General features: G+C 34.2%; 3 protein-coding genes and 1 long non-coding RNA gene across 4 annotated transcripts; 3 read left to right on the plus strand and 1 right to left on the minus strand.

Moving 5' to 3' along the window:
* The first annotated feature begins 7068 nt into the window (after nt 1-7068).
* Nucleotides 7069-65813, plus strand: LOC127834196 (low-density lipoprotein receptor-related protein 4-like). The gene is made up of 33 exons (XM_052359844.1): nt 7069-7301; nt 8216-8332; nt 8753-8868; nt 9313-9582; nt 9790-9912; nt 10584-10693; nt 10944-11186; nt 11983-12059; nt 17447-17586; nt 18988-19107; nt 19610-19732; nt 20654-21162; nt 21415-21562; nt 21858-21993; nt 22338-22438; nt 22633-22868; nt 23233-23333; nt 47253-47357; nt 48496-48589; nt 50280-50503; nt 51396-51648; nt 53105-53249; nt 54014-54127; nt 54552-54673; nt 55278-55428; nt 57808-57958; nt 59023-59160; nt 59686-59809; nt 61275-61431; nt 62116-62235; nt 63557-63793; nt 64126-64296; nt 65773-65813. The coding sequence occupies exons 3-33, from the start codon at nt 8811-8813 to the stop codon at nt 65811-65813; spliced, it is 4842 nt and encodes a 1613-aa protein (XP_052215804.1). The 5' UTR covers nt 7069-7301; nt 8216-8332; nt 8753-8810.
* On the plus strand, nt 11888-12854 carry LOC127834422 (uncharacterized). Its single transcript, XR_008027932.1, has 2 exons — nt 11888-12059; nt 12359-12854. It is a non-coding gene; the product is annotated as an uncharacterized LOC127834422 (long non-coding RNA).
* Nucleotides 65814-66053: 240 nt separating the features above from the next.
* LOC127834197 (uncharacterized) lies at nt 66054-69667 on the plus strand. Its single transcript, XM_052359845.1, has 4 exons — nt 66054-66205; nt 66734-66846; nt 67593-67715; nt 69513-69667. The coding sequence occupies exons 1-4, from the start codon at nt 66069-66071 to the stop codon at nt 69665-69667; spliced, it is 528 nt and encodes a 175-aa protein (XP_052215805.1). The 5' UTR covers nt 66054-66068.
* Nucleotides 69668-106161: 36494 nt separating this feature from the next.
* Nucleotides 106162-128710, minus strand: LOC127834198 (uncharacterized). Its single transcript, XM_052359846.1, has 10 exons — nt 128581-128710; nt 128296-128416; nt 125293-125990; nt 123679-123938; nt 123443-123586; nt 122558-122645; nt 112176-112295; nt 111780-111969; nt 108609-108726; nt 106162-106257 (listed from the first exon to the last, which is right to left on the minus strand). Exons 1-10 carry the CDS (start codon nt 128645-128647, stop codon nt 106162-106164), a joined length of 1902 nt encoding a protein of 633 aa, XP_052215806.1. The 5' UTR covers nt 128648-128710.
* Nucleotides 128711-144179: the final 15469 nt, after the last annotated feature.

Genomic DNA, 144179 nt, shown 5'->3' on the forward strand with positions numbered 1-144179 from the left:
TAGCGCAGCGATTTTCATGAACCCGGTCTTATTCAACGCAGAAATGCATTTTCTTTCTGGAAATGTGCATATGTTGTAATACTTCTACAAATACTAGGTCAAATTAAAAAAAATAACACGATACTCAACGATATTTTCAGCAATTAATAGCATAGCCACACGCTAACCACCTCTAGCATGTATTGAAGTTTGTCATAAAATTCTGTATATTGATAAATGTAATAATTGGATATAAAAAGCTCTTGTAAAAAACAAGAATACAATTAAAGAAAGAAAAAGTAACCCTAAAATGGGCTCGTACCACTGACTCCTGGAGTAAAAGTATATCGCTTAGACCACTCGGCTATCCGTTCTACTAATTGCTGTATTTTATACGTTATATAAGCAATCCTCGTAGTGTCACGAAATATAACGACAACAACAGAAATTTCCAAACTATTAAATCGTTTCGCGTTGCAACGCTTTATAAGTTTAGGGTTTATAAATCGTCAAAAGATGAATATAATGGATATTTTTGAGCATGTTAAATGTTCAGTATTTCTAATTCCTCACAAATAACATAACTACAACGCAAATGTACACAACGTTTTTTTATATTTTGTCAATTTGCCAAAACGTAAAAAGGTCCTTTTAAAAAGAAAGTCGCATTGACACTTTTCTTTATCGACATGAATTAAAGTCTGCATTATTATTTTATATCACATATGTATGATTTTATTTATTGATTGTCATCTAATGGCACAAAATAACGAGCTGTGTACTTTGATGAACCACATGCAGACACGTATGTGTTAATTACATTTTATCTACTACCAAAGTAGCTTTGACTATGAATTGTATATGGACGAATATAGACATATTTTGTTTTATATGGTTTAATAAATTCTTATATATTCAGCCTTCCCCATAATTTGAGCTTATGAAATATGTATTTTTAAACTTAAATAAGTTATATAACTTTAGAAAATACTGTCACGTAATTGTTCTAGTGATTTAAATTTTTTTAACTTAGATTGTTATTAAAAAACATTTATCTAAGTGTAACTTAAGACAACGCTGCTCTTGGTACAATACATAATACCGCCACCGCTCTAAATCCGCTATCCCATCCAACTTAGCATTTTACAAACGTCGATTATGGTTTTGTTTGTTTTTAACAATACGGACGAATTTGATTAAAACACGAGTAATGTTTCGTGTTTATCAAGCCGTTTGTTCACCATTTGTCTTAACGACTCCCTAAATGAAAATACATGACACGGGGTACTGCGCATACTTATTGCGCAGGTCCTAATTAAATGTAAGCCATCCAGTCGAATCGTCGTTATGTGTGCAAATACTTTTATGCTTAAAGACATTGCAACACCGTATATGTACTTGGAGGCTGAGTAAGAGCAAATGCAACACTAGGTTGTATGCGCGTATCACGTTTCCCGATTAACGGTAATACTAAGCCATCCCCATTAAAACTAGAAAATGAACATAATATCAAGAATTGCTGTTTCATGTTTTCGTTTTGAACTTAATAGATGTTGCTTTGTAAAACAGATCGCCTGAAGATTATTATTTCAAAGCATTTTGAACTTGTCTTAAAGGTGTTCCGGATTAAGGCAGTCATTCTTTTATATAGTTAAGGCTCTATGATTGCTTTTTATTTTCCTATACATGCAAAATAATAGAAGTGAACCCAAATGTGCAAGAGAATGACTCGAACATTTACTCAGAGCCTGACGATTGCTGCTATATCGGACCAAATGATGATATTGAGTAAATGTCGCTGACCAGCTACATATATTAAATAATTGACTTGGTAAGGTTATTAAGTGTGGTGACAGTTAGCATATTGATCGATTATCATACTTGTAATGCATGAAGCATACTTATCCAAAAATCTTATTAATACCATTCTGATTCATATTTTGTTCTCAGACAAACTCATTTTTGCTACTTGTTACAACTAATTTCAAGTTGCATCGGAGTTTATGATTTGTAAATTCATATTAAAAAATAAACATCAGTCTTACAGAAGATAATATGTTTACTGCTAACTACCCGAACATGAATTGACTTGTCATTAGGTATAAGCATTAATTTAATGAGAATGTAAGACGAGTTAGTTGATCTTAGAACAGTTTGCGTAAACGTCCTTAGATTTTTTGTAAATAACAAATAAAAGTACTTGTTCGTTGGATTGGAAAGTATAGTTCTTTTTGTCTCCCGTTAATGACAAATATAACTTATAACTTATAAACTATACAACACATAATTGATTCCATACACATATGATAAACGAAAGAAGGAGACATGCCACATTTCCACAATTAATTCAGTCAATTCAAAAACATGTGATGTTTAAGGACTGTAAACAATTGCTAACTGTCTGTAGAGAGTGTATTTTTTCAACACGTATCGCATTTCGGATATTGGGATTAAGGTTCAGGAAAAATACATTATTGGATGCGATTTTCTCAGTACCGTTTTCCTTACATACTAAAGGCTGTCCATATGTATTCGTGAATCGTAAACGAACATTGACTACCTCTTAATTCCTAGTTCAAAATGGAATTTTAACGTTGTTTATAAAAGAAAAAAGGTATTAGAAATATGGTAATTAAAATATAAAACTAAACGCACAATTGCTTAGATATTATATAAACCAGTTCGGGAATCAAATGTTACTATTAAAATAGTGTAATCATCCTGTCGACTTGAACATTATTGCCCTGTTCATTGTCGATATTTATCCATACTTGCTTATTTTGAGTGCTTGAAGAGACATTTTCCTGACATAAAGACACGAGTAGAACGTTTCATCGAAATGATAATATATTCGTAAAAAAGATTGTAGTTTTAAACTGGAGTGGTTTATCCCTACTCATCAAAGGTCAAAACGAAAAAATGACGCTTATTGGTATATTTTCAACGGATTAACAAATGATAACAGGATTTCACAAATACCCATTTATTTGTAAGCAATTATTTTGAAACGATATAGGGACAACTGGATATTTTATATTTTTGTCTAAAAAGTAAACGATGTCAAAAAGTTATCGATCCTGCGATAACTCCAAAGCCGTTAAATTCGATTGGAAAAACTTCAAATGTACACATGTTGTGTTAAACAATAAATTAAACTTACTTGTCGTGGGCCATTCCTAGTTTCATATGTCAATGCCTTCAATTTGCAACCAATACGTTTAATTGGCTTGGATGATTATTGAATAAGAAAACGTTATTGGAATAACAGTTCTACGCAAATCAAATGATTGTAGAATTCTTATTAAATAATCTTTAATTTAAATGTATTGTACCAGTGTTAAATGTAAGCTCCCGTGTAATGAATAATGTTAGTGAGTCATATGCATCTTATTTTTTGGCAGGGATGTAAGGCATGCTGTCTTTGAGTCGGGTCACGAACTCAAGCAGATATATGTCGAGAAGTTAGACAAATATTGGGAATGAATTATTATGGTTGAATGGGGAGCGTACAGACCATTTAGCTTAAATAAGTTTTTCTTTATAAACGCAAGATGACATGTTAAAATAATCTATTACAAAGACGTATGCACTGTGTTACGAGTAAGTAACATAATATACCGATTTTAATGATTGAGTAAGTGCAATTGTTATTTAATTGATCAGCGTTGTTTATAAGTATTACACATACCGACTTAAAGGAAATGCATGCAGTTAAATTATTTTGTTTGTTGGCTTACATTTATTTAAAATGAATTTCATATACATTTCTTTTAAGGTCAGTTAAATCTTTTTCTATACCTGCCTTATGACACCAGTTTTAGTTGTGTTCGTGCACTTGGGAATCATGGGGATAAGAGAGATGTTTTACTGATGCTAAACAATGGGGACAGGTTTAGATGTCAGTCATGTTCATTTTCCTTCAACGTTTAATTACGGCAAATGTTAAGATATTGCAAGTATTTTAATCACGCATGCATGTACTTTTGTACTAGTCACACAGAACATTAACAATAATTGAAATGCATGATCAGTAATTATTTTAATCAATCTTTTTGAAAATGGCGTGGAAAAAGCTTCTGGTATTTGAATCATTTCTCCGTGCTTGATCATCCCTTTATTCCGGTTATTACAGAAAGATAACCCACAGTATAAGTAAATAACGCTAACGAAACTTGAAACATACCTCATGCATGTACATATATTCACCTGTTTGCAGGCTTTTTCAAAATGGCTGATAAAACAAATACCACCTTGTTTTAAAATGATTCTCGAATGAGCTTATCTTACCGTGAAGATGATTGCAAGTTTTGGACTGGCTTGTTATTAAGGGTAACAGGTATACAGGCATGTGTACTTATTTTTTACCTAGAACGTTTATGTTTATGCCTTTATACGAATGCTTAAAATCCGTGTACAACTCAATGTTATTTAATACCTCAGTGGCAAAACCACTAAAAGCTTTTTTGCGCTGAATAATGCAAACCTGTTTCAGCTCATTTTATCAATAATATCTAGATTATTGACAAACTGACTTCTTCTTCACATAAAACAGAGAGAAATACCATTATCTTTAACTTGCACTTTATACCTCTTCGTGGTTCTACTAAGGAAATATAATATTATCAAATATAGCTCATAAACCAAATTGAAATACGTTTTTATTTACTCATGTACATTACCAAACATTATTATTACACTAGTTAAAGAAAGTAGCTTTTAATTTAGCAATCATGTTAAATTATGTAAATATATCAATTAACTATGTAAAAAATAAATTTTTAACTATAGTTCACTTTCATTCAATACTCTGCAGAAATGTGTCCCAACTATAGTCGCAATAATAAATGTCATATTGATTATACTATTGACAAACTAACCTTACCGTTTCTATTTACATACCGAAATACGCATGCGACAAACACAAGGCATACATATAAGTCATATAAAGAAGCGCCGTTTAGGTTTTTTTTATAAAGAAACAGAACGCTATCGCGTATTCACGTTTGTAATTCGGGGAAGCAAACCTATTTGCACCAAAGGAAAAATGGATTTTGTCAATCTTTACAAGTAATATCAAACGATCGAAAGCTTTCAAAATTTTGTTTTATATGAGTACATTACATTCACTAAATCAAACGCTGATAAATATGACTGAAGTAGACGCCTTCCAACAGGAAGCTACGATCATGGAACATTGGTATAATACTCTGAATTGAAAGCAAGAACATATGGTGATTTTATCTGTATCGTTCTGCAACGTTATCGGATGTGAAAGTCAAACTAGGTTAAACAGTAAAAGCTATCGATACTATTAACTTTTATATTTCAAGATTTGAAAGTGCATTTCAAGTTTTACAATTCCAATATTTCCTAATAAGCAGTCATAACCGTAAATACGCTAAATTTATTATGCAAGTTGACGTCAAATTAATGATGTTAGTTCACATTCCACAGTGATGCGGATATTTTCTCCACTATTGTTCGACAAGAATAAGTTGCTAGAACGATGGATTTAATCAAATCTAAAGTCAATTTTTTATGTATTAGTATATATCACAAAATTCATCACCGACGACAGATCATAAAACAAAAAAATCAATATATACATTAACAATAATGCTCGTTAGTATACTTATCACTTTAAAGTCACTAAACCTAATTAATATCAATATTTCTAGAACGTAGGTACTTGATTTGTGACAAGATACCCGATTTTGAGTTTGCAGTGACAGAAACGGAGTACGTAATACCCGGAATGTTCAGAAACCTGATAAGAAGTGGCCCATTAGTGCAAATAGCAGCGTTTGTTGCGTCATACGTTTTGCCCAAAAGTATCAAGGCTGTGAGACCAGTTTATGTTGTATATGCATTCTACACACTAATATTTACCACTACAGCTAGTGGTTAGTTATATGTGTTGTTTCATTGTAACATGGATAGAGCTCTTTGAGAGGACGTGCATAAAAACACACTTAATGCATGTAAATACAAATAACAATAAACCAATATGTGAAAGGTACAATTTTGTGCAAAAAATGCAATGTTGGCTTAGTGGCTAGTGGGCACTTTAGCTCGTGGGTACAATTGGTAGTATCAATTTGCGCTTGGAAATAGTGAAACGCGATTTAATTTTAATTGTATTTCAACTTCATCATGTTCAATGATACGATTAAAAGTTAAAATTAATTAATTAAAGAACAAATTGGCCCATATGAATACTCAGATGAGCAACCACAAAACTGATATTTCTGGTCATTCAGTTAGTAAGACGTTTCACCAGTCAAATAATCACATGTGAAATGTTTTAGTAAAATATTATATTTATATTTGAAATATTTAAATATGAAACGTGTTTCGTTAGAAAAGTATCCAAGACTGCAATTAATTCCGAATACAAAATCAAATTGTATTCCCTCAGTCATGTCTTACAGTTTCAAATTTAAATAGATGTAAACATTCTGACACAAAATGAATTTAAACAATATTAATTCGATTATTCTATACTACTTTGTCAAATAGATAAACGTTTGTGTCTTAAATATTTCTTTAAAAAAAGTCAAAGCTAGCTTCACTGTTTTGATTTATCTTTAAAGCGGCATTTCAATGCTAAGACTGTGCTATTGTTTAAGAGGTTATTGTTTAAACTAATGAGATCTACATCCCATCGTTACACGTTTGCGTTTCGATCATTACTACCCGTTAGCTTTAATTTTAAAATTCCAAATTGTCGTTTAAATTCGTTATGCTTTATGTTGTATAATACTCATCAGTAAGTGTGGGTAATAAATCCCTTTTTTTAATAAGATAAAACTGCTCATCTTTTGTATTATTATTCTGCAGGAATTAGAAAAACGCTTTTACTTCGATGTCGGTGTCCTCCTCCTTGACAAAGTAAAGCCCGTGTAGCCATACACAATGTGAATACAAATTGTTCAGTTTATTTTTCACAAAATACGTCTTTGCCACCGCAGTGATATTGGGTTAAAAGTGCTTCTTCCGGTTTCTGTAGATTCATTACGTTTCATCGATATCAAAGATCAAGGATACTGCATAAACAATCGAACAAACGTGGGAAACCATTTTCCAAGAAGTAATTACATTTATTTCATTTGACTAACGGATGATTCACAAATCTGTTTTGAACTGAACATTTATTTCAATTTGCAAACTCACGTATTGGGGGATTGTAACTTAAGTGTCTGTAAAACTGTTTGTGGATATAAACTTCAATTTTTATTTGGTGGAACATAAGATAGGAGCCAAGTGGAAAACAATGTTCTTTGTGTTTGTAATCTGCATACAGATGCCTACTATTCCAAGTGGTAAGTGAACTATGTAAATTAATTTCATACATATTTTTATAAATGTTCAATCAGCTTGCATTCAAATAATGTTTTACGAGTTTATAAATTTTATTGCTGGCATGCTAGTTTTTTATGATGTCGAAGTGGTTCGGTGCATATATTGCTAGCATCGTATGCCGTGCGTCTGTCTTTGAGTCTAGCCGTTTGACCCAATGCTAGAATAGAGTATAACTTGAAAAATGTCGGAGTGGCTTAATATTAAAGTTTCGTTAGAGGAAATATTAATTCGAGGACTCAAAATCTTTCTTCAATATGTAAATCGTTATCTTTGGTTATTGCTTTGGTTCGTTTATCGTTCATTTATATTTAATGCGTTATTTATCTTCGGTGATTTGTTTACATTACTTGAAAAAAGTAAATATTTTCAGTATATTCGGTGATAAAATTTCGCGATGTGAAATCGAAAGTGCATCGCGAAAATAGATGACATAACGATATACACACTATAAATAACGCAAGTAGATTGATCATTATATATATAAATTATACACAATTCACTACGCATGCACAATTTGCATTCATGCGTTTACCACGTGACGATGATGATCAATAAACTTGCGTCATTCATAGTTAACTGGTAGTTACCTGGTACCTGTACCCAGTAAAATTTATTACCGAATATACTGAAAATATGAAAACTTCTTTTCAAGTAATATAATATACCAGTCTTGATATTGTAATCAATATAAACTAATAATTGTAAAAAATAAGATATTTTATAACTTTTCAAATACAGTAATGACTATTTGAAAGGTCAATAACACATTGTTAGGAAGTTTGTTTTCACACTTCATGTTTTAATTGTTTTTAAATATAAATTTAAGTGTGTCTATTTTTAAAATGGTGTAAAAATAATTTGTTGTTTATTACAGTTAGCATTGCAACTCAGTTCTATTGTGCAGCAGATAACGTGTGCATTGTTAATGACTGGAAATGCGATGAGGTGCACGACTGCTCAGATGGCAGTGACGAAAACAACTGCATTGTCAGTAAGTATTCCTCCCTTTGTTTAAGGTTGCAAACATCAACAGGACATCTGAATTAACAAATGTTTAAACATTATTACAATCTAATAGGGGAAATTCTCACTTATGGGGAAATACCGGGGCCCTTTTAGGTTTTAAATGCTTACGCTTATTTCCTTGGTAGGTGGAATTATAAATGTTTGCATTCACTTAAAATGAGGACATACATTTTCTTAGAATGTTTGTTTTTTGGAGGAGGGAGGATTTTAGCCCAATATTTTCTGAATTTGATGAGGCAGCATACCAAACAATACTGTTGGGGCATCACACAATTTGTTTAACACGTGAACACACTCTCCAGGTGATACATATTTATCTCTCACAATTTTTAGGAATTATAAAATCTTGCTAAAAAGTGTCTTATGAAAGTATTGGTAACAACAGACCAACCATGTGATGGAGACATGTTCACCTGCGCAAATGGGCAGTGTATCTCCAAGGAATGGAGTCTGACGGCGATGCTGATTGTATAGACGGTTCTGATGAACACGATTGTGCCGGTAATTTGCCCTTTATATTATTTTATATTTAAAACTCGCAACATTTTAAACCATTCAATTAATATCATTGTTCATCCTGTATTATCAATAGTCTTAACAGGATACTTGCATTTCCTTGTGAAGACACAGAAAACAATGAGCATTGTTAGTCTATTGATGAGAATGTAGGAAAATGTCAAGAACTTGCTCACAACATAAAACAATATCAACATGATTTACATGACATAAATATTTATTAAATCACAACATGATTAAACTAATTTTCACGTAAATGTTATTCATAGGTCAACTCAACTATAGCTATCGTTTATACATTTGTGGTTTAAATCCTACATATAATAGTTCCAAATAATTGTTTATTTACTGGTATTCAACAATAAAAAAGCATTTCTTAACAAAATTATCGGTGTTCATGGTGTATTTAGAAAATAGAATATGTTTCAGCCAAAGCATGTGGTGCTGAGCAATTTAAATGTAATGACGACAGTGGCTGTATTGACCAATCCTGGCGCTGTGACGGTGACTTTGACTGCTCGGACAGTAGTGACGAGAATAACTGCACGGTCTCTGGGCATACTGGCACGGGTGTTGAGGTCTGTAACGTCAACACTGACTTTAAGTGTGTCAACTCTGGCGAATGTATCCATAAGTCCTGGCAATGTGACGGTGATTCAGACTGTACTGACAGCTCGGACGAAGGGAACGAATCAAATTGTAAGAATCTATTATTGTACCAAGGCAACTCAAGTTCAAAGTATGTTTATTTGTATCTAGTAAAATAATGTTTTTAAAATTTTGTTAAAATTAACCCATACGTAAGTGGAATACAGTTTTTTTAAATATAGATATTTAATGTTTATGTAAGTTGTATGGTGATTGTTTAAATCGCTTGTTAAATGTGTGATAACTGTATTGCTGCAGGTGTTTACAATTGCACTGAGAACCATTTCAAGTGTTCCAACAATGTGTGCATTTCCGAAACCTTGCATTGCGACCACACTAACGACTGTTCGGACGGGTCGGACGAACAGAACTGCAAAGTCGGTATGTGTAACACATCTACTCTTTTAAGAATCTTTCAAGTGCAACCTTTTAAAATGAAACCATTCCAATGATTTGTTTACTGTGTTGTTCCGTGATAAGAAAATATGGTTTGAAGTTCAGTTTATAATTATGATAAAACTAAAACCGATTTGCAATAACAGTTGGTCTTACATGCTGCTAATGTGTAATTTAAGTCATAAACTCGTCTCTTGGTTGTTTATGTATAAAAATGAAACTTTTTACGGTTGCAAAATGTGATTTTCGCGTATCTTTGATATTCTTCGCAGAGTTATATGCTCTTGAAGTTTGGCTCTTTTTGGAACACTTTCGGCTAACCCTCAAAGCGGTCAAAACCTCAATAGTTTTGCATTGATCATTCCAAGGCCATGATCCCGGCTTAAATCATTTTGTTTTTAAATTTGGTGTTCTGTTATAAAAAAAGTGGATACAAACAAATTTCTATCTTACTGCGCATATACACTAAAGTATGTATTCGCGCCGCATGTGTTCGAGCCCGAACATTAACTATTATTCTAATAAACTAAAAAGTATTTATTGAAAGAAAATGTTGTGCAGAACAATAATGAAATTTTATGAAAATGAATTGTATCATTTTTTGGTAACATGGACTTAAATGACCAAGTATGCGATGCCTTGTTTTTGTTCCAAAGGCTGTGCTGGTAATTTTTATGGGCCTAATTGCAATATGACGTGCCCAAAAACTTGCAACACCATTACGACCGGGCCTTCGTGTCACGCTGAAAACGGAACGTGCCTTGCGGTGAGAATCTATTTTTGTCTGGATTATACTCAACATAAGACGTTTCTTCAAATGTCACCCGACACGTGGAATAAACAAAGTGATAAACTTAAAGTGTTTTAAGCTTGGAAATCATAAGACACAGCTCCTTAGAATACAATATATCGATTGAATGTGAAGTACAATGAGCATACTTTTCCACCGTTTATTAAGTTTATTTAATCCATGTTTATAAAAGAAAAATTGAAGAATTTAGTTTTGTATTTTGCAGGGGTGTCTGAACGGATTCCACGACCAAACATGTTCTGATGTGTGCCAACACTGTGTGAACAATACATGCCAAAAGGATGACGGGGTCTGCGTTCACGGATGCATACTGGGATATAGACTCGACGTGTCTGTCCAAAAATGCGTATATGGTAATGTAAATATACGTATCCGTCATATAGGTGTTATTGCACGCTATTTTGATTGGTTATTTTCTATTTCTTTTAATTGTTTGACTTTAGACCATGAATGACTAACCATGAACATATATTTAAAATCAACCAATAACATACAAAACCGATTAGCAAAACGATTAACCTTTGTATCTCGAAGTATTTAACTTGAGAAGGCAGTTCTTATGCGGACTTTTCGAGAAGTTTCAACTTTACCTATTTCACTACTGAGATTATTCGTAACAATAAAGAGAACATTTAGATCCATTAAATCCTGAAAAGCTCTACGTACTTAACATTAAAAATGATGTCGTCGACCTTTGAATTTTACCTGTTTCACTACTGAGATTATTCGTATCATTATAATTTGATTAATTTAATCCTTAAAATCTAGACTTACTTTACATTTACAAATGTATGAAGTCGACCTTTGAATTAAAACTTGCCTATGTAACAATATGTTTTGAAGACAACGACGACGGTATAATGGCACGAACAGCGGGAAACATTACCAAACCATTACCTGTTTATGCCGTTGTTGCAATTGCAATAAAGGTATACACGTTTATTAAAGGTTTTTTTTGACAATAAATATTGTTTAAGTTTATTCAAATGCAGTATATATAACACAGTATATCAGTATGTTATATAAAAGATCCTATAAGAAAATATAAAATTTATTATATGTTAGTTTTTATTAATTATTTGTAATATATGAGTTTTAGCATAACAGGTCACATGTATGTAGTACATTTGTAAAAGATATTTGAAAATATATAAGTAACTTACCCATAATAGTGCAAAACAAAACTGAAACACATAATTATGAACACAGCAATACCAAATTGAAAATTAAACGTATGATTTCAGACGAAATGCGGCGATAAGTTTTGGGACTCCTATAAAAGCAGTTCCCGATGCTACCTACGAGACGTGTCGGGAACCTTGTAAGTCTAGCGTCAAATGATTAGTATTGATGGTTTTGGCAAACCAAGGATATGTACATAGCATACATACAACATAATTTTTTTAGGTACTGTTTGAACTAAAAATTGTATATTTTGGTCTAAAAATGTGTATAATGTTGGTCATCAAGGTTTGGAGACAACGAATATTGTCTTTTACTTATTGCTGTTCTCTTTAATAACTGATCCGATTGAAGGACACAAAACTTCACCTGTTTATAACCTACAAAACCACACACGTATAATGCATACACCTTCCTATATGTTGCATCGTGTCACAGCTGACCGAATTTACACCGCCATTGATGGTTAAGAGGGAGTGGGTATTGGACGAGTCAACGATTACGAAGTACCTTTCCCATCGACCTCTTGCAGAAATGCCTTAGATAAAAACGACGCGAACATTTACTCAGAGTCGGTCGATTGATGCAATGTCCCTCTAACGGATGATATTAAGTGAATGTCGCTGACCAGCTACATGTTTGATGTATGCATCAGACAATTTTGCATTCTAAGTGATAAACTATGTAAGCTAATTTAATGAGTGTGGTTCATTTGTAAACAGATCGTTAAGTTTATGTACGGCTTTGTGTCCCTCAAGTGCCTTGCCTACGGACAATGCTCTTCTGTTGTCTTTATATATGTATAGTACATTTGTGTATTGTATTTTTAAGAGTTTTGTTTATTGATTAATATTTGTAATTTCTAGCATTTAATGTGCAAGATGAAACAATAAAATAATCATTATGTTATCCAAAATAAATATCAATAATGCGAGTATTTAGATGTCATTTCTTTGATGGTTCATGTGTTATATTTTTACAAGGGTAATGCTACTGAGAAAGCGACATACATACAACATAAAAGTAATGTGTTTTCCGCATTCATTACTCAATTTCCGATTATTTTAATATATAACGTGTTTATATAGCGAAATTATATTTTCATTCATTATGTTTTATCACAAAGATCGCCATGTATCTTTATATTTATATTGTTGTTTGTATCATCGTCTTATGCGAAGTGTTCGAAATTATGTTCGTATTTGATTTTTTTTCATTTGGGTAAACTTTTGTTAATATGTTAGTAAATATATGGTATATAATTTGGTAAAGGTCTTTAACATGTGCATACAAATTACTGATATTGAGATCGTACATGTCAAGTTATGATTGCAGTCATATAATAAACTGTGCACACGGAACAGTGAAATTAAATTTCAATTAAACAAGTATGTTTTTGAGCCTTCAATACGCATTGCAAAAGTCTCATAGTTTATCAGGTTGTGTGATTTGTTGTGCCGATCGCTTCACGACCTTCTAAACTATTATTAAAATGTCCAAATACGACGGTGCAAAAGCCAATACGTCTTTTTGTTATTCACTTTGTAGGTGTTTATTAGGTAGATATGTGACACAAACGCTTAATTATTATTTATCAGATTTCAATTAATGAACGGCGCACATTCACTGATATATTAGCGTCTTTCTATGGAAGGTATATTACTTGGCTTCAATATAATAAATACATGTTTAAATGTATATTTGGCATTTGTTTCAAACTTGTCACTTTGCCAAGCTGCGAACAATCCACGTTGTTCAGATGTTTAGGACAATTTCTCGATCAGGAAAAATGACCACTTTAACTAGATATATGAACTAATTGAACGCACTTCATGTTGTCATGGAAAGATCAATTCACTCCATATTAGTAAGACATACCGGATATGATAAGAGAGAGCTGCTGTAGATCAAATGGATTTTTTGAGGACCATTGAAATCTAAAGATGATGTTAAACTTGTTAACCCTGTTCATTTAGACGAATCTGCATGTGGGTTATAGCCGTGAAGCCATCCCAAAACGTAGTTTTCAGTGTAATACAGTGTTGAGAACTTAGGAAAACATACATTCTAATGTTTATGTAATGCCAAACAAAGCGTTCATAAGATACATAAACTGTACAGAAATTCAAATCAAAGTTGATACCATATTTGGTAAAATCTAAAAAAAGTTATTGTTTCCGTCAAAGATTGCTCGCCCATGAACATTTTTCCAAATACTGTAATGAAATTGGTATCAGACACAAACTTCATCATTTAAGGGTTTATCAAACGGAAGCCAAAATATTGTCGTAGCACAATGTCAAATTATAATTAGTAGGTTCAATAAATGAAAAATACCCCCTCAACCCCCGACAAATTGCTGCAAACGGTAGAAAGTCTTTTATAACAAATAAAAAGTTTAACGAAATCGAGTTTATAACTCTACTCACTCACAGAATTATTTAATCACTGCCATGGTCCGACCTTAACACCACATATTGTAGAAGAAATATGCATACAATTACCATTATTCATCGTAAGAATAAATAATGTTATACGCTTTATACATTCGTTTATTCTAACTAATAACACGTGCTTTGAAACAGTATTACATTTCCGTATGTTACAATAGCATACATATGTCATTCGATAAAAAACATGTTAGTAATTTACTTTAGATTATACTTGAAATTGCCTCCATCTTTAAAGGTGTACCAGCCAATTGTCCATGGCGCTTAATCACATAGTTTACCGTAGAGAAGTGAAGCACCAGGACCCAGTTCGATAATATTATTTGTTAAAATAAAATTTGTCTCGTATTCATTTTCTGAAATTATTTTAACCAATGAATAATATTTTGAGCAGGAATATATAAGAATGTTTTTGTATTTTTGAAACCCGGTCGTTATTTATATTTGTATAATGAACATATATTTTTTTTCAATAGGTACTATACAATTATAATATCAATAAACAACTATTGCTTTCTCCGAATTTAAAACGCGGGCCAATATAAGTAAAATTCAACGCGCTACAACTAAACCGCACATTCTTTGGAAACTAAGGTGTATGTTAAACAATATAGAAGTATAAGGTTTATGTTGTCTATGTTGTTCAAAATCAACGAAAAACGTTAACACGCTTTATTTTTATCGTTCACTTAGAATTATGATTATCCGAACATGGACCTGAACAAAATTGTGCTGCGTAAGTTCTTTTTTTAAATTTATAATTTATAATATATTCTTTTACGTATTTCGTTTTGCCAATCTGGTCCATTAAATTCAGAATTCAAAGCCCATTAAATGATATATCGGATACTATATCTACGAGGGAAGACGTATACATTGAGTACAACACTGATTGCTACTGTAGCGCGAGCCGCCGACTACCTCAGGCCGCCACCGAGCGCTATGTGCGCGGCCTCACAACGACGATGTGCCTTCCGAAACCCTCGGAAGGCCGATTACAAATAACAATTAATAAAAACTAATTTTTCTCAGGCTACCTGCCTTATGATTGGAAAATGAAGAGTAATTGAGTCGCCTTAAATATATACAATGCGACCAAAAGAGGGGAATCGATGCCTTCGACAGATTTCCTGAGGCCGCCACCGAGCGCTATGTGCGCGGCCTCACAATGCCGATGTTCCTTCCACGAATCCTCCGGCTTCCGTGAAGCTACATGTCACCGCCTCCGTGAGGCTACTGGCTTCCGCGAAGACACTGGCTCACGTCACCCCAAGGCCTTAGGTGAAGCTTCCGTCACTGCCTTGTACGACGTCCGTAGATTCCAACCCTCTGAAGACCCTCTCCAAGAAACAGGAACTCTGCAGCCCGGGCAGCACCGTTTAAAGCTTGAAGCCAACGTAAATACCCAACTGCTCCAGAATACTGTTCTTTTAGAGTAACGTCCCTTGTCTTCAGATGTTGATCCGCTCGCATACACTGCCCAACTTGCCTATTTTCAAGCCTTTTATAAACTAGCGAACAGAGCGCCACCTAGCCAACGGAAAGACACGATCCGGAAACTACCGACGCTTCCGAATTCCATCCGCACTCTACGGAGATTACCGATCAGCATTTCTCCTTCACTAACACAGAAACTAGCCGAATATATACGCCGGATTTTACTAGAAACATTCCTTAAATATCAAATACTCTTTAAATGCTTAATACCTTATTTTTAGCCATACAATTAACTTACTTTATGAAGAACAAGTTACAATTTCATATTCTTTACCTTGCAAATTTAAAACTAAGGGAGGTAATTATACTGTAGCAGTGAAAATACGCAAAGCATCTATTTCGACTACGAATCCTTTCGTTATACTACGATGAGCTCTCCGCCGTCATAAACCCCCATAGACAGGCGATACGGACTTTTCACTTCACATCACTTCATATTCGTAAGACGTAAGGAAAGTCCTATTTTCTCAAACATGTTACTTCTGACTATGTAGCGTATTTGAAGATCTATTTTTTTTTCCCATAAGATCAGACATTTGAAAAGTAAAGATGTTCTTATCGTGTAACAATTGATCACTTAGACCAATCTGCATGTGAGTAACCGTCATATAGCCCCAATACATATAGGAATGAGAGTGCTGGTATAAATATTGTATCGTGTGTTAAAGTTCCAATCAGTTACAAGTATTTAATACAACATTACCGACAAGTGTACTTCAAAGGGTTGACTATCAACAAGGTTTTCAGTACGCGATCTTCGTCAAGTACTTAATAACCCACTCAAGGCCATATTAATGATATAAATTAACCTTTAGCCGTTCTTACTAATGTTTCCGAACATGCAAAATACAATGTTCAAGTTATCATATAAATAATTGATTGTCGAATTTAATAGTAAAATAAGGTTGCATATACACATTGTACATGTAATGTAATACTAAAGATAAAAATGAGCCTCGCTCTGGAAAAACATGACTTAATGCATGTGCGTAATGTGTCTTCCTACATTAGCATGTGTAGTCTGCACAGGCTTATGAGGGACGAGATTTTATGGCTACACTGGATTTTCTCTAAGAAGACAATTCCTTCCTTTTAACACGTTTTAACACGTAATACTTCATTGAAAATAATAAGTAGTATCGTTATAATAAAGTGTGATTTATGAATGGCACTTCCTGATAAATTTTAAAGAAGATGCACTTTAGCTCTTTAGGAATTACGAAAACATTTTTTTGTGTCGGTGTACTATTTTCTCAACAAATGATGTACGCACGATTCTTTATAGTAATACACAGTGTGTATATAGAGTTTATATATTTCACGATTCGCATGATACATCGTAGTGATAGCTGTCATATTGGGTTAAAAGTTCTGTCTTCCGGTTTATGTAGATGTATGAAGTGTCCCCAATAACATAGAATAAGGAAACCACATTCATCATCGAACGTACGTGGAAAACAATTTTTCATCAAGCAATTGTATTCACTTCTTTTGACTAACGGACGTTTCGCTACTCATTAGTGACCGGAAAATGTAACGATAGGTTTTGCTCAGTTTGAAAATTAACATACTGTGGTTGAGCATTAAATGTCTGTTGTCACAAAGTGTTTGTGAATAACATCTGCGATTGCCATAAGGTGGAAATAAAGGCACACGCTATGTGGAGTACAGTTGTGTTTGTGTATGTCATCTGCATTCAGATACCTACTACATTTAGTGGTAAGTCAACTATATACATTTATTTCACGTTTACCGGGCGTCTAGTTACATTACAAATTAATAAGATGGCAATAATTTAATGTTTTAAACAATTTGAATTTTCATTGCTGAAATGCGAGTTTTTTTATAACATCGAAGTGGTTATGGGCATGTATCACCCATATCGTCTGGCGTGTGTCTGTCTTTGCGAACGTTTTTCGTCAATCTGGCTGTCCCAAAGTTAGCAAGAAATATGTAACTTGAAAAGCGATTAAATGTTTTTGGGGGACATATAGAATACAAGGACTTAAACAAATCAATAATTATTCAGAGCATTATGTATCATTGGCTATTTTTTTTTAATAGAATAACACGTTTTTAAGAAATATCATATGAAAAAGTTATTAATGAAATACTACCACAGTGAGTGAAGAGAAAGAACCATATTACATTCGTCATCACGTTGGTGTTATTATCCATGACTTTGTTTCCGTTTACTGCATGACTATATTTTCAAATATTATGTTAAGACCAACTTCCATTTGTTTTATATGGGATTCAAATGATACTTTATGTTCTAATATATGGCGACTTGAAAGGAATGGCCACAGCATTACACAGTTGTTTACCTCTACTAACGTATCATGACGCATGAAGCAGATATTTTTCCACATACTTCCGCTCTTTGTTTGACCGTTCCAAGTGTCACTATCCCTGAAATCATGATTTATGTGTAATGTTTTGTATTATATTTCTTAATGTTTTGAGCAATCAATGCATCGATATAACAATAAGTTTACTGCTAATTTTAAATGATTATCATTATTGCTACGAATCAAGGACAATAAAATGTGTAGTATTCGTTTGGCGCGTTATGATTGGCATTCATATTTTCATTTTATGTAGTGAATTTCTTTAACAATTATACACTCCGTCAAAATCAATACTATGCCTGGGGAATTGGGGCCGGGGCACTTTGAATATTTGAAAGTTAAAGTAAACTACCTTGGCAGGAAAAGTTACATGATATATTTTCATTTACTTAAAAACATGAAATATATTTGTGTAAAGAAGTTTCCCCGATAATGGGAATTTCCGTATTTTGCTGTTTACTGAGAATTATCCCCGATAATGGAAAACCCGTAATTTACTATTTCCCCGATAGTAGTAACAATATAAACCATATACCCGCTTTTGGTATGAGCTTGTATTAACGATCCAAAATAAATATACAATCCTTGTGTCAAATTCAGTACATCACTAAGTAACGTTAACTCTTTAACGTTACGTCACAAATCGACGTCACGTCATGGAACCAATCCGCTGGTACCAATTAAACGTTCAAATCTAATGTCCAGTTTGTACATTTTAAACGTTATGTGAAATCGCGTAAATTTGTTTTATGAACGTATTTCTTTACAGCTGACCCAAATTGTGATGGAGACATGTTTAACTGCGGCGATGGGCAGTGTATCTCCAAAGAATGGCAGTGTGATGGAGCTGGAGATTGTCTGGACGATTCTGATGAACACAATTGTGACGGTTATTGGCCCTTACTATTGTTTAATATTTACAATTGCATCAATATCAATATTGAACATATATTATCAATAGTCTTACAGTATACCAGTTATCGCATTTCCTTTTATAGATGAAGAACTAATTTAGTATAATAAATCAGTTGATTTATGTGTGGAAAGTCACGAAATAAATCAAAACACAGTTTAAAAATATAGATCCTATGTAAAATTGACACAGTAGAATTAAATTAATATTATAATAAATGGTATTAATATGCCATCAAATGCTCAGACTAAATAATTTATGGTTTAAATCTAGACCTACATATGAGTAGTCCAAAACATTGTTTATTGACTAATAAACAACAATACATCGAACATGTATTACTATATTATCGCTGTTGTATAAAATACCGAAGTTGTGTAAAGTTTAAGTTTTAATTTTCGATATTTATTGTGGACTTAGATTGTCTGCGTATTTTTTAAATTGTTTGTTAAGTTTGTGACAACTGTTTTTGCGACAGGCTTTAACGATTGCACTGAGAACGAGTTCAGATGTTCCAACAATTTGTGCATTGCCAAGATCTTGCATTGTGACCACAATAACGACTGTACGGATGGGTCGGACGAACAGAATTGCCAAGTCGGTATGTAAACACAATGACTCTCTTACCTTCTTCTTGTACTTATTTTAAACAATGACAATATTATTATCATATTAATGTTTTGTGCTGTTCAATAAAGTTACACAATTTCAGGGTTTGAAATTCAATTTTGACTGATATTCCAAATAAAACTTATTTGTTATTCTATCAAACAAACTTAATTTGTGCGGTGAGATTCTGGAATCGCCCTGTTGGAAGGTCTATATGTCATACAGGCTTCAAATGGGTATTCTTAGTCGTAGACTGGTCGCTCAATTATATGTATCAAACTCAACTTTATAGAGTAGCAAAACGCTATTTTCGTGTTTGTATTGATGTTCTTTGCAGAGGTATGTTCTTTTAAACGTAGACACGTTTTGGGTGCACACATCGTTATACATGGGCACTTGATTTGTAATTAATTATGGCTTTAGTGAGATGTTTGACTAGCCGTAAAAGCGGTTGAAACCTCAAGTGCTTTGCATTGACTGTTCTATGGCCATGACACAGGTTGAACGCATTTAATGTTTATAGTTGGTTCTGTTATGAGAGTAAAGGATAAGATCAAGAACGTATCGCACTGCGGAAATTAACTATACATTTGCACCACATGCGTTAAAGCAAAAGCATTAACCATATTTATTAAATGCTAAATAGTTTTATTATTGGTAAAAATTGCTGATATTGATTTCAAAAGTATACAATTATTTTAGGAAACAGGGACTTGAATAAATTATTTTAAATAAATTGGTAGTAATGGTTCACTGTCTTAATGCATAATATAGGATAACATTTACCATGTGTTTCTTGACAAATTGTCATGCAACATTTAAAAAAAGAGTACAAGTGTCATTACTCTATTATTTTGTTTTCACATTAGTACAACACTTATTTTTTATATTTTGTTTGCTGTTTCCGAAAAAGATGTTGACGACTATAATGAATACGGCCATTGCAATGAACATTGTGACACATGCGATATGGGGGGAAATTGTAAAATGTGCAAAGAAGGGTGGTTTGGCGAGGCAGACGAAGTGAGCGGTGAGTTTGCATTGATATGTGACCAAACCTGCCCAGCAACTTGTAAATTTGGCCACTGTGATGGGCATACAGGATACTGCAAAGACGGCTGTAAGCATGGATACTATGGTAAGAGATGTGAAGACAACTGCAAACAGATATGTGTTTATGAGGATTGTGATTTATTTGGTAATTGCACGATTGGGTGTAAAGCTGGTACATTTGGGCCAAAATGTGCTGAATATTGCCCACAAAGATGTAAGGACAAATTATGCGATGTCGTAAATGGTTCGTGTTCCAAAGGATGTGCTGATAACTTTTATGGATCTCATTGCAATATAACGTGCCCGAAAACTTGCAACACCGTTGCGGTCGGGCCTTCGTGTCATGCTGAAAGCGGATCGTGCCTTGCGGTGAGAATCTATTTGTCTGAATTTATGCTTACAATTAGACGTTTCTTCAAATATCATCCATCAAATGGGATACTAAAGAACCCGATATTTGTTTAAACGAAAATTGCTATATGTAGCTCCTTAAAACAAAATATATGACTGGATTGTAAAGTAAATTGTGCATATTTTTTTCAATTCGAATGCTAATTATATTCATGTATATGTATCTGTATATGGCTATAAAATGCAAGTATTTCATTTTGCATTTCGTAGGGGTGTTTGAATGGATTCTATGGCGAAAGATGTAGCGATGTGTGCCAACACTGTGTGAACAACACATGTCAAAAAGATGACGGGGTCTGTGTTCATGGATGCATAATGGGATATAGACTCGACGTTTACGCCCGAACATGCCTATATGGTAATGTAAATATTCGTTTCTTGTATATTATTGTTATTGTACATTACTTTAAATCGTTATTTTCTATTTATTTGAATTTTCCGACTTAAGAAAATGAATGACATGACATGACATTTTGAAGATTTACACTGATTTAGAATCAAACAATAACATAACAAACCGATTTGCATTTGTATCTGGAAGGATTTTACTTGGGAATGCAGTACCTGACATACTCCACTAATCATACTTACTTTATTTACATGTTTTAAATGCTTGTAGCCGATCTTCGCATTATTCATTGCTTATGTAACAGGTTTACAAGACAACAATGTCGACAAAATGGCGCAAACAGCCAAACCATTACCTGTATATGCCGTAGTAGCAATTGCTGTCGGTTGTGTTGTTTTAGTGGTGATTGTCGTAATAATGATCATCCGTCGCTATAGAAGGTATAAACGGATATACATGATGATTTTTATATTCCTTTAAAAACATTGTCTAAGTTTATTTATATGCAGTATATAGATAACAGTATACCAGTATGTTTTATAAAACGATTGCATAAAGCGTATCAGAAAATTATGTGTTTAATATATGTATCTATTTTAATTTTTGTTGTAAACGTTTATATTTAACATCACATGTATATAGCACATTTGTTCAACATACAAGGAAATATAAACGATACTAACCTAAATACAATTCTAGGCCATCGCTTAATAGTGCAAAACAAAACCGATTCACATAATCATGAATACAATAATACCATAATGAAATCGAAAAATGATTTCAGAAGAAATACGTCAAGAAGTTCTGAAATGCTCGGAGGAATTCCCATGGAAGCAGTGGCAAATGCTACCTACGAGACCTGTCAGGAACCATGTAAGAACAAAAGTAATGATGATATTGACAAACCAAGTATATTTACATGACATAAAAACAACAGAATCATTAAGCGTACTGTTTAAAATAAACAGTGTTACATTTTTCTTTCATACTGTGTTTAATACACGTATTTCAGGTTCGGAGACATAACGATTAGTATACGTATAATTCATACACTTATTTATATTTTGTATCTGACCCAGCTGACAGAATTTACACCACTACTGATGGTTCAGAGGAAGTAGGTGTTGGACGAGGCGACGATCTCGCGTATAAGTTTAACGGGAAGGCTTATTTGAAAAACTCTCTCCCGAAGGAGAAAAAGACGATGAAATATAAAAGAAGCAATGATTTGATAGGCAATGACAAACATCAATCAAATTATGAAACACCTGCACCTGCATTTGATGAGACAGGCTACATCTCACCAATTGCAGAAGTACGTATAATATCAAATGAATTCCGAAAGCAAAACTTATACATATTGTCCATTTATAACACATGATAAAAATAAGCTAAAATAAAAAAAAAACAGAGGCGTTTTTCTTCGGAACTGCATGAGTTTTGTTTTTGTTATCAAATTAGGTAGTATTAGGTAATATATTATGAACAACGTTGTGCTTTTCATGGCAACATAAATATGTTGACAGTTAAGAAAGGGACTTCGTATATGTTTGGTCATAGTAATTAAATATATCCATATTTGTTTCAATTGACGATACAGTGTTGGTTTGCTATTCAGTTTAAAATTGATCACAGTAATTGTTTTGTTTGTCCATCAATGCTTTCTAACCAATGTTTAGTTATTCCATGGCGATGACGGTTACGAAGTACCCTCGCCATCGACCTCAGGAAGAAATGCCGTGGATGAGAACGACACGAACATTTACTCAGAGCCGGACGAGTGCTGCTTTATCGGACCAAACGATCCCATTGATTGAATGTCGCTGATCTGTTACATATATGATTCATTTATCTTTTTTTTGCAATCTAAATGATTAACTGTGTAATGTATAATAATGAGTGTGGTAACATTTTGCAAAAAGATGCGTAAGTTTATGTTCGGCTGTGTGGCCTTGCAGTACCTTGTCTTCCTCTTCTACCTCTTGGCTTTTTATATTTATAGTATAAAGTATTTGTTATAAATAAAGTTTATAGTATATTTGATATGTATGGTACGTTGTATTTTTAAGCGTTTTGTTTAATGGATTTATTTGTTCCTTTTCTAGTATTGAATATGCATGGTCAATTACCTCTTCATTCTTCCAGTAACGACATAAAGCTCCAAACAACTTATTAATATGTTTTTTATTGTCAAAGCTTTTTCCGACAAAGTTGAAACATTTTGGAAAAACTAAGCAAATTTTAAATAACACTAACTTGCGTTTTCGCCAATCGATTCCTTGTAAAATTATACATATATGTAAAATATTGAACAAGAAGAAAAACAGTAAAATCGTTATGTTATCAAACATAAATATCAGTAATGCGAGTGCCCTTTCTTTGTTTGTTTAAGCTGTAATACTATCGACTGACTGTGTTGATGCTTTATAGTGAGAAACATATATACAATATAATAATATTGGTTTTACTACATTAATAAGTCAATTCTCATTTTATTTTGATGTGTTTACTTTTTATATAGCGTAATTATTTTTCCATGTATTATGTTACATCAAAACGATCACAATTTGTCTTTATATACTAAGTGTTGTTTTGTCCATCGAATTATGCGAAGTGTTCGAAATTAAGTGCTTCCACTTGTATCTATTATAAAATGTATACTTTTTATCCTTCCTGTGTGCATGGTTTTATTTATATTAATCAGTGGGTATTAAATCGTTGTTTCTTGATTGGGTCAAATATTATGAATATGCACGTAAATACATGGTGGTTAAAGGATTTAACATGTGTTAATAACTAGTGTAAATTGAAATGATACACATTGTGTTTGATACATGTAAAGTTATGAATGCAGACATATTATAAAATGTAAAATTTGAAAGTTGCGGTGATAGCAACCAGTATGTTGTTCAGCCGTTATGCAAATCTCATATTTTAGCAACTTATAACGCATTCATTTTGTTTGCAAGGAATTAATTTCTACAAACTTCTACAGTTTCTTGAGCAAGATTTGAACCGAATTATTAAATAAATTATTTGTTAAAGCGTTAACACTCAGCTCGAACAAATATCGAACGCTTGACCACACGCGTGACATTAATGGGGTGACATTAAGTCCGACTGCCTGATATGCAACGCGAAACAAATTTCATCTTCGTTTGATAATACTATACTTGTTTTAGGCAAACTTCCAATTAATAAAATACAATGTTCCAGAAATAGCAATACCCGATTGTCCAACATAATCAAATAATCACAAAGGTTTGAAGGTCGCACTTCCGTAGTGGACATGGTGTCCGCCAAGCGACAGGAAGTCACTGTCTCGATCATCACTGTGGGTGAGTTCTTTAGATCAGCCCCAAAGACAGTAAAGTCTTGTTCAACACAGGAACAGGAAACGGAATCGAAGGTGTTTTAATAAGGCTTAGGCTTTCGATAAATACGTGCTTCAATGAACAAAACATTTCCTATAAAATGCAAAAGATCAACACCATAATAAGAAGAAAGAAAAAAAAAACAAGTGAGTGGGTGTCTTTAAATAGAAAATCAGAGAGAAACTTTTGTTACCGACCAGATATAGTATGCATTATATTGAGTTACGTTTTTATCAATAGTTTTGGATGTTAAAATGGTTTGACATATTCCTTTAAATATAAAATAAAGTGGCATAACATTACGAGGGGTGATATTTTAATGCATTTTACATAAAAAATTGAGCAGCACTTTTCATATTGGAAACAAAAACGTTTTTTTCTTTCTTGGTTATTTTACAATCTGTGATCATGTCACGTTTAGATATTATTGCTAAAATTCATCTAAGTTTTTGTAATCGGACCAATAATGTTCAGCGAATTATTAATTATTTGTCATGTCAGCTCTTGAAAACCATTCCGTTCCTATTTGTCCAAAAATGATCAATATCCTGACACATCAACTCCTTCCGCTGGCTAGAACTGATCACATATATAACCAATAACCAATCAAATCGCCACCTATAAAACAAAAGTCCTTGGTGACCATATTTATTCAGTACGGATAACAGCCAAACGCCATGACAAAACGAGGTATTTAAAAGGTTAAAAAACGGACGCCTGTGATTAAATAGAAAGGTCAACAGAACATGACCTCTTGTCGTCAGATCTTTACAACGACACATAATTAAGCGAACGCTAGGATTTGATTTTAATGAGATTGAATATTGCGTATCCCCAATAAGCCCAACATAAATAATTTCAAATAGATTTAATAAAAGGATTCAACACATCATACCTATAACATCATTTGGTCTGTGTCAATCTCCACTGTAAGGCACCTATTTTCGACAACATGTGCACGTAAACACCAGCCTTAGAATTATGCTCTTCAGCAAATATGTTTTGTATTTTTTTACAGTCAATTAAGTCAAATAGTTAAGAGCAGAAAGTGTTTGTAAACTATTAATTTTCCTTTTTTTTCTCAAAGCATTTACACGCTCTTTGCTAAGTTATATATGTGCAAAGCATGTACTATATTATTGGTTCAAACACTGGATATATGATGTGAATGTCGTTACTCTATTACTCAGTAATCGAACTAATATTATTCAGTTCTACAATAGGACCGTGCAATCAATCAGCAGTTAAAGAATGTGTATTTCTTTTAGATTCAGCCAGCTTATATAAAAAGGAATTAACAATCCTAAATATATTTAATTTTTGTTAAACGGATAAAATGCATTTTTACCCTTGGTTAACATTTTACAAAAACATAACATTTATCTTTAAAAAAAAATCTAGGTTAAATTTAACCAAAGTTATTGCATCAACTCCTACGCACCGTTTAACCTCTGGTTAAATTTACCCAACGTTTAACCAAGTCCAAGGATAAAAAGTTACCCAGGCTTTAAAGAAACGTGTGCCATAGGTTAATAATGTTCTCTTATTACCGTAAAGCGTGGTTTAGTTTAAATCACTCACTACCGTAAGTGAACTTTATAATAAATATATTTCGTCAAAGTGATTGTTAAATAAAATATCGCACTAAAGTTAAAGCATGCTAAATCTTTTACTTGTATCATTGCTATCTACTTAGGAATGTTTAATAGATATTTCGGTCTATATTATCGTTCCATACTATTCATTAGCAACGTGTCGCTATATATTAGAATTCCAGACTGATATATGATCCTTTGCGTTATGGGAATTCTTTGTTTAAATCATCAACAATGTACGCGTTTACAATCTGGTTTCCGATCATTTATTCCACAGACATTTTCTTTTAGAAGTCTGTGAAAGCTGCACACCGTTGCCAAAAACATATTATTATATTACTAATAATTGACATTATCTTGTTCTGCAATATGCACTATGAAAATTTATTTCTATACACAATTATTAATTTTATTTGAAGAAGCGAATACGTGTCTTCGTTTTAAGATTAATTTTAAAGTCTCGTGTCGATAATAAGATACAAGCAGACGACAACAATTCAAGCATGAAATCGATTTCAGTTTTGACTTGGTGACGTCACCAGTACGGTATATTAGTTTCGGTTTTTGGCCTGGGGCGTAGCCCCAAGGCCAAAGTAATGATACACATTTTTGAGCCAATCCGAATTGGCTGGCTGCCAAAAACCAAATTCCCAAAACTCCGATTTACCCCTTAATTCATGCGCAATATAAGTATTTCTTCGCAGATCTCAATAATCCGCCTTTTAAATACAGAACATCACTATATAACATGACCGTGATATAAAAATTGTAAAATAAATATTATTGAAGCAAAAATTATGTTTGCATATTTATGCGAGAATAAGTTCCTCACATGACGGTTTAGGCCGAACAGATACGAGTGTCTACGAAGACAGTTAGAATAATTTTTTTCTGAGACATTTTTTGAAGACATTACATTTGGTATTTATAAACATATTTTAAAATATTGTAATTTTATTTTGCGTTAACGAGACATTCAATAAAAAAAAAAGAAAATGAAAAAACAACAACAAATATTCATGATCATTCTCGGAAATATACGAAGTTACCGGATATGGCATTTCACTGCGCAGATCGAACGCGAAAATCGAGCGCGAAAAGTTCTACGTGAGACAACGTGCACAAACTGTACACCGTTCTTTATCAGGGTAAAGGCCCAGTCTCACTATGATGCCGGCGGAGCCTCGGTGCGTGATCCGGGATCTACCGGGATGAACCGGGGCTCTACCGGGATGAACCGGGGCTCCACCGGAGACGACCGGGATGAACTGGGTGAAACCGGGGCTCCACCGGGAGAGTATCAAAATGTTTAATACCTCCGGGATGAACCGTTAGTCAGCGGGAAGGACCGGCAACGACCGGCGCCGCACCTGGAACAACTGGGACGGCACCGTAGCTCCACCGGGGCCCATACAGACCCCGGCCGAGCTACGGCAACGCCCCGGTGGATTCCGGTAGAGTTCCGGTATAGCTACGGTAAATTAGTAAACCGGCGCTCGACCGGAACGCCACCTACATTTACCGGGATTCCGCCGGGGCAATACCGGCGACGACCGGGGTGAAAACTGGGCGTTGCCGTAGCTCTGCCGGGGTCTGATGCCGGTATAGCCCCGGTGAGTGCCGGCGGTGTTACGGTATACCGGGGCTCTGCCGGGACGCTGTCGGCTTTCACCGAAGCTCAACCGTTGCACTACCGGCGACAACTGGGGCTATGCCGGAACAATGCCGGCTTTCACCGGGGCTCAACCGGGGCACAACCGGTGACAACCGGGGCTCTGCCGGGGCTTCATCGGGATAAACCGTATCCAGGTCAGGTTGACTGAGACTCTACCGGGCTGTTGACCGGCTTTAACCTGGGCGGCACCGGGGAATGGTGTTAACGCATTATAAAAAAAAATAACGAATCATCCCGATTCTCGCCGGTCGACCGGCGTTAGCAAACCGAGATGGACCGGGGCTCTTCCGGCAATAGTGAGACTTGGGCTTAAGTGGATTTTCATTTGTATGCATATTGCAAAGGAAGTATGAGTGTTTTCCTGATCTGTTAATTATTTAATAGAAAGCTATTTTAGGCTATTGAAAGTGATTAATTTGACGCCAACAATAACAGTTTTTTCGGCCATGTTGTTGTTGTATATCTTCACCGCCTATGTAGACGAACCTGTACAATATCTGTAGAGTTGAACAAAAGGTTATCGTTCCCACAACCAGTTTCGAGTAGTCCTCCAGCGTCTATTTACACTGTAGTAAATACACAACTATTGTCTTGTCTTACTGTCTCTGAGCTTCTGCACTCAACCGCTAGGGTCAATCCTTATAAATTCGGACAAAGGGAGAAATTCGGACAAAGCATCCTAAATGCATTTTACGACACACTAAATCTAGCCCCAGGCCTTCAGCGCCTACAGCGCTTTGATTTATATATCTCGAACCTTTGCTGAATAGCTTTGACTGAAAAAATGTGCTAACTCATAACCAAATAACTTAGATTACAATGCCGGGTAGAGGTCGCGGCGTGTGAAGACGAGCGAGGGAAGCCGTAGCGGAACGTGAACAGAGAAGGACCGTGGATGCGGGCGGCGATCGGTCCTGCACAGGCGAATAAAGCCCAGCCAATGGCTATACGGCGTTGAAGAGCTGCGGCGGATAAAAAGTGTTTGCGAATTGCGAATATTTGACTATAAGTTGCAACAGAACATCTACGGTACGCCGTACCGAGAATTTGTTTTGCCGGTTGCGGTGGCCTTAGCGAGTCATGTGTATAATGATATCTCTTTCCGAATCAGCCGGTATTTGTTGAAGTAGGAATTGTATACATAAATGTGCGCATGTTGCGGGACTCATGCAAAAGCATGTCATGCGGTCCATGCTCTGCTGGCGGTAATTGCATTAACGAGGAGCTAAATAAATAGTGCAACTGGGGCAGAGCTATCCTTAGGCAGTACCTATCCTTAGGGCAGTACTTACGGTCGCCTCCACGACATGCCTCAGTTATAGTGCTAGTCATTAGTTGAAGTTTTATAACACTCTAGTGCCACTCTGGTGCAAATTATATTCCACCATTTGGCCATTAAATTCTATTTATATTTTGGTATTGTTTCTTTTATATATTTTGTATTTTTCAAAGATAGAATATCAAAATGTGTTCACTTAATGGAACACATTAAATATTATAATTAAAATGTAACTGACAAGTCGACTGTTGAAATAATTGACATGACGCCTTATCAATGATCGCTCCGCCCACTTAATCACGTGGCTCAGTGGGTAGCAAACCTAGACAAGCTAACACCAAAATGGCTTCATTGCCTATCTACTGCATGTAGATTAACGCGATATTCTGGATTAATTTTTTTTGACTTTTTTTACACTACGTATAAAAGTGATATTAATAATATTAAACATTGCTTATGGGACATTTATCAATCACTATAATTGAAAGTGCAAGACAGCACAATAAGTTTGGTCATTGTCATATATAAAGTAGCACTGTATGAAAGGGAATTCAGAAAAGCTACCTGTATCAGACGCTGGCGCAGGTACCGACTTCTCCCAAGTTCGGCATTTATTGGTTATATCAGTAATAATAAATCTTATTATGTGGCATTTATCGATTTGATTCTATTAAAATAGAAACATATAATCGTTTTCACTTGTTTCTGACACACACAAAACTCGATTTATAACGGGGATTTCGTTAAGATACGCAAAGTTGGTACCAATCTTCTCTATTATTCTACAAGCACAGGTGATATAATTCATACTTAATGATGCGTAGTTATTTCTAACATAAATTAATAAATTAAATAAATAAATGCTCCATAAGGGTGATCTCGGTAATTCTACACATTGAAGCTTCCACTTGCTCTTGTCAAGACCGCATTTCCGCGTTTAAAATGGTATATATTTAATTAATCTAACTTATGGATACCGAATGTCAGAGTTACATAAAACCTATTCACACCGTTTTTGCCTTATTTCATTTCGGTTTTTTTTTCAACTCGTTGAAAAAATTGAGAACTAGGCATTCGATTTCAAAGGTGGATTAAAAGCGTTCATTGGTGACATCATATGTCTGCACATGACTGTGTAGATACTGTTATTAATATAATATATCACGTGTCACCTTCTAATAACATGTATAATGGCAATAACGTGCATTACTATCAGAGTAATAAAACACAGCACAGATTAGGCTTCATGCTGGGTTTTATTTCTCTTTAAGTGCTGCAGATGAACCTCGCTTATGTATATTAATGACCTAGTAACTGATAAAACTATTTGGAAAAAACGTGAACTATTTGTGATAATCAGATCGATAACATAAACTATTTAAATCTGCTAGTATATCCGATAAAAATATATTTTAATTGTCTTGACAGTGTTGACGTTCAGTTGTTCGTGGTGACGACCGCATGCATTTATACATCTCTTACACTTCTCAAGATCTCTTTTCGGCTTTGGAAACGATATAAATTAAATGTCACCAACTAATCTTCCAGGATATCGATTGTCCGAGTTACATAGTCCCCATCGACACCGTTTAACCATTTTTAATCTACTTTTTTAAATAGGAAAACAAAAGAAACTCGCTAAAGTAAAAGTGAACCTTTACATGGCTTGTCTAGAAAATGGCGGACAGTTCGTTGCTAACTAACGCGCCCGATTAATCGATCGCTGATTGGTAGATCAGTTCTTAGATAAGAACGTGATTGACAGCCGGCGTCATGTCAATTATTCAGCAGTTGTTACTTTTTGTTAATGTATATGCGTACAAAAAGTGGATGTCGACAAAGGATCAGATATTGTTTGTTGAGTAGGCTACTGTAACTGAACGTTTATGAGCTAGACAAACGTTAAAGATTAAATCAAAATAACTCGAGCCGGATGCATTAATCTAATGTTGGTTAGCAAATGGGCTACTGAGCAGCTTCCTGAAATACTACGTATGTATTTATTACATTGTACCTAATAAATATCAATATTTTTATACCTACTTTATTTTCCATTTTTCCTTTAAAAAACTTGTATACCCGTTTATGCATAATGTCACTGGTCAATTGCGTTGATAAGAGATATACCGTAGCGGATATTAAACTATACCCCTCTTTCGGATACTTTTGAAGACATCCTTATAAGAGTTTGCTTATTTTATTCTATTACTTGTGATTTCTGTATTAGTTAGTAAAGATTGAATGATGATACAAAATCTTTTTCCGAGACAAAATCTTAATTTACTTTGTACAAAAAGTATATAATTCATAATTAATTATCGAAAAGTACATGTTAGGTTGTATTTTTTTTAGAGACAACTCAATCCATTCACTATTTAACTTCAGTCGAGTCTAGCAAAATCCGACTAATTGAAAGCACTAGCAGAAAACAATCAAAGCAGATCAGATAACGATAGAGAGATCATGCAAAATAAGTGAAGATGTTACAAACGTACTGTAAATTAAATTAAAACGTCAGATATGTACATCAAAACATGAAACAAAATAAAAATAATATGTTTGGAAGCTTTGAAGCAAAAATAAATACGACATTGGTGATGCGTTGTCAGTTGATGACTTTAATTATTATTTTTCCTCTCTTCAGAGCAATTTTAAAGTATAAATCATATGCAAGCAGAGCAATATTGATGTATGTATGATTCTGTCACTGATAACTGCAGATTTGAAAACTGGATAGTCCAATCACGATAGACGAAATAGAAAAGGCAGTTCATGTGCTGAAATGCAATAAATCGTGCGTCTGTGACTATTTGTTACACGAGTATTTCATCGAAAGTTTGATATTGTATTACCACATCGGTTAAGATGTTAAATGCGACACAACATTAGAGCATTGCCCTACAGAATGGAAAAAGGTTTACTTGATGAAGATGTGCGTAATTATAGGAGGATGACTCTGGGAAGCTGCATGTCCAAAACTTTTACAAGCGTTGTATATTGTTCATTGAATAATTGAAATGAAAATAATGACAATTTTATTGACGCACTATTCGGTATTCGAAATGGCTGTCCAATCGTTTACACAATATTTGTATGTGCTATATTTGTAATGCTATTGTTCATAACATCGTGCATGCTAACGTTTGTTTGTGCTGTTGTTTTGTCGAATAAATTTGAGTCGGTCTATTTTAATGGTCTATAGAATAAGCGTTATAAGATAAGTTTAAACGATAAATTATTAAAAAATAAGAAAGATATGTATTCACAAATTAAATGTACAAGTGTGTAATACATACTGTTATTACTTCAAATGTGCGATTGGGCTCTCAACAAGTCGTGGTAATACGTCGGTGCTGTTTTTTCTGTACTTCGATGACCATACAACGTTGTAGAAAAATACATCAATTCTGGGCTGTCATTTGATGACTTGATATTTGTACTTTTGCTTTTGTTGATGATATTATTTGGAAAGACTTATACAACTAAAAATTCACAACCTCAGTGAATATTGCGATCTTTGGGTCTTGCAGTTAATATCATTAAAACTAAGATATGGTATTTAGAAGAAGAGGGTCATCTTTTAACAATGAAGTGTGGTTATTTAAAGGTGAAAAGTCATAATTGATGTCTTCAATTATTTAGGAACAGTATTCAATTACACGGGTTCCTTTTCAATCAATGCTGAATCCCTTGCTGCAAAATGTCTCAAAGCTCTAAAATTGTTTAATCAATAATCTAGGACACTCAAGATATTAAACCTAGAATTGCATTCCAATTGTTTAATAACTTCGTGTGTGCGACCTTAAATTCCGGATGCGAAATAGGGGGGTTCGACCATTGTATTGATTTAGAACGTATCCATTTAAAATTGTGTGAAGTACTTGTAGGCATCAAATCATCAAGCAGTAGCATGGGAGTATATTGGGAACTAGGAAGGTTCCGATGTAAGATCACTAAATCAAATAACATAATAATGTTTAAAGTGTTTAAACGTTTTAAAATATGAAACCATATTAAAGCAATTTGGCATTAAATGTGAAGAAACGGTAGGATAATTCAGGGTACTCATACGTACGGTACAATCACTCCTCTGTCAATCTCGATACCTTCCACACTGTTTACGTAAACGGCAGTAGATGTTTTTAAACAATATTGATTCAATTCAAGTAATAATAGCAACTTGTTAATGACCTACTAACTATTTAAACGCACGTTTGAATTGGAATCTCATTTTAATTTCGTCTGATAAATTTGTTTTTCAAAACTAACGATTATTGTCTCACATTTTAGCCATTTAAACAGGTGGACACAACCATACAGAACGAGCTACATAAAATGCCATGCTATAGATATTGAAGACAAGTAACATTTTATTATGCTATGCACAGCCTTCAATTCGCTGCGAAAAGGATTTATAAAAGCGTACTAATATAAAAGACCAACTATGTTTCAATTTAAACAAAAACCAAGTAAAAATCCTGAGCAGGTTTATAAGTAGAGCTTTAACATGCATTCAAGTTTAAACGTTCCTTCTCTCAACAACATAAATATATATATATATATATATATATATATATATATATATATATGTTGATTAATCGTGTATATAATTGTTCAAATATTTTCTTATTTATTCAAGTGTATCTAGTATTTTTCTTATCAACTGACCTATTAAAACGTTGAAATAACTGTTATATGGTTATGATTATCGTCCTCCAAATATTTGTACAAGTTGATAATTAAGCTCATTTAATGCATCATCTGCATATGTTAGTCGAGCAAAACTCTAGTATATAGTTGAATAGTTTGCCGTTTGTGAAAATCACAAAAAAGATACCTTTAATATGTTTTTTTTCATATTTACGTGACTAATATGATTCTGAGCTTGTATTCTCGTTAACAACAGAATATATAGATGTATGTTAAACCATTTGTAAATAAAAAAAACTGTTATGTTTACGTCAATAAAGCATTATATCTGTCTTTCTGTATGCCTGTCTGGTAGAGCTTCCTGAGTCTTGCCCCTTTGGGAAATAGCTTAGCAATACCATACGGATGTTATCAGCTTCGAAAGTGCAACATTTCAGAGTTTGTCTTAAGCGTCTCCTTTTTTGGATGTAGTTAAATTTGAAGAAGACAATACAGCATACAAAACGTGAACAGGTGTTTGTGCCTTTACTAAATTATTCCAGATGCTGCCATCCTAAGCCTTGTTGATATTTTCCACGCGGATATATCGTAAATACTCAATGTCGATTTGCAGATGGATAGACACAACAAAATCGACTTGACTGACTTCGAAGTATGACAATAAGCTCTGTAAAGAGAAATTGTGTATTTGCCACGCTTTTCAGAAGCTTGAATATCAATAGAGATCTAAATAAATGTTATATACCGAAATATTATCAAATCTTATTCATGAATTTAATTTGACAGACATTCTTCTAAGTCGTTAAAACATTTCCAAAATCAATACAAGCACAGTTATAAGTTTATTTATCCTCATTTTACTCAAAAGCATTTTCGATCAAGTTAATAGAAATGTACACGTATATATAAAAAATTATATTGAAATCAGCTTTATGATCTACAGTTTGATTCGTATGTTTGTAACAAATAAATCAAACATGTTTGCGCAAATAGAAATTAAGCAAGTAATCTATATTAAAATCGTTACTTATTGACCGATTCTTAAAGTTTTCTTTTAATAATTTGGACGGTAATATCTTTAGATTAGATAGAGAATACTATGTGACTGTGTACTGGAATTTATCTGACGAGTTGGCGAAAGGTTTACATGGTGAGGCTTGTCGAGCCGTATAAGCCTTGTTGAGACGAGTCGGATACATTCAAGTTCACAAGCACACTAACATAGAATTCTATATTCTGCAATATTTTTTTATATTTGTTCCCGATGCAATTAAAAAGTCTTTAATTGCTGAAAAATAGCAAAAACAAATTAAATTAACTGAATCTAACCTTGCGTAGTAATATTAAAATTGTGATCTTTCCCGTTACGCCACTCAAAGTAGTCCTTTAGATTTCCACGCAAAAGCAGAGTAACAAGACACAATATCGCTATATACTTCGATTCAAATGTAATCAGCATTCCAAATGTAAAACGCTCAAGAAGGACACATACGATTTTGTTGAATCTAAAATTCTAGTTATACTACTGCAAAATACAAAACAATGCTGCCATTTTGAGTTTACTCGTCAAGCATGATTCAGCAGTTATCCCCGCTAATATTGTTAATTTTAGGTTATAAACAACTCTTCTTTTTACACAGTTTTACTAACTGGCATAAAAAAGCAAACATCTACTGGTTCTTGTTCTACTCACCAAAGTTGTGAAACTACCATGTTTGTTTTCGTCAAGCATTGTGTAAGCAGGAAATTCTTTGTGGATAGAATTCTTCGATCGACTGACAAAGGGACGACTGTTTCATCAATGAAAGAAATTACCATGTTAGGTCAACATAGATTTCCTTCGAAGAATTAAAGAACATATCATATACACTTTTCTTATTCGGAAATCCGTCAATTGTTCAACAAAACAACGCGTTATTCGACTGCATTCGACATTTAAAGAAATCGAAAATTCAGGATCACCGGTTTCATTCGAGTTATATATTCCAGCATTTGTATTTACATTGTTTTTAGTAATCCATCGTAAACACACACAATCGTTTCATATGCAGACATTAGCGTCCTTGACCGAAATGACGCAATCAAGTGATTTCGTCAGCTTTTTAGTTAAATAAAGTCTAGCTGTGTAGTAAAATAAGCTCTTTTGTAACCTAGGTGGAATTGTGCAAGCTTCTAAGAGTCGCGGTAAGAGTGTCTGGTAAACTAGCGGGACACATTAGTTTAATCCCCCGTTTGATTCAGGATTTTCTTTTTTAGCTTAACGAGTTAAGAAGACACGCTTCATACGATTGATACATTAAGGCTTTGATTTATGTACGGATTATTGATCTTAAAATTAAACATTCAATTCATGAAAAAGTCCAAATTTAAGAACATATGAACGCGCGGTGAACGGCCAAAAATTGTAGTCTCTATGTACATGTACTAGCCGTTGGAAAAAGGCAAAGTGGGGGATAAATCTTAGTTTATCTTATGGGTCTTAAGTTGTTATATAAAATCATTAAGTTGTAAGATAAAAATGATTACTGTATTATGCGTGTTTATTCGTGGAACGGGACTTCAAATACACTTAGGTAGAAATGTTAGTAAAATCATATACAAATTACATTGGTCGGAATAAGTATAGTAGACGAAAGAAAGAACATTGTGACTATGAAAATCATAACGTGTTTTATATTAAGATTTTCTCATTTGTTTAAATTTGAACACACAATTCCGTGAACATTTTGAATTCTCGCGTCTTTAATTCAAATAATTTACACATACTTGTATCCGCAAGTTACACAATATCTGACAAGAGTTGTCATTTTATATCAGTTTATTAAAACGAGTAAACGATTTCTGTTAAAAAGCTTAATAAAAACTGCTAAATCCGGGTAGTCTTATTTAATTAAGGCACACGATAAACATAATGGTGTTTCATTTAATCACATTTCAAATATGGTAATGTATAAAATATAAAAATGAATTTGAATGTCAAAAGTTTAATTAATATGAAACAAAATTGTTTTTCTTTACATCAGTGTCTACTATAAGATAATGTTGCCAGAATCCTCTCATAACCTGCCATAGTCTATCATGCCATACGCGGACGAACGCTTTTTTTAAGTCGGTGAATTAGTGAACGAGATTACGTTGAAGTGGTGGGTTTTTCTCAATGATTGTTCTGTATATGAAGTTAATTTGTGCAAAGTTTGCGGTTTCCCTTTTTCGGTAGAGGAATAGTCAAGGACTGGGGTCACTCCTTGGGCTTCTTCTTCTCATACCTAATCTTCTGGCATAGTTCCGTCATTGCCGCAGTCGTTGTCACTCCTCCGTAATGCCAGGCGCAAAATACATAGAAAGGATGTAAATGCAAATATTTAAACCAACTGCGTTTAGGTCATTCTCGTTAACTGCTTGTTATTGTTCATAATTGTGCGCTTGTGTTCCATTACCCAGACCTACAAAATCACATCGACGCAATAGCAACAGCTCTCATTAAGGCTTCGACCCCCGATGCGCCGAATAAGGCGTGAATAAGAGCTTGATTTGAAGCTTTTTAGGTCCTATTCTGGTGCGAAATGCACATGTATCTCCATAAATATACACATGCTTACAGTAAAACAACACACGTTTCATTAAGTGCATCTAGTATTATAAAACCAATCCTGGATCCTAAGCCTTATAGATTTTACGGGAACGATGTATACTAGTATGTATACTGGAAAGGCAGATTAAAGCATTACTTTTTAAATAAATTAAATTTAAATTTGAGTTAAAGCATGTGAATTTATCCGAATGACATACATAAGTTATGTAAGATTCGTCTAACCGCAAGTGTAATTAAACAAGAACTTTGGTAATCCGATAATACAAATATAGTACTCAGCGATGTTGCATTTTACGCAAACTTACGGTGATGAAATAAGACAATTTACATACCATTACAATGTTTATTCAAAATTCTGAAACAATATTTAACACAATTTAAAATTTGTATATATCAAAAAATATTTTATTATAAAACCGGCTAACAATTCCAACTTTAACTGAAATAGTTTGCCTAACAAAGTACATATCATTATACCAACGAACAAACTCCAAATTTGGCATTGCATGGCGCGACTCTAGAAAATTCGTTTGAAATAAATTCGTTAACAAATGTGCCGTTCTTGATGTAACAGAAACCTTGCCGTCCACAGGTCGGGGGACATTCTATGCCCTTATCTGTCTCATCAAACTTGTTGCAGTTTGAGACACAATTCACTTGTGATCGTCAAGTCCGTCCTATCATCAATTGAGCCATTAGTCGGTGATTTCATCACAATGCTTAATATTGCAATCCGGAAGACAGGCCTTATAGCAACTTAACGTTCTCTAATTTTTGTCTTTAGTGACAGCACTGAAGAGGCTCGTAAAAACATTTCATGCATGTGGCTCAACCACTTGTTGGTTGATGTTAAAAACACTGAATATGATGGCACTCACTTAATGTGAACATCATTTATCCCGACTGTAGTTGCTAGAAAAATTCTGACGAAAGATGATTTACAGTTAAAATACTCTATTACTTTAACCTATGAACATGCTTTATGTGTATTCAATAACTTGTACTTATGCTTCGCTATATTGAATATAATTGGATTATAATTGATAAATAACCAGCTTAAATATTTTGTACTTGTATGCATGCATCGATAATTGGAAATGCTTTACATTTCCTCACCGTACATCCCACTTGTAATATACAATATGTGACACTAAATACACGTTCCCTAGACTTCGTTATATTTCTCAAACTGTAATGGTAACGGAATATATGCTTTAGGTTCAGACCATTGTGTGGTGATATGAACGATTATTTTTTTACGAGTATAATATGAAGACAAAAACGCACAATATCATGCAAAATGTAGAAGGTTTCTAACACTCTATACTAAATATTAAAACCTGTGCGTTTATCAAATTTACCGACTTTATAGAGAATAACAGGTTACTGTCCCCTCGTTTTGAAATATATCAGGCGAGGCTTAGAATAATATAACGGCGAGGCTTGCCGAGCCGTTATTTTATTCGTGCCGAGCCTGATATATATCGAAACGACGGGACAGTAACCTGTTTTTCTGTTTATCATACTACATTTTCCTTAAAATGTGCAAAACAATCCATTTCTTTATGTTGAATATGTACGGATTCCCGCTGATTTTGCTGATCCGGCTTTTACACGTTGACATACATGTAGAAACGGCGTTCGAAAAGACAACACGAATAAAAGCTTATTTTAAACATCGTATAGAGAAAAAAAGTTGTTTGCACTACGAATGGGAAGAGTACAACCGCTTTAATTATAAACGTCTTGAATTGGAGATCAGGAATGGACTGCAGCGACAAATTTAATCTAAGAACACACTTCACCGAATAGTTTGGAGACGCCATTTTGGAGATGTGTATTGAAATTGACATTTTGATGATGGTGTCAATATCGACATAAGCGTGTGAAATCGTTTGTTTAAATAGTTGAGGATTAGAAGACAGTTATCATTTGTCTTGACTTTCTCTGCAACATTTGCGAGTGCAATGACTATATCGATATATAAGATTTATTGCCCCATTGATGACGTCATTTAACTTATGCAGTGCGGGCTGTTGCGATTTTTTTTTAAATAAACGTTATTGTGATTTATGACTTTAAACTAGAATAAAATATGTACGTTCTTGGTATCAAATTGTTTGTTTTGTTAAACCTGATTCATGTTGATATAAATTGTTGACTTTATTGAAAATCCCACGAAACTCCAAACATTGACTGATATAAGAACTTCCTGTTGATCATGATATAAAAAAATATATCAGGCAACGTTATATCAGGCAGATATCAAAGCGGTGGTATGATAAATATGATTATTCGGCCATAAAAGTATATATCTTCCTTAAAGTATTTATCGTTCTGTTAAGTGCTGATACACATTTGTGTTCGCATACTTTCAGTGCTTGAAGGGTCATTTTCCTGGCATATTAATACAAAAAGTATGCACAAGTACAACTTACTTCCTTAATCTTTATGTAGGAGTAAATATGTTTTACGCTACTTCCCGGTCGGAGGTGAAACACCCAATCTTGAACTTTAGTTTCATTTCTGTTAAATATCCTGCATCCTTGAATGACCTGTTCTTCCATTTACATGAAATATTTAACAATTATTTTTTGTTATTGGTTGGATCAAATGTAAGAATTCTTATTAACGAACGTTCTAGGAATAACAGTTCTGCAGAAATCAAATAATTACATGCACAAAAATAGGACATTTTTTTACAGTGCGAATACAAATGAATTACATCTATTATTTAGATTATTGTATTTAATTATGTTAAGCTATTAATATAATTATAATGCAAGCAATTATAACAGTGCGACTGTTAAATCCATTTTTGCGGTGTTCTTATAATTTCAATTATTTTCTTAACTGTAAATAGTGTAATGTTTTCAGAACTCCTTGCACACATTCATACTTGGGCAAGGTAAATATTGATTTTTTTAATGTTAAAAATAAGATTATAAAACACAATACGACGCAAACATACATTTTACAATGCCCATGTGTGTACGCCTGTGTTTGTTCCATGTAGTTGAGATCATGTGATTCGTATAATTATTATCGCGTGGGGGTTAGCACACACATGCTATTTAAACATGCTGTTTGCGCAACCAATCCTCTGCGAGACGATTGTGAATCAATATGTTCCTGGTTTGTGAACAGTGTAACTAATCCAAGTACTTTCGGTACAAGACGCACTTATGGACGGAAGTATGACCGATGATAAGGTCTAAATTTTTACTTACATATGTCATAAGTTAAATAAATATTGAAAAAAAATAAAGGGACTTTTTTTTACATATTTTCGTATTTTAGATACATTTCATTAAATGTATTGGACAAACAAAATTGATATAATTGGAATAGACTGAATACTATGAATAATATCAAAACAAGGAAAACTATTTTTTAAGCGTGTCTGCTGAATAAACACAATTGGAATAGTATGAATAAAAATCAAGAAAAGGAAAACTATTTTTGAAGCCCTAAGGTTCGATCCCGTGATTTTCAAGGCAAACACTAACGCGCTACTATTACACCATGCTTGGCTGTGATTTAGTAGGCAACCCCATCAGTTCGAAAGCCACGAGTATCCTGGCTAGTGAGTCGGGCATTCGTTTATGAAACCTACCATTGTTCGAGTCATTCAACTATTTTGAAATGACCGGTTCCTTACACAGCAACGAGTGAGATTCAATGGTACATATTGCCTTTCTGCAAGGCAACCGACATTAAGGATAGGGACATTACGTTCACCAGTTAAGGCGTCTCATAAGTCAAAACTGATCATTGGTTTTAACGTGCTAATAAAGCGTGTTTATATTTGTTGTACATGATTACCCTGATTATTTGCTATATTAACTTTATGGTAGCAAATGTAAGCATTTTCATTATAAATTGCATTTTATATCGATCATGTCACTGAAACATAAGACCTCATTTCTTACTAGCATCCGTTGTTCGCCCACAATACGTTTGGAAATGTCGGTTATTATAGTTTAGGGACCAACATAATGTGTCTGAGAAATATCAAACAACTGCTGCCTTGTGCTACCATCTCAAACTGTTGCTTCTGCGAACTGTCTTTAATCCTAAAAAGGCAGTTCAGTTATTGGCACGCAAGCCGAATGGGCTAATGCACTCTCTATGCTTGTCTACTATTTCTTATAATATGCACACGTTTTTAATGAGATCATTTTCGACTTTAAATACAGAAATACACGTTAAACAATTTAAAAAGGAATTGATCAAATCGAACTTATTCGACGTCTTAAAGAAGAAAACGAATTGTATTTCAGTAATTTAGTTTGTAAGACAGTTGATTGATTATTTGTATGTTGCAAAGTGCTTGTTACGAATGAAATACTTACTCGATATACTATAGACAGAGGTATCAAACGCTATCGCGTGTATAGGAACTATTCCATAAAAACTCGCCAAGTCTATATTGTATTTCGGTCTTTAAATGTTCATCACAATAGGTTTCTGCCAAGTTGTTTTCCGATATGTATGTTGACTAGAACTTTCGAAGAATTCGAAAGGCAAATACAAATGCTTACTTACTCATGTTCGTTGGTTTAAGAGGCAAAATGTAATGCGTTTTTCATAGCGTTTCATATCCGTTATAATTTACCGGTAAAAAATAAATTCAAGACATACATAATATAATTAAACACAGTTGAATATTGTACAATATCTGATTTGGTAAGCATAGGAACATAATGTTTCAAGTATGAGATATTGATATTTGTGGTTTAATATGTGTATTAAGTAACTATTGTTATTTCACTTGTTTGGATATAATGACTATCTATGACATTTCTTTTGCATTGTTACTTTACAAACATTTGAACCTGTCAAAAGACCGTTTTTGTTTCTTGTTGTTTACTAACAAGCCACCGATGTTTTAACCGTATCATATAGTTCCTTTAAAGATTATATAGTTATAGAAAAATACGTTTAATATATGTTTAAGTAACGAGTGTTATTTCGTTTTCAATTGTCACTACACAAACATGTGAAAATTTCAAATACCTTTTCTTCTTGCTGTTTTCTTAAAAGACAACGATATTTAACCGTATCAAAATGGCACACAGTGATACTTATTACATGTAAATCTTGATACCATATAATTCAATCCTGTACATTTTGTAAAATGTTTCGTAGAACTTGATAACAGTTTGGACGCACAGTGTCTCACTACAACTTCCAAATAACATGCAACCTGTTTAAGACTACCTTTTATGTTATTATTCAGACAATATATTTGTCTGCTGATAATTCTTATAGAAGCAAAGGTGTTCTGTGTTTTAGTCAATAAAGTGTTCCAAAATTAAGAATGATATTAAGTCGTACCTGCATAATACCTGCAAATAGAAGCAGAGAGATTGTATAAGCCTAACATTATAAAGTATCCAAATAAGAAATGCAAACATGTAACTTTCTCATAAAACGAATTTCATTTTTTAATAGAATGTCAGATTTTGAACACCTTAAGAAATCGCGATGTAATCAAATACAGTTCCAGGCTTACAAACATCATAACAATTTACAAAAAATTTACAGACTTGCAATTAAAATACAATTGAACACTATTGCCAAATATATATTTTTGCAAGCTCTTACATCGACAAATAGTTCATATTGACAATAGCTTCTTTTAATATATTATTGTCTTGTATTTTTGCTTTTTTAATTATTTAAGTATTAACAAGTATTATCATAAAATGTAAAATTTCTAAATTTACGGAATGTTTTGTACTATTATTTTCTACCGATACATTCTATATTGCTTCTAGAACATGTCGGCAAACTATACTAGCTGTCAGAGATAGTTGTAAGCCAGTAATTATGTTTAAAATACTTCAATGTAAAAACACGAATATTACAAATTATACAACATCTTCTAATACAGGATTGTTTTCCCAAACTCAAAATTGAACTGAGCAACCTGTAATGCTTAACTGATCATAATAATAATTCTTAAGAATGTAACATAAATGGGACTTCAACATAAAGTAAAATGCACAATAATGACTAAAAAAACTGTTTTGGTTATTAGTTCCATTGCTAATACCTATTTTCTTAAATTCTAACATAAGTGAATGCATGCACACATAATTCACAAATTAACGTTTTTGACGTATTATGAGCACAATTGTTTTATAATTGTTAATTTCCGTTTGATGATATAAAAGTGTTGACGATTACATAAAATTTGGAGTAATAAAAATACTTGAAGCACTTGCGCTTACGGGAAAACCCAATTTCAATAGATATATTTTGTGTGATCCATTTGACTCTGTCATCTTTGATTTCATAACAAAGCAAAAGTTTGTTTAAGATTATTAACTTAATTATTGCGAGGTAATGAATTGAGTGTTTGGAATACGTTTTGTGTTTGCAAACAGTGATTGTCGTTAAAAGCTTCCGTTAAAAGAAGCCATGTGGACAACATTTTTCATTACCTATTTCATATGGATTCTTGTGGTTTCGAATACATCAAGTAGTAAGTTAAATTTATTATTTAAACTAATTTCATACTTGAACAGAGTGCAATCATGTCAAATTAACTTGACAAACGTTGATGCAGAGATACTCGTTTCTTTGTTTTCCACGCCTTGGATACAATATACAATCATCAAACGTGGTACACGTACTACATATCATTACACGAATGCATTGTTTAGTTGTGTTTTGTTTGTATGCATATCATGCAAAAATCGTTTTATTACTGTTTATATCAGCCAATCACATGTTGTATTTCGTACCACATGTCCATCCAATATTATACCGTATTTGACGCGAGTGCGTGCAATATATTCCATATTGGACGGTCCGAGTTTAACCTATGATTTCTGAGTTTACTTCGAATGACTCGTAGCTTTCATACAAAATCCATTAAATTAACATTATTTTGAAATTGGGATACGATATTGTAGATCTGCTTAAACGCGGTTAAATGATAGGCCAACATCTAAAACAAACTTAAGTAAACAACTGCAAATTAGTTCCATATCTTGGGTACAAACACACATTTATTTTAAGAAAACGTGCGCAGTGTTGGGAAATCTCCTCTTTTCTGCGCATGCATATTTTTACACCACGTGAACAAATGTTTTGGTTCTTCAACAAATATGAGTAAACTTGTCGGTATCGACGTAATTCTTCGAATAAGTTGGTATGTAATTCATGTCATTGAAGTGAATAACATTTGATTTACGGCATCATTAACCGTTTAGTAATGTACCGTATTAAAATTAGCTCGTTTATAGGGTGAGATGCAGCTAACAAATGCATAAAAACATCTGTAGGCAAAGTAAGCAAATGATGTCTGATTTTATTTATATGAGTTATGTATGATCAGCAACAAAACACCACATCAACACCGAAGATATATCTGTTACAGTGTAATATAATAGAGTTTTGATTTTAAGGAATCTTAAAAAATTTAAACGTTCCATGAAAATACTTTTGTTCATGAACTGTTTTATTTCCTTTCCAATACTTAAAGACCAATGCGAACATGGCTAAACTTCCTTCATACTAAATGGTTGCCGTCCTAAGCAAGTTACCATGACCGAATTTTCCGGTACATGTAGGAGAGCTTTCTTCAAGAGTCATAAGATATGATATAACACAATAACAAAACACGCACTGTTAAAGATACACATCTTCGGCCAATTAAAAGACCCTTTTAACTGGTTCTAGGCTGTACGCTCAGCCAAAGTCCTTATAAGCAAAGCGCTGCTCAATTGACGGCTTCCGTTATATGCGGCCTAATAAATTGGAACAACTTATGGAAAAGGCGCTTTGGCTCGGAGTAAAATCCAAATATGTAAAATACTTTAAGTATTGGAACAAAGTATTTCATATAAGTCATTGTTTACTTAAGCATTTTCCGTTAAGCACTACCAGTTGTAATTAGAAAATGTACCTATTTGAAATTTAACAAACAAAAGGCTCGCGAGAAATTTTGAACTTCGTTGTTCGAAAACCGCTGGATAAACATCATTCAATTTGGCGAATATGCGTTTCTGTTCCGTTTGTAAATAAATTTAAGATAGTAATATGCGGCCGAGTCCCACTAGTTTACTTTACTGTTCAAGTACAATGCATTTGCATTTGTATTAAGATTTAATTTTGCAGATTCGCTGGTACAACTTTTTGGAATATTTTTGTTTATAATTGCTATAAACCGAATGCGTATTGAGAAACTAATTAGGCCATCACTTGGGTAGAACCAGTTCTTGTTTCAAGCAAATATCTTGGTGATCGAGCCGTGGACCTCCTTATCGTTATTTGTACACCATATCCAATACGCAACCGCGGCATTCTGTCGGAATGTTGTTTATGATATTAAATGAATAAAAGATTGTAAAAACACGTCGCATGATGTCATCACGGTATGCGGTTATGGTGTTCCTAAGCAACCGTGCTAATACTAAGGGGCTGAAAGTAACGCAGAAGTAAGTTTAAAAGTCACCATAACGGGATAAAAAGTGATCCAATTGATATTAAGAGAAATTCTGAAACGTTTCTGATGGTTATTAATCATATTATACATAACGTTATGTAAACTAACAAAGCAAGTGAGGTGAAAGGTGGTTTATTGTATAAACATAATTTTGTATCACTGCTGGCTAGTTACTAGCGTTATGCGGTATGATACTTAGTATTATACGATACGTAAAACCCAGACCCTCATTGATTTTCGAACGTCATTCGAGATAGTCTATAAAACAACGACATAGCAGTGACCACATACTGTGTTGGTGCAGTCTATAAGGACACAGCGACACAGCAGTGACCCCATACTGTGTTGGTGCAGTTTATAAATGCAGGGCTCGTGAACCGAATTCGAGTTCGAGCTGTTGTTTTTTTTCAGTGTATTTCTTTTTGACTATTTCATTAAAATATTTCATGCATATTATGAAATTAATTTAACCTTTAAATATACATTTAATACTGTTATACAATTACAGTAAAAGTAGCAAAATAACCAATTCACATCTCAATCTCCGTGTTTTACCTGGTTTTAAAATACAAACGGTAACCTTTATGCTGCAAAATTTTGAATGTGGATTATTGTATATAATTTTAGGCAAAATCAAGCACTTAATCTATCTATATTTTAAATATCTTAATGTGCACGTACATTTTGAATATAAACACACACACAAACATAGAAGAAATCGCGTCGCGAAGACAGTAGTGGAATCAGGAAAAATAGAAACAAAGCAAAGCAAAGCCAGCTTTGCATACGTGCACACACAGCGTATGAATATAGGATATATTTTGAGTCTTAAATAGTTTAATACAGTTCACAGTTAAATTTTGGTAGCGGGGGTGGGGGTCGAAACAAAAGATAATTTATATGCTACCTGATTACGTGGTACTCACCGTCAAATACTTGCAAACAATAAGAAAAAAGAAATGCAAAAACATGCGTCAAACGGGCAATTTAAAAAACAAAAAAATGCATTCTTGACAAACATTTGACTACCAATGAAAGTTGTACATGTTTGTTTGCGTGTATTCATGTTTCAGTCCGCCATACTCGCAACCTGATCTGGGCTACAACCTGGAATCTGAAGATGAACGTGTCTCGGATAGTGGGTATCGAGGGCGACCCGACCGTATGGGTACCCAGCGGTAATATGCAGGTCAGAGATATCCGGTAAGAAAAGGGATTTTTTCCCATAGTTTTAAATGCTGTGTCTGTACACTATTGGCTTTGTTTTGCAATTAAAAGCAGTCTTTTCGACGAAAAAAGACAACTATTAGTAACTGTAATTAAGTCTGAATATTTGTTTGTTAATTGCCTTTTTAGATTCGTGTTTCTTTTCCTAAAATGTGGAACTGTCGGGTAAATAAATGATCTACGTGTACGCAAATGCGGTAGTTAACAAATAGACGTTAACAAGTGATTGACATGTATAAGATAAACAGAGATGGCACTTACAGAGTTTAATATATTAATACAACTCACATAGTATTAACCCATTTATGCCTATTGTCTAGAAAAAACGCCTTGGCAAACAGCGTAGACCCGAATGAGACGCCGCATAATGCGGCGTCTCATCAGGGTCTGCGCTGTTTGCTTAAAGGAATTTCTGAAAGAAATATTCTAAATATATAAATAAATATACTAGACATCCCTAATTTTGGAAATAAACTGATCCAGTTTAGAAGGATGGGAGAGACCACTAGGCATAAATGGGTTAAACAATTCACTTAGTAGCACAATCTTATTGAAAGAGCAGGGATATCTATTGTGTGCTTGCTTAGATAAATATCCGTCATCACAAAAGAATGTCTTCCTATACTTGGCACGTCATTTTGTGTAATTAGCTATATGAGTTTGAATTATGCTATCGTATGCCAAAAAGATGCCCATTATGCTATATTGTATTATATAAGTAGATTAAGTAGCATTTTATCTTTTAATCTTATAGTAGATTAAACTATTAAATATAAATGAACCGCACTCTGTGTATAAGGGGTTTAATTCTTGTGCGTAGACTTTCGCCCCAGATAAGCCTGTGCAGTATGCACAGGCTTATTTGGGACGATACTTTCCGCGTTTATGATATTTTCGTTTAAAGAAAATATCTACGTAGCAAAAATCTAGTTTATGCGGAAAGTGTCGTCCCAGATTAGTCTCTACGGACTGCACAGGCTAATCAAGGACGACACTTTTCGCACATGCATTAAAACCCCTTTTCTCAGAGCGCAACCCAAATATATAAATAAATCAGTGCGTGACTGAGCGTCTGTTATTTTATTACAGCGCACCTCATCATGGCTGGCAATTCAAAGCCTTGGCTTACAACTGGGCCGACCAAACCTTGTACTGGAGTGAAGCAACGAACAGAAAAATTCAGGTTATCTTTTTGCAGTCTATCCTCAATGCTCAAGATAAACGCCATTTATCCGCGTTCGAAGTGCTTTATCCCGTGTTTCGTGTATTTTATCTGTTTTCTTATTGCAATGCTTGTTTATGAAAACAATGAAAAAGAGCTGTAAAATCACACCAAAAAAAGCAACAAATGGCGTCATTAATATTAAAAGAAACACGCTAATCTGCTCGTTTAAAAAATTACTGTTTTGAAAAATATTGACAAAGTGAATTTCCAACTGAATAAGCAATACTGAAACAGCTCATATAGCAAACGATCGTTTAAACTTCAGCTGAAATATCTTGTATTTTTAGACACGTTGCTTAATTTATCGCCTTTTGTAGAACCCTATGGTTTGTAATATGTCGACCTAGTTAATGCAGCATAGAAACAGCGCTGCACTTGGGAACCGACTTTTTTTTCGCATTTTTGAAAATGTTTGTGGCTGATTCATTTTCTTAATAATATAATAATTGGAAAATATCCCCGCGCTCGCCTGCTTCTACGCTTTGCGGATAAATTTCGTAGTTCTCAAATACTAATATTCACTGCGCCTTGCTCGATAAAGCACAACTTTCGCAAAAGCTAAAATCTACGCCTCGCATGATACAATTCTTATTTCGCCAAAACTTATGTTCTTCGCGCCTGGCTTGATAAAGTTCATCTTTCGCCAATACTAATATTCTCTGCGCCTAGCTTGATAAAGTTCCTCTTTCGCCAATACTTATATTTTCTAAGCCTCGTCTGATAAAGTTCATCATTCGCCAATACGTATATTATCTCCGCCTCGCATGATAAAGTTCATTTTTCGCCAAAACTAATTTTCTCTGCGCCTGGCTTGATAAAATTCATCATTCGCCAATACTAATAACTCTCTACGTGTCAAATAATAAACTGAACAGAACATACATTTATTAAAACTTGTTCAAAGTGCATCGTCAGTCTTAACCTTGTTATAATATACATAGCAAAATGCCATGTAAAAAGGAAGTGATCATTCACTAATAAGTATTGTACATAACTATAATATTTATTTTAATACAAGATAATGGTTTGAAACAATCGCATTTTTACAAAATATTATCGTGATAAAGTTAATATTTCGCGAATACTAAGGTTAAAGTTAACTTTTCGCCAATACTACTGTTCTCTACGCCTCGCTTGATAAAGTGTATATATTGCCAATAACAATAGTTTCTATACATCGCATGACAAAAAATTTACTTCGCCATTACTACTATCCCTTCGCCTCGCTGTATAAAGTTCATCTTTCGCCAATACCAATATTCTCTACGCCTCGCATGACAAATTCATCTTTCATCAATACCAATATTCTCTACGCCTCGCATGACCTAATTTATCTTTCGTCAATACCAATAGTCTCTACGCCTCGTAAGACTGAATTCATCCTTAGCCAATACCAATATTCTCCACGCCTCGCCAACACAAATATTCTCTACGCCTCGTATGACAGAATTCATCTTTCGCCAATACCAATATTCTCTACGCCTCGCAATTACCAATATTCTCTACGCCTCGCCAATACCAATATTCTCTACGTCTCGACAATACCAATATTTTATACGTCTCGCCAATACCAATATTCTCTACGTCTCGACAATACCAATATTTTATACGTCTCGCCAATACCAATATTCGCAAATCATCACAACAGGGTCTTAAACTGAACGGCAGCACCGAGACGAAGACCCTATTCATGGGAACGTCCAGCATGGTGGAGGGGCTGGCGGTCGACTGGATCTCCAACAACATTTACTGGGCGGACTCCCTCTACGACTGGATCATGATGGTATCCATGTATGCAAAGCCCGGCTACAAGATCGTCGTCAGGGACGGGCTTACCGGCCCCAGCGGCGTTGTCGTCCATCCAGAGAAAGGGTGGGGTTGGATTAGAAACTGTTTAATTTTTCCATGCGTCGTTCAATTTATATTGCTTCAATGAATTCTTGTAAATTCTTTAATAAACAGGTTGATGTTTACATGCTCTCGCATACATGTTGACTCAGAAAATTGACTTATATCTTACGAAATTGTTTTCAGGTTTGATACTATTTCTTAGTTAAATCATAGTTTAACTAATTAAAATCGCTAATGTTGTTGTTATTTTCTGAATGACGGCAGTCAGCGCTGTGCTAAAATTCACGATTTTGAGAGTGTCGTTAGGTTAATAAGCAAGGCACCGATCACGTTAATAGCGACATTAGTACGTGCAGTATGCGAGTTGTCTTTCAGTTCGTCTAAGGGAATAGGGACCAAAAAAGATAAATACTACTACCGATTTTTGTTTTCATTTTGAATAAGTTGGAATAAGTCCTTTTTTGTATTAAGAACAATATTTCGCTGTGATGTGATAAAGGTCGGGTTTCGATAAACTTGCTTTATAATATTTGGTTACATGCGATAACTTAATCATCCATTTTCTCTGGAAATTAACGAGTACCATTATATTTATTTTAACATTTAGAGTTATTAAAAATACGAACGACCAAAAAAGAACGGGATTTGACAATTGAGGTTCATTCGTGTTGGCACAGGAAAAAAGGAATGCACAAAAAACGCAAAACAGAAAACCGATATACCTTAATTGTCTATTTGCACGCGTTGTTTTGTCGTTCTGTGATGCCCTGCACGTTGGTGTCCTTAGACTTGAAGGACGAACACCCCATTCAACAAAGGCAATACATAGCCTTTAACGTAATGACGCGTATATTTTGTATGAAGGAGAACGGTTCACTGGTTATTAGCCACTTTTTTATTCGTACCATTATAGCTATCTTTTTTGGACCGACACCGGAGCTTACTCGAAAATCGAAGTTTCGGATTTGTTCGGACAAAACCGCCAAGTGATCGTCGATACGGACATTTGGCATCCGCGGGGAATAACCATTGACTTCACAGACGACACCCTATACTGGGTGGACAGTAAGAAGAACACGGTCGAGTGCGCAGGCTTCAACGGAAAAAAACGAAGAGTTGTCGCCCATCAGGCGGGAACCATCTTCTTTGGAATAGCCGTATACGACGTAAGAACGGATTGTTGCTGTTTTTATCTTTTTAACAACTCGTGGTCCCAATAAGTATACGGCAACAACAAAAAAATGAAAATATGCCCTAGGCTCAGAATTTATTCTTTATTTAATTTATACTAGACAAATATATATTTGAAAAACATTTTAAGTGTTGATAGTTCAAACTTAAAACAGATAATTTATCAATCCAAAAGCTGTTTTGCAACAGTCTTAAAGGGATCTTTTCACGCTTTGGTAAATTGACAAAATTGAAAAAAGTTGTTTCAGATTCGTAAGTTTTCGTTTTAGTTATGATATTTGTGAGGAAACAGTAATACTGAACATTAACCATGCTCTAATATAGCCATTATATGCATCTTTTGACGATTTTAAAACCTAAAAATTATAAAGCGTTGCAACGCGAAACGATTGAATAATTTGGAGAGCTCTGTTTTTGTCGTTAAATTTTGTGAAACTACGAAGATTGCTTATATAAGGTATAAAATACGTCACGAATGTATACTCGGCGGAATAGCTCAGTAGGCTAAAGCGTTTTTACTTCAGGACTCTGGCAGGACTCCAGGGGTCACTGGTTCGAAACCAGCTCCGGGCAATGTTCTTTTCCTTTTTATATTTTTTTCTTGATGTTTTACTGGAGCTTTTATGATCCAATGTTTACATTTATCAATATAAAGCATTTAATGAATAAGTTAAAAAAAATGCCAAAATCTGTGAAAAGGCCCCTTTAAGGTGTTAATCTATTTACAAATTAGAGTATACAGAATATTGCTAAAACACGCGAGTAATTAGTTTGTAGAATTTCTGAGTTCAGAATTCATATCACCCTCGACATTATTCTTAAATGTGAGCCATCATGTGTGTTTACAATGTTTTGCCCACACCCTCCGCTTACTTTCTAAAATATGCTTAAATCGAGAACGGTGAGGTCACACATTAAAATAAAAAGCAAATATTTCCGACGCAACTTGTTTAAATGTGTCACTCACGGTCAACAAACGGCTGCAAATGAAAATGATTATAAAGTGTGTTTTTTCGCAGTCAGCTTTCTCGTTAGTAGTGACATAAACGTTGACGTAAATCACCAACACATAAGCTTCTGCCAACAGGTTGTCGTGTATGTTGAACATCGACTTTAATTGATATTAGCTGCTGACAAAAATGCCAGCAAACTCAACTACATGAACTTCTTAAACATTTCGATTTCTTAAACTTAGCCACTTATCAATTTTAGCCGCGCTCTAAGAAAACTTGGCTTAATTCATGTCCGTAAATTGTCGTAAAGCGTCGTCCGCACAGGCTAATCATTGACAACTTTAATCTTCCAAATTGTACGTTCCAACGCACTGTCTTCTAATGAAAATCCAGTCTAGGCGGAAGTAGTCGTCCCTCATTTAATGTGGGACGACCCTTTACGCATATGCGTTCAACATAGTTTACGCTTACGTTCCAGAAATACGTATTCGTGACTGAGCAGATGCAGGGTCATCTCCGCGTGTACGACAAGCTGTCCGGAAACAACGAGATCAACTACCAGCTCGGATACGTTCCCGACGGAATTGTTATGTATGACGAGACAAGACAGTCGGGAAACAACTGTAAGTGTTATTTACAACAAGACACGACAGCCGGGAAACATATATAAGTAATATGTACGACGAGACACGACAGCAGTACAACACATATAAGTTTTATTTACGACGAGACACGATATCCGGGGAAAACATGTAAATGTAATGTACGCACGACACGACAGCAGGGAAACACGTGTACATGTTATGTACGACGGGACACGACAGCCGGGAAACACATGTAAATGTTATGGACAAGACACGACAGCCGCGAAACATATGTTAGTGTTATGTACGACGAGAAACGAAAGCCGGGAAACACATGTAAGTTTTAGTGTTAAGACCCGACAGCTGGGAGGGGAAATGTGCCTTACTTTAAGCATTTTTATTTAAGCTCTTCTGCATTGAAAGGCATATGCTGACAATTTTTTAATCCTCATTCAAAGAACATTATTTATCAAACCTAACTCTGCAGCGGCTTGTGATGCCAACGGAAATGATCAGCTCGGTAGCAGGCAACCCTGCTAGGCAGGTCACGCTTGCGAGTGCGGTAAGACATTCACCACGTACACTCAATAATTTAGGGAGTCATTTATTTACAAAACAACAGTACCGGTGTACATGTAGTTATTTTCCCAAAGCGTCATGCGAAGTCACAGTTGGTGTGCAAAGCTGCATATTAACGACACTCTGTCTGGATCGGTGTGCCGATGTGTTTGCAACAAAACTCGAACACTGAATCTTCCCATAGAAAGTCAAGTATGTAATGCTATTATATTAATCTGCTGCAGCGGCGTGTGACGCCAAAGAGTTTGCCCAGATCTGCATTAACGACCCCTTAGCCGGCCAAATGTGCAGGTGCGGTGAGAAACACCGGCTAGCGAAGGACGAAGTGTCATGTTTAGGTATGGTCATAAAGTTCTTAAGTAGAAACCCTAGCCGTCATCTTCCTACTTGATTTTTTATTTGAGTGCTGTTACATTGAAAGAGTCTATTATCTCTTTTTATATAACTCTTTATATATAAAAATTGTGTATTCAATGTTCGTTGACTTATATGATGTTTCTATAAAAGTCCTTTCTTCTATATTGGGAAAAAACTGGGAATTTTAAAAGGGAATTCAAATCTTAATACATGTTTTTGCATGAAACATGGCTTTTATGTGAACATTTTCCCTAAGAATCGCTGTTAATAGAGATCGAAACAAAAAATCGAACATAAATGTGTATTTCACCGATTGGAAAATCAAGTAAAACACGCCATATTAATAAAAAAAGAAATGTAACTGATCATAGCCCTTGATTTTGAGTGTGTTTTCGTTCTTTCCAGTGAAGTCTGGTTTCACTATTCCCAGTTACATGTACGGGATAGGGGACGCCATATGTCAGTATCCGGTCAATCTGCCGGACATGTCGCTGACCAACGTTTCTCTGGAGTCGCAGTGCTTTCAGGTTATATGGCTACAATGATTGAAATAAGCTTCGCGCTGGGAAAAAAACAGGGCTTAATGCATGTGCGTAAAGTGCCCTCCAGTTTAGACAGTAAGACACTTCCTTTCAATAATCAATTACATATAGGCGGAAAGTGCAGGCTAATTTGGGACGACACTTTACGCTAATGCATTAAGCCCCGTTTTCTCAGAGAGCGGCTAATATAGTCTGTTTCAAAGTTCTAAACTTAATAATGTAATTTAAAGGTAATAAGGCGAGTTGCATCTTATGTAAATATGAATGCGTCTTCCGATACATGCAAGTTCAAGTCATAAATAGTTTACATAACTTTCTTTCAAAAGTTCTTATTTTCGTGTGAAGAGTTTAATTAAAGTTGTAATATAAAAAATTTAATAAAAACGTTTGGTTATTTCGGATTAATTAGAGTATTATCGCATAAGGAGTTAACAGCACTTAAGTCATTCAGCGGCAATCTGTTTTCATACACGCACATTTTCTTGGCATAGTAACTGACTAGAACTAAATGAACATTCATGCAACAACATTCACTGAAAATTTCCCCACTGGTAGAAAGTTTATATGCAGTGAACCGCATCTTTTGTAGCCTAAGAGGAGTGGAGGATATTACGGCCTTGCGTTCAACGCACGAACGCACGAGCTGTTCTACACAGAGAACATCACAGGAAGTATTGGAATAATTAACACCGACAACGATTTGGGTGATACAATAATTAAAGGAGTTTATGATGTTCAGGGTATGTATCATTAGCAGTTGTTTTAGTGTTAAAACCTTCCATCCTCTAGGTCCCCGGATAGTTTATACACAATTGATATGTTTTGGTGTATCTTTTCAACGATGTTGGGCAAATCTGCGTCTGATTTTAACGCGTCTGCAACCTTCTGTAACCTAAAGGATTCCAAAAGACTTATGTTTTATTCGGGACGGTTTCGGTATGTCTAGCAATATTTCGGCAATCGTTCGGAATGTTGTGGAACTCATTGCATTACACTCGTCATCTCCGAAAAGCCGTCAGCAGAATTTCTTTATTGTTATCCACCCGAGCAAATCTTGCAGAAAACGATTAATGGAGATATTAGAGTTGACAAATATATGTTTTTGTATCTTTTTGTCATGTACAAACTTATATCATGCATAAATATACATATTGTTTTGCTGTGTATAATAGATTAAAGTGTTTAATCTTGGAATGCAATACAGAAAACTATATAAGTTATGAGAATAGACAAATAAATTGACAGGTCACGGTGAATCATATCTGTATTAAGGCATTTGCTAGAAGATCGTAATTAGGAAAAAAAACAAGTATTAAACTATACATAATTCAATTCAATACGCACTTTATTAGTTTCCTCCATCCACCATCTAATCATGGTAAATTCTTATATAAATATAATATCATATAATATAATATAAAATATTAGGAATCAACATATATTATATTAAATTATTACTTTAACGCCACAAGAAATATTTAGTTGCTGAAGCTTTTACTTAAGAATAAACGAGTAGCATTAATTGTAAACAATCGTACGCCCTGCATGCATTAAGATGTTTGAATTTGTAATGAATTCAGATATTAATAATATAGCTGACAATTCCCATGACCATGTACGATCTTATACTTGGTTAAGTCTACGATAAATGATAACGTATCTGTAGTTTCAACTAAAGTTATTTTTATGAACTACCCTAAGATCAGTGACACCAACATAGAACACAACCTTACAAGGCAGGTAATTGGGCAAAAACCGAATTGATTTCCCGAAAATAAACCTCTAGCTTAACAACTGCAGTTGGGAAACCGTAACAAAATACAAACAAAAATCAAATACATTTATTTGTCTTCCATTTAAATGTTCGGATTTTACTGCCCATATACTCTGAAAATCATTTTTAACATGCATGTAAATCAAACGTGAATAAAGTGAACATTAAGCATATTAAAACTCTCAATAGCTATGATTAACACGTTAGAAAAATAATAATCTTGAATAACGAGCATAAACCTTTTTGCAAAGGTGAGATAATTACAAAGTGTCGAATCATTTGCAATCGGGAATGACCAACCATTCAACAATTATAATAGGCAATGGTGAAGACGACATGCTTAGGGTACAATGTACTTTGCAATGACCAGTTTACCTTATTAATGTTTGGGCGGAAGCTATTTTAGTTCCGCTCAACGATTATCCACATTCCAATACCCTGCTGCGAAGACTGCGTGCTGTACACGGCAGTATTTACTGACCTTTTTAAAGCAACTCTGATCATGATGGGAGTGCACTAGTTTTAAACATTGCGTCATGAACATGGAAGTGACAGCGTTAAAATGGGTAACATGTGAATGCAGCCAACGTTTGTTGGTCATTCATCAACATGTGTATCATGAAAATTAGATGTTACCGTGATATGATACTCGCCGATCTGGAGAAAAGGAATACAGTTATCGCTGTAAATCTTCTCATCAAAAAGCTCTCACGTACCCGAGCTGTAAAGGGTTTACTGTTTGAATTATCCCCAAAACTATTCGACATAGTTTAGAATGAACTATTTGTTAAACATTCTCTTAATAAATCGCACGATACATATATACAATTATGCTTGTGTAGTGTTCTGAGACCCTGTATCAATCGAGTTGCTTGCAAACACGTGTATCGCATGAGCATGACCCGAGGCTAGGCTTCGATTGCGATCCTACTTTGCCGTTTACACTATTTGTGTACTTCTGTACACACACAAAAAACGAAAATGATACCACTATATTATCTTTCGACAAATTATTCATAAAAATAAAAAAAAGGAACTAATAAATGTTAAGTAAACAATGTATTAGGCGGAATGACGATAAGTGGCAAAGCCTACCGAGTGTTTGTTTTGATATTAAAAAGAAGTTCGTCTACTAGCACGATACAAACACACTTACCACTAGTGGCGAATACGGATTCTCGTATTTGAATATATATATACACATAATACAACTCAAACAACTCTGGTCTGGTTGTAGTTTTTGCATTCAATTCCTACGCATCAGAACTTCGAGCGGGTGTTTCCTTACCGACAATTAAAGGATGACAATTATTTCTTAAATACTGCTTTAATCTCCATATTGTAGCAATGGTACTAGATTGGGAAACTGGAAACCTGTTCTGGACGGATCGAACGTACAACCACATCTCGATGGCCAGAAGCGATGGCATGTACCCCACTGTCGTCATTTCCGGTCTGGATCAGACGATGGAAATCGCCGTACACCCCGAACGAGGGTACTTTCTGTTCACATCATATAACATTAACTGGTATTGTAAAAGCACTCGCAGTCCAAACTCCAGTTCCATTAATTCGACAGAGAGTCATTAAGATATGCAAAAGACAATGCAGCTGATTCAGAATGGCTTTCAGTTGAATACATGTGCTATTTGCATAAGATTTTCAAATAAATAGTGTTTGTCTTATTGTATAATTATATATATTTTTCTATAATATCGAAATGTTAACCCTTGTTTTTCAACGTGGGCGTCATTTTTCTGTTTAAACAAAACGCTTCCAAATCAACAACAAGTTGAACACATAAAGTGAAAGGGGCCTTTTCACGCTTTGGTTAATTGACAAAATTAACAAAAATTGTTTCAGATTCGCTAATTTTTGTTGCAGTTGTGATATTTGTAAGGAAATAGTAATACTGAACATGCTCTAAAGTATCCATTATATGCATATTTTTGACGATTTAAAAACCTGAAAATTATAAAGCGTTGCAACGCGAAACGACTGAATAATTTGGAGAGTTCTGTTGTTGGCGTTTTATTATGTGATTCTACGAGGATTGCTTATATAAATCACCTGTAAACGTATCCATGAAATTTCAAAACATCCGGGCCTGAGCGACACCTCGGAAGTTGCATTTGCTCATTAATTAATGCATCTCAAAAAGAGGTGGCGCGCTTGATTAACGGCCGTGTTAATTGCATGAGCACGGAACGATCGAGTGGTCTAGGCGATAGTCTTTTACTCCAGGTCTCCTGGGGTCAGTGGTTCGAGCCCAGGTGAAGGTTACTTGTTTTTTCTTTGTTTTATTTTATCGTTTGTTTTACTGGGGCTTTTTAGATCCCATGTTATATTAAGCATTGTAATGCATTTAATGGCACACTTCAATACATGCCAAAATGTGTGAAAAAGGCCCCTTTTAATCATTTGTTTAGATTCATTCTAATAAATTTATACGCGGTTATGCAAAAGCAATCTTTTTTCTTGCAAATACATCTTTGTTTTATAATTTGCGGATACTTCTTTTTTGGATTTGGTATTAAATGTTTTTTATATTTGGTTTCAGATTGTTGTTTTGGACGGAACAAAATTCTACGAAGGGCATATTTGTCGCCAGTATGGACGGGTCCAATAAGCGTGTATTGGTAAACCAGGACGAAGTGGGCACGCCCAATCACCTTTATTTGGACTATTTCGCTGATAGGTAGGGCAGAAAACAAAAAACCAAGCCGCATAATCGCATTCAGTTGCATATTTGGAGTATAAATATACTGTTGAATGGATTGACAGAAAACACATAACGCATTAAAGAATTTTATTGCGACTTTATAGAATATACCGCTGACCAAAAGGACAGAAAAAAACAGAACTACGTCACATAATCGCATTCAATTATGGATGAATAGTATACATTAATACTGCTGACCGGAAGCACAGAAAACCCAGAACACAGTCTCATGCAATGGGTTTCATTCGAGTCGGTAGAAGCCACATAGAAAACTCCAAATTTAATAAAAACAACATATTTTATAACCAGCATATGCGTATTTTGACAAGATCAGTTCTAAAATAATGTGTGATTTTGTTTTAAAGTTACGTCCCAGTAGAAGATTAGAAAAATCTTATTAAGACGGTAGAAAACAACACTCTTGATAAATAAGAAAATAATATTTTCATTTAGGAGCAACGCGTTGCGCTTCTGTCGATAATGTGTTTGCTTTCTTATTAGATTATATTGGGCGGACTCCGGTTTGTATTCCGTGAAGTACGTGGAGCTCAATAACTCGCAGGTCTTCACCATATATGACAGCGTCGAGACGATGGCAACCTTCAACGGAATAAGCTTTTATAAGGTGAGGACAAATGCAACGGAATAAGCTTTTATAAGGTGAGGATAAATGCAACGGAATACGCTTTTATAAGGTGAGTATAAATGCAGCGGAATAAGCTTTTATAAAGTGAGGATAAATGTATGACAACAGTGCGAAATAAGGCTCATTTGAGTAAAGAGCTTGTGTTAATTTTTTCTGTTAAAAACGAGGCAACCGTCGGCTTGCAATAAGAACTCTATGATAAGGCTTTTTTATGAAATAATTTGATCCTGGGAAGATGCTAGCCTGTTCGTCGTTATTTAAACATTCAGACCCAGATTATTCAGGTAGCATACAGTGTAATATTCGGTTTAAATAAATGTATTTATCATACCACCGCATTGATATCTGCCTGATTTAACGTTGCCTGATATATATATTTTTTATATCATGGTCAACAGGAAGTTCGTATGTCAGTCAATGCTTGGAGTTACGTGGGATTTGCAATTAAGTTAACAATTTCTATCAACATGAATCAGGTTCAACAAAACAAACAATTTGATACCAAGAACGTACATATTTTATTCTAGTTTAAAGTCATAAATCACAAAAACGTTTATTAAAAAAAAATCACCATAGCCCGCACTAAAGGAGTTAAATAACGTCATAAATGGGATATTAAGTCTTAAATATCGATATAGTCATTGAACTCGCAAGTGTTGCACAGAAAGTCAAGAAAAATGATAACTGTATGCTAATCCTCAACTATTTAAACATACGATTTAACACGCATATGTCAATATTGACACCATCATCAAAATGTCAATTTCAATACACATCTCCAAAAGGGCGTCTCCAAACTACTTCGGTGAAGTGTGTTCTTCGATTAAATTTGTCGCTGCAGTCCATTCCTGATCTCCAATACAAGACGTTAATAATTAAAGCGGGATATATTAGGCTCGGCGCGAATAAAATAACGGCTCGGAAGCTTCGCCGTTATATTATTCTAAGCCTTGCCTGATATTTAACAAAACGATGGGACAGTAACCTGTTATTCTCTATATATCTATCGTGATGCCAACAGTAAATCAGTGAATATCCGACACACTTGTGTCATCAATCAAATCTGAATGACAAAAGTAGGCTCCATTTAAACCTGGCTATAAGACCATGGCTGTCTAAAAATAGTATGGACAATTGTTACAGAATAAGATGTGTATATTAACATATTTACCGTTTAATATTTCTGCTGCAAAATCAAAATGTTTTATGGTATTTTATTTTAAATTCTGCAATACTCATTGGCTCAAAAACATGGCTTTGTTATATGTTCATTACTCGATCATATCATTGAAATGGATCACTATTCAGCATCCCCCGTGACTCTTAATTTTAAACACCGACAACCAAAATGTATACCTTTCCTGAAGCCTTAAATTTTTGAACACGGAAATAAGACAACCGCAAAATGTAAAGGTTTTACAGCAATTGTATATTTATTTTTAAGGACTATTTGATATGGACAGACAAAGACGACGTGAAGAACGGAATTTACGCCGCCCGGCCAGACAAGCAGGAGAAGGTGCGCGGAATCCTGCATCCGGTTTCCGGGCTCGCTTCACAACTGAACACGTTCAACATCAACTTCCAACCAGAAATGACAAGTGCGTAAAATGGGAAAGGCTAACGATGCATCTAATAAAATAACATCATCAAAAGAGCATTTTTACTTAGAACAACAAAGTTTCAAGCTGGAATAAGTAGTTGGGACATTGATGAACGCCCATAATCGACTTTGGAGTAAACATTCTCAATTACCAGAAAATATATTTTGACAAAAAAAAATCCAAAACTTATTTCGGAAAATATATTCCGAATGACGTTTTTTATTCAAAGAATGATATCCATCATAAACCTTTTGAATGTCAAAACCTATCGCCAGTTATGTTTTCTAGCTTACAATGGACTGTTATATTGGTTACACTGCCTCTTACGGAAATTGTATGGTGTGATACAGGGTCAGTAAATAAATAGTTGGCGATAGCGCAGCTCGAGCAAAATATAGAATGACTTCACTGTACCACACAATTTGAGGTCAGTATGAAGCCGTGTAACGTATTAACCTTATCGAGCATTCTCCTTCATCAACGTAATGACTGGAGAAAAAAATCGCTAGTATATGTTTTTAAAGCGTCGACTTGTCATTTAACGTTACTAACCTTATATCACAAAGCTTCCCACCTAATATGCAAAAAAAACCATTTAAAACGAGTACTCTGTCTAAAGATAAAGCGATTTTCATGGCCATTTGATACACGTTATATACGTAAACTTGCTTTAACATTTAGGCGCATGCGCTGACAACGGCTTCTGTGAGCATATATGCATTCCAACCTCGAACGAGACGTACATATGCGCATGTGGAGTGGGTTATACATTGGATGACAACTTACGAACATGCTCATCGTGTAAGTTAAAAAATAGTTTTTTGTCCGTTTGAACAGCATCAATCTTTCTTTTCCAGTATACCAGCTACCTCCCGTTTTTTTGTACTATTTATCTCCCAATCATTTCAATTATGAACTTTTCTTCCTTGTACGGCATAAACTACCTTTTCTTTTGTTTGATGAACCCCTTCATTTTTGCATTATCAACATCCATTGCTTGTGTATCAGTTACTGTCATGACGTTTGTTACGCATTTGCTCTCATCGGGTTAATCATGAGTTCCAAAACTTGCTTTACATACTTGTCTGTCTAATCAATTAATTTAAAAAATTATCTCCCCTGGTTTATATTGACATCCCATTTTGAGTGCATCCGTTAAAAGTTACTTCCCTTTACTTGGTTTACAAGTTATAAGTTTCTTCTTATACTTGTTATACCAGTAATAAGTCACGAACACCCTTACAGATTTCAGTAATCACCTTAAAGTTGGAATAGGCATTTATTATCCCCACTCTTTTTGAAAAGCGTGGGGATATTGTGGTTATCTCCGTCGTCTGTCCTTCCGTCCGTCTGTCTGTCCGTCCGGCCGTCCTGGCCACTATCATCTCCTATACTATTAGCACTAGAACCTTGAAACTTATACACATGGTAGCTATGAGCATATGTGCGACCCTGCACTATTTGGAATTTTGATCTGACCCCTGGGTCAAAAGTTATGGGGGTTTGGGTGGGGCCGTGTCAGAGATTTTCACTCATTTTTTTAGGTTATTTTACATTAACTTCTTCATTTCTACACCGATTTACTTCAAATTGATACTGAACCTCTCTTATGACAATACGATCAATCTCAACTATGCATGGTCCCATTACCAACCCTGAGGCGCCCAGCCCACATAGACCACACCCACCCAAAATTGCTTTTTACTATAATTTCTTCATTTCTACACTGTTTCACTTCAAATAGATACTGAACTTCTCTTATGACAATACGGTCAATCGCATGGCCCCATTACCAACCCTGGGGCGCCCCGCCCCCATAGACCACACCCACCCAAAATTTCTTTTTACTGTAATTTCTTCATTTCTACACCGATTCACTTCAAATTGATACTGAACTTCTCTTATGGCAATATGGTCAATCTCAACTATGCATGGCACTATTACCAACCCTGGAGCTCCCCTGGGTCAAACATGCGGCGTGGGGATACGCGTCGGCCTCTGCCGCGCCATTTCTAGTTAACATTGATTAAGCGTGTAACATGTAGGCATTTACTTACTTAGCTTATACGTGTAACATCTATTTAGAAGATTCGATGACTTACCGCGTTTATTTACATTACAGATGTCAAGTTCGACAACTACGTTGTAGCAGTGGATTCTTTCCAAAAACAGATCTATCAAATCGACCTGACGTACGGTGACGTCAGCGCTATCCCGCTGTCGCAGTCGTACAAGGGAGTGGCCCTTGATATCCACAAGGTGACCGGGCGTCTGTATTGGACTGACAACTCGATGGGCGTCATTGTTACGTCAAATATTGACGGCAGCGACGAAACAATATTTCGCAAACTTCCAAACGGTATTCAAACGATATTTAACATCGTTTTATTCATTATGTTTGCAAAGTTTTATATAAATTTGTATTTTGGTCTGATCTAATGTAGTGTTTTCTTCACAAAAACACAACACAAAACAAAAAATGTTCATCCGTTCAAAGCACTTTTCAGCATTTAAAAAAAATGACTACAGGTATTGGTTTTTCATGAAATAATTACTTTCTAATAGCTAGTATTTATTGAAATAACTTTCTTTGTAAAAAAAACACGTTAATATAGCTGGTATTTCGCGGACTTCTTCAACATACATCTCGTGCATATTTGTTTAACTCTTTCAAAATTACGCCGGCTTCAGATTCCATTTCGGATGGGTTAGCCGTTGATCACGTTATCCAGCTGTTATTTTACACATGCACACATTATGACGTCATCATGGTGACGTCACTCTCAAATCCCGCCATCTATCGGACAATTGTGAACGAGAGTTTAGACGAGCCGCGAGACATCATTGTGAATCCGAGACTGGGTACGTTTACACATATAACTGCATTGTCGTAAACGCATTATTCGTGTATAAAAATTGATACATCCAATGCTAAAGGAACCCACGTGTCGGCAAAGTAAATATACATAATGCCTACATTAATCGTTATTTTTTTATTGCTTATTTACTCGAACAGGGGATTTAATGAGCGGGGAGATTTTTTTGCCCAACAATTATTTATTCAAATATATAAATTGTTCACGTCATTCAAATTACAGTCGGATCTACTGGACGGACTTGGGTCAAGAGCCTAAGATCGAGACCGCGACCATGGACGGCGGCAACAGGAGCGTCGTACACCGCCCTGACAACGGTTCTTGGCCAAACGCTCTCGCTTTAGACACAAACAGTACGGGTGTCCACTATTGTACTACTCGGGTACTACTTAAAAGTACCCCGGGTACTCTTAAGTAAACTACTATGTACCCCGGGTACGGAAAATATACTTAAACGTACCTGGCTAATCGAAGACGGTAACCGATTTTTATTCCTTCACAAATCCGATGTCGTAAAACATAACGAAACAAAATTTTCTGTAAAATAAACGTGCCTAAATTATCTTTTTTTGAATATAAATTCAATAAAAAAAAGTCATTTTGCAGAATATTGAAATAAATAAGAACAAAATTAATTTGAAAATTTAGCCGACAACGACTAATTTAGCGTTAGTATTACGGGCACGTATGCTATATTTACCGTACCCGGGGTACCTTGGGATTTGTAAGCAGTACCCGAGCCAACAATGACTCATCGAGCCCTATTGTGGATGAAACTTGCCAGACAGCGTCTCCAAGTGGAATGCTCTCGCAGTACACACCAAAAGCACGCGCATTCTCAATTATGAATAATATAAGTCAATTATTGCTGCATCCATTACTTTGTATCGCGAGAGCAGTGAAACACAATTCATCTTAGAGTGAGATATTAACCCTTTGCATGCTGGGAAATTTGTCGTCTGCTAAAATGTCTTCTGCTGAATTTCTATAAAAAAACATTTTCTTCGATTTTTTTTCCAAGAATACTATCAGAATAGCAAACAGTTTGGATCCTGATGAGACGCCACGTTCTGTGGCGTCTCATCTGGATCCAAACTAATTGCAAAAGCCTTCAAAATTCGGTTCCAGCACTGAAAGAGTTAATGCAAATAGAAAACCTTAATGATTTATTCTACTTACAACTAAACTGTGGTATTTCAACTTCATAAGTTTAATACCCTCCATCCTATAAGCACCACTTACTACCTACAGCATCTCATGTCTTGACAAAACAGAAATATCTGCCAAAAGATCCGATCTTCCTTTTTCCAGTATTCTAGCTATTTCCCCCTCGATATTTTCTTGTTACTATGATATTTTACCATATTTATTAAGTATATGTTCGATATTGTTTCGTACTTCTGTGTTACGTTGTGAACGGGATACACATACAGCCTTATTAATTACTATCGTGAATCCCTAGGAAACATCGAACGTGCCTCGTTCTGTCAAAACGAGGATTAATGCATGCGCGTAAAGTGTCGTCCAAGATAAGATCGTGCAGTCCGCACAAGCTTATCAGGGACGATACTTTCCGCTATTATGAAGTTTTCGTTGAAAGAAAAGTCTCTTCTTTGCAATAATCCAGTTTAGGCGGAAAGTGTCGTCCTCAATAAGCCTGCGCGAAATACCTGACACGTCACACACACATGCATTAAACCCTCTTTTCTCAAAGCGGGGCTAAAATATTTGTTCCAGCCATAATGCTTTATTGGAACGATGCAAAAAAACAAAATAATTGGGCGCATCGACCTTGTGACCCTGAAGAACAGGGTAATCTACTCGAAGCCCCGGGCGCATTTCTCCGGGCTCGCCTTGCTAGACGGGTACCTGTATGTAACAGACTGGTTCAGAAAGTAAGTGCAGACGTTGTTTTCTGTTGCGTAAAATTCCACGCTTGCAGTGACTCTTTAATTTGTCTTTCAGAAAGAATAATATTGCCCTAACAACAAAATATTCGAAAACACATTTGCATTTGGTTATTTATTATTTTAATAGAGTGAATCCATATTCGAAAGACATGTGCAATTCGTTTATCATTATTTGAAACCCCCATTGGTTTGTAAAAGTTGAACTTTGTACGAATATTTGTAGTTAAAAAATGGGTTTAATGAATAATGCCCTTTATGAACTTTTATCACACAAACTGACTGTCAAAGGTGTATGTTCCAACAAAGCGCTTGCACACTAATCTTTCATTTTTAAAACTCCGTCTTCATAGTAAAAACATTTCATTCACCCAAACTGAGGAAAGTATTGCTCACAAACAGGAATTTCGCTTCTTGATTCTTTATTTGTCTGAATATTTAAAATATATTAAATACTCAACTTCAATATGCAATTATGTGACAATTGTGTTATTAGCATATGTCAATAAATTGCAGGTACGTTACACGTCTAAATATAAACGGTGGGAACACATTAGAACAAATCGGTCCAAGCAAGTGTGCGAGACTGAACGGGGTAGCGGGCTTTAAAAAGAGCACAGTTAAAACAGGTAACTTCACTTTATTATCATATCATCAGATACAAATACACGTTTCAATGAGTGTATACTGCAACCATCGGGCTTGGTCGGTATGTGGGCTGTCCGTATCGACTGCTCTATAGGTTCGATTACACTAATTCTAATTCCCGTACGGTCCCATCATAAAACTGAGAAATTTCAAAGCATTTTTCTTGCCCTTCATATACATCAAATTTTGCAAGCCTGGTATCATTTTTAAGATGGATATGTCCTCTTTCTACTAGTCAATAAACATATACTTTCTCGCAACTTCTGTGAAAATAAAATTCGCTGAAGTGAGATTTAATTAAAAGCACAGAACTTCAATAAACGGCACCCCAAACGTTCATCTGTTAACCTTGTCCCCATAGAAAAGCACAAAATTGTTGCAGACACACATAGGATACACGAAATATCCACAAAAGCATGGTTGCGATCGCTTAATAGCTTTTTAACCAGAAGAGAAAAGCAACCTGTAAGTGACCCACGCGTTGTCCACAGTTAGATGAAAGTTAAAGACCAAACTAACTCTATTAATAATCATTAAAATTGTACAAAGTATGAATATTTATATGCCACAAAGGCTGTTTCCTTATTTCGGCGGAATAAAGGTTTTAGTAAAGTGTGTGTGTGCTGTTGTTGTTGCGTTTTTATGTTGTTATCGTTTTATGATAGTTGAAAATAGCTGAACAAATGTCGTTTTGTCATTCGATGAATTATTCGTTCTCCGGTTTCAGTGTTCAGCAAATGTTTACAAAGTGACTGCAGTAACCTGTGTTTACCGGTTTCCGACTCTGACTACAAGTGCGCATGCTCAGATGAAGAAAAGAACGGCATCATACCGTGCACGGAATTAAACGGTATATCTCATTGTGTGCGCATTAAAACTATATGTCCACCCAAATCCATTAAAGGGGCCTTTTCACAGATTTTGGAATGTATTGAAAGTTGTCATAAAATGCTTTATATTTATAAATGATAACATTGGATCTTAAAAGCTCCATTAAAAAAAAGAATAAAATTCATGAAAAAAAAAGTAACCCTCAACTGGGTTCAAAAGGTTTTTAAATCGTCTAAAGCTGCATATAATAGATATTTTAGAGCATGGTAAATGTTCAGTATTACTGTTTCCTCACAAATATCATAACTACAACGAAAATTCGCGAATCTAAAACCATTTTTTTTGTCAATTTACCTAAACGTGAAAAGGCCCCTTTAATAGATTTGTTTGTTTTATAGAACTGTAAATGACGTCATATACAGAACTCATCTTTGTAACATATCAACTGTACGGCTCAAATTTACACAGGTGATGTTAAAACCTTGAAGCATCATATGTGATTAGATTTTGTGAGTTTGTTGCTTTGTGAATCATCTGACGTAAGTGTTTAAGTCACAATAAAGTAACTAATATGACATAGGCAAGATATAGTTGCAATAATACAACCACCAGCTATTGACCCTCCGTTGTCCGCCCACAATACGTTTGAAAATGTGCGTTATTATAGTCTTGGGACCAACACAATTTGTCTGAGAAATATCAAACAACTGCTGTCTTATGTTACCATCTCAACCTGTTGCTGCTGAGAACTGTCTTCAACATGTAAATATGCTTTACATGTTTTGAAATTAGGATATTGTAGATCTGCTAAAACGCGGTTAAATGATAAGCCAACATCTAAAACAAACTCAAAATAACTTTCTTTATAATCTTTGAGGGATTTATTCCCTTGGGAAAATGATGTTTACAACTAACGTCTTATGAAGTCATTTTATAACGTGGGCTCTCGCGCTCTTTCGCGGACCTGACGTCTTTGTGTTTATATACACTGTTTATAATGTAAATAACAGATAATAAATAGATTATTTAACCGCACACCGACATAAAATTTGTCTATCGGCTCGTCTAATATGGTATGTTATATGTGTACTCTAACAAATATAGTATCTTATTGTACATAACGCTCTCAAATAACATACTAGTATAATTAGTTTATAACTTAATGCATACAGTTACTCGCATGTTTTTTTGAGTATGAGTGTGTTTCATAGCTTATTGACAGGTCCGTCTATTTTGTCTACAAGAATGTTATTGGACCTCTGACCTTTTAGGGTACATAATTTTCGAGCCAAAAAATATCAGATTTACCCCCAGCTGCCCCGGTATTCGCAAAAGATATAATTTTGATTGAAATAGACCAGAGCACGGTGGCCAATGTGACCGTATTGTGCACTGGTAGACAATTATTTCATCTTGTGGTCAACCCTCTTGCTGCCAGTCACAAAAGGTCGTCCATTTTTTAATTGATGTTTACATTTACTAAATTGAAGTTGCGGGTTTACATAGTAGACTTGATAATATATATGATATTAATAATATTAATTGACTTAGGAGATTCATTACAGAAAAAATCCAATTATTGTTTACAAGATAAATTTGATGCAGAAGAAACGCATTTTTCTAGTTAATGGATGTGCTAAAATATAAAGCTGTATTACTAATGAACTTTATTTATCAAATATATTGATATAATACCAGGCTCTCAATTAAACATGAAATTATTATCTCAGTGTTGGCTTGGGCAATATGATCTACATTATTATGCAAATGGTTTGCTATCGATGGATTATAGTTGGTTTGATTAAAATTAATTTAGAGTTCCATCGAGGAAAAACAGACTCATGCCCAGAGTCGACATCGCTCATTTCCATCCACTGTCCGCCAAACATCCCGACCGGGTACCAAGCAAGAAAGCGGCACTCAAGCGCCGCCCCCATACTCATCTGCAATAACATTTCAGTAGTCAACTAATGGTTTAGCATAAACTTTTATGCTTATTGAAATATATATATATGATTGAGAGTTACCTTTGACCAATTTTAATGAATCGTACAATTTGTATACTGCATTTGAGTAGTGTTTATGTATTTTTTGTGAAGGCGTACTTGATGAGTTCTAACTCATAGGTGCCTCCTTTTCTTTTAAGTGTCCGAAATCGGTATGGCCACTTCACTATGAACAATCCAAATATATACCTTCAACATATGAGCAAATGAAAATGCTTGTCATTGTTGGGCATAATTTTCTGTTGGTTTAAACCTTTAAATTTAAGAACGTTACGGTTAGGCTTTAATTACAACGTTATGTATTATAGGTTCAAAAGACCTCATTGATGAGAGAACGCCTTCAAATCCCTGTCCCGTGTCTACCGTTGATGTAATTATCGTCGGTGTATTTGTAGTCGTGGTTATTGCCGCAGCAGTTATCGTCTATCGAACTAGAATGTAGGTGGACCTGATTAATGCATGTCTAATCCGGTTTTCATTTGTCCACAATAACTATTTGTTACATTTTGGATATCAAAAACAGTATACAAGTGTATACAGAAACAATATAAATACTATTAATTCTGTTTAACCGATATCATCGATGCAATGGAACTTTTTATTATTTCACAAATCGAATCGTTTTTATTTTATTCAAAACTCATCATCAGTATAATGCTACTTAATTCAAAGTATTTGGGAATACAAACAGTATTTACCCAACGACAATGTAGAATGGCTAGTTATGCATGTTAACGCTCCGAAATACATAGGCATGTTTAAATAACCATATTGACTACTGAATGAAATAAATATTACTGATACTTTCAGAAAAAATGTGTCGGCAAAATCTGCATTGTCCGATGGAATTCCTTTGCAAGCAGTATCACATTCTACCACCAACTTGACTTGTCACGATGGTATGGCGTTTGCATACAGAGCATATGATACTTGCCAAGAGAGAGACCTATGTATTATGTTTTCATTAAGTGTATATATATATATATATATATATATATATATATATATATATATATATGCATTTAATGTTAGAAAGTTACTAAACTTGGTACGGTATTCGTTGTACATATGCAGTTGCGAAGAAATAACATAGCAATTCGTCTCTACTAATTATTGACTCTCTCTAATATGCATTTTTGTTGACAAACACGCGACAATAAATGTAGATTTAAGATACACACGTTAATTGCGTATATTGTTATATGGTATGTCGTCCATCAGCCTCCGACATTTACTACACTATTGATGGGTCAGAGGGAGCCGATATTGGCACAACCGTCTATCATTCCTTTGGGAATGGGAATCTGCACAACTCCGCCCAGAAGGAAATCACGGACACAACAAGAAAGGGAGCTCCTGATTTGAGAGGTGTAGACGACACGGACGAATTACCCTTAATAACACGTTCCGTGGATCAAGCAGGCTTCATCTAACCAATTGCACAGGTACGTGTCTCCTCACACGAGTTACAAAACGCATCAATGCTTAAACGAGTATAAGACATAGATGCATCATTTCAAAGTTAAAAAACAGTGGTCTGTTTCTTAGAAAAGTGCATGTGTTTTTGTTACTTTTGTCGATTGTAAAAAATTATTTTATCATGAAATGCGTTACACTGATAACAATCACATATACCTGTTGTACGTCAAAATAGATATCGTTTCGACATGCAAGTAATAAAATATATTATATTGTGTGTTCAATTGAAGCTCAAGCATGTGTCATTTTAGTTTTCTATTCTGTTCACATTCCTTTACTGTCAATGTCGTGGTTGTCCAGTAGTTCTTTTTAATTGATAAGGTGCTTCTCTGCAGAGACGGTTACCCGGAATCTTTTCCATCGACCTCCTGCAGACATTCTGCGTACGAAAACGACAACGTTTACGACGATTGCTTCAGCTTAGCGGACACAGTTCAATTAGAGATAATTGAAAATATCTCGTAACGTCATAATAAGTATACGAATGCTTATAAAAAAGACATCTACAATTTGATAATTCCTTTAATAATGTTCTCACTAGTTTTCTGATTTCTTTACTTCTTGTATTTCTTGATTAAATTTTCATGTAAAATGTTATGTGAAATGTTATACCAAATGGACCACACTGTTTTAATATATTAATCGCGGTTTCATGCCTGTTTAAAGACCTGTTTTTATGTAAATTGATCGAACTTTTGTATTATTATTTATAATTAAATCTTAATATATTATATTGTTTGATCGTTCATTCATTGTTATTTGTTTTGTTTATCTAAATACAACACAATCGTGTTCGAACCGTTGTTTTGACGTCAACAGTCGCTCATATTTGGGAAAAACATATCGGTACAAACGTTTCGCATACGGTTAAGACATGGTCATTTTCTTCCATGAATGCATATCTAAAAATAGAAAAACACATAATAACAAATGTATATAGATACAATTGAGCATTTTTTCGTATTAAGTAACACTGTATCAGACAGCGTTTGGGCTTTTATGAAATATATATATTTTTATCTGAAGTTTTCAATTTCGTTTAATGTGTAATACTTTGTCAACACTTTTTGAGGTCTGGTTATTCGTATCTTTTTACATGCATAATAGTTATGTTCTTATTGTTAATCGTAACAACAGTTTTGAAATTGTTAGTTTTACGTTCAGCGAATTGGTTTCGTTATGTTTGAAATATCTATGAATATAAAAAATCAGCATTAGTTTCGTAGGTGGACTAAATTAGCCCCATAACGCATTTATATACCAGACTTGTTGGCAGCGCATGACACAGTTGTAACCATTCTCCTTCCAATTATATGTACAATTGCGATTCCTAGTATTTGTCCCAAATCAATATTTCCTGATAGATTTAATCAAATGAATCAATACATACTTTAAACAACATTTTCCGAATTTGATCTGCATCAAGCCCTTTTGTGAGGTCGATATTTTCTATCACTTGTACAAAATCAAAAGCTTAAGAGCTGTGTTTTATTCGTAACTGAAACAGTTATGCAATGTTTAAAAATAAACATTATAAAATAGTAAATACCTTAATACCAAAAAGTTTTTTTTTAAACATGTGTGACCCGAACAGAAAAATCCAGGTCTGCATTAGGGTTTCAACCCGGGACCTACCAGGTTCAAAGGCAGACGCTCTACCGCGTCGTATATAACAAGCAGTTAAATTTATCCGTATACCTAAACCTGCTATGTACGTCCTCCCAGTACCTCCGAAACCATAGTTTGTTGAAACAGTGAATTTCGATGGATTATTTAAATTATAACAAGTTGAATGGAACGTGTATATATTAATTAAATTGGTATAACGTATTTTCGTTGAAGAATAATCAAATCAACAAGGAACTTTTTTGTGCCTGATGAAGCCTCATGTGGTGATAATTTTGTGATGCGAATGTCGTATCAAAATATTTGAATTGGCACCGCATCTTGTCATTAGCGCTATGACATTGGCATTGGTTCATTTTTGAATCAAAGTACTGACAGTACTGGTGTGACGATGCTTTTGAAAAGGATGGATATAAAAGCATCAATTTAAGTTTATCTACATCACCACAATTGTGTATATTGGTAGGAAAAAAAATGGTACAAACTATTTGGGTACGAAAAAATTATGCGAAACAAAAATGTGGGTCTGAAAAAAAAATTTGGGTACGAAAAACAAATTGGGTACGAACAAAAATTTGGGTACGAAAAAAATTTGGGTACGAAAAAAATTTGGGTACGGAAAAAAATTGGGTACGAACATTTTTGGGTACGGAAAAAAAATCGGGGTACGGGGAAGTAGTACCTGTTTGGAACTTGACCCACAATCGCACATTTTCGGCCCTTTCCGTCAAACATTGGATAAATACCTCGAAGGCAATAGTAAAAATACACATTTCGGAAGCGGTAATGCGGTCCTACCTACGCGCGTCAAAATTTAAGCGAAATATGTAAACAAAGCGGTAGCCTGTCAGGAATGTTTGAATTAACGAAGAAAATCGTGTATTGATATAAGTTTTTTTTAAGAAATGTGCAGAAAATATATTAAATAAGCAATGGCGATATTTTTCTCAGCCACATTATTGTTAATAGTTTGATATCACAAAATAAAAGTGTAAGTAGAACTGTCAAAAATGACAACCTGTCAACGTGTTGTTTTTTGCTGGCACGAGAGGTCGATTACACTCAATGTGTTAACATTTTTACCATAGGCTTTGTCAATGACCTTTATAGTATGGGTGGCTTTGTTTTTATTTATTGCTATCATGTAACTGCATGATTGTGTATATGTTTACAATACACAAAGCATAATTAATGATATAAATATACTGATTGAGCTTATAATAATCTGAGAACTATAGCCAGGTCAATTAAGGAAATACAAAAAAAAAAACAATTTGTTGTCCTGATTTCATGAAGACCTTACCATGCATGTCCTAGATTTCAAAAGTAAGGCCCTGTTCTGACACATTGGTAACATTAACGTTAAACTGTTACCAGGCTTCTGAAATTAGTTTTTATTGAACTATGTAAGGAAATCTAAATCAGGCACTGATTTTCCTTCTTTAAAACAGTCATAGATCAGTTGTGGCCTCTCGGTAATGACCCATTTTTTTATATAACATTTTATTTCTGAAATCATACATTTTACAGTCATACAAACTACCATAGAGGTTTGACAATTTAAGCTCTAACAAATGTAACTGAAAGAAATATAGTTTCCGAGTATTATGTGGTGGAGAGAAGAAAGAGAAGGAGGGAGGCGGTCTAGATTCTATTAAAAATCTATTAAGAGTATTGTACTAAGAAGAGATTGGCGTGTTCATACGGCTGTATTATCTAAGAATGTGCTCCATCGTTGACTAAACAATTCATGTGCGTGTTTTATGTGTGATATTGTTTCCTCTATTTTTAGCCTATGGGCTAAGTAGCTCATATATTGTTGGAAAATAGGGGCGATGCTTTCGCATTTACATTTAAAGATAAAGTATTTGGCTAATAGAGTGATGAAATTAATTGCATTATTTTTTTGTACTTGTGTGAACTTAAGATTACAAAGGGAAATTATTTCAAAGGTAAGGTGAGTGTTATGTTCCAAAGCAAATTTATTTTGTATCATGAATGTTACTTCCAACCAGAAATGTTGAACTTTATTGCATTCTCAAAACAAGTGTTTTGTAGAATCGGTATTTGCCGAACAAAAATCGCACATGCTCGACTCTACGAGTTTACATTTAAACAGATAGGAATTATTTGGTATAATGTGTGTGATGTATTTGTACTGGAAAGTTCTGAGTTTAGTATCTGCAGTAAGTAATGGGGCTTGACAGAAGAGTTGTGTCTTGTCAATTGTATTTGTATTAAGTAGTTCTTTCAACTTTGTTTCACATTTAATTTGTGTAGGTTTATTTGCGATAAGAAGACGTTTGTACACTATTTTGCATATTTTAGTCTTAACTGTTATATTATCAACAAAGTATTCCGAGGTTGAAAATGATATATTGCCGAGTGAAAGAGATTGTTTCCATTCTACTGGGATGCTCTTTACGAGTGAGTAAAAGTTTAACACATTATGTGTGTTGATATCATATAATTCTTGGAGTTTTTCAAATGAATAAAATCTTTTATTTTGAAAATCGTAAATATGCTCTACAAATTGTATGCCTATTTTACGCCATTCTTTAAAATAGAACATTTGTTTGTTACATTGTATGTGCGAATTGTTCCAAATTATTTGTTTTGCAATGATATCTATATTTTCGTTATATGTTGTTTTAGACAAGGCTTCCAAGATCTGTTGCAAAAATATTGACGGTACTTTGAGTTTGTTAACATCTGTTTGGTTTAAATTGCATTTGAAAACTAGGTTTCCTCCATGCGGTTTAAGCATCGAGCTATATAATTAAAGTATCAATGATTTTTTTTCGTGGATGAAACGTTTTACCCAACTAGCTTTTAATGCATCTAAAAATAATTCAACATCAAGCATTTTAATCCGCCTTCGTAATATTCCTGTATTATTTGTTTCCTTGCAATTTTGTCGGGCTTTCCGTACCAAAGAAAATTGAAAAACGTTTTAAGTTGGTTTATCACATGTAAGGGTGGATTTTGGAGAACGGTCAGAGGATACACAAGCTTTGGGAATGCAAATGTTTTTAGTACAGTGATTTTGCCTATCAACGAAAGATTTAATTTTTTCCAAGAGTTAAGAGAATTTTTTATTGGTTGGATTTTATTTATTATATTACATGCTATAGTTTCGTTGGGATTATTACAGAAAGTTATACCTAATGATGTCGCTTGGGTTGAGCTCCAATTAAAATGTTTCTTTTTGCAAAATTCAATTTCAGTATCCCTTAGAGATCCTAAACGCAAAATGGTACATTTTGTTCTATTTAGTGTAAGGCCCGATATTTGTCCAAAACTATCTAACGTTGAAATAAGTTTTTCAAAACTTGTTTGTGAACCATTTATAAGAAAACAAGCGTCGTCAGCAAGAAGTGTCTGTTTTGTTTCTATATGTCCTATTTTTATCCCACTTATGTTTTGATCATTGTGTATTGCGATTGATAAAATTTCACCGCAGATCATAAATAGATAAGGTGATAAAGGACAGCCTTGTCGAACACCTCTTTTAATTTGGAACAGTTCTGAGAAGTACCCATTATTAGTAATACGTGATTTTGCATTGTTATAGAATAGTTTGACCCAATTAATAATGTAGTCACTGAAGCCAAAATGACGAAGGCATTTGAATATAATGGCGTGATCTAAGTTGTCGAAAGCTTTATTAAAATCTGAGAAGAAAATTAAACCAGGTTAATTGTTTTCATTTACTTTATGTATCACCTCTTCTAATAGTCTAATATTTTCACCGATATATCGACCTTTCAGGAAGCATGTTTGCGCATTGCTTATAATGTTGTATAAAAGGCTTTTTATTCTACTTGCTACGCTTTTTGAGGCGATTTTATAGTCAACATTAAGGAGTGAGACGGGTCTCCAGTTATTTAAGGATAATGTATCGTTCCCTTTTTTTGGAAGAAGTGTAATAATGCTTTGTTGTTGTAGATCTGTTAGGCAATTATTGTCAAGAGAGAAGTTTAGAGAATTAATTAAAAAAGGTTTTATGTCGTTCCAGAAAATCTTATAGAATTCTACTGATAAACCATCTGACCCAGGACTTTTATTTTTATTCATTTCTTTTAGGGCAGTCGCACATTCGTATTCTGAAAGGTGTACGTTTAAATTGTTTGGGTTATCATTATCAATTTTATTGCACTCATTGTGGAAAAAGGAAGGATGTTCTGAAACCTTGATGTTGTGATCTGCTTTATACAAATTTTCGTAATAATCTGCAATATGTTTAAGACCTCGGTTTTGGTTGTTAAAATTTTTCCCTTGTTCGTTTTTTATTTGGTAAATAGTTTTTTCTTCAGCCCGTTTTTTCTCCAAATTAGCAAAATATTTTGTATTATTTTCGGCCCCTTCAATCCATTCTGACTTTGATCTTAATAAGATTCCTTTTATTTTCTCTTCCATTAGGTAATCATACTGTTTTTTCGTTTAGTTTAATGCATTGATTTTATCTTGGTTGAATGGATCTTCGGAAATATATTCAAGTTCAGTAATTTTAGATTTAAGATTAGTTTCCTCGTGTATTTTGTTTCTTTTTAATTTGCTTGCATATTTGATTGTGTCGTCTCGTATTCGACCTTTAATCACTTCCCACAGTGTGTTAGGGTTAGCTTCTTTATTGATATTTGCTATTTCTTGAATAGAGTCTTTGATTATGTTTTGATATTCTCTCTCTAAAATTATCGAATTGTTTATTTTAAAATATCCTGGCCCTCTCGTATTTTGTGTGCAGTTAAAGGTGAAAGAAACTATTGAGTGATCTGATTTAGAGCCTGGACAAATTGTACAATCTATAACGTGGTTTAATAAGTTGGAAGACAAAAGGAAATAGTCAAGTCTTTAAAAAAATAGTGGGTTTTGTATTCGAGTGCCATGTGTATTGTTTATTGGTAGGGTTAAGTAATCTCCAAATGTCATGAACCTCATGACTTTCTATAACTGCATTGACCATTTTGTTACATTATAAGTTTGTATCTATTTTACCATTAAGTTTGTCTATTTTATAGTTGATAACCGTGTTAAAGTCTCCACCAATAATGAAAGATTCATGGGGGTTTTCGATTAGAAGATTTTCCAAAGTTTGGAATATTGATGTATCGTCTTTGTTTGGACCATAGATATTAATTAGACTGATGTTATTGTTTTGCAATTTTATTCTCAACAATTGAATACGCCCTACTATTGGTTCTATATGTTCTATTACCTCGTAGCGCAATTTTGAATTGATTATGATTACAACTCCTTTCGTGTTTGAACAGTTCCCGCTTAAAAACAGTTCGCCATCCCATTGTCTTTGCCAGTTTTCTTTTATCTTTGTGAAATGAGTTTCTTGGAGGAAGCATTTATCAAATTTGTTATTTAACCATTTAAACACATGCTGACGTTTGCTTTTTGATGATAGGCCTTTTACATTAAAAATGCATATACGAATATCCATGTATGTATTTTATGGAGTCCCCAAGCTCTTGAATTGCCTTAGACTCATGTATCGCTGGTATTATAGTGAATTGTTTGTTTGGCCGTATGAACATGCCTAAAAGAAAAAGAATGGAGTAAGGAGAGCCCATATTACAATCTAGAAGAACAGAAAAATGTACAGAAAGATGGATTGGACATTTTAACAGCTTATAATATAATGGATTATTTGAGATGATTTGCTGATTTGTTTTTTACCGAACATATTAACATAATATAGTATATTTATATACATTGGTCCGAAATAAATTATTGTTTAACATATAAATAAAGCAGGATGACCCATTTTTGCTTACTTGTCACACCCTTAAAACTTTCCACATTTCTATAATACACTTCTATAATAGCAAATCTGGATTTAGGTGATCTTCAATGGTACATTTAAACCTTGGCTCTGTTACAAGAGTGCTGGTAAAGTCGAGTCACATATTTTAATCTAGGCCATGTCAAAATCAAAATGTCAAAAGACAAATGGAAGATGCGTTCATTAATTATTGTCCAATTTTTTACTACTGCTGTGAGTTTTTATATAATATAACTGATGAGCATCATGTGAGAGAAAATTTACATTATCTTAGTATATGAGGTTTAGCAGCCTTTTAGATAACACAGTTGGCTAGTTTTCAATGTCGCTTCTGCGGATCAAACCCTCAGCGCAACCTCCTGTAATCAAAGTCGATACTCAGCCACTAGGCTTTTAGGAAGGTTCTGAAATCGTTCTACCCCTCGAGAGCAACCAAACCAAAATTTATGTAAAATATTGCCGACTCGATTTTATTGATTCGGTTCATGAGAGATAATGGAGCTCGATTTGTCATTGTCGGCTCGGGTACTACTTTCATGTACCCCGGGTACTCTTAAGTATACTTACATGTACCCCGGGTACGGTAGATATGAGTAATCGTACTAGGTCAATATTAGACTGTACCCGAGTTGCATTCCCGCCGAAAATCCGATGTCGTAATTAATATAAAAAATAGCCGACAACGACCGATTTAGTGTTAAAATTCCCGGGTACGTTTCAGTATATTTACCGTACCCGGGATACATGTGAGTATACTTAAGAGTACCCGGGGTTCATGTAAGTAGTAACTGAGCCTAAAATGACCAATCGAGCGATAATGGAAGGTGCAATTCTCAACAGGTAAGTGCTGGCGTCATTGATCCCGAGGGACCAGAAAAAAAACACTTGATTAATGTTCGAAATAAATCATTTGATTAATGACAATTCTATTATTTGAGCCAGGTCACAGGAAAAGCGCAGTCCAATCGGTATCCAATTAAACTATTTGTTATTGTCAAAAAATTGCTTTTAAGCAAACAGCTTTCAAGCGACCGCAGGCTGATCTGGATCCAAACTGGCAACAATCGCTTTAATGTCTCTTTTACTGTGACACAGTTCATTTTACTTTAAAACGATATAAAGTACTAAATTAGAAAGAAGAAAGAGTTCAAACCAGTAAAGAGTTTGTAATCAATGTTGAATTTCAGGACAGCTTGTTGATCTGCAAATCCCCTATGATATGTTGATGTCGGGTATCATAGTCATTCAATAAGTCGCAAAATGCTCGAATACAATTTATAAAGCAAAATGTAACTTAAATTGATAACTAAAAATACCAGTATGCCAGTTTTGCAGTGTCATGCTGCCAAGATCAAGAAAGTCCTTCATTCACATCGAATATATCCTTCGAATTCCATCCATTGTTGTCATAAGCAGAGATGTAGTGAATAAATAACTCAAATATCCTAAATGACAGTTTCTAAATAGCCAAACAAGCCGATTATTGCTGTAAGAAAGTTTTGACACGAGTGTCAACATTCTCTCATGGGCGCGGCCATTGTTGTATGTTGAGGCACGAACGACATCTCTGCTAGGAGAATGTTATATCAATGATAATCAGCGAAGTATGCCGATTAGAAAAATCGAGCTATCTCAATCATGGTATGATAACTTAGACGAGCTGCTTCGCTGAAGCAGCATCGTCAAAAATGACACATCTAATAGTTTACTTATAAAACATTTTTGTTAATGATGCCACTTGCAAATTTTGACTGCAACTGTTTAATGTCATTCTGATATAATTGGGTTAAAATTTTTCTCTCCACATCGGAGAAACATGGATTCGATGCTTCAAATTCTCAATGTCAAAACTTATAGAGGTCATCGCCTGTCAAAGTGATTGTAATTTTTCAGTACATTTGTTAAGGGATTGATCTTCCCTGTGTTGCACTACAGTGCAATATATATTTAATAAGTGGAATAAGATTGACATTTTCAAAATAACTGATAATAAGCGCCTCCTCGCAGGTATTATTGGCTCCTTCAATAATTGGGCATTTGTGGATATTCATGAACATCTATTGCATTTGATTTTATAGTAAATAACAGTGTAACAATTGATGATATGTTAAAACAACGTTCAGACCTTAATGTTTAGGTTGGTAATCTTCTCGGAGTTTGTGGGTTTCATGTTATTCTTAACCTTCAACAGATGGTACGTTTTATCTGGTGTCTCAAATGGTTATGTACAGACATGTATGGATCACAACACAATTAAGAGAACAAAAAATTAAAACTTTAAAACAAAGGCGAGTCAATCAAACAACAATAATGCATAAGGCAAGATGCACATTGCATGTGTTATCGCATTACCAGAAATATATCTGATTGGGAAAGTAACGCATTTAAGGAAGGTAAATACCCTTAAATAAATAATAATAGTAATGACTTATAATTATGGTTTGCGAGTATGCATTTATGAGTGCTTCTGTGTGTGTCAGATACTAGGATTGCTAGGAAGTGCACTTGTCTTAATGCTTGTAAGAACTGCTGACTTCCTGCCTATTCATCTAGACGTTTGTCATATACATTTACAATATCGGTCAAAATATTACATGACAAAGAGTGTATACTGAACTGTGATCTCCTTAAGTAAGACATTGTGAAGATGATCTCAAAATATAACTGCAATGAAGTAATCGGCACGTGAGTCATTGTCGTGTAATCCACAGGTGTGTTGGGTTACGTGTATACGTGTGGTATCGGATGCAGATGTATAAGTAAGATTAACAAGTAATGATCTATCCTCGACAAACTCAAGTATTTATGTCAACAAGTTCATCAGTGTGTGATTTGACCTAATGAACTCATTCAATGTCATGTCCGTGAAAGAATTAAGTTGTAATAAGCTAGAAGATGTAATGTCAAATAAAAAAAGACCATTTCACCATATGAAAGAAATAGAATTTCGCGCCATGTTCTGAAATAAACCAAATTTAAACGTTTTCTTTAATATTGCTGTTTGCTTGCAAATTCTATGGAATGATGTTAATTTGAATTTACGCTCTAAAATGTGTTTAAACATTTCTAAATAAGTTTGAGACCAGCGTGTTTAAACCCCTCGCGCCGTATTCACCAATGTACGTAAGTCTAAAATTTTAGACTCAGCTCAAGTTTCCGACTTAGACTCAGAGATACAAAACATTTTTCAAGAAAAATATAATGGCAAGTTACAGACTCAGACTCAGTAAAGTAAATCTCAAATTCTAAGTCTTTAATTACTGTCTTAGGTATGATGCAACGATATACAACGAATAAGAAGTACATCCCACGTGTCAAACTTGTGTGTATCATGACGTCATACAAAACATAACTTATTTGTGCAAAAGCCCCATAATGATTGAATATAAGCGTCATTGGAACTAAATTTACCTTTTGTCACCTGAATTTTTTAAACCCATGAATGTGTGTTAATCTATAAAAGCATTGCTGTTTTTCAATCAAGGTTAAATGTCACTTATAGAAATCGATCTTTATGATATTAAACAGTCATTATAGTTAAATAAACATGCATGTTTCACTATTATTTAATAATCAAATAGTATGCTATGTTTCCATGAAACGCATAAATTATGTCACTTCAGTGACGTAATTATTGTTGTTAAATATAAAATAAACCTCCCTCTTTCTGGTGTGATTGAAACAGGACATATTTTCGAAATAGTTATTGAAATTGTAACAACACAATTAAAATAAAACAAAATAGAGATGATATGTGTTCGTTTCGGTGTAATATATGTGTATGTTTCAGTACAATGTGATGATGGGAATATTTTTAACAATACAATTCTATGTGTACTTCTACACTCTTTCATATAAAGTAGGACAAAAAGAGGAATATTACAAATTGCATGATAACAATTAATATCTTACATGGGTTTCAACTGACAATACTATCTGAATATCTAACAACTTATAAGAAACGCAATTATACACTTATTAAATTAATGTATAGTACAATGTTTAGAAACCAGTCAAAACAATTGTTTACAGTACAGCAATTTCGTATGTTAATATGTATACTAGTCATGTTATTTAAATAAACGAGCCTTTTGTCTATCTACATCTACTCAATGTTTAATGATACAATTGAAAATTGCTCTACATTTCAAAGCGTATTCCCGGTATTATTATTAAATGAACTGAATCTGCAAGTATCAGTTTAAAGTTGGCGTGCTATGGTATATATGCACATGAATTGGATTAGATTTGATCTAACCAGTTTATACAGGATACACGCACACTTATTATTTTAAATCACATTACCACAAAACATTCAAATCCCATTAGTTAATATGCTTAGTTATTCATTTGTATTCAATGATATACTCCGGATAGTATTGGTTTTGGCCAAAGATACAGAATATGCTTGGGTTACGGATATTGTCCACGCAGCTGTCATATAATCTGACCTGACAAGCCGATGTTTGGGCCACTTCAGGTGGCCTCCGTAAACCCTGTTGTCCTTGAGTCCATTCTCCCACCAGTACACGACACTGAAACATATACATGTAACCAGTTGTAGGATCAGGTGTAGCGTACGAATCAGACATCTTTGCTGTCGAAGCAAAATAGATGCCGTTGCCTAAAATCGCACCGACGTTTGTTCCGGCAAGGCGAATGTCGAGATTTTGTGTGCACGCAGTATGAATTACGTCTGGCTTTGTTCCGTGGAAAAGGATCTTCTCGTTCGCGCCGAATTTCCCATTCATTTTCTCATTTTCTCAAAATGCTCGCGTTTCCTGAAATACACCAGAATAACATGGAATATAATTATAGACCTATTTTGGTGTGAACATTTCTTTTTTACTGAATCTGTTTAAATATATACGAAAATACATCGCTACCTTTCTGCTATATCGACTAAGCAGTGAATGTGCTTGAAAAACACAATAATCAGTGGGAACAAACTAAGATGAGACTTTTAAAAGCTTTCCAAAATATCGTATCAATCGTTAGTATTTGAATGAAACTACGATTGGTTGATACGGAAGCTCATCGTTGTTTTAATGAACATATTATATAGGCTTGTTTTTTACGTTGTGGACATTCGAATAACGCCTATGGTAATTCGTCTTGTAAACCACGTACATAAACAATACCGACGCTTTGATATTGGACGCAATTCAAGCGTTCAATTAATGATAGATCAACAGTTTCAGGTTGATGGTGACTAGCTGTATACGAATATATATGACTTTTTTTGATACCAATAATTTATAAACTTAGAGTTTTACATGTTGGGAAGTAAAGAAACATGCGTATTCATGAACAAAACTTATTTATTATTCGGTGATGAGAACAGTTTTAAACAAGAACCTGGATGTTTGTAGCAATTGGTTTTAATTACTATTGACTACACCAAAGGTACTCCTATTGCAAAACGATTGAAATTCATATGATAGTTAGTGGTAGCGATGGTTTACTTTTGACATGTCGCCAACAAAGAAACTACGATAAGTAAATAAAAAATGAATATTAAGGAAACGCTGTCACCTAAATCGGCAACAAAGATTAGTATTGTTACTTACAAACAGTAAAACTCCCAAAGAAACTTGTTTTGAACACGGCGTATACTGACGATTTCTTTATCAAGAGTTTGAAAGAACCTGATCTTCACGGTAATGAAATCCTTAATGGACGTTTCCAGATAAACTGTTTTGACGTGTTCATCGCGTGTCATCTTAGTCAAATCAGATGGCATAAGAGACGGCGATCCCTGTACTTCATGTTCAATCTTTCGTCCTTTTGTTCTATAACAAAACAATGTTTAACGAATAGTTTTTCTGATACATGTAATGATCTTGAAATCGTATTTAAAATTGATAACATGATTGTGCACATGGTATTATGTCTTCATCACATAATGGTGTAGTTTTTCTGTTAGTTGTCGCTTCGAAATTGAATATAATACGGTCTGTTAAGTTCTATTGGACCTTTAGGTCGTTTATATGTATTGTTTGTTTAAACAAAATCAAGTCTACACAAATTGACCAGTAAACCTACGATTTACCTTCCAGGTGTTTTAATCTTTCTAAATGAATGCGACATGTCGTGCATCGTTCTATGGTCGCTGAAGCACGAAGAACACATGTCATAGTTGGGACACTCTCTGCATTTCCAACGGGTACCCAAGATCGGGCTTACAGTGCAGACGTGACACCGAACGCCATCGTGCACTATTACTGAAAAACATATTAAGTAACATAAATATGTCAATGTAACATAAAGATACATTTCATTATCAATAAAACATGTAAAAATAGTGGATCAATACATTTCAAAAAATATTATCAGAAGAGATGACCAGATACATAAAACTAACGAATAATCAATATAAAAATAATAAAACTCATGAAATCTGCTTGGAACGGTAAATGTGATGCTGGCGAACAAAATATTGCACGGATATTCGTGTTATTTATTCAACCTTTTTTTAAAAAAATAAGTTCGTTTCTATAATTTTTGTAAATGCTCTATGTTTTTTTTGCTCTCTCCTTCATTTGTATTTATATAAACTTTTACCTGAAAAACAATGTTATTAAATTATGACCATCTGTAAATTTTTTTCATACTCAATAGTGTTCACTTTTAACCATTCATATAAACGGTTTGTCCTCGTTTTGTTGTATGTAATAGGTTAAAATAGTAAACCGCAATACCATTAAAAAGTGTAACAATATTGGAATAACGTAATGGCAAAATCATGTTCAGAAGAAATTCACATCAGTTTTTGATTTAACACAAGTGACCCTTTACAAAACAGTACAAAAAATGAAACTAAACATTAAGCAAGCTTAAATTTAAAGATTTTAAAGTTTACGTTATCAGCTTGGAAGATAAATCCTACGCATGCCGACAAAAGAATGTACTGTAAATTTTACTGCCGATATAACGTTATAAATCCAATTGAAATGTCTTGGAAAATCGTGGCATCACCTTGTTCTGGCTTACTTTAACCAACGATGTTAAGATTGATGTTCGAAACGATTCCGTTATGATTGTTTGCTATTGTACATAAACAAAGTGTTTATAAAGACGTACTAGGCACGTCCCAATAATCGACGTCTAGTTCAACAAAAAGTGATACATTCCTATTTCATTTCAATAAACAGATACTATACACATATAAAATATGTATTATTTCACAATCTTTACATATAATACTTCAATGATCATTTTCGACGTCACAGTAATTATTAAGCGCCCTTCTATATAATACGCGCCTAACCTGTAATGCCTTTTCATTCATGACTTTGTTTAAACTGTCCACAGCCAAGTGTATGTCCAACCTTTTTAGTGAAAACGTAGCAGACGTAAAGTCATCAAAAGTATTAAACAACTGGTCTCTATGTATATCTTTATCAATTTTAAGTGGAAAATATCTGTCTCTCTATCATTGTTTTATCCATTTCGGTAATTCTTCGATCATTTGTTGAACTATGACTCTAAAACTAGACATTGCAAAACATGTTAAAACTGTTCTGTACGACGAATTTGTTTTAATGGACGAGTGTCATTACAAAATCAAGATTTAATTATTCGCATCTGCGCCACGCTTTGTTTCGACATTTTAACTTTACATTAAACGTTATTTTAAATTAATTTTTGTTTTCATTTGCTTGTAGCAAGTATGTTGGTTATTGTATCATCTGTCTGAGACGGCGTCAGAATAATAGCAGACGAATATCATGAGATATCTCAGTGATTATCTCGCGAATGAAAATATGGATCTGTTGGTTTAATGTTGTAAACATTAATGTTTAATGTCTTTTTTAATTGTTTAAACTGACCACCTCGTCACAGAAATAGCAATCATGCTCATGGCTAATTTCAAGGATACAAAACTCAGAACTAAGTTTATCAATGCGCTTGGGACTTTATCTTGTACATCTACACTTCGTGGCGATGACATATTTCAAGTTTTAATTCGAGTGTTTGCGATCTGAGAAATGTTAAAGTAATTTGCTCTACAAATTAAAAGCATTTAATTATCCCTGCATAACAATAGCCAAGTGCTATAACTATGCAAATAACTCGAATGCGTGGATGACCGGGTATGCAAATAAGTTTCATTCAATATACACTTAATGGTGGTGACATATTTGAAATTGCAATTTAATCGCTTGAGAAATGTACGAGCAATCATATTTGATTATATACAGAAAGTCCTGACCTAAACCAAATGCTTAAATTTATCAATATAAAGAATTTAATGACGTTATTTTAGAACTTTTCTTTTTTCGTCATTCTGGTTTTATTATAGACTCATTAAATGGTGCGACGATAACAAAAGTGTCAAAATTTCAATTTGGTTACAAGAAAAGAAAAACTACAATTGACTTATTCTTCATTCTCAGTATCATTACCAATAAAGTCTCAATAGCATTGTTAATAAAGTATTAAATTCAGATGAAAAATTTAATTGTGTATGAGAGCATAAATTGCCCTCTTCTGTCGCAAATTGTAAACAGCACGGGTATAGCGAAATAAATAATTCACCAAAATAAATCTCATACTACCGCTTTAAAGACAATTTTGGTTTACAACCATACATATCTAGGTATTATTAAAATTCCAAAACATAAAATAGCTCTCACAAAATTTCGAGTATCATCTCATAAATTAAAAACAAAAAGAGGTCGACATAGTAATATTTCACTATACAACATAAAATGTAAATTTTGCAACTAAATGTAATAGAAAACGAGCACTATGTTTAGCTAGCATGTCCCATTTACAAAGATATAAGACTAATCAATTGAAAACCATATTTTCCAACATGGTCAAACTTAAATAAATTTGATATTTTGATGAGAACCCAAAATATAATAATATATAATTATGCTAAGATACGGAACACGAACCTTCTAAAAATGAAATATTTAGAAGTAAATGGTTAACACATAACTAGTGCAGGTAATAAGTGCGACAAAGGCAAAGATTATCCTATCTAAAATAGTCGTTATTTCCTACACATACCAACATGGTCAGTCTCTCATTAATGTAATAAAGCGGGCAACTTAACGCGTTTCATTTAATCTTCTAGTCCGGCGTGGTTACGTAATTATTTCGCGATAAAGATCGCCATGCTCGGATAGCTTAACACTTCAGAGCTTGAATTTGTGAAACACGCCTAACATTTTGTATGTTGATAATTTAATGATATTCGAAATTCACACATTCCCAGCTAAAATCGGTAAATCAGGAAAAGTAAGGAGCAGCTAACATAAATCAAATAATGTAATTACAAACTAATTAAACTAAAATAAAAATGTAAACAAAAAACACTAAAATAATTAAAATGAATAGATGTATGTCTCCTGCCATTGTGTATATTGTAAAGCTTTGATATTTTGTTGAAATATTGAAATAAAAACTAAAACAATGTGCATGAAAAAATGTGTTAAACTACATATATATTTTTTAAATATTGACATAAAAAGTAAAAAACATGAATACGTCTTTAAATGTGAATGTATCTTTACATTGTGCATATGGTGTAAATCTTTAAAAAAAAAGTTTGTGAAAAAAAATGTATGGGAATAGGAATAAAAACTCTGAACAGTTATATTTGCAATTTAAGTATGAACATAGTATTATAAAGCCATCAAGTATAGACTAATAGAACATAATTTACATCATATACAGTATAATTTTTGTTTTGGATAGAAAACAATCAGTGGCATCTCGAACTTTACTCGTTACACAAACACTGGTTTCTAGAGAAGATTTCTACCAAACAAAACCATATTTTCATTTTATTACAACATTTATGTTCTTTATTAATCGATATACCGTGCGCTTTTGTAATTCGATTCGACACTTCGATTTGTCGGGGACCTATACAAACAAAGGGATGCGCAACTTCGATGATCCGAAGAACAGGCTAATGCGTTTTCGCGCAAAACGGAAACGAGACTAGCGACCAAACGAGACTTCGCGCGACAAGGCAAAAATTCAAAGCAGCCATTTTGACAGTCCGAGACCGTGACAACAAAGCGATTTAATCAGATTACAATTGCCAATTAACCAAGTGTTGCCAACAAAGAATTATTCATTGCAAAGGTTTGTTGAATCTGAGACATCTTTATGTTTTATCGACAATGCTTTGTATTTATTAATAAAAACAACAGTGGATAGTTTCGCCAAAACATGCGAAATAAAACAATGAAACATGAAGCGTAAACTGTTCTTCGTTATTACATTTGTATTGACATGAGCTAGCGTTATTGTGATTTTATCTTTATACAAATCGGTATAGTTACAAAACTTTATGAAAACGTTGCGAGACAAACTGTTATAAATATTTTGACCGCAAAAAGACATCTGTTTGCTACAGTCATTATTTCTTAATTATGAAGCCATTTTGAGGGAGTCTTTTAATAAACTTGTCAAAACAAGCTCCATATTTAATTTATAATCTTGGCGTTTGTCAAAATTTTACACTTATCGTTTATGTGTTTATTTCACTTTTATATGTTTTGCATTTGAAAACATTGCTTATTTGATATATCAGATATGATGAAATTTCAATACACTTGTTTACACTTCCATAATCCGATTAACGTATGTCATGGCTTTTTTTAAAAGGCTCGGTCAAATCAAGCTCTACACTATTCATGGAGGTATTGTTACAAACGTAATATTTTAGTGCATTATGTGGTGACAATTTTATTTACATTATTTGCAAATTCATGATTTTGTATAAGCTCAAAAACAATACAATTTTAGTCATTTTTTATTTTGTAACCACATTCAATTTGATCAATATATGTCGCAGCATTTTTTGAAAGGCTCAGTCAATACTAGCTCTATATTAATCATGTTGGTATCTTTACAAACGTTACATTTCAATCCATTGTGTGGTGCACATTTAATGTGCATTATTTGCAAATTCATAATTGTGTATTAGCTCCAAAAAATAATACAATTTTAGTCATTTGTGATTTTGTAACCACTATCAATTTGATCAACATATATGTCGCAGCTTTTTTCAAAAGGCTCAGTCAATACTAGCCCTATATTCATCATGTTGTTTTTTTGCAAATGTTACACTTCAATGAATTGTGTGGTGTGCACATACAATTGTCAAAGGCATTATTTTGTATAAGCTCAAAGATAATACAATTTTAGTTATTTTGATTTGTTTAACCACTATCAGCTGAACAAAGAGAGGCAATTTTACCACTTGTTTGCATATGTCAGTGGTCGTTTTATAAGGCTCTGTAATTAAAAGATCTACCTTCAACTTCTAATGTTTTGTCTTATTATTTACACCTTAATCCTGATTTGTAAATGAAACAATCTCCTACAGTTCAAATGATTCATTTAGATCAGCGTATGTTCCCTTTTTTGGGGAAGATGTTTCTAGAAACTCTGTGAGAACTGGATTTTAGGGATATTTACAGACATGTTAATCTGGATACAACATGACCTGAAATTGTTTGATAAGCAGCAAATTCTCATGTCATATAATAGTCTTTAACAGTAAAAGTTGTTTTATCTATAAAAAATAATTGATTACTTGAGTACTAAGGACAGACAAATGAAGAGACAAATAAACCTGTAAATAATTGTGTACGGTTCTATTAGCATATTTATCTTGTGTTTTAAGAGCTGTCATTTTGCCTAAATAAATCTACTTATATTGCCGAACGTCTGTTTTAAATTCATATTGTTTTATATTTTCAGTGCGCTTAAAACGGAAAGTTTGACCGCGCAAAGAAAAATGTCATGACGTCAGCGAAATTTACGCGTACAAACCCTAGTCATTTCTACATTTAGAACTGATAATGCTTGCAAAACATTGTGGACTTAATATAGTGCTGACATACATGGAAGATCACAGCTATGCCAAGGATACTGATACTGATTCAACACCGAAATTTGATTCCTTTGTTTTCCTAAGACATACCTGACCATGCCAGCACTAAGATGATGTTATTTTGACTAAATTCATGTCTACCAGATATAGCAGTTGCGACAACAAACTTCACAAACCTTCAGTCTTGCCGAAGACCGAAGACAAAAGAAAATTCAATCTGAACTAGTTTTAAATATTCATTAGATTCAATTAAACTGTTGCATTTCTTTCCACAATTGAACACATTCCAGCAGTGAATATCTTTGCTTAACTCAAAAGTGACTTTTAGATCTTTGATCATTTGTTAATAAAAAATGTGTTCCCAGAACTCATCATATATATAAGTTTTCCAAACTTGTTTAAACAAGTTAATTTTGTATTTAATTTAATTAGCTTTTTGTGTATTGCTGTAGGCTTTGAATAAATCTACTAAATCTACTTCATCACCATGTCAACAGGAACCTTAGTATTTTATTGTTGAAATAATAAATAGAAAATTGTTAGTCATATTAGTAAGGTCTATTTCACATTTCAAATAGTTACTTGTGCACAATATTGTTCAAAATGTGATTTTTTTCACATGCTATTGAGTTTTTAAAATATTTTCTTTAACTTAATTGATACAACAATGAATGCTCATTACACTTAGTAACCTGAATGTATTGTTATACATAATCTTAAAATTACCTATCATGCATGCACTGATGTGTATGTTTCAGTGATTTACTGATGTATACTGAGAAATGAAAGATAACCGACTTTTCTGAATTGCTTTGCCTTCAATTTCTGCTGATTTTTGTTCAATACTTGAACACGAATTCACGAAAAGACTTTCAGTACTATCATGGATATCATGTTCATAAGAAGTCCAACAGAATTATAAAATGGCATGCGAAACTTCATTGTCTCGGATGATAAAGAACAATATACATTTTAAATATATGCAATTGACAGGCGTTGATAATGTCGATATTTTACACACAGCAGAGTAACATTTTTAATAAATTAAAAGGCCGGTCTTTGGTACATGCACATACGTGCGATATACAATGGCAATTGAAACCCTGAGAAACAAATGGTATTGCAACTCGTCAACCCATCCGGTAATTGGGTTCCGTTAAGCATACTGTGTGTAAATAAGACTAATTATTTATTTACAAGACAAACAAGGCAAACATGAACGAATATGTATTTGTTTATTAAACAACCATAGTCGAATATTACGAAACAACTTACACCATAAATCAGCGGAATCGCTCGCAATCGATATCACTTAGGTGCATGGTAGATACAGTAATCGTTTTATCGATCGACATTATCAAATCTCGCGCAACGGTTTATTTTGCGCACTGAAACGGGATATCGTGAGGTTGCCAATCCCTGTTTTTGTATAAGTCCCTGGATTTGTAGACGTGTTCGATTTGTAAAATCATTAATCCGTTAGCAGACAGCCATTCAACGTTCGTGACGATTTACGTGGAAATAATAATTAAAAAAAACTTGCCTCTTCGTCAGTCCGGATGTATCCTTTACTCCTCACTTGTCGTTTTTGTATATTGTCACTTTCGATACCGGAGCATGTATGGGCCCCATTTGCTTCATTGACATGACACCCTGTAGACCCACGGCATCTGTCAAGTGGGATCTATACTCGCATGAACAATATACACGTGTACGGGTGTCAAGGAGGGCGTCTACAGAGGGCTCTATGTTAACAAAACATGCGGTTCGCAGAATGTAAAAATTACGTCAACAGGCTAATCAAAACTAACACTTGACATCATTCATACTAGTTATACATTGATTTTATTAAAAGTCTATATGGAGCTACCTTGTATTGTACCGTTATTCTTTACTATTGTGGCAGGCAATGATTTCTTTGGCCTTATTTTGATGTTGTTTTACTGTACAGTGCATATTCAAAATCCAAATGTCTATATCATTCTACCGTAAATACCCCCACTCTCTCGTTATAACCATTAACTATGTGTTGTTGTTAAATTATCGGTAGGCACAATAATGTACTAAAAATGTCCTTTGTTATATTGCCCTTATTGTATATGTTAAATACTTGGGTGAAAATAAATGTTCTGTTCTGTTTTGTATCAGTCACAGAATCGTGCATCAATAATTCATTAAAGCAAAATTATTACGATCAAATAACACATTTAAAGGGATATACAGGATATTTGCTTGTTTCGAAAGATTATCGATTTTATTTCACGGGTGATCAAAGAAAGTAGTATTTTTACGAGTTGCAAAGACACGAGTGAACATATTTTTTTTTCTATGATCACACTTAAAATAAAATCGATTATCTACCCAAACAAACACATTTTATTTTATAACACAGTTAACAGTTTACAAATCTGAACACTGATACTCATTTAATCCATTTAATATTAGCCAATACGGCGGGAATCAGAATGCAGCGACGTTTTGTCATTTCAAAATTTTATCCCGGCTCCAGTGAATGTGTTTTACATGTATAATAATAAAATAATAATGATAATAATAATCATAATAATAATAACAATACTGATTATAATAACAAGAACACCGCATAACGGGTGACACGCTCGGCTACGGGTGCTTGTCAGAATATTTTTTTAGAGGTCACAATGACCTTGACCTTTGACCTAGTGACCCCAAAATGGGTGTGGCGTGTAGAACTCATCAAGGTGCATCTACATATGAAGTTGCAAAGTTGTAGGTGGAAGCACTTTGATTTAAGAGCCAATGTTAAAGTATTATATTAGAGGTCACAGTGACCTTGACCTTTGACCTAGTGACCCAAAAATGGGTGTGGCGTGTAGAACTCATCATTGTGCATCTACATATGAAGTTTCAAAGTTGTAGGTGGAAGCACTTTGATTTTAGAGCCTATGTTAAAGTTTTATATTAGAGGTCACAGTGACCTTGACCTTTGACCTAGTGACTCAAAAATGGGTGTGGCGTGTAGAACTCATCAAGGTGCATCTACATATGAAGTTTCAAAGTTGTAGGTGGAAGCACTTTGATTTTAGAGCCAATGTTAAGGTTTTAGCACGACGCCTACGGCGGACGTCGGACTATGACAATACCTCGGGTTTTCTCCGAAAACGCCGAGCTAATAATAATAATAATAATAATAATAATAATAATAATAATAATAATAATAATAATAATAACACTACTGATAATGATAATACTAATATTATGCGCTTTGATATCTATATGTTCGAAACATAAAAACATGTTTGTATATTTAAAATCTACTTTGAGATTGAATAGTTATGGTCACTGTGTAACGCCGCGGATCGTCACCGCTGACCACCATGGACGAATGCCTGCTGTCTTCTTTGCCGAAGTAAATTACGTCCGCGGTTGCCTGACACGACGATCATCGCGGACCGATGAAACTCCGACGTCCGCGGCAATTCCTAAAAAAAAAAACGCGTTCGCGGTGACACCGCGGAAAATGAATACTTACTAAGAGCTGTACTGCGGAAAAGAGTTATTATAGAGAAATGCAAATTACTCGATTGCGTTGAAAACTGGGTATGAAAATAAGTGGTGACTTAATGGTCGTGACATTTTTCAGGTTGAAATTGAATCGCTTGAGACATGTACGAGTAGGTCGTTTCACAAACGTATGACATTTCATGCTAAAAGACTGATAAACCGACAAACCAACTGACACACAAACCAAGCAACTGACTCATCGACAGTGTTACTCTAATTTATCCCCTATCCAACTTTGTTTTCGTTTAAAAAACAAAGTCCCTTTCATATTTAACTTTCTTCAGAATTTGTAGATTTCAAAAATAGCCATATTTAAACTCTAATTTCTAGTGTTGTAAAGAATTTAAAATGCTATCGAGAAACATACAGAACAAACACGGCGAAAAAAATATGTATATGAATCTTATCCAAGAGAAATGCAACATAATTGTTTCCAAATTAGGTTATTCTCCGTCTTAAGCTTGAACCAAAATGTAATTTCATATATGTATTTAATGAAATAAATATACAGCTGCAACGGCATAGGTAAATACCCAGTCATCATAGTCATGAATAGCTGCGCTTTTCAGGAAAATTGTATAGGAGTTTTGTATAGGAGTTACAATGTCCTTTGTGACGTCATTTGTTCCATGTAATTACACCAAACAACCATTTTCTGCATAAATACCGTTCGAGGCCTATCTATAGTCTCGTACCTAGAAAAACAATTTTAATTCTATGAGAGAACGGAATTGTCCTCAGGAAAACACTTAAAACAATATGTACCAAACATATGTTTGTAAAATGAAACCATTATTGTTTGTAAATAAGACTCTGGTCAGTGTTTAGCTATCCTTGATATCAACGTTCGTTCAGGAATGAATGATCTCTAAAAATTCACAGCTGCAAGGACATGTATTAATAAAGTAATCCCGGTAAGGATGTAAACATATGACGTATCTGTACAATACTATAACTATATTAAAATGCGTAATTTTGCTGTATTCGTTCTGTGTAAACTGAATGTAATTTTATAATGTTTAAGTTCTCTTCACGCTGCTCTTAAGAGTTTCATTTGACAAAATATTTTAAAAGCTCATAATCGCGAATGTCTGTATGGTAGTTTATGGTCATGTCCTTAAAAACGTTCTTTTTGCAGTAGTGTAGGCTTTCCATAAACATTTTGAGAGAAAAAAGTACGAAGAAAATGTCAGCAAGTACTTTTGTATTTCCTTATTTAATACTCATTAAACCCTGAAACATACATACTATATGTGAGCATTAAGTATTAAATAAAAAAAACGTAAACCTATAAAAATGTTTAAATGAAACCTATATATGCGGAAAGTAAACTGTAATGATTCAAAACTAGACAATCGTCTTCGACAAGCTCAGCTTGAATACAAAAGTTGAAACACAATTTGGATTGGTCGTTTATAAAACCCACAGCTGCAACGGCATTTATTTAAAAAGAATCTTTAGCAGGAGGCAAATATATAACATTGCTTTTACCCAACACAAAATAAAGTAACGTGTAATTGTGCTTTATTCGTACTTCACAAAATAAAGAATATTTAATAATGTCAAACACTGCTTGTAAGACTTTCAGATATTTGTTTGTCATGAAACTTTGAGAATTTAACTTGATATTCATAACAAATGTTCTCCCATTCGCTATGTTTTATTTTGCATTAATGTTAGTTGCATGTAAATATTCTCAGATAAAAAGGTTCACAGCAAATGTCAAAGGGTTCTTTTGAATTGGTTTTTAAAATACACATTTAACCCAAATACAAATACATATAAATACAAGCATTGCACTTTTTTTTTCAGAAACGTATATTATGACCTCCTTAATGTGTAAAACACGATTCTAGAGAAATGTGAACATCAGTGTTTCCAAACTAAACTACTTACTTCCTTCAGCTTAGCTATAAACAACATTTTGGACAATATTTCGATTGACTATTTTCACAAAAACCACAGCTGCAACGTTATATATGTATAAAGTATACCGAGAAGCAGGAGGCAAACACATGACATTATCCGTTTAATAGCAAATTTGTATTTTGGTATAATTTTGCTGTATTCTCATCTTGCAAAATAAATTTAGGTTAATAATTGTAAATTGTCCTTCAATCTGCTTTAGTGTTTCAGTTAACAAATATCTTTAAACATGCAGCTCTTAATAATGAGTGTCTATTCTTTATCAATAATCTTTATGGTAGATTTATGTTGATGCTCAAAGAAATGTTCAACATGTTAAAACGCAACGTATCCTAGACAAATATAATAATAAGCATCTTTAAACTAGAATCTCCCGTTCCTCCACCTCAGCTTGAAACTTACAATTTTCGACAAGATTTTAATAGAATGAGTTTATCAAAATCACCGCTGCAACGGCATATATAAATAAAGTATCCCGAGTACAACGAGTAGGAAAATATATGAAATTATCAGTATATGTTGCTTTTAATAGTTTCAGTTGTATGGAAGGGAATATCCGCCAGTCCATTCATGTCAAAATTGTAATGCGCGATGTTGTAAACCGCAAAGTCCCTAATGACTAATGCTTAATGCTTAACGACAAACCGCAATACGCCTCACGCTTGACTGCAACTCGAATACGAAACTAAACTAAATATTAAAACTTGTTTCTTAATATTTAAAATACTGTCCGTATGTTTTGGGGCAATGTTGTAAACCGCTTATGCTTAATGCTAAACAATAAACCGCAATACGCTTGACTGCAATTCGAATACGAAACAAAAACAATACTTGTCATAGCTAGCTGTAACTGAAACGGTATCGACGCAAATTGTCGCCCTTCAAGTTTGTCAGTTGTAGCATGGAGTTTCTTGACTCGTGTTGACGAGCGGGGACATTAATTAAAGGTTTTTATTTTTTTATGATTCATTTCATAGACCGTTCGATTTTTAACGAAAACATGGATAAGCATGGTTGTTTGCCGTTTATTTCGTAAGCTAATAATGCTCCCCGAAAATTTTCGGTAAAGCATTTAGTTGCCAGTCTCACTATTGCCGGTAGAACCCCGGTCCATCCCGGTTTGCTAACGCCGGTCGACCGGCGTGAACGAGGATGATGGCGTAGAATTTTTTTTAACGCGGTCACACTATTTTCCGGTGCTGCCCCGGTTGAAGCCGGTCAGCAACCTAGCAGATTCCCGGTCAACCCCGGACTAGCTACGGTTTATCCCGGTAAAGTCCCGGCAGAGCCACGATTACGCCGGTAATGCCAATGGGGGAGCCACGGTGAAAGCCGACAGCATCCCGGCAGAGCCCCGGTATACCGTAACTCCACCGGCACTCACCGGGGCTATACCGGCATCAGACCCCGGCAGAGCTACGGCAACGCCCCGGTTTAACGCCGATCGTCGCCGGTAATGCCCAGGCGGAGCCCCGGTGAATGCCAGTGCCGTCCCGGCAGAGCGCCTGTTTACCGATGTACCGTAGCTATAACGAGACTCTGCCTGCGACAACCGATGCGTTGCCGTAGCTCTGCCGGGGACTGTATGGGCCCCGGTGGAACTTCGGTGCCGTCCCGGTTGTTCCCGGTACCGTCCCGGTTGTTCCCGGTGCCGCGCCGGTCGTTGCCGGTCCTTCCCGGGGGTTTAAACATTTCAATACTTTTCCGGTGGAGCCCCGGTTAATCCCGGTCGTATCCGGTGCATCCCGGTAGAACCACACTTCATCCCGGATCACGCAACGGGGCTCCACCTGCATCATAGTGAGACTGGGCCTGTACTTCCTTCCGTCACACTTGTTACAGTTTCTCATAGCGCCTTCAATATTTTACTGATCACATACATATTTGGCATGAAGGTACCTTACATAAACCTCTACCTTTTGATAAGGTTTGAGGTCACTGGGGTCAAGGTCACCGAGGCTAATAACAGATTTTCTCAAAGTCATGTACTTTAGTGACCAGTGTTATTTAGCATGGAGTTCCATTATAAAGAAAGAGTGAGTGTATACTATTATTGTCATTAATTATTATTAATACCTGTTTACTGTTATTATGAACATAAGGGGAGCATCCATCGTTTTCGACGATACTTTTTGCTATTTTAAGGTAGACGTATCGAAGGATACTGTCATGAACACGTGCTTTCAAAGCAAACAACCATGTGATTATAAAAATACACGTGCAAACTAATTGACTTAGTAGCATGTGGGTGATTTTTTTTATACATAAAACCATTATTCTCCAAATGAAACAATTAAATGTGTAAATCCATATGCCGTCATGAGCATTAAGCTGCAAAGTCATATTTTCCGATATGTATTTACATATTGCGGAATACAAATCAAGGGGTGGGTAACCTTTGTACCCTTATTACCTTTTAATAGCAGCTTTGTTTTCAAAACGGATTTCATATTCGTGTTCAGCGACAAAACGTCATAAAAACAAACAGTCATTCCCTCACTAACTCACCCACTCATAGTCCGTCACTCAATCACTAAGTCACTCACTCAGTCACGTATTAAGTCAATCAGTCATTAAGTGTTGCGGATCAAGATTTTGGTATTAATTATCGGATACATTTAGCCCTTAAATAATATTGTAAGTTCGTTCGCACTGTTGCGTTTGAAAAGTATTTTCGCTTAGCTCAAGGCAATATTGAAAACAACGCGTGAGTGTCGGTAATATTATTACACTGTTGTGTGTAATAATTTTAACAGTTTCAGACAAAAAATCCTGGGTAGAACCAGTAATAATTATGAATGCATATTAATTGAATATAATAATAGTTCAAGTACATTTCCTGGGTAGGGTTATTAGAACCAGTAGTACCAGTACTTACAAAGTATACAAATTAATTAAACAACATATTTACATTAAGTTTAATAAAGTCACGTTCCTGGGTAGAACCAGTACTTGACACAGAAATACATGAATACAACGAGAACATAATCAAGTTTCCTGGGTAGGGTTAGTAGAATCAGTACTAACAAAGTGTACACATTAATTGAACAACAAATTTACAACATAATAAAGTCACGTTTCTGTGTAGAACCAGTACGTGACACAGAAAAAAATGAATACAACGAGAACATAATCAAGTTTCCTGGGTAGGTTTAGTAGACATTTTCAACACTTTATCGTCCTCCAAGTATTTAGAACTTATACAATTTTGTGACTGTCTGTCCCCAAGAAAAATTTCGACCACCATGTTTTGCGCACGTCACTCAATATTGGAATCCATGTATTCGAATTACAATAATTTTATTTCTATTAAGAATTGATCTATATACGAAAATTAACAACCGCAACCTTATTTTAAGAAACTGCGTGGAACATTTAAAAGCTTGCTGAACGCAAATTTATAGTTTGATTACGTCATTAAGTAGAGCTGACATCAAGTTTAGTTTCGTTATCGAATTCAGTTTAGCGTATTGAGGTTTAACGTATTGCGGTTTACAGTTAATTAAGCATTAGGCGATTAGCGGTTGCAATATTGCAAATTGCCGATCTAAAACAGACAATATCATAACAAAACACTTGAAAAGCGGAATGGAAATTACCGAAAGAAAAGTACATTTACACACATTTCAACAGTGTTTGAATAACATTGTTCATAAAAGATAATAAACACGCATAAAAAGTTTGTAATAATGCGCATTACAATTTTGACATGAATACTGCTCAATAGAAACAAGCATAAAGACGCAAGTAAGAGGCAGTTATTTGTAACAAATACAATAAAGCAAAGTGCAATTGTCATTTAGCAATTGTCATGTGTCAACATGAATGGACAGGCGGATATTCCCTTCTATACAGTTGAACCGGTCTATACCGGAATCTTTAACATGAATTTGTTAACACTTTAAACTATTTTCCTGGACGCTTATTATTTGGGATATAACTATTATAGCAAGATAACGTTTCAACATATAGCTCCATATATTTATAATATATTAATATTTATATGTGCACCCATTGCACAATATCTTGATTGAGAGCAATATCTAGAGATTTAATATTTGTACCTAACGTTTAAAGAATATCATATGTTGCTTTTACATAAACACTAGCAACACAAAATGTATTTTTAACAACAACTAAAAAGAGAAACGTCACTAAGGAAAGTTCGCATTTTAATTGAATGCAACACGGAATAAACTCATGAAAAAACACTGTTAGACACAAACTGAATTTTAGCATTTACGATTTCATGACAAGACTCATAATTCGAGTAAAATGAATTGTATCTGTTTTCATGTAGGATTGAAAACCGAAATAATGTCCGACTTTTGGATTCAGTGTTTTATCCATATCCACATATACAACGCATTTTTAATTATTTCGCTTCCGATGGATGGCGAGGGGGTAACATGTAACAACAATGACATCTTTAGGTTTAAGTGCGCTACATGAATTCGTGAAATCAATTTAATAGAAATTTAGAATAGAAATTCAAATTTCCTTTGCTTGTAAGCTTTTCTCTTTTATTCAAAATTCGACTCTTTATCTTATTTTGTTTTACTTGTAAATGTATTATTTTTAACAGAAATGGTATGTTTGTAGGTGCTAAACCAACGTTTTTCAATATAGCTATTATGTTTTATTACTTGTTATAGCAATTTGTCACTTGCCTCAAATAAAGGACAACAAAATTGTATATAAAAATGCAATACTGCTCCAGCAGCTGGGGTTTTACTTCTTTATATTGAGAATAACGTAGTGCATAACGACCGTTTAGCCCAGTATATTAACTCCTTAATTATGATATCAACATTCTATATTTAAGTGTCGGCAGTAGCACACACACAGAGAAAAATATTAATCTGATGTAGCTTAACAAACTGATCGTTATGCGACGCTGAAGTCGAAACATTGATCTAAGTAATGTCAAGTCACAAAAAAACACGTTTTATGCATATTTTTGAAAATCATTACTTGTTAATGAATATATTATGTCAATAAAACACGTTATCTGATTCCCAAAGAATCATCGTAGAATATGACAAGTAGTTACAAATATATAACTTAAATACTTTCGCAAACAACTGTTTAAAAGTATTAATGAACTTATGTTAAAGATATGCATTATTGACATATAACCCCTTCAAGCAATATATACCCATTTAAACCAATTTAGATATAATTGTAATGAGAAAAATTAACGTTCGTTCAATAACTATGCTTGCTTTAGAATTATTACATGCTACCAAAATATTGTGGGCAAAGAAAATTCTTTTAAAATGCCACCAAATACTGTGTGTATTTCTTATTGAAAAATTCAATTAACTCTTGAAAGATACAGAGTTAAATGTAAGCATTCAATATTTAATCGCAACAGTTGCAAAACGAGAACTGCTTCGAAATGTTAATACAAAATATATCCTAAAGTAATGTACACATAATGTACGCAAACAAGGATGGTCGGGCCTCAGCTTAGATTAAGAAAAAACATTCGTTCAAAATGTGGGTTGCAATATTTTTTCAAAACCATTAGCTGCAATGGCATATCTAAATAATGTACTCCGAAAACGAATGAGGTAAATATTTCATTTTAAGTGTTAATTACTTAGGACATACATATATTGGCATACTTTGGTTGTTTTAATACTTCGCAATTAATTGCAATCTAGGAATACAGCATTAAAACGTTACTTGTAAGAGTTTCAGTTAAAAAGATCCATAAAAAGCTTATCATCGGTATCTCTTTACTTGTTGAACAATCTGTGTAATAGTTTGAGGTGCTACATGTGATCATGCGTTAAAAAACTTAACAACAAACATAGTTTCAATATGACCTTTTTAAACACAATAAAAACAAATAGAGAATACAAATGTAAGGTAAAATATTCAGACTGTTTGATTACCAATGGGTCAAACAATTATCTTCAATTTTAACAATGCTGTTTAATCGAAGAATAATGCAACTGCATTGATATTACAGATAGTTAGATAAATTAAACATGTTGTATAGCACCAAATGATGTTTATAATACTTTCACTGGATCAAGTCCTTAAAGAAATATTATCATACATTTATTGACACATTTGAAAGACGGAGAAATGTTTTTTACTTCATGCTATTATAATGTGCATTAGTTTGAATTTAATACTACTTGACAAGGTTACAGTATACTTAATACTTTTGGTGTTCAATGCTATACCCTCTAAAAATGGAACGTCATTTATTTGAAGACACAATTCTCAGTATGGGCACTTGCCATGACTTTATTTTTGAATATTTCTGTGTGCATGTGGTAGAGAAAACATTGTTGTATACTACAAATTCAGTGTTTTGCTTTTAGGCTGGAGACCACATGAGACTTTGACAGATGGCAGGAACCCTCATCAACTGGAAAGAAGCCGGTAAAAAGATTGCGTTAAAACAGTGACCGTTGATTCGCGTCGAGTTTTTTCTTACATACTGGATGACCTATCTTTTAATTGTTTAAATCAATTTGGCTTGGAATGCTCTTTAAGTAAATGTATGGTTATGAAGGTGTCTACGCGCAAAACTTTGACTTTATTTTTTGTTAAAGTTATTGCTATCACACGGAATTTGGTAAGGAAATATTTTAGTATATTATGACCACACCGGGAGCTTCACAAAAGACATCGGTGTCGAAGGAACGCTTGTATTTGGGTAAAAAACAGAACAGGAATCAGCGTGCATGCGTTACGGCACTAAACTGGAAAGGCTTTTATCTTCGTCCAAAAAGCTGTCGTATAAGCGTAATTTCAGCTTTATCTTCGGCACGTTCTTTGGAGTGTAGTGTCCCCCAGGGTAGTTGTCTTGGTCCATGGCTCTACCTGACGTACGCTGGAACACTGTTTGATGTTGTTCCTCCATCCATCACAGTCTACGGTTTTGCAGACGACGACACAAGCGTTTCCAACCTACATCGGTTTCTGTTGAATGATCTGCCGTTCAAGAACTTGAACGTTGCGCACTCGTTATTAACAACTGGATGAACGAGAATAAACTGAAAATGAACGCATCAAAAACGGAATTCATCATGTTTGGTAGTAGACCCCAATTAAATAAATGTCAAGAAATATATATTGCGTGTGACACTGTTAAAGCAGACATATGCATACGGTATTTGGGTGCATATTTAGACGAAACACTAAATTTTAAAGAACACATCAACATTAAGTGCCGTACAGCCATGTACAACTACATTGAAATCATAAGGAAATACTTAACAAAAGAAGCAACAGAAATTCTCGTTTTGTCTTTGGTTATATTACAACTGGATTATTGTAATCTCATCTTGTATGGAGCAGCTCAATGCGAAATAAACAACATGCAACGTATCAAAAACATATGTGCTAAATTGGTACTCGGCCGACAGAAATATGACAGTTAAAAAGATGCTTTGTATGAACTACACTGGCTACCAGTATAGGCCAGGATAACATTCAAATTACTGACCTTCATGTATAATTGTTCTGTTGGTCACGCGCCAAAATACCTTACAGAACTTTTAACAGAAAAAGTACCAGCACGTAACCTACGATCTACTGTCTCGTATGACGGATGTTATGATGTGAAACGCACAAAGAGAAAAACTGTCATGGACATGAGTTTCGGAGTTGTTGGTCCGAAATTGTGTAATGACCTACCATCAAGCATCCGGACTTCTTTCTCAATAGACATTTTCAAAGGGAATTTGAAAACATTTCTCTTCAGAGACTTTTACAACCTATTTTAATTTGAAAACCTGTGATTTTCAAAATAAACGAGACTCGGTTGTACGGGCTTATTTGTCCAACAACCAGGAATCGGAGGACCAAGAAATCAAAGAATTGTGCGGGCTTTTTTGCTCGACAAGGATATTTATTGTACAAGTGACCGGTAACCAAAAATCATTAGGGCTTCTTTGCTCAATGATTGCATGACATCATCCAGTTGTCTTTTAGTCACGCTTAGCCCCTATAGTTGTGTCTTATGTTCACACTGTAATTTTAACCTTCATGATGTCCGTAAGGGTGACAGGTGATCGGTAGCTGTGGGATCTGACAGCCAGAGTGCAGAAATGTCCTTTCACGTATCCTTTCAGTTAATGAAAAACAGCGTCTTTATGTTGCCAAAATTGTGCTCATAATATCATTATAATTATTGCCTTAACCCTAGTTATATCATTTTATTACATAATATTTTACTTTTACTGTGTTAAATAATGTAGCTGGTATTGTTTTATTGCTTTAGTTTCCTACAGCATTTTTATTTATATCACACAATTTAAGATTATTAATCCTTTAATTAATGCTGCATAATAGTATCAATAACTCTTATATTTTATCAAGTTTATGTACATATATATGTTTTGTACAACGCCATTGAATATAATTATATAAATAGGCGTTTCATCAAATTAGCAATTTTCAAGTTTCAAGTTTTTATAAATAAGGATTAATGGAATCAATATATTATTTAAATATAGCAATACGCAAGCGACACCATTATAAAACCAAGTATTAAGTAAACACATACTATAAGCAATTATCGACATTTTAAACAAAGCTTATAGACTGATGTATAATGTCCCCGAATTGAAATTACACATAATCAAGGTATTAAGAAATATGCATAGCACCAAACGCTATTTTATAATTTCAGTTTAACAGGGACACATCAAAGTCACATAAATTACTTTATAAACACTGTTGAACGACATTGAAATATTATACTGAAAGCTGTTACTCTTACCTTAATTAAACAATTTATCGACAGCGAAATCAGCATAAAGAATATTTGCGCCAAGCAAACACTTACATTTGAAATCAAAGGTCTCAATTTGTAACAATGTACTTAAATTATCTTTAGCATAGCGTTCATTTCCATGAAGCGACTGTTAATATTTAGCATTGACAAGAGACTTTCCGTGTAAATATGTTTCAAATAACTCGCTTGTCTTGTGTAAGAAACGAAAGCGCGCAGATAAAACGAAAACATTTCTCCAAAGAATATCGTCTACACAGAAATGTTACACGGACTGGCTTTATTGTAATTTTCACCATAAAATGCAGAACAATATAATTACAAGGGACAAAATTGTCACAAAACCAGGTTTTCAAAAAAATATATTAATAACTATAGCTTCGTCACAGACATGATGTATACCCCCATATGCTGCATTGACACAGAATATTTTGCATGCTGTCTTCACAAAACAAGAGAAGCTAATTTATGGCGATTTTTAACAATTATTATGCCATTATCATTTATGGCCATTTTTACCTTTGAACTCTTGAATTCTTTCGCATGACAGGCCGTCCAATGACTGTGAACAAAATTAATGTACAGAGGCATTTAAAAATCGCACAATGAATGACACAGGTGGCCCGGACAAGCTCATTTATGGCCATTTTTGACTTTTGAACTCCAAGTGTGACCTTGACCTTGGACATATCGACGTAATTCTATCGCATGACACACTGTCCAATGATTGTGAACAAATGTACCGAGTAATTTTAAAATCTCACAATGAATGACATAGTTATGGCCCGGACAATATGACAAGATCATTTAAGGCCATTTTTTACCTTTGAACTCAAAGTGTGACCTTGACCTTGGAGATTTTGACGTAATTCTTTCGCATGACACACCGTCCAATAATTGTGTACAAATGTACCGAGTAATTTTAAAATCTCACAATGAATGACATAGTTTTGGCCCGGACAAGATCATTTATGGCCATTTTTGACCTTTGAACCTACAGTGTGACCTTGACGTTGCAGATATCGACGTAATTCTTTCGCATGACACAACGTCCAATGATGGTTAACAAATAAGCAAAATGATTTTTAAATCTCAAAATAAACGACATAGTAATGGCTCGGAAAAGCTCATTTATGGCCATTTTTTTACCTTTAAACTCAACGTGTGACCTTGACCTTGGGGATATCGACGTAATTCTTTCGCATGACACAACTTCCAATGATGGTGAACACATGTGCTAAATGATTTTAAAGTTCCACAATAAATGACATAGCTATGGCCCGGACAAGCTCATTCCCGCCGGCCGCCGACATTCACAAATCTAATAACCATTTTTTTCCTTCGGAAAACCTGGTTAAAAACCTGGTTAACAAAAAAAGTATCAGAGCATTAGAAGCCCAACTAACTGGTTTGAGTAACAGGCCTGAATGGGCCCATTCCTGGCACATCTGTCCCTGCACCCTGCTACTTGTGTTGCTCCTCACGGAGACGAATACGTCTCTCGTACATATGTTTCTGGATTCGGTAGATCTTATCCGCCAAAAAGTGAAAATATTCCTCCTGTTTCAACAAGCAATACATTTACTAATTTTGGTATTGTAAATTAGTTTCCATGAAAGTATTATACATTGATTTAATAGCTCTGTTGAAAGCAAGTTATAGCAATTATTTTACAAACATTTTTTAAAGTGCCTGACCAACACTCTGACTGGTCAGTACCAGGAATGACTTATACAGTCTATTTTATATTGGGTTAATGTGGTTTTTATGTGGATTTCACCGTTCATTCTGATCTTTGGAATGTCTGATCATCATTAAATTTAACTAGGGGGTCAAGTTCATCGGAATCGGAATTATCTTTGAAATGAACTGCAATCTTGTTTCACAAACCAAATATCATAGGTGTTGGCTTTAGAGGTTTAAAAAAAGTTTGTTCGTGTTATTATGCCATGTCAATCAATAGTAAACATTTAACGGCTACAACCCCAGGCAGGGCCAATTTCGACCACAGTGCCCTTGACATCTATTGTCCTTAAAAAAATAATATAACGCTAAATCATCCAATAATAAATATTTCATATCAATAACCCCAGGCAGGACAAAATTTTGACCACAGGGGCGATTTGCAACCCTCTTTGCTTTTGTTTTAATAAATAAATCTGAAATATTTATGCAGCCTCCTGTCAAAGAAATGTTAAAATTATATGATTATTTTTGTCACTTGTGTTGTTTATCATATGGAAAAATGTTATTTATTTAAAAATAAAGCGTATTTATACTTATAGTTACTTCTTGTAATGTGTGTAATTCTATGAAATCATAGTAATTAAAGTATTAATATAGTCGATGGCATTAATGTATGATTGTTCTTAATAATAAGGTCAGATTAACCGTGAATTTAATACTGTAAAACCATTAAATTTCGTGTGGTACGAATTTTCGTGGATTTCGTTGTTCCGCTGAACCACGAATTCAAGTACCAACGATTATTTTTACATTTTTAATCCGAAATCGGTCCTTTCCGAATGTCATTGCCGACATTCTCTATTGTTTTCGGTTATCAGAGATATTTGATTGAGATATGCTAGGTAATACAATATGTTGTTTTCTTGATAAGTGTTTGGGTAAGAATACTTTTTAAATCAAGCACGTAGTTTAAACTGTACATCAACGATTGTTCTCTTTTTTTTTTCGTGACGTCGTCAAATTAACAGTTTGCAGATTTAATCACATATGTCAATTAGTGCCAATAAAGTTAAAAGAGACAGAACGGTTTTCACACCTGTATTTTGGGGACCTTATTACTCAATTGTTACTACTAGGGAACCGATTGAGCAGAGAATTGCAAATATTGTCAAAACAACATTGATGGCAATAAGCGAGCGGGGACCCACAAGATCGCCGCTTATTCGCTCTTATCGACAATAATCGGCAACACTTTCATGCTTCAGTGCACATTAATCACACTCCTTGCTGTCAACACACATTAGCAGATTATTCCTCGTTATTACTCTGGTTGTTTTAAGAAAAGTTTAATTATTATGACTGTCAATCTTCCCCGAAAATTTGAAATCTACGAAATTACGTGTCAACGAATTAGTTGTTTTTTATTAAACCACGAAATTTCATACCGACGAATTTCTATACGTTTACAGTATCCAAGCTATCATTAAGACAAATATTCTGACAAAGCTTCATGAAGATCTGACAATGGGTATTGCCTCTATAAAGTATTAACAAGGTTTTACTATAGCCAAAATTATATAGCCATATAAGAAAATTTTCCCGCCCCCATGACGGCAATGTTTTTCAAGCAACCGGAACCATTTTCAAACTCGTCCATGATTTTATTAGGACAAATCTTCTGACCAAGTTGCATGATGATCGGACAATAAATGTGGCCTCTATAGTGTTAACCAGGTTTTACAATAGCCATATAAGGAAAAATGCCCGGTCCCCTGGCGGCCATATTTTTTAACCAATCAGAAGAATTTTCAAACTTGTCCAAGATAATATTGGGACAAATATTCAGACCAAATTTCATGAAGATCGGACAATAAATGTGGATTAAGTGTTAACAAGGCAAATGGTGATGACGCACAACGATCACAAAAGCTCACCATGAGCACATTTTGCTCAGGTGAGCTAAAAAGAAAAAAAAACACCTTCTGAACTCAGGGGCATGATGGGGATTTTAGAGAAGACCAGTTTATTTATTTTGTGTTTTTAATACAAAGTCATACAGTAGGGGACCCACAAGATTACCGAATGCATTGCATATGTTAACAGCTGTAATCCTATCTGGCTATTTAAACAATTAAACAACTTACCCCTATATTTTTATTTCAACTCAACAAAGACTTCTTTAATATTTTTGCTGAATTAATTAGTAGTTCGCTCAATATACATACTCTACTATTGGCTGTTTCATACATTTCCCTTTCCACTTGTACTGTGTATGCAACTAATTTTTTCATCATTCTATGCCTTAATGCAGCTGCATCTGGATTGGGGAATATGGCTTGCACCCTGAAGAAAAATAGCAACTTTATAGCTAAACCAGTCATGTCAGAGAGTTTGTAAAAGAAAAACAGAATTACAGAACATCATTTGTTTTAAAATATGATGTGGGAAATATCTTGTTCATTCATAAATAGTAACCGTTACAATTTGTTTATGCAATGTTTACAAAGATCATGTAACAATAAAACTTGTATTTTGTTTTGCAAATTTTGTTATTTTTTTAAGAACAGTCTAGACCACTGTGACCTTTCCTTTATGAGATCGCTAAAAAATAAAGTAATTAAAGTAAGCCTTTCTTAAGACTACTCAGCCCACTAATTTAGTAAGACTAGTGTCATAATTTGTCCCTTATGCTGAACAAAAAAGTACTCGTCCTAAAACTATGTTAGTTTTCAGTAATTGAACAGCATATATTAAGCGACATTTTTACTGAAGTTTTATTTGAACAAGGTCGCTCATCTAAAACATATCGGAAAAACTGTTTACTGTGAAACCATTATTATTCGTGAGGCATTAATTTTCGTCTATTTCGTCAGTGGACCGAGTGAGGAATTAAAGATCCTAACGAATAATAATGTCCAATGTTTAAACAAAATTAGGACTGAATTACCGTCGGAATGAGACATCAAAATCCAATGTAATCCACGCATGCATACTTTTGTTTGTTTCGTAGTAAAGATAAATCTGGTTAAAACACAAGGGGTGCACACTACATAGTGTATTTAACTGACACGTGGCATTGCTGTAAAACGCGGATGCAGATAAGCTGTAACAATGATTTGACTTTGTTAAGGTAGAATATTAATGATTAGCACTAATTTTTATCAACTTTATTACCCAGAGTGTGTATTGTGTTTTTTCAAGGGTTTTGACTAATTGGTAATTGGCATTGTTGTTTCAAACACTCATTAACAGTTATTCGGTCCCGCTAATCCGGAAATCATAACAATGAACTTGTCAATGGCATACACTTATAAGGGCTTGCATCTCACAAACAGGACTACCAAGTGTCCTTCCTTTTCCCCACCACGATTTGTCGCAACCGCAAAACCGCGATTTATCGAGAACATGTATTACAAACAAATCGGATATTGCCTTTCGCATTTTTTTTGAAAATCAGACATTGGCAAATTTAAGTGCTGACAAAATAGTCATTTTTTTTAAATGACGAAATTTCGTGCTGATGAAATTAAATGGTTTCACAGTATGTGCCAATTTTGAAATGTTTGTGATTTAACTATGGTTTCCATCTAAGTTGTCATTCTGTTCAGATACGCAGAGATTTGATATGGTCTGAAATAGTATTAGAACCAATTAAAGTTCACACTTTAAACATATTTTAAACAGCATCCCTAAAAGGTAGCCAATTTAGACTCAATTGCAATAATTTAAACACACTTACTAGAGGCCCACCATACAATGTCGCACAATAAGTACTAAACTCCTTAACCTGGCAGATTCAGAGAAAATAATTATTGTAAAGTTAGTAACCACATAAGTCTATACAGATAATTTTAGCCCAAGGGCGTGATAACTATTGACCTCTGAGACAAGATATGAACCAACTTAACCGAGGATAACTTTTAGATATGACATGACGAATCACAAATATTTGGTAACCTCTTCAGTGGGGTGAAGTTGAACAAATGGGAATGATTTGAACACGCTTGGTACAGAGGAGGTAATCACGTGACAAACAAGATGACCAAGTCCGTGCCGAAGCAGGTATTTTTCTTCGTTGTATACCCTTTATTTCTTGTATATTTTTTTAAATTCCGCTCACTTTCCAGCCATATTAGGAAGAATGTGACTGGCTTTTATTTCATAGTAATATTCGCTATATATCTCGACTTTACTCGTTGCGAAATTTCTTAGAGGAATGAACTTATTAGGGCCCTACTTAGAAATTTTGCGGGGAGTAAAGTCGAGATATAAAACGAATTTAAATACGAAATAACCGCTTATACCCTTTTTACTGATACGGCTGGAAAGTGAGCGTCATTTTAAAATGAAAAGTAATAAAGGGTATAAAACGGCGAAAAATAACTGTCTCGGCATGGACGTCGCCATCTTGACTAGCATGTGATTACCCACTCTGTTGGTAGAGGACAACTAAACAATATTACACACACTTTATTAAACCCCTCTTTTTTGTGGTTTCAGCGATTTTTTAATATTATTTACTTTACAAGGCATAGTTTGAACAAAATGTGTAAAGGATCACCATAGGATGGTAAACATCAAATATTTCACTAATAAGCATATTGGTTTCAGAGACGGATGTTGACGTTTTTATTTTTTAAATATATGTTTAGCTCCATAGACCTACACATGCAAGAACTGAATTACTTGAAAAATCACATACAGATATATGTTAATCATGGTAACCTAAAAGCTACCGAACAGCACAACATGCATGTGCTCGGCTGAGCTAAGAAAATTACGTAACAATACTGCAAGAGATGTTGAAAGCGTTAAATAAATAAGAGAAACAAGCAGATTCGTTGTATTGCTGTCCCTTCCAAGTAAATTGTGTTTATGGATGGGTGAAAGTTCCTTGATATAGGGTATACTCTTCCAAAAGTTTAAAGATATTGTTTTTATGCATTGCAATTCTCCTCATTGATATATCTTCATCCATGAAAACTCATGTTGAAATCTTGTATTGTATCCGAGATAAAGCCTTTAAAAGTTTTATCATATGAAAACAACGAAGGGAAATAACTATAAGTTTAAACGGTTTAGGGTTATGGCTCTTGTGCATGGCACTTCTTCCCATTGATTTCTTCACACCCATGAATTTTTATGTTGAAAAGTCGTTACATATATGAACAATCTGATTTTTCATTTAAATACCAATTAAACGGAATTTCAAGCCAAATTAATGGATTTTTCTGCAAATTTTCTTCTTTTTTCATTAAATGAAGACGCCTTGAATTGTTCCACTTGTCCAGTCAAACCAGAAGTTGTTTTTTTAACTTTTTAAATTGTATAACTGTAAATATTTGGCGCTCAGTGTAGAAATATTAAACCATCATACATGATCAACTTATACTCACAATTGATAGATAAGATAATATCTGAGATCCATGGTGACACTCTCGTGCCATTGTTTTGTGCCTTTGTTTGTCTGTGCCAAAATCTGCACCCCATCTGTGGCATTTAAACCACCCACAGCAGTGATTGAGTTCAGGGTTGGATTGGAATTAACAACCTGCACTGGCTGACCTGGATTGAAACCTAGGTTCACTGAAACACACACATTTAATATTTAGCCTCAGCAATGTCAGTCCTCTATCAGTTTCAAAGCACAAATATTATCCAAAAGTCACCCAACCTCAGTATTTCAAGGCTAGGGCCCCTTCCTTAATGCCTAATAAAACCCTGCTTATGCATTCAAAATAGGTATGAAATAAAGTAATTAAGATTTTTTCTATTCAAGAATCCTAAATGACCTTGATTATTGAGTTGTCCAGGCCTGGAGGCCTCGTTCATGTTGGAGGGGATGTGTGGGGTAGCTGCACTCACCGTCGACTGCGGACCAGTACTCACAGCTGGGTTTGCCTGTGTTGCGCCTAATAAAAAACAATATAGGCTTACAATACTTATCAACAACAATGATGGCTTAAAATTGCCCTTTAACCCAAAAGCTTATTGATTGTTCAAATATAAACACAAATTGGCTGCATGATTTATGCATAATTGGTTTCAGCGTACAATGATTTTTGTCACAAGTTTTTAAATGGGGTCAGGTCCATTTGGATTCGAAAAATCACAGCGTTTTATTTAAAATTGGGAATTTTGTGTTGTTCCTGTTTTGCTTACAAATGCTCCAAAATTGAGAATAAACGTGTTTTCAATATTATATTCACTAAGGTTCAACTTATAGAGCTAAATGGGAACTAAATGTAGAGATGAGCTAGGGGCAAAATTGTCACAAAACAGGTTTTCAATTTGAAAAAAAGTCTGATAAAGAGAGACAAATCAAAATGTGCATTGTTACGGATTGTTCCTAGTTACCCCCTTGTGTCAAATTCAAAAATGAAAACTATTTTGCAGATACCGACCTGGTACGTAGACTACAAAACACTCTAAATTCGTTTCAAAACCGTCTTCAATGCACTTGTATTGATCTGTAATGGGTAATTAATAAGTTTCATTTACATATAATGATGTAAGATGGCATTTGTTATCATTTTATAAACATTTATCATACTATAGACGAGAAAGAAAATAAACCAAAACAAACACAATATGTATGATTTTTCAAATCGAGATGCATCGATTTTCAAGATAATAATGACTTAAGCATTAATATCATGGCTTGAAAAGTTCCATCCAAAATGACATATCCATTTCTTATTTCAGATCAAATACATGAACTATATATTTCGAACACTTTTTCGGTTAAACAATGTATTATGATGTTATCACCCATGGTTAATGATGAGTTGTGGCAGCATACAATTTGTTTCTTAAAGCATATATCACGCACATTTATTGAACAAATGAACAACTTAAAAAGGCGAATGTGTCTATAGAAGAATTTATTCAAGGTCTAAGAAAAAATAAAAATAAGAAACCGTGAAAGGGACTCTTAAGTTTTGCAAATATATGGACATTTGGAAGTCTCTCTTAAATCACAACATAACTGCCAATTTTTTTTAAGTTGTTCCATTTGCAACAAAAAAGGAAAAAAAAACTAAAACTAGATCATAATTCTCCTTACGCTCCTTCATGTGATTTCAAATTTCACAACACTGATCTAGTAATCTTCTTATATTGTGTATGTGTGTGTGCTTTACACATGTTTTAAACATAGTTAAGACACGGTTTCAAACATTAAGACTAAGTACCATGCTTTCTGTCAAACCGAGTGTGAAACTATTGAACATTTATTTTGGGAAAGTGTGTCATTCAGTTAAAAACTGAATTATTTTCGGGATGCAATCATTTTTCGATTTTTAAAATATGCCTTCATTCATTATGTGGCATGCAAATACAAATGGACAATTATACTTATTCTTAACATGTGTTCTGATAAAAATGTTCATTTATACTTGTAAAATGAGTAAAACTAAACCCACTCTAAAAGCAGCCAAATCGCACCTAGATTTGCATCGCCATGTACTTAACGAAATAATTTATTTTGATGATGTGCGTCAAAGTAAAGAATGGGAGTTAGTGTTACCCCTTTTCCAGTAGTTGTGATATGGGACTTATTTTTTCTGTTTTGGTCAAGTATTACTCTTACAAATGCTGTTTATATTGTGATGTTAAAGCTTTTGCTTTTGAAATGTAATTAAATATGCATGTATTGTATGTAAACTCTGAACGGTGTGAAGTGGGATGCCCTCGAACCTCGCACACCTATACACGAGGACAACAAAATGTATTGAACGGAAAAAGTGCCATGCTTTTCAGACACACATCTAGCATGTTCATAGGTTTTGAACTGATAACACAGTTTTTGGTCGCATATAAACCAATTTCAATATTTACGTAGTGTTTGTCATTCCAACATTCAATGTTTGTCCATTCCAACATTCGTTTAGACATTCTAAGAAAGATAAAAAAAGATCGAGTTATACGCTTGTTTTCTGAAATTGTAACACGGGTTTACCTGGTGATCTAGTTTTTTTTACCCTCTTTTATCCGAACTTTGCCTAATTATAAATGTTATAAACATTCTTGCCAAGATCAATAAAACTGAATCAAAAATGTTTCTACTGCATCGGTATCAGGGTAGTTTTTTCTAAGGTTTAACCGGGTAACCTCGACGTTAATAACACTTGACTCGGGTTTGAATTATGCCAAGATATTGTCAAGATAATGATTCCATTAAATTTAAATCAAGTTGAAGCCACATGGTCTTTTTAGTGGTAATGATGTCAATTTTGAAAACGCACGATGCAAGACAAACGACGACGGATATAGACGGACCACATAAGGTTACCCTTAGCTGATTCATGTGCATAGCTCGTTGACGCCTGAATAAAAGAGTCCCGCCGATTTAAACATATTTGTTTAACTATCCTTGCGTACACAACATTACCACATAATATAGTTCCGATTAATACTACAATAAAGCTCGAACAATGTCATCCATTTTTAATATCAGATCATTGCCATATTTGCGGGTTTTCAGGGTCAAATTAAAGTGAAGACAAACTTGATTTAGCGTTAAAATTACCACTTACCATTATACGCCTTTGTAAATAATTTCCACTGTTCGTCCGTGGATGTGTTTTTCATCACAAGTAGTACATTAACGTGTATATGTTTCGCATTGTCGTAGTATGAACGAAGTTTTTCGATTCGGGGTCCTGAAACGAAGACACTGAGATTTAACATGTGTTAATATGTATAACCTTTTTCTTCTACGTTTTTGTGAGTTTTAATAACCATTAGAATTTGATGTTGGTATTTAAATCCTTCATATGATTTATGCAGGTAATACCTGTAGGGCATTTGTTACTATCGGGGTATAACCGTGAAATAATATTCTCTTGGTCGAGTATTTGGAAGAATTTGTCTCGAATTTAAACTTGGCCTGGATTTTAAAGGTTAGATAAAAAATGTATTCTGTATAGTAGTAACCAGCTTAAAGTTGACTACGCACAATGCACACCGGACAGCGAATAGCGGTGGATGCCAGACATAGGATGATCACAAAAACACACATTGCGTTCTTTGAAGCTTACAATACACAGAGCCATGGCGTCCATGTTTTTCTACGGAACAATTTTCGAACTGGGTCGTTACATCATTTAGACAAATCATCTGATCCCGTTCTACAATGTTTGTGCAAAAGCTTAGACTTTTCGCGTGTTCACAAGCTTCATTTTGTTATTCTATCTTGTAGCCTAGTTGTTGACCACCAGTGTCCAATTTTCGAACACAACTGAGATAACATGGGACAAAAGTTTCCGATTAGGTTTCATGAATATTGGGCAACACATTAGGTCCATAGATTGTCATTTGTTAAATGTTTACGACGGACGGAGGCCGAAAGACCTCCAAAGGTGATCACAATAGCGTATCATGATAATGTTGTGCTCAGGTGAGCTAAAACTATGTATCGGTTTACAACTATAGATACGAACAGTGAATATAACGTAATTGTAAATTACTCAACGGTCAATAATGTACAACGAATATAGTTCATTTTGTTTGTAGGGCCTATTTAGTAGATTACAAGTAAATATAACGTTCGAGATATGATAAACACATACATTTTAAACGGTTACTTATGGAAAAACATAAATATGTCCCTTTACACATTTTTTGTTCAAACCTTCATGTATTAAATGCCTGCTGGAAAAGATAAACACACACAACGACAGGTAACATTTTACCGTATTGGAATGAATACCTGTGGTTAACTGTGTTTGAATTGATCTAAATGCTGCGATACTTGTATAGTTGATTTTAATTATTGTACTATTAAACTCACTGATCATCATTATTAAAGATCGTTCGTTTCATATTCATTCAATTTAGCGTATGCTTATAAGGACGTACAATACTAAATTAAATAGATTCGTAAAAAATGAGGTCATGTTAAAAAAAATACTTAAAGTTGATCCAATATCTATAAAAATACGCTAGCATGCGCAATCGCTTGATGGTCAAATATAAGCATGCATGTAGTATATTTATAGCTAATGTGTGTAAATCTGTTTTTGACATTAACGGTACGCCATACGTTTGACAATTATTCACTTTTGAAGAGTTGTTACGTATATTGCAGACGTTTAAACAAATTGTTTGAAAAAGCATAATATATTTATCGCTGTATGTTTTCAATTGGTTGGTCAGGAAAATAACAAAATATATTTTTGAACTTTAAACGTGTCTTCGATTCATTAAAAAATAAACATACAACTGGAGTCAAAAGTGTCAGTGCACTTTGAGGTTTTAAATACTTTGTCATATGATTACAAAATTGTCGCTCAATACAGGTATTGGTTCTGAAAATCGTATGTCAACGTTGTACATCTCTTTAACTTCATAATAGATCTTTTTTAATTGAATTATTTGTAGTCTATAGTTTATATGAAACAGAGTTGTGTCTTCTCTGAGGCGCGCCGAATGTCATCGCTTCCCCTTATACTTATTGCTTGCCTCTGTCATATTGATACCGGAAACAAAGCAATTCGCAAAAGCAAAATGACGGGCGTCCGCGACGTCGCCAAAGTACATATGCCCTAACTTTTATTTCGCAAATGTAGTCGGACAAAAACAAAATTACGTTTCAATTCACACATATCGCATTATTCAAAGACGGCAGACAATGGTGTAAAGCAAGGACAACTAACAATCGAATGAAAGTCATACATCATTATATTTGTATGGATAAATAAATCTCGTGCATGCAACAAGACTACAGACGACGTTTCAGATGCAAAGAACACATACATTTTACACGATTGAAACTTGAATGTGGGGCATGGAAACGACTCTGGTTTTGTTAAATAGACCTTACTCTATTCATACAGATTATCGTTCGAAAATCGAAAAGACAAACAATGGGTTGATTTAACAGTTAGTGCAAGTGTCTTATGTTGTGTCTAATGTTTGTTACACTTAACAATACTGTAATGGTATGTTAAAGGACAAGACAATTCGAAAGGTGAACATAAACTATATATTATACGATGTCATCGTTAAATCGTAATGTTCATAACGTCATAATTTTCTTCGAATACTTGATTTGCTTTGGTGATTGAGATGTTTGCTTACAGGTGATGTTGATGTCATTCAGTACGTTGGAGATGGATATGTTACTTCGGTTAATCCTAAAGTACATTTACCATAAGTGAAGTCACGCACAGACGAAATCGTGCGTAGTGAAGACAGAGATGACCTGAAGAAGAACTTTACGCGTCTGCGATGTGATCTACATAATAATGTATCAATTAAACAAGCTAAACAATTACAATTACTCTGCTTGAAATTGAATTGAAGGAGGACCTTTGAACCCTTTCGACGAAATAAAAACGAGAGATCTGAGGTTGAAGATGCCTAAAACAGTTGATGAAATTAGAACAGCAGCTAGACTACAGCCTCGAAGATGTTGATAAACGAGAGCAGAAGTTAGCTAAGCAATATAGACGACTTGAAAAGCAAGAACTTGGAATACATGGTAAAAACAGACCATTTATTCGCAGAAAGACAAGACATTGAAGTAATATTCGACAGCTAAAACAACAAAGGACAATACCTAAAGCTTGATGTTAAGAGGAGGGCAATGATGTGAATTGAAATCCTACGTTGCTTCCAAACATAATGCGCGTGCATTGAATGAGAAAGAAAATCTAGCATCATATTCAGGAATGGAACTTGTTCCGAAGAATGAAGCTTTATTTTTAGAATTCAAGGTGAAATTGAAAAGTTTAGACAGATATATAACACATACGGAAGGAAGCCTTAATAAAATATATAAGTCACCAGACTAGAAAAAGCACGTTGCACTTAGGTACACAAACAACTATTATCAACTGTTAATATATCATTAAGATTTAAAGGAGAAAACGGCGGCCATGGGGCCAGTCAAGACGGCATTCTATCGATATTTCAGCTATGAGAACAGAAGATCAAAGAGTCTAGATGAGAATGCGGTTTTATATCAAATGAGGTAGAAAACGTATGCCAGAAGCTGAAAAAGAATAAGAGAATGAAGCAAAGATTTCAGAGGACACAACAATGACAAGTTGAGACATGCAATGCGTGTGTAATTTGAGAGTGACATGCCATATAATTCGTTTCGCAATAAAATCAGCAGAGGAGCATAGAAATAAAAGATTGCGAACATTTTACAGATATATGACATTTACATTAAATCAGACATCAGTAGAGAGAGGGACATGAGTCAGAGGTTATGATGAAAATACTGAGACGACAACAGGACCTAAAAAGAAAACTTGACGAATTCATACATTTTCAGTCACAGCACAATGCTTTTGATTCCGGAACAAACATATTGAAATGCGGAAGAGGAGTGGTCGCAGTGGTTATAGAAACCTCAGGAGGGGCTTTTACAAAAGTGCCAGAACTGAAGAGCATTATGTAGATAGTAAACATGATGACAATGGATCACAACCTGTGCCTGGCAAGCTGAAACCTAAAACCTAGAAAGTGACATAGTGCTACAACAGTAGAAGATACCCTAAACAAATAACTTCATTTTGTTATATTAGTTTAGTTTTAACCTATTTAGTTTAGATAGATTGCATTGAAAGTACTTATTTCTTATTTCTCTCTCGAGTTCGTTTTTGGGGCCTAGAACCAGTACTTTGGTGTCTTTGGGGGAGACTTAAAGAACGCTCCCGACAGTTGGGATTGAACCCATGACCTCCCGTTCGCTATGCGGACACCATATCCATTACACCACGGTGACCGTTGTATAGTTAGTATATTAGTTTGAAACTCATATGAGTCTAATTTTGAGCTAAATGGGTAGCACAGCATGGCTCTGAAAGTGGAACCATGATCACAACAGTCAGCAAATTTTTTTATGTACAGTTGGAACATAAGCCAGTGGTGCATCAGGCAGAAGAGTTAACGCTCTATATTAGAGGGACAGATGACAATAATGTTACTGTATATGTTACATTGAAACTAAAACAGGTGCCGCAATGAAAAAAAATCGTTCCCGGCTCCTGCTTATTTCTTTTGTTTTAATTATCGACCATTAAATTCACGAAGGCACAAAGACGCGTATCCAACATTTAGAATTGACGACACTCTCCGCCTGCTTTCTGGGTTTAAATACTTCACCAAACATCATCTGAAATATATATTTGCTGCAAAAACGAGAAAAAGTGACAGGGAGAAAACAACGTTTAAGGCGGACAACACTGGCTTCTACGAGTGCAAGCGCATGCCTCTGTCTTTTAAACGCCAAAACAACCTTTCAACAGGGACTGTAACCTAAATGAGTGCCTCGTCTGTTTAGAAAATATTCTATTTTGCAACGTTCCAAAATCATACTAAAGGCTTGAAACTGTGAAACTATTAGAGGCTCACAACATTAAGCTTAAAGCTCAACGGGGTTTTGCGATTAAAGCTTAGCTATCTTGACCACATTGTGTAGAATTGTGTACAAAGATAGTATCCGTATGAATGTGTTGTGATAAAAATTCAAAGCTTATTTTGTACTTTTTGCATAAAAATAAGAAAAATTATGTTGACAATGCTTTTGAAATTTTGAAATTTTTTAATAGATATATAATATAAAATTCAGCATACAGAGGCTTTAAATTAGCAAACATCATAATGTTCGCTATCAATTAATGTGGAACTTTTATCTACGTTATGCCGATGAAGAAATAATATTTAAATAATAGCCAACGTACAATGCCCATGTTTTGTCAGTCGCCAAATGCCCCCCCCCCCAAAAAAAAAAATCCCGGACAATGGTTCAATACGTGTTTGTAGGTCATAAACATACACAATGCTTATATAGTCACGAACAATTGAAATTTGACATCTGGCGTTACCAATAATCCACGTTTTGCGTTTTAACTAATTTGTACGTACATTACTCATGTACCAGTCGTCAATAGTCTAAAAACAAGAGTTTTTTAAGGATACAGACACATCTAAATCGTTTCTATGGTCGGGTGCCGTCTAAATGATTAGCGTACGCGTTTGCAGTGCATTTTGACCGCTGACACATGGGCAATGTGCGTTAAAAATTCAATTACAGATCAACAGTGGATAAATAGTCACGAGCACGTGACGTATTGACTTAAATTACCAGTATCTGTGAATGTGCTATATGAGCTTAATATGGTAAATCAACTGCATTCGTCCAAACTGCATTAAAAGAACAGGCCTGTACCCAACTTACTTAAAGACCTTTGTAGCTTCCTTGGTTAAACCGGTTAGTACTGGAAGATAATGCAAGTTTGTCAAAGGTTTCGCGTCCATTAAACGATATTTTTATTGGTAGTCCCGGACCATAATCAAAGAAAATTGCCAGTTCCAACACATGACAACCAGCACGACGCCTGGTACAACACTTAAAAATTTACATCAACAGTACACAAGTAACAACCACACGCGACATTTGAGCATTTGATTGTCGTAATATGACAAAAACCGATATTCGTAAAATCCAGCCTTATCCAAACTAAATGTGTCGTTAACAAGTATAATGAGTAAACAAAATGACACGGTCGATAAATGTATAGTTCCCTTCATAAATATTTGTTGAATGTAGGACAATACCACTGCTTAGCATTCAATCGCCAATACAATTTAATGTGGACGAACACGATTCATTCTTCAAGTTTACTGCCATATACAAAATCTTTTCCACGGTTTAATATATAATTGCTAAATGTATTCTGAATGAAATTTTAGAATATTATTTTCCTTATGCTGTTTAAACGATAATCGCGGACATCCTGCACTTCGAAAACTAACACATGATTGTTTATATCAACATATTACTACATATGAATGTTTACTGCATATTATTTTATTGGTTAACTTTATTTGTTTCTTTTTTATCCACACTTGCGTTTACGTGATAAGACAGCGAGATCAGCATAACTAATATTTGCGCAAAACAAACACTCACATTTGAAAGCAAAGGTCTCAATTTGTAACAATGGACTTTCATTTACTTTAGCATAGCGTACATTTTCATGATGCGACTGTTAATATTAAGCTTTTACAAGAGACTTTCCGTGTAAAGATGTTGAAAATAACTCGCCTGTTTTGTGTTAGAAACCAAAACGCGCACATAAAACGTAAACATTTTTCCAAACAACATCGTCTACACATATATGTTACAAGGACTGGCTTTATTCTAATTTTCACAATGAAATGCAGAACAATATAATGAAAACTAGCGCATTAAATTCAAATTAATCTTCATACTTTCTACAATGAGATATCAATATTTCTATATAAGACATGTATGAATTGTAGCATATTAAATCAATATCTATTCTAAATCTAGTTTAAATATTTTTCGCACATTTTAGCACCCTCTACCGTTGCCATAAAACGTTCTCAAAAGAAATATACTTAATAATTCGAAATCGTTTTTTAGTCTTGATAAAGGTGAGCAAATGAAGCACCTGGAGATTTCTTAAAAATCTAGATAACGTATGTGTTTCATATTTTTCTATAGAATTAAAACCTAGCCTTAAATATAAACCGTCATAAATACTCGTGTAAAATCCAAGAATATGATATTCATCAATTGCAGTCAATAAAGGATGGCTAAAAGTATAATAATAATAATATAAATAATATCAAATTTAACGACTTTTATCAACAGCCATTTTCACAATAGACTTAGACGTTCAGGAATATTCTGATACACATTGGGTAGGCCGATTGTGCCACATTAGATTGCTAAAGGATACTAAACATAAGGGCAGTGTTGAACAATTTTGTTGATTTACGTTTATTTATGGAGCTCTTAATAAATTGAAATAAAAATATTGAAAATAAATTTGGCTGCGTTTTTGGATTGAACAGACTTTTCTGCTTGGGAGTCAAATGCTTTTTTCCGAGACGCTAGTTAAACACTTGTAATTTTTAACGTATTGTATGTAAGCTTGGTGACTCCTAAAGTGTAATTGATTGGTAAATTACTACCGCGAGGTATTTTCGAAACAATCAAATAGTTCCAAACCTCTCTAAAATAATGCGTTCAAACAAAACCTTGAAGTGTTTAGACAATGTATTGACAATGTTATTTTAAGCAGTTCTATTAAATGCAAACTCGAATTAATTGGTGTTTTCGCTATGTGTAATGTTCGTTATATGTGGCGGGCAGCTTTAAAAAATGCAGAACTCATGTAAAATCTACCTGGATTGACTAGCAAAGGATATACCACGCAGATTGTACATTCATCGTAGAGATCAATGAAGCGAAGTTGTATTATTTGATGCTTCAGCTGAAAGAAACACAATAGTATCATACAAATACAATATCTCACTCTGCTAATCACTACCGTTCTAGTGCCACTTATGCGGTACAATTGCTGTACCGTAACATATATATTAATATAAATTTGGTTTTATAGTGACATTCACTCCGTTATGGTTTCTGACAAAACCTCATTCTAATGAACTGAAAGTTAATTACGTGAAAATGTTTAACATGTGCAATAGTAATACGAAGAAAATTGGCTTCTACCTTAAACGGCCAACGTAAATATGGTGGCGGTTAAAAGAAATCGAAGTATATTCACTTCCACAATATTCAAATTTACTTTAGACATATTAAATTATTAATCAATAAAATCCAAGAAATCTTTGATCACTCACTGATGACTATTTATTGCTTAGAACTATTTTATTGAGATGTTTTAAAGGAGACTTGACATTTTTAATGTTGTCATTGCTCTTTTTAATGTTCTCAACTGGTTGAAATTGTTTCTCAATGGAATGAAATGATCTAAGCTTAAGAACGTTAGTAAATTTAGTCCGAAAAGTATGGTTTGAATTTGACCACATTAACTGACTAATGTTTGGGAACATACGTTTAACTGCGACCTCAATTCTTCTTATGGAATAGAACACCGAAATCATTTCATTGACATTATTTATAAAATATACACAGCTGTTGACATATTTGTTTCTTCATACATCTCTAAATGTCACATTTTTTAAGCAAACCGGTTATAGGAATGGACATGGTTCATGGAAGAAATAAGTGCATACAGCAATATGGTGACACATATTGATATACCTTGTTCCGTTTGCAGCCATGAATAAATGAAGACATATTTGAAATGAAATCTGTTAACGCTTGTTCTGTGTCAGTGTCGCACGTATTCCTTTTATCTTGTAAATCCTTTATAAAACTCTCCATTTCTGTCAACTCAAATTCTTTCTGGAAAACGCGCAAACATTTTGTTTGTAATTGACAATAATAATCAAGCATTCATGGTCTTAAACTTAATTTAATATATCATAATATATTACCTTTTCATGCATGCAATCCTTGACAGGTTTACCGTTTTTCAAGAAAAAACCGGACGGTTTATGACAATTGCCTGTCAGTGAGAATCGTAGCTTGCAGCACAATAAACGCTTCGAGTTCCAAGCAAGCAAAAGTTTTTCTATGTTGTCTACCTCTTCACAACATTTTGGACCCGTATCATAAACAATGCACAAGCAATCGGCATTCTTGTCTGCATGTGACATTGACTTTTGATGCACATTAAGTTGTTCTCCCAATAAGTCTGCAATGGTTGAAATTAAACGCGTATGACTACATAACTATAAACGTGAACATTTTAATGCAAATTGCAAAGTTTTGCACACGCTTGATCACACAGAAATAAGAAGTGGTATTTGTGAATTCACAATGTATATACGCTTGTTCCTTAAACAAAGGCCGTGTTTTGAAATAATTCACTGTGCGTGTGAGTGTTCAGTATATATGATAAGCCTCTACACATATCCCATTAGTGTAACGTATATACGATTTTCATGTAAGTATACTCGCTAAAACACACACAAGCACAATTATCGAATAGTGCCATGTGCTTAACCGCACTAACATGTAGATAATCACATGAATAATTGAGTTTGAATATTGATGTAAAAATGCTTTCAAAAATGTTACATGTTTCAGAGCATTAATTAAGACACATACATTTAAACATTCACGGATAACGTAAAATTTAAAAATAAATAAAAGCACACATGCAACTTTTTTTAACGTCGAATCTAAGTAGAAACTAAATGCACTTTAATTATGGCAATATAAGACAGTGCATGTAAATTCAATTGATTTTCTAGGGTACAATAATACTGGCTGAAAAGATAATTATTTGATATATTTGCAATGAATATAAATACATGTGTATTTTCTAATTATATTGAAACTTCATAATTGTTATTGTACATGATTCAACTTGTATTATTTAAAAAATGAATCAATAGTAACACAGGAATAGATCATACATGGTTATTGAACGCAAATGTGAGGTTATGTAACAAAACTTATGTGAACATTAATTTTAAAACGGAGGATTCATTTAGCCCAGAACATACACGCTTGCTTAAATCAAAATCACATTTACAGAACAATATCGTCAATTACTATACATGGTCAGCGGTTATCTATTTAAGCCAGCACTATTGCATTACTCACTATATAATCCTAAAAGGAAACATTAAACACTTGTTGATAAAGAACAGAAGCAACGTTTATCGTTCGTTTCGTTTTGTAATTAAAAATTTTAAATTTCTGGCCCCGACTTCTCAAATATTCTTTAACAGGATTTACCTCAGCGCGGTTTTGTACAATGGCAATGCAGTTAACAAACTTTTAACTAAGCTTTTGATTAACATTTGATTTGAAATAAATAGTATAGATACTATTTTATGCAACACCATCAGATTTTAGGAATAAAACAACTGCATTAACAAATGGAAGCTATTTTAATTGAAAAGAAACTTCTGATTTAATCAGTACTCGGACTGTTAATTACATTTTGATTCAGCAAGAAATCATACAACAGAAATACATACGAGTTTTTTCCTTTATTATTTAATTTTAAATTAAGTCAACAGTTAATCTTCTCCTACCAGCAAATCTCGGAAATAGGATCGTTTGAATCAGGGCATCATAGTCGTTCACAGCTGTTGCCAAAACCACGTATGTGTGTTTTGACGTAAACGGTTTAGGAAGTTCAATGTCGAAAAGAAATGCCACTTTGTATGAGTAATTGTAGGCAAGGCATTCATTTTGCCAATTAATTTTTATCAAGCTCTTTTCAGGTTCCATGCCACGCAAAAGTCCGTTTTGTCTGTGTATCTCAATGTAATGCGATAATGAATCGGTCGTTATAAAGGGTCCATCTATGCGACATTTACAAAGCGGCAAAGCACATTTGCCACCTGAAGCTTTCATCGTGAAAGTCTGTACCAACAACTTCGTAAAAGGACTTCCTTCGTTTCGTGAAGATATGGCTGTATCCGTACTTGCAGTTGCGTTGAATTGAATGAGACGTTGTTCTTCGTTTACTCTGATTATTTCTGGCTGGCAACAGTCCACGAAAGCTATGACTTTTTTAACGTGTGTACATTCTTGTATGTTTCTGTTAATGTGTTGCATGCTGAAATATTCATTCATGCCAACTTTAAATCCGTGTCTGTCGTGGTGTCCTGAGTAGAGAAACACCAACGTGTGAACATTGTGTCTCATAATCGTCTTAAATGCATCATCAATCCGGACTGACACAGGTTCAGTTGTTTGCGTTGCCGAATCGATTGTGATCACAGTGCTAGAAATATAGCATTACATACGTGCATTTAACTAATATATTTAACAGTAACAATTAACCAGTCGCCACCTTTCAATAAAATTATCCGATCAGCCAATCAGATATCGATTTTTCACACACCCCTCAGCAACGCTTATTTGGTTGCCATTTTGTCCGACAAACAAAGCGTGTCGTACATATGGAATGGACGTAATTGTTAAGAGTTGACACAGATTTTAAATCAAATGCCTGATCATTACTGTTTGATCATTATTCAAAAGTGTAGGTGCTATACATACTTTATAAAAGGTCATTATGTTATCTTTATTTCTTGAACATATGAACGAGTAATGAGAAAACAAACACAATAAATAGTTTGACCACAACAGTTATGTGTTCTATAAAACGTGTTTAACCGTTTAATGCATAATATTATCAAGCAGTTTGGGCAACATAATAATTGCCACACGTGCTTAATAATAATCTCAGCTTAATTGTCGATAATTAATAAATGACTGTATGTTGCGCGGATCTCAGATGAAGGGACATTAAGGCATTGTAAGGTACTGTGCACAACAAAACTATTTAATTACTTGAATGATTTCCAATTATATATTTATTTTCTGTGGATCATAAACAAGGGAAATCATTATGAATTGTAAACTTAAATATTGTTTTAACTAAAGTAAAAACAACAAAAAGGTGATTTCAACGAGACGTAGCCAGCTTTAGTGACTTAACGTGTAAAATGTACGGCTTATAATACAACAACAACAACAACATGTCTAATACAACATATATTAATACGTGGGAAAATGTTAACATAGCAATAGGCATATAAGGTCCATCTTGTTAAAAATAAACAAATGCATAAAATGCTTAATATATTCCATTCGAATGTTCGTGAACAGCACCGTTATACCAACATTTCATGTTTCGATAGTGAAATTTCACTGGTTCGCATTTAAAATACATGAAATAAAATGCATATCACCCTATCTGTTAATGAAACCACGAAATTAGGCCTATATAAAATTATAGTTACAATCAAAATTTAATTTATATCTAAATAAAAAGAATCGGTGTCTTTTTAAAAATAGCAATAAAACAAAGATCTAAACATTTTTTATAAACAAAACCCTATAATGATATAGATGTGTCATTTGCATTTAATAAAAATATTTTCAAAAACATACTTATAGATGAATAGCCACCGGATTCACTGTAAGGCTGTTTAATACAAGTTCAAAATCAATATGAAATAAATACTCATTTTTACAACGGATTTTATTAAACTCCCTATAATATGTATATGAAACGTTTCTGATAGCCAGTCTGTCGTTTACTCATTTATTTTGATTACGCATTTTTGATTGTATTAAAATTTTACAAAGCAGTTTAGTTTAGTGTGCGGCTTTAACAATTTATAATGTAAAAAATAGCATGATACATCGTTAAAAATATAGTATTTCACTCGCCTAATTCGATAGCATTGCGATCTGCTTGTTGGAGTTTTCTAATCACTATGACTATGTGGGCAGAGCGTTCGATAATTTGGCGACTAGTCAATTTTTTATGCTCCAATCAAAATTGGGAAAGATAGTATAGTGTAGATATAACGATTTAATATTTTTATGAATTTGCTCTTATGTAGTGACTCGTAGTGACCTTGACAAATGAGGCGAGAGGACGGGTGTTACACGTGATACACTGTCTTATGGTTGTTAATATTTACTGCAAATAATCTTAATATATTGCAAAATTATGGCTGAGACAATACTTTCCTGAATGGCATGGAGAGCAGGACGATTGGAAAGACGCGAAGATATACAGATGCACAGATATGCGGGTTTTTTCAAATGGAGGCATAATTAACAATAGCAAATGCATACATTATGTTAATATTGAGCTTATATTGTTCCTAAAAAGACTTTGATGCCCTACAACATTTATAGTTCTTCAAATATTTACAATAAAAGAATTAGTTGAAATTGATTTTAATGCTTACTTTAAAGTCTTTAGTATTTAGATAGTCTTCAAGGAAAATAGAAAAGACAAACATTCGTCAAATATCATGCCTGTCTAGTTTGCCAAAATAATTTTACATACATACGTATATAAAATGTTTATATATATATAATATTTTTATTTGAAACACGTTAAGGTAGGTTATTTGTGGCTAACATTAATTTTAAATAACACGGAGCCCCATTGCATTTAGAATATGTTAATACTGACATATGTTTCATTTTGATCAAATGGTAAACAACGAATGATAATTTTTTAATGAAAATAATGCTTACTTTTGTTAAAACAGGGACTTTACCTTACACACATGGATGGTAGAACTTTCGATGATATAGCATGTGCAAACATCTTCACATCATTTCCAAACGAATTGTTGACTTCGTCGAATCCAGCTATTAAAATGGCGCCCCATCCATCCCCTAAATTAGTGTTGTTTAAAGATGATTTTCAAATCAAGATAAACGCATATTCAAGTATAATATATTTTATAATATAATATGAATGTTTACAGAATAATAACCAATAATCATATCAAATACACGGTATACAGAAGCCAAGAAGGTGTGTTGAATTTTGGATTTACCTATGATAGATTTGATCTCGTTATCGCACTCCTGACACATGACTGGATTTACGTACGAATTCCTCATGCAGGCACAACATATCTTGATTTTTGATGCGCAGTTACAATGATTTATTTCTGATACTCGGCGAAAGGACATATTTTCTGCAATACAAGATAAGAAAGTCTACTGACAATATGATTACATTCATGTGTAAGTCTGGTATTTTATGTTACTACCTACTTCCTTACATTCTTACTTACCTGTGTTTAATCACACTAAATTAAAATTCGAATTAGAAGCATTAATGAACTACAGATGGTAATTGGCACGCAAACAAGCGTCTATACGCTGTAAAATAACCGACTCATGTATCTTTTGGAAGCGTTCAATTCGGCTCATCTCGAACCAGTACTTTTATTTGTGTTATACCGTTTCAATTTTAAAACTGAAATTTGTTTTGAATATTAACGGCTATCATTATATCAAGGGCTTAGAGCAAAAACCTAGTATCAGTGAAATTTTCCAAAAATGGGTTTTTATTATATACTGATGTATTTTTCATATACACACATTGTCTCAAAATTTCAGAACTGTATCTTGATTAGTTTTGAAGATATTGATTTCTGACCAAATCAAGTATCAATTATCGTGTTCATTGTTGGGGGCAATAAACCAGTATATCCGGATACTATTCATACAATAGTCGAAATATGTTGAAGAGTACTAACAAAACCATGCAAATAAATATGCTATGTTTTAGCTCCAAAATGTTCATGAATTTGTTGAACACATCATTCAGGCAAATACATGGTACATTGAGTTACAGGGTTTTTGCTCTTACATAAATAAGAATTGTGATGTGTATTTAAGCTGCATTATCCATGTACGAAACTATACTTTGTTTTTGTTTTCAAGTTTACACTGCAACGGTTTATGGATAAACCATGTATAAATAGATACAGCCTTTTTCTGCTAATGCAACACAACAATACATCAAGTAATGTGAAGCCCAACAAGGCTTATCAGAACAGACAACATTTTTGCTGGGAAACTTTATCCCTCAACACTGCTAATTAGATGATAAAAACATGTATCATGAACAAACATCAACACATTTCGTGTGATTACTCTCATAGGAACAGTTCACAACAAGGTATGAATTATGTTTTGAAATATTTAGAATTGCATTTTTGAATTCAAACAAATTAATAAACTACGTGCACGTAAAAATTAAGTGTTATAATAATTAATAGAATAAAATATTGTTATTGAATGTTATGATGATTGTGTAAAAGTGGCAAAACTGTTTGTTTTGACACAATGTTTATGTGATAATAACTGCATGTATGTATGTATTTATTTATTGCTGTATTCATTTATTAGATGTTGACATAAACTTCGCAATTTTCGTTTTGCTTTTTGCAGATGTGGTCTGATTCTGAAGATGAGAGCTTGATTAAAACTGCTATAGAACTGATGTTACATATTTCACACAACAAGAAGTTGCACATTATGTTACACCATGTCGCATTGAGCAAGAAAATCACCAACAACAAGAAAATGCAACACATACCATGCATAGCATGTGTGAAGAAATACCCACAAATCAAACGGAAACAAACGAGAGGGATAATGTTGAAACAAATACAAATGTAAAACCACAAAACAGCATAAGAGAAACTATGGAACTTGAACAAGGAACTATTACTTCTGAATTAGAAAAAAAAAGAAATGCCAAGAAGAAACCGATACCAGTGTAAATGCTAGACAAAATATTTCTCAGGAAAATAAAGAAAATGAAAATAATAATGACACTCAAGCGATTTATCATTCAAATGAAAATAATCTACTTACAGTTATTGACACTGGAAAAAGCAGTGTTCAGAGAAAGAAAAGAAGACGAACACAAACAAGAAAAAAACTTAAATATATATATTCCTCTAGCTCCGATGAAGATATTCCACTGAGCCTGTATAGTGAAAAGATGAAAAGCGCTCTTATTGAATCCGACGACAGCGCTCATGACCAAACATTTGTGCCAGTTTCCAAAGACCTTAACTCAACAGACACAGAATTTTATTCAGATGTATCTAACAAAACACGTAAAGACATCGATTTCAGACAAAATATCGAAGGATATGTAAACGAAATGTCCAAGAAGTGTAAACAAAGCAAAAACACTCATCTCGGAAGCAAATAAAACAACAAAAAACCCATCTTCAATCGGAATTGCATAACGTAAAGAATACTAGTGCTATTCAATCGTTGGTTCAATGTGCAAATATCAAAGCAAATGAAGGACGGATTGATCAAATTCTTTTTGCCCATGGGTTTACAAGATGTGCAATGCCGAGACATGGAAACTGCTTTTTTGATGCTGCACTTCATTCAGGTAAAATCACGGGCACAAGTCAGGAGCTTCGTCATGCTCTGTGTGATCATTTAGCAAAATACGCAGAAGAATATGTTGGCTTTCTCTTGAACAAATTTTCCCCCGTAGACGAAGAGTCATTTGTTACAAATTATTTGCAAGAAGTTGAAAGCTTGAAACAAGAAGGATATTGGTCCAGTAAAGTGGCCGACTTCTTCCTCTTGCACTCGCAAATCATACTGGTTTCACAGTGAATATTTACACCAGCAAACCTGAACAACCTGTTATAGTTGTACAGCCTTCATTTGTCCCTTGTCTTGCTTCTGCATCTATTATTATTGCGTACATATCGGCAATAATGTTCTTGAACACTATGACGCATGTGGACCGATTGCGACCACCAGCAATGGTGCTACTCAGACTAATTTTGAAAATACAGCTGCATCGGCTCATGGAAATGAACATGAGCATATTTAAATTGCTACTCCAATACCAGCATCACAAACATCTATCAGGACCCTACGGAAAAAGGCGAAATTCTTAACACCTCCAAAGAAAAAACTATGCAGAAAAGAAAGGCAACTTCAGAAAACTGGTAAAGGAATGTTCGAAAAAGACTTAAATTAAGTGGACAGGAATACACATCTGCAACTGGTAAAATTATGCCCAAGAAGTCTATTAAACCCTGCAACTGCTCCAAGTGTAGATACAAATGTAACCAAAAGTGCACAGAGGAAGACCGAATAGCAATATTTACTTCATGTTGGGCACTTGAATCATATGAACGACAAAAGTATTTTGTATGTTCAAGAGTTCAACAAACGAATACAAAAACATTGCTTGACGAACATGAACACAAAATATCAAAGAGGAAACAAGTAACTAGGAATTACAGTTTTGAAATTGGCAGAAACATTATTAGAGTTTGCAAAAGATTTTTCTTACGAACATTGGCTGTAGGTGACGCCTTTGTTGTTCATGCTTTAGAAAATAAAGTTGCAGGACACTTCTAGGGAAAGGAAAGACGTGGTAAAGGCCCATCTGCTAATAGAATCAGTGATGCAATGCTAAACGGTGTTCGAAGTCACATTAAGTCTTTTCCCACTGTTGAAGGGCATTACACAAGACAAGATTCCAAACGACAATACCTGGAAACATCACTAACTGTTCCAAAAATGTACGAATTGTACAAAGAAAAATGTACAAAAGAAGAGCAACAGCCTGTTAAATTATCCATGTATTGACGTGTTTTTAATGAAGAATTTAATTTATCTTTCCATGTTCCAAAAAAGATCAGTGTACTTTATGTTCAAAGTATTACACAGCTGACCACGATGGTGTCTTAATGAAAAAAAGAAAGACGAATTCAATCTACACCAGCAGCGAAAGATAAAGGCAAGGGAAGAAAAGGCCAAGGACAAGGAATTAGCAAAAGGAGATAGCAAAATCCATGCATGCACTTTTGACTTACAATCGGTTCTTTATACCCCATGCAGTTTAGTCAGTGTAATGTATTATATGCGCAAGTTATGTTGCTATAATCTTTCTGTATACAATCTCGGCAATGGTGATGGTTCTTGTTTTGTTTGGTCAGAAGTAAATGGCAAAAGAGGTTCTAGTGAAATCGCGACATGTATACACCTTTACCTCAAAAGTCTTCCCAGCACAACTGAACAAGTGATACTATATTCGGACGCATGTACAGGCCAAAACAGGAATCAAATCATGGCTTCAAGTTTTCTGTATGCAGTGAATCGAATTGGAAATATCAAATGTATTGACCACAAATTTTTTGAGTCAGGACACACACACATGGAGTGTGACAGTATGCACGCTGCAATTGAGTTTGCCAAGAAGAGGACACAGATTAATGTTCCAAGTCAGTGGGATACTGTAATAACCATGGCAAGAAGGCACAACCCATACCATGTTGTTCCACTCAGCTACACTGATTTCATTGACTTTATTGATATGAAATCAAGAAATCTCAAAGCGGTGAATACAGACAGTGGTGTGAAAGTTAACTGGACTCACATGAAATGGATGCGGTTTATTGCCACTGATCCCGGTGCATGTCTTTTCAAGTACGATTTTAATGATAAGGATTTTGAAAGAATTCTACTTCTACCTCAGAACCAAACAGTACTGAAATACTTACCGAAGAAGTACACATCAAAATTACCAATAACTTGTGCGAAAAAAAAGGATTTAGTAACACTCTGCAAAAATGGAATCATTCCAAAAGAATTTCATGAATATTATCGAACATTACCAACCAGCCAATCTGCGAAGGATATACTTCCAGACCCGGACATTCAAGAAAGTGACATTTCAATAGATGATGATTGATCTGCTCCAATAAAATTCAAGGATAAAATTGAAACAAAAATGCCTTCACAGTGAAAATACTGTATTTACATTATACATGTGCTTGTACACTTCCTTATGTTCGGACTTGTATATCACAATACACCATTTTTATCTTATGCATTTGCATTTTTGCTAGGTTCCATTCGAACTATAGACCTGTATTTCCATATAAAGGGTTGATGCACAATACAAAGCATAGAAACAAATGGCTTTGATTTGTGCACAAATGCTGCAGATGAAGATACACTATTGTTGCAGGATGCCTTTTCTCTTTGTGTACTGGGAATGCTTCCAGCAAAAATCATGGATGTCAAGATACCATGTTTTTGCTCAATCACTAAAAGCCCTTTTATTTCAAAGTGTTGGTGCACAAACAATTTTTGCCTTTTTAAGTATGATTTAATAACATATTATCATCAATCTTAAATTACATGATAAACTATATATTGTATAATCTTACTGTCAAGTTATGTAACCAAAATAAAGATATCAACAAAAATAACATGTTTTTTGCTTTTCCTGAAAACTTTGTACAAGTAGAGATACTAGGTTTTTGCTCTAAGCCCTCGATATATTGGATCATTTTAAAGTTGTCGACGCAATATATTATTAAAGCTTGTTTCAACAATGATAAATGTTTAAAATGAAAACAAAAGCATACAAAATAATAAAAAATCAAATGATTTTATACAAATTACATCGTTCTTTGTGTACAAATTTTACACTACTGTTCAAAGCCGGTTCAAAATAGAACGTGCTAATTCCTGTTTTAATTTACTTAAGATGGATTTGTATCTTAAAACATGTTAATAATTGCCGGTTTAGTTTTATTTATAAGGTCTTTATCTAGACAAAATCCCTAAATATTCAGACGATGTTTATGTTGCTACCCCAGGAGTGCAATGTACAATTGGTGTGGAACAAATTAAGTAGGGAGTGGGAGGCATACTACTACACTATGGTGCTTAACTGTGTCTTTGAGCCAGACGGCACACTGTAACATGTTAGCAATACAACAATCCATGAAAATAGAAACGGGGATCTATCCCGGGGCAATTATCTCAAGAATTTAGAAAACTCTTTTTTTTACAATAACAAGACGGTAATTATAGCCCAAAAGAGCTCACATGAGTTTTGTGATACCAAATGTTGAAGACTAGACCATTTGATCTAGTTTTTCATCACGCTTAACCAATATCAAACAGGGCCTTTAAATTTGTTATGGCAAATATTCTTACAAAGTTTCATCAATACTGAGTCATAATTGTGGCCTTATGAAGTAACATGTTGTGTTTGTTTTTTACCGGTAACTAGTAAATACGCATATGACCCAGATTCAATCTGGGCCTAGATATTGTCAAGATAAACATTCTGACCAACTTTTATCAAGCTTGAGTCATAATTGTTGCCCGCAAAGTGATAATACAGTTTCTTAACGCTAGCGACCCATATTTCAACTTAGGTTAAACATTGTTAAAATATACATTATGGTTAAGTTTCAGTAATGTTGAGTCATTAATAAGGCATCTAGAGCCGAAGCAAGTTTTTCCAAATATTTGACATGGTGAACTAGTCTTAGCAAAATATGTCCCAGATTTGAATCCGACATTGACATTGTCAAGATAAACACGCAGAAATATATATGAAATATATAGTCGTAACAAGACTGTTCTGAGATAGATTTGACCTGTTCTCCTAGTGTTTTTTTGACGCACATGATAAAGATTCAAACTGGGCCTAGATTTTATTAAAATACACATTTTTATTAAGTTTCATCAAGACTGACTTTTGCCTCTAGAGTTAAAAAAACAACAACAAGAGCAACGCATAGCGGGTGCCAACGCTCGGCTGTGGGTGCAGTTTTGAATAAATAAAAGCTTGTCAGAAGAAAAGGAACAAAGGTAAGTGGCGAGAAGAACTCATCTGAGAGATTATGCATCTCTTGAAAGAATACTTTTATTTTAAAGCCAGTTATTTGTTTTTATTTCAGGCAGACCTTTGACCTAGTGACCCGAAAATGGTTATGGCGTGTAGAACTCATCAAGGAGCATCTACATATGAAGTTTCAAAGTTGTAGGTGGAAGCACTTTGAATTTAGAGCCTATGTTAAATTTTTATATTAGAGGTCACAGTGACCTTGACCTTTGATTCAGTGACCCAAAAATGGGTGTGGCGTGTAGAACTCATCAAGGTCCATATATATATATGAAGTTTCAAATGTGTATATGGAAGCACTTTGATTTTAGAGCCTATGTTAAAGTTTTATATTAGAGATCACAGTGACCTTGACCTTTGACCTAGTGACCCAAAAATGGGTGTGGCGTGTAAAACTCATCAAGGTGCAGCTACATATGAAGATTTAAAGTAGTAGGTGGAATCACTTTGATTTTAGAGTCAATGTAAAGGTTCGAGCACGACGCGGACAGCAGACGGCAGACGCCTGACGTCGGACGACGAGATGGTTATGACAATACCTCGGGTTTACAGCCGAGCTAAAAATTACGATTTGACCAGGTGACCTAGTCAGACGGTTTTGAAACGTACGGAGTCCATATTTGCGCTCGACCTAGCTTTCGTCAACAAAATCGTTTTAACACCGTTTCTACGTAATTTGACCTTGTAACAATTTTTTTTCTTACATTTGACCTAGGTTTTGGACACACGTGATCCAGTTTCGAAGTAGTCCTAGATATTACCCAAATTAACATTATGACAACGTAACATCAAGATTGAGTCAAGAGTTATATATGTTGCTTCTAGAGTTATAATACAGCTTTCCTTAGATACGACTCGATGACCATTTTTTTTGGACGCAGGCTTATATTCGTACTCGGCTCATATATTGTCAAGATTAACAATCTGGTCAAGTTTAATAACAATTTATTTATGAATGTGACCTCTTTAGTGGTAACAAGGTTATCATATAATTTGACATGATGACCTTTTAATGTACGTGACCTAGATTCAAATAAAACCTAGGTAGTGCAAAGTTAAATAGCACTGATAAAGTTTAATCAACATTGAATAATGCATGTTGCCTTTTTAGAGAGGCTACACACTTTTTCTAAGATTTGACCTGTTTTTCGAGTGTTTTTGTGACGCACATGATTAAAATTCAAACTGGACCTAGATTTTATTAAAATACACATTTTGATCAAGTTTCTTCAAGATTGACTTTTGCCTCTAGAGTTAAAAAGAAACAACAAGAGCAACGCATAGCGGGTGCCAACGCTCGGCTGTGGGTGCAGTTTTGAATAAATAAAAGCTTGTCAGAAGAAAAGGAACAAAGGTAAGTGGCGAGAAGAACTCATCTGAGAGATTAGGCATCTCTTGAAAGAATACTTTTATTTTAAAGCAAGTTTTTTGTTTTTATTTCAGGCAGACCTTTGACCTAGTGACCCAAAAATGGTTATGACGTGTAGAACTCATCAAGGAGCATCTACATATGAAGTTTCAAAGTTGTAAGTGGAAGCACTTTGAATTTATAGCCTATGTTATAATTTTATATTAGAGGTCACAGTGACCTTGACCTTTGATCTAGTGACCCAAAAATGGGTGTGGCGTGTAGAACTCATCAAGGTGCATATATATATGAAGTTTCAAAGTTGTATATGGAAGCACTTTGATTTTAGAGCATATGTTAAAGTTTTATATCAGAGGTCACAGTGACCTTGACCTTTGACCTAGTGACCCAAAAATGGGTGTGGCGTGTAAAACTCATCAAGGTGCAGCTACATATGAAGATTTAAAGTAGTAGGTGGAAACACTTTGATTTTAGAGCCAATGTTAAGGTTTAAGCACGACGCGGACGGCAGACGGCAGACGCCTGACGTCGGACGACGAGCTGGCTATGACAATACCTCGGGTTTTCAGCCGAGCTAAAAATCACGATATGACCAGGTGACCTAGTCAGACGGTTTTGCAACGTACGGAGTCCATATTTGCGCTCGACCTAGCTTTCGTCAACAAAATCGTTTTAACACCGTTTCTACGTAATTTGACCTTGTAACAATATTTTTTTCTTACATTTGACCTAGGTTTTGGACACACGTGACCCAGTTTCGAAGTAGTCCTAGATATTACCCAAATTAACATTATGACAACGTAACATCAAGATTGAGTCAAGAGTTATATATGTTGCTTCTAGAGTTATAATACAGCTTTCCTTAGATACGACTCGATGACCATTTTTTTGGACGCAGGTGTCTTAGATTCGTACTCGGCCCATATATTGTCAAGATTAACAATCTGGTCAAGTTTAATAACAATTTATTTATGAATGTGACCTCTTTAGTGGTTACAAGGTTTTCATACAATTTGACATTATAACCTTTTAATGTACGTGACCTAGATTCAAATAAAACCTAGGTAGTGCAACGTTAAATATCACTGATAAAGTTAAATCAACATTGAATAATGCATGTTGCCTTTTTAGAGAGGCTACACACTTTTTCTAAGATTTGATCTGTTGGCATAGTGTTTGGACGCACGTGGTCTAAATTCAAACTCAGCATAGTAAATGTCAATATAAAGATTTTGACCTTTTTGTTCTAGATTTGAACTTAACGTAGATATTGTCAAGAAAAAATATTATGACCAAGTTAAAAAAATCGAGTCATGAAATTAGCTTATAGAGTGGAAACAAGAGAGATGTAACTCGTAATTTTTTGTCGTTTTTACATAAATGTTAATTGAAATTTTTGTTGACGTAAAATTGTGGTAAACTCTTAATACCAACCGAATCGCGACAAGAACGTCACAGTTATGTCCATGCTTATAATAAATGCAAACATTTGCCGTGTCAGGTTTTTCTAACATACTCTTCACAAAATATCACGGATATGTCTAATAGAATGGAAATCAAGTTCGATAACTAGCCAAACGATATGGTTTCCCATGAGGTCCATCTTAATCACATAACTATATTTTGGTCCACGACCTTGTTTATTTATAATATATATGCCAATTTCTTGAAATTACGCACAATAAAACCAGAGACATTTAACATTAATTCACAGATTAGCACCAAACACGCTTCATACTTGTATCAAAGACATTGATTGATAACTCAATAGCAATCAATTACTTACCTGTTTCCAATTGTCCATTAACGATACATATTTCGCAGTTATTGTCATCCAGGACCGTCCACTTTTGTATTGATTCTTTGATTAAAATTGACTGTAATTAAAGTCAGATAACAATAAATCTACGTGTTTTCATTGCAATAAAAATCTTATTTTCTCAATATATATAATGAAAGAAAGAAAACACGTTTAAAACATACACAATAATTGATGAACGCAGACTATAGAATACATTTTTTACGAGTTTTTTTTTCTTTCTGAAAATCATAATTAATGTACGTACGGAACAAGTACATTTTATCAAGAGGTTTATACTGGCCCTAAAGCGCTTGCATGTGTTCAAGGCATCCACATTGTCGAATACTTGACCTATTGATTTATTTTGTGGCCCAAGTAAACTTAGCAAGTAGACTCACATTAAAAAACGGACTAGATATTTTCAAGATAAAAACTCTAACTATGTTGCAAAAATACTAAATTGAAAGTGGTACTTGTATAGTTGTAACACGTTTTTGTTAATATTTTACCAGGTGACTTAGGTATTGGGCGTAGATTCAAACTAGACTTAGATATTATCAACATAACTATTCAAACCAATTGTAATCAAGATTGTGTCATGAAGGTGACTTCGAAACTGGTAACACGTTTTTTTTTCAAGATTTACTTGGTGACCTAGTTTTTGGAAGCTCGTTAATAAGATTTTTTTGACGAACCAGAGTTTAACGCGACCTAGGTAGTGTCATGATTAATATTCTGACTAAATTTGATCAATATTACTTCATACACGTGGCCTCTGAAGTTGCATTATGTTTTGATTTTAAATTTGACATTGAGAAGTGCTTTTGGATGCACGTTACCCAGGCTCGAACTCGGCCTTAATATGGTCAACATAATGCCGCAGTACGATTCATAAAGATGGTGTGATAATTGAGGCTACTAGAATTGTAACAATGTTTTTATAAGATTAAACTAACAGACCTTGTTTTTGACGCACGTTATCATGAATCAAATTAATCCAAGAAATTGTTGAGATAACTATTTTGATCAACTTTTATAAAACTTGGATGACTTGTGTGACCTCATGAGCAATACAAAGCTATAAGTTCAGGACATACGACATCTATACGACACACTTCGCACTATGACGGACATAGACTGACCACAATAACTTATCATTCTTCGTGCTCATGTGAGTTTAAAATACTACCAATACGTGAAATGCGTAAACAACACCCAACCGCGTAATTATATATGTTTCCAACTATTATTTCAAGCGTTCAAATCCGCACAAAAAAATAGTTTTAAATATTAAATATTGCGAGTTGTGGCAACGTTTTGTCTAACTATGTGTTTATTATAAGATTCTCACCTTCAATGATGTGCGTATTAACGCTGATGATATTTGGTCACTTGTTTCGTCATCATCTACGCTAGATATGCATCGACTTGCTATACTGGACACACTCTTCCAGACGTTATCAATGGTCCATATGCGTCTCTAAAAACATGACAAAGAAATATAATTATAATAACTATTGTGTTCATGATCGTTTTTGTTTAGCTACTTAATATTATACCTTAGTGAAAACATTCCGGCACAGAATAATTTTTGAAGGTGTTTTCGTGTAAGGGTTTAGTATCACTTAATATGATTAAGACAAAATATACTCATTCCATCACAATAACGGAAATCTGCTTTGCTTGTTTCGCGATTGAACGTTGATGAAGTCCATATTTTTCCTGCCATTGACAATCAGGAGTTTGCATGTTTGTCATTCAATGTTGCAGTTAATATTTTTTCGAATTGTTGAATGGGCTAATTAAAATTATACAATGTCCTTTTTATAATCATTAAGAGGTGTGTTTGTGAAACACAATGCCTCCTACTGCGCTTTGAAGCCATATATTTGACATTTGACATTGAAGGATGACCTTGACCTTGACGTTTCACCACTCAAAATGTTCAGCACCATGAGATACACATGCATGCCAAATATCAAGTTGCTATCTTCAATATTGCAAACGTTATGACCAAGGTTAAGTTTCGGAACAGAATGACAGACAGACAGGCCAAAAACAATATACCCCCGATCATTCAATCCGGGGGCATAAAAAGCAATAAAACCCTAAGTAAATGGATCTGGAGGGCGAAAACAAAAATATGCACTTAATCCGCAAAATTCCAATGCGTTAGATAAAACTTCACCGAAATAATATACGTACTGATAATTTTCGGAAACAAAGTACAAATGGAACAGATAGACATAAGGAACCTTTGTAGTAATTTTTTTCTTGGAAAAATGTACAGAGCAGCGAATATATAATTCCTATTTTGGTGCATCATACACACCAACTAAATACATTTTCAATTTCTGATAGTTGTTATCATACGCCGTTGCGCTCACCTTTTAGGGAACTGTAGTTCATTTTCATAGCGTCAAAAAAAACAGAGAGAAATTAGCCCAAACGAGTTGACAGTCTGTGGACGCCATTTAAATACCATGGATGGTGCGTACTGTTCGATTTTCTTGTTAATCCGCAACTTTTAACTTTAATAACTGATGGGTTTATACATTGGTAATACACAACTAATTCAAGATTAAATCTAGTAAAATCCAGACTGAAATGACTTCCAGAAACGCGCATATACACATTAATGCAAATATTTTTCAATTTAGAAACGATTAAGGTCCGTTTAATGTTTTGTTTTAATTAATTCATTACATAAAAATAGTCTTCAATATTTAAATTAAAGTTCGATTGGATGTAAATAAGGAAAGATGCAAATCAGCGCGTTAGTTGAGCGCTTGCTCTATCAAACAATCGAGACAATTTTCGCATTGAAAAAAATGCTCCAGGCGAAAACAAAGAAGAGCAGCTGTTTTTAGCCTGACAGTGAAAAAAGACATTTATCTTAGTTATTGACTCCGTTTAGCATTAAATTGTGTCTACGCTCAAACAATTTGATGGCCTATGCTTAACTTTTCGTGGATTAGTTTGCGTTAAACACGTAGAAAATTTGTTTCTGTATATCATGATAAGTATTTGTATGCTATTAAACCGAAATGATCTGCATAATATTATTAAGCAAATTAATTTAATTCTCATTAAGAATTCAATTAATTTGATATTGGTGTATTATGTTTGGGCTGCAGTTATCTGTTTTAGGCACTGGTCTCATACTAATACGGCAGCAATCAACACAATAAAGAGGTTAATATGAAATAAAATAAGTATAATTTATTATATAGCTCTAATATTTTCAATATTAAGTAGCATTCCCATTTACAATAGGCATTAATGTTTCCTCTCAAGGTTTATGAAACCTATTGTTTGTTAGTGTTGTCCTTAAAGCTACATGCGTTTATTGAAGTATTTGCCTTTAATCAATTATTTGGTGTAGGCGTCTTCAAATTACAGGATATAGATAAAGAAATAGTTCATATAGTGAACAATGGAACTCCCGAAGTAAATCAGGAAAGATATTCAAAACTACTTGACACATACTGAAAAGTCAAATGTCGCAAATAGGCTTTACTTTTTGTAAGCTAGTTAAATATGATGCTATATATATTGATTTTTTTGTGCGCAACCAAATGAAATTTAAATATATTTGAAAAAAATGAGTTAATGTTTACATACCTATAAGCTTTTTCAAAGCATACGATTTAAATTATAAATACAAATTCACCTGTATCATATCTTCAAAATTCACCATGTCCAACAGTCCCAGTGGTATCTGAGAACGACATGTTCCCTCAGGACCTAGGCCGGTTAAAATTTCCCGAAGAACTGGAAAAAAGAATTATAACACATATATAACTAACTAAATAAAGAAGCATACTGGTCAACGTTAATATGTGTCATATTGCCTGTGCACTCGTCATGTGAACAAGTTATAAAATGCGAAAGAAAATTATTAAAATTAACTAATTTTGAAAAAAAATGCATAGGACCAATAGCAAACGACGTTAAGAATGTGTATAGTTCAAACATATGAACAATGAAACACCTGAAACATGTTCAGAAGGAAAGTGTTTCTCCGTTATACTTAAGTGGTACTTTTTCTAAATTGATCAGAACGATACAAACAGCACGCCATTGATTATAAAAATGTTAAAACCTGGTAAACGCCTTGAAATGAATATTTTTTATTTGGGATTATAGCCGCTTTTGGACATACATTCACGATTCTCAGTACGGTATGTTTTTTCTTACGAACTGAACTGGAGAAGCTGTGTAATGTTACGATTTACTTAGGTCTTACCAACACCGAAAGCATACAAATCCAGTAAAGGACTCGTTTTGTGAACACCTGGTGGACGGTATAATTCCCTTCCTGCTAAAGGCGCTGTTGTTATATTGCTTCCAGTCATTGACTCCCTTGACAAGCCAAAATCTATCAACCTAGCGTTGAATTTGTTGTCAAGCACGATGTTCTTTGACTTGATGTCCACATGTAGAATTGTTCCCCTGTTGGAAAGATAAAGAATATGAAAACAAGCACTTAAACTTTGGATGCAGGGTCAGTAGTATTTGAGGCCTCTACTGGCAATGATATCATCTGATAAAAAAAGCAAAGCATAGCGGGTGCCAACGTTCGGCTGTGGTCGCAGTTTTGAATAAACGACAGCTTGTCAGAAGTTTTATATTAGATGTCACAGTGACCTTGACCTTTGACATAATGACCCAAAAATGGGTGTGGCGTGTAGAACTCATCAAGGTGCATCTATATATGAAGTTTCAAAGTTGTAGGTGGAAGCACTTTGATTTTAGAGCCTATGTTAAAATGTTATATTAGAGGTCACAGTGAATATGGCCTCTTTGGATATTCTTTCCAAGTATGCATCCGAGCAGCTTGCATACAACGCATTCATACACTAGCAAATCAAAGCGATGAAGGCACTTAATTTGTTCGCTGTAGTATAATCTTAGACGCAACTCAGTTGTCAAAATTATGTTATAGTTTTTTATATCGCAAGTTTGAAATGACCACAACCCATTCAAATTTATAAAGAGTGTGTTTTAAAACTCAGGTCAAGATGGTGTTTTTCTTTCAAATCATTGATAAAGCTAATCAGTGTGCACAGGCTAATCTTAATTTGACATGCATTAAGCCCCGTTTTCCCTGAAAGCAGCCCATATGTACAGATTTCAATGATAAACACTAGACTGGCCAACGTTGTCTTACAAGCTGTTATATACACTATGAACTGTACCAGTGAGAACAGGCAGATGCGGTGGTAAGAGCAGACGCTTTTAGCATTCGTCTGCTTAATTTTACTGCAGTTATACACACAGGCAGTCACGGGTTACGGTTCCTAGCGTAGCTAAGCCCATACTGATTTGCAAAATTGCGTCTGCATTATTTGTGAGCTAACGCTCACAAATAAAAATCGGAATAGTTGGTATACGTAATTGACCCTTTGAAAACAATTTTGGAATGCATTTAGGAGAATCGGTAAACTGTAGTGACTTGAGAAACACTCTTTATATACAATTACGACATAAACGGTTCAGAGATGATTGTGGTTTAAATTCTTTTTTTTTAATTCATGTTCTTAATTTGAGGTCAATATAAATATCAAAATAGAAGACATACCGAAACAAATTATTTGTGTGGATGTAGTCTATTCCACACGCTATCTGGTAGCTCACTTTCAGTCTTGTTTTCCAGTCAAGTAGAATATTGTCCCCGTTGTCGGATCGAAGTGCATCGAACAGATCACCATTTTCAAAATACGGGGAAATCAAGTAACATATACTGCAATGTAAACGATATATTAAA

Source organism: Dreissena polymorpha, chromosome 6 (genome assembly GCF_020536995.1).
Source record: "Dreissena polymorpha isolate Duluth1 chromosome 6, UMN_Dpol_1.0, whole genome shotgun sequence".
Taxonomy (NCBI): domain Eukaryota; kingdom Metazoa; phylum Mollusca; class Bivalvia; order Myida; family Dreissenidae; genus Dreissena; species Dreissena polymorpha.

Coding starts and splice junctions, on each gene's coding strand:
- LOC127834198 (XM_052359846.1), bottom strand. CDS start 128,647: ATGAGGAATTCGTACGTAAATCCAGTCATGTGTCAGGAGTGCGATAAC. Junction 123,587..123,678: donor AGGATTGCATGCATGAAAAG/GTAATATATTAT, acceptor CGCGTTTTCCAG/AAAGAATTTGAGTTGACAGA. Junction 122,646..123,442: donor ATGGCTGCAAACGGAACAAG/GTATATCAATAT, acceptor TGTTTCTTTCAG/CTGAAGCATCAAATAATACA.
- LOC127834196 (XM_052359844.1), top strand. CDS start 8,811: ATGGAGTCTGACGGCGATGCTGATTGTATAGACGGTTCTGATGAACAC. Junction 53,250..54,013: donor AAGACAGTCGGGAAACAACT/GTAAGTGTTATT, acceptor AATCTGCTGCAG/CGGCGTGTGACGCCAAAGAG. Junction 59,161..59,685: donor TTGGACTATTTCGCTGATAG/GTAGGGCAGAAA, acceptor CTTTCTTATTAG/ATTATATTGGGCGGACTCCG.
- LOC127834197 (XM_052359845.1), top strand. CDS start 66,069: ATGCAAAAAAACAAAATAATTGGGCGCATCGACCTTGTGACCCTGAAG. Junction 66,206..66,733: donor GTAACAGACTGGTTCAGAAA/GTAAGTGCAGAC, acceptor AATAAATTGCAG/GTACGTTACACGTCTAAATA. Junction 66,847..67,592: donor AAAGAGCACAGTTAAAACAG/GTAACTTCACTT, acceptor CTCCGGTTTCAG/TGTTCAGCAAATGTTTACAA.